This window comes from Sorex araneus, chromosome X (assembly GCF_027595985.1).
Source record: "Sorex araneus isolate mSorAra2 chromosome X, mSorAra2.pri, whole genome shotgun sequence".
In the NCBI taxonomy this organism is placed as follows: Eukaryota; Metazoa; Chordata; class Mammalia; order Eulipotyphla; family Soricidae; genus Sorex; species Sorex araneus.
In genome coordinates this window covers 81,105,828-81,250,006 of record NC_073313.1, presented here as the reverse complement: position 1 = coordinate 81,250,006, position 144,179 = coordinate 81,105,828, and the positions used below count along the sequence as shown (strand labels likewise).

Genomic DNA, 144,179 nt, shown 5'->3' with positions numbered 1-144,179 from the left:
TCAGGACACCATATGGAATGCTAGAGACCAAACCCAGGTAAGACTTGTGCAAGGCAAGTGTTCTGCCCCGTCCTCTGTCTGGCCCTGGGATATTTTTTTCTCTTTCTTTTTGGCATTTTTGGCCACACCCGACGATGCACAGGGGTTACTCCTGGCTCTACACTCAGGAATTAATCCTGGTGGTGCTCGGGGAACCATATGGGATGCTAGGAACCGAATCCAGGTCGGCCGCATGCAAGGCCAATGCCCTATAGCTGTTCTATAGCTCTAGCCCTGAATATAGTTATTTTAAGAAGATTCAAAGACCCATGTCCCACAACCAGCGCCAAGTATGGTCATCTGCCAGCCTTGTTTCAGAAAGTCATAAATAAATCTCAAATGAGATCAACTACCTTCAAAAAGTAAAGTTTTTTCCCATACCCTGTCCTGGCTGAGACCTCAAGGGACATCTTGGGAGGGATGTGAGCCAAGTTAGCTGCCCGACAAAAGCCCTAGCAGTCGCAGTCACACCTCAACAGTTGTCGCCATGCCCTGGCGAGACTGTCCAGTTAAACATTCTGTATTATCTGGAGCAACATATCCAAATTCTAAAGCACTGACATCCCAATCGAAGCACACCAGATTGGATGGGAATGTAACGTAGAATCCAACTAATTTTGACTAACAAATACATTAACAGTTTGAAGGTGGGGAAAGTGATGCCTCCGATCATCCCCACCCCCCAGGATTGCTTCAGATATTCGTGGGGGTTTATTGTTCCATATGAATTTTAGGAGTGTTTTGTCTATTTCTTTGAAAAATGTCATGGGTATCCTTATAAGGAGCACACTGAATCTATATTATGCTTTGGGTGAGTATTGCCATTTTGAAAATTTTAATCCTCCTGATCTTTGAGCAGGGATGTGTCTTCATTTCCTCATGTCCTTTTTTTTTGCTTTTTGGGTCACACCCGGTGATGCACAGGGGTTACTCCTGGCTCATGCACTCAGGAATTACTCCTGGTGGTGCTCGGGGGACCATATGGGATGCTGGGAATCAAACCTGGGTTGGCCGCGTGCGAGGCAAATGCCCTACCCGCTGTGCTATCACTCCAGCCCCCTCTTTTATTTCTTTAAGTAGTGTTTTGTAGCTTTTTTTGCATAGGTCCTTCACCTCTTTAATTAATCTGATTTCATGGCACTTGATTTTATGAGGCATAGGACATAGAGAGTATCGTGCTGAGTGAAATGAGTCCAAAGGAGAGAGACAGACATAGAATGATTGTAACTCATTTGTGGGATATAAAAAAATAGTATGAGACTAATACCCAAGGACAGTAGAAATAAGGGCCATAAGTATTGGTCCACAGTTAAAAGTTTGCCTCAAGGACTGGGGAAAGGGCAGTTGGGGTAGAGAAGGGACCATTATGACAATGATGGTTGGCAGGGATTGCTCTGGATGGAAGATGCATGATGAAAGTGGGTAAAGAACCAAATTCGATGGCCTCTCAGTATCTTTTTTTCAAGCCATAATATCCAAAAGTGAGAGGGAAAGAGAAAGGAAAAATATTCCTGCCATAGAGGCAGGCTGGGGACAGGGTGTGTGGGTAGTGGGAGGGATACTGGGGACATTGGTGGTGGGAAATGTACACTGGTGTTGGAACATTATATGACTGAAACCCAATCATGAACAGCTTTGTAACTATGTATCTCATAGTGATTCAATTTTAAAAAATTAGCTTAATGGGCTGGAGTGATAGCACAGCGGGTAGGGCATTTGCCTTGCACGCGGCCGACTCAGGTTCGATTCCCAGCATCCCATATGGTCCCCTGAGCACAGCCAGGGGTAATTCCTGAGTGAGAACCAGGAGTGACCCATGAGCATTGCTGGGTGTTACCCAAAAAGAAAAAAAATTAGCTTAAAAATTTAGCTTAACACAGAGCATTTAACTTGCAATAACAGCATAGTAAACACTCAGACAAGGACATAATGTCCCCATGTTGAGATTCAACCATTTTCACAGCTTTTCTTTCACTGAAGATTTTTTGATCATTGCACTAGCCATTTATTTATTTTATTTATTTATTTGTGTGTGTGTTTTATTTGATTGAATCACCATGTGAAAAGTTACAAAGTTCTCAGGCTTATGTCTCAGTTATACAATACTCAAACACCCATCCCTTCACCAGTGCCCATATTCCACCACCAAAACCCCCAGTATACCTCCCAGCCCCCGCTCCCCCACCCCCACCTGCGTAACTGATGAATTTCACTTCATTTTCTCTTTACCTTGATTACATTCCATATTTCAACACAAAACTCACTATTGTTGTTGGAGTTTCCCCCCAACAAAGACAGCCCTACTACCAAGGAAGAATTTGATAATTAGTTTTCCATTGCTGAGAATGAATAGATATGAAGTCCCACTGCTCCAAGTATATAACTCTTTTTTTTCTCCTTTTTTTTCTCTTCCCCCTTCCCGTGACGCCCAGTTCGTACCTGCTTAATAGACCTCATAATATGGTGGACACCACGCCGCGTTTCTCCCCAAAGATGGGAAGCAACCAGGAAAGATGAATATTTTCTCTCTTCGGCCGGCATGGAGCTATGGCTTAGTTCACAGTCTAGAGAAATGGCTGCTACTTTGATAACCTTCAATATTTCAACAAAAACCTCACTGTTATTGTTTGGAGTTCCCCACCCCCCCCAAGTCAGACCTGTTAAAAAGGAACCATTTCACATTGCTGACAATTAAGAGATGTTAAGTTGCGCGGCCTCAGCAGTGGCCGAGCAGTTTTGGATTTCTGTATAAAGTCCAGGGAAAATTCTGCCAGAAATTGCATCGCTGCAAACTTTTCCTTCCCTTTTGTGGTGCTCATAAGATGGAAAACCTGAGAGAGAGAAACCCTTCCCCATTGGTGCCGCATGGGGCAGCGGCTCAGTTCACAGTCCAGAGGCCTCTCTGCAAGCTGCTAGTATCCAAAGTAGTTCAATTGGCCTCCGGGATCATGCTCTTGCAGCAGCAGAAAGGCCAGACAGTGTGGCCGGTGCACTTAAATATCGGCGGAGGGCGGGCCGGTACTCACAGCCCCCCCACCCCGGAACTCCCTCCCGTCCCACAGCAGCCGGGCTGGTACCTCCATTTTGTGCTCAAAAAGCGGAAGGGTTGAGAGAGAGAAACCCTACTCCCTGGCACCGCATGGGGCAGTGGCTCAGTTCACAGTCCAGAAGCCTCTCTGCGAGTTGCTTCCACTAGCCATTTAGTGGTAACAAGCACTGTAGGAGAAATTATTGTGGGCCTGCTAATGGGGGCAGGCTTGAGGGGTGGTTGGGAAAATGGAGACAATGGTGGAGGGAAGGTGAAACCGGTGATGGGATTGGTGTTGGAATATTGAATGCCTATAATAAATCATCATGAACAACTTTGTAAACCACAGTGTTGAAACAAAGTGGGGCGGGGGGGTGGGGAAGAAGCTTGAGGTTTTGTTGAACAAAGGAACAAAGAGCGATCATTACTCTTTGTTGCTCCTTGTGGATGAACAAGGTAATGCAGCAGGAATCACCTCCTGAGTCTTCATAACACCAACAAAGGGAGGGGGAAGCGGGTGGGAATTTAAAAATCAGCCTTATCAGGTAGGTAGAAAGTCTTAGATAATTGCACCAGTTAATAGTTAAGGCAGGGGGCTGAGCGATAGCACAGTGGGTAGGGTGTTTGCCTTGCACGCGGCTGACCCGGGTTCAATTCCCAGCAACTCTTATGGTCCCCTGAGCACCACCAGGAGTAATTCCTGAGCGCTTCAGCCAGGAATTAACCCCTGTGCATCGCCTGGTGTGACCCAAAAAATAAAAAATAAATAATTAAGGACAGACTCTGTATTAAGCTTAGTAGTTTGTTCATGACTGGGTTTCAGTCATACAATGTTCCATGACCGGCCCCCTTAAGCAGTGGACATTTCCCCAGTTTACCTCCCCCACCTCCAGCCTGCTTCTATGGCAAGCACGTTTCTTGTCCCCCACCCATCTCTCTTTCCTTTGGGGCATTACAGTTTGCAATACAAGTACTGAAAGGTTATTATATTTGACCCTTTACCTCCTTTCAGCACTCAGTTGTGTTTTTTTTTGCTTTTTGGGTCACACCTGGCAATGCACAGGGGTCACTCCTGGCTCTGCACTCAGGAATTACTCCTGGCGGTGCTCGGGGGACCATATGCGAAGCTGGGAGTTGAACTCGGATCGGCCCTGTGCAAGGCAAATGCCCTACCTGCTGTGTTATTGCTCCAGCACCCCCCCCAAAATTCTCTCTTGAATATGTGTCTCTGCTATGCTTTTTGCCCTATAGAGAATTCCATGTTCTTTCTGTAACACATCTCTCTCTTTTTCTCCTTTCCTCCTCTCATACTACCTTCCTTCACATCTCTCTAAATTCATTTCAATAAAAAAAACTTTTGCTTCACTAAAAAAACTAAACAGGGGCTGGAGTGATAGCATAGTGGGTAGGGCGTTTGCCTTGCACGCGGCCGACCTGGGTTCAAATCCCAGCATCCCATATGGTCCCCTGAGCACCGCCAGGAGTAATTCCTGAGTGCAGAGCCAGGAGTAACCCCTGTGCATCGCCAGGTGTGACCCAAAAACAAAAAAAAAAACTAAACAATTGGTGTTCTTTTAGTTTCTGGGTCACACCTGGTGGTGCTCAAGGCTTACTGTGAACTCAGGGATCACTCGTGGCAGGTTTGGGGGACCGTATGGGATACTGGGAATAAAACGTGGATCAGTTATATACAAAGCAAATGTCTAACTCACTGTACTATGGCTCCAGCCCCTAACACCATTGGAGTACTTACCCTGACTATTTTGTTTTGTTCCAGTCCCTAGAACATTTGTCAGTCCTGTTTTCTTCCTTTCTTTGGCAGTATATTGAAAGGTTTGTAAATTCCAGCCTGAACACCACCCACCCTTGGACCATGGTGCCTGTTCCTGGCAATTTTTTCATTGATTTTCTCTATATAGCAAGTGCAAGTTCCTTTCACCTATAGAATATGCCTACTGTTTCAATTTCCCACCTGAATCTGAAAGTTAGCCTGGATTTTTATCACTGTATCACTGTCACCATGTGGTTCATCAATTTGCTCAAGCAGGCACGAGTAATGTCTCCATTCATCCCTGTTGTGAGCTAGTGTAGCCCAATGGTGTACTGGGGGCTCTTTCAGGGTCAGGGGAATGAGGACCGTCGTTGTTACTGTTTTTGGAATATCTGCCACGGGTAGCTTGCCAGGCTCTGCCATGCGGTTGGGATACTCTCGGTAACTTGCCAGGCTCTCCAAAAGGGATGGAAACTTTTGGGGTGGCCTCTAGTTGCCTATGGATTTTTATCAACTACTCCATAATTTAACCTAGTCACGGACCCTTTACTACTTCCCCAGCTCAAGTGTAACTAACCCTTTGATTCCAGGTATAATCTACTTCTAGGCAAGTTTTCCAGCAAGTCCTTTTGTGAAATCCTGTGCCAACAGCAGGTTCTAAACATTGAGGTCATAGTATCACCAGGCTGGCTGATGTACAACTCTCAACAACAATTCTCAACATTATTGTACAAAGGAATTGGGGAATGGTAGACAGGCTCATATCATTTTCCTTCCTCCTGTCTCTGCAGGTCAGCTATTCCTACATTTTTTGAACCACACCCAGCAGTGCTCAGGAGTTACTCCTGGCTCTGCTCTCAGGAATTACTCCTGGTGGTGCTCAAGAACAATAGGGGTGGGGCTGGAGTGATAGCACAGTGGGTAGGGCTTTGCCTTGCATGTGGCCGACCCGGGTTCAAATCCCAGCATCCCATATAGTCCCCTGAGCACCACCAGGGGTGATTCCTGAGTGCATGAGCCAGGAGTAACCCCTGTGCATTGCTGGGTGTGACCCAAAAAGCAAAAAAAAAAGAACAATAGGGGTGCAGGGGATCAAACCTAGGTCAACCATGTGCAAGGCAAAGACCTTACCCACTGTACTATCTCTCCAGTTTCTACCCCTTACACTTTTAACTACAAAACTATACCTAACAATAGTAATAAAACAATAATGTCTACCAATTTTTTAGTAAGCACTAGCAGCCTGGCACTTGACACAACCCAATGAAGGAGGTATTCTTAGTCTGATTTTATTTATTTGGGGGTTTGGACCACATCTAGTGGTACTCATTTCTACCCCCTGGCTCTGTGCTCAGCGATCATTCCTAATAGTGCTTGGGGACCATATGTGGTGCCAAGGATTGACATTAATAAGGCAAGCATTTTAACTATTATTATTATTATTATTATTATTATTATTATTTTATTTGTTGAGTTTTTTGTTTAGAGGCCACATGTGGCAGTGCTAAGGGATGACTCCTACCTCTGTGCTCTGGGATCACTCCTGGTGGGGCTCGGGGGACCATATAGGGTACTGTGGATCAAACTGGGGTAGGCTGTGTGCAAGGCAAGTGCCCTACCTGCTGTATAACCTTTCTGGTTCTTAGTCTGATTGTAATGTTGAAGGAAATGAAGCTCAAAGAAAATATGATACTTGTCAAACAGTCCATAGCCAGTTTGAGACAGGAAGGGACCCCCTAAACTAAGTCTGTCCATCTCCAGAACTCTTATTTCTTCAACTATATGTACCATGTAATCTCTTTTAGAACACCATGAGGGTTTTGTACAATAGTCAGAAGGAAGTGATTACACTTGGGGTGCAAACTGCTTAGGGAGAAAGGGATATAATTTGACCCTCAGAATATTTTTATATATAATACTTTTATCATCTTTTCCGTGACTATGATAAACTCTCAAGTTGAATCATAAATATAAGAAACATGTCCCACTTAAAACTATCTGTCAGGCTAGAGAGATAGTATAGCAAGGGGTAAGGTGCTTGCCATGCACTATTCTGACCCAGGTTCAATCCCTTAGCACCTCATATGGCCCCCTGAGTCTGCTGTGAGTGATCCCTGAGTGTAGAACCAGCCATAAGCTCTGAGCACTGTCCTAAAAACAAACAAATAAACAAAAACCCCAAGAAACAAACAAAAACCCCAAATCCCCCCAATTCCAACAGAATAAGAACTGAAGGGATTTTCCCAATCATGAAAAGGAGTGATTCTAAAAACTCCACAGGTGGGGCTAGAGCAATAGTACAGCGGGTAGGGCATTTGCCTTGCACGCGGCCGACCCGGGTTCGATTCCCAGCATCTCATATGGTCCTCTGAGCACCGCCAGGGGTGATTTCTGAGTGCAGAGCCAGGAGTAACCCCTGTGCATTGCCAGGTGTGATCCAAAAAAGCAAAAAAAAAAAAAAAAAAACAAAAAAACCTCCCCAGGTAACATTTCACTCAATAGTCTAAGATTGAAATAGTTTCCCGTAAAGATTAGGAACAAAACAAGAATACCCATTTTTATCACTTCTTGGAAACATTGTACTGGATGTTCTAGCAAAAACAATTATGCATGAAAAACTGGTAAGAGGCATCAAAATTTGGTGGGAGGAAATCAAAAGTAACTGTCTTATCATCATATCATTATTGTATTCGCCTCCCAAGTGGTGCACAGGAAGCCAGGGCCCCTTTGAGTGATTCTCAGCTAACCTGGCCTTTGGTTCTATACCAGGGCATAAGGATAAGATGCCTCTTGAGTTCTATGTTGCCAGATACCGCCAGGTCACCCCGGCGGTGCTCAGGGGATCGCCGGGTCTGTATCTGGTGATACTTGGAGGACACTGAACCAGATTTGGTCTGTGCTATTGCTCCAGCTCCCAAAGTAACTCTTTGCAACTCTATAACAAAAATGACAACCGACCCAATTTAAATCTCGGGAAAGCATCTGAACAGACATTGCTCCCAAGATATGAAAAATGGCTATGAAGCATAAGAGAATGTGCTCAATAAAACTAGTCACCAGAGCAATGTAACTGAAAACCATAACGGAATATATTCCTACCCGCTTCACCCGCAAAGATCGCTACAATAAAAAGAGAGTTAATAACAAGTGTCAGTGAGGATGTGCAGAAACCGGAGCCCTTATACGCTGTAGGTAGATATAGAAATAGAGCAACCACATTGAAACAATCTGTATGTCTCATTGCATTTAGTTTGTTTTTTTTTTAATTGCATATGATTCGGAGCTGGAGCGATAGCATAGCGGGTAGGGCATTTGCCTTGCATGCGGCCGACCCGGGCTCGATTCCCAGCATCCCATATGGTCCCCTGAACACCAGCAGGAGTAATTCCTGAGTGCAAAGCCAGGAGTTATCCCTGAGCATTGCCAGTTGTGACCCAAAAATAAAAAAATATTTGTATATGATTCAACAATTCCATTATTAGGGAGCTACCCAAAAGAATTGAAGACTGGGGCTGGAGAGATCGTACAGCGGTTAAGGTGTTTGCCTTGAACAAGACCCCCGTTTGATCCCTGGCACTGCATGTGGTTCCCTGAGCAACTCCAGTAGAAAGCCCTAAGCACTGCTAAATGAAACTCAAACTTGTTCCCTAATAAATTCAATTTAAAATAGAAAGGATCCAAACACTTAATGGGGTACCACCATTTTATTGTATACTTCAGGAAGTAAGTGGGGTCCTTCTGCAGAACTGCAAAGTGGGATGAAAGGGAGAACAAGAGGAAACAAACAGAAAGTAGCTGAGTAGCCAGGGCCACAGTATTGACCATTCTTGTCTTCACGACAAGGGCTAGGGGTGACTTTGTGTTTGTGGACTGGCACACTATATCCATTGTGTTTCTAGACATTAAAACCTTTTTTAGGGACAGGGAAAACTCAACTAAATCAGTAGTTTATATGGCACTCCAACATGAGTGGCTCCATCTTGGGCCTAGAAATTATTTCATCATTTTGGGGACGGGTTAGGCCACACCCATCAGTGCTGAGGGACGACTCCAAACTCTGTGCTCAGAAGTCAGTCATGTGGTGCTGGAGAGGTGAGGGTGAGGGCAAAGCAGGGACGTGAATAAAACTGGCCGAAGTCTGTCGAAGTGGCCGAAGTCGGCCACATGTAAGGCAAGTGTCTGCATTATATTTCCAGTCCTAGTAATTTATATCAACAACAGACAAATCACTGTCACTGTATCAGTCATCCCATTGCTCATCGATTTGCTAGAGTGGGCACCAGTAACGTCTCCATTGTAAGACTTGTTCCTATTTTTGGCATATTGAATACACCACGGGTAGCTTGCCAGACTCTGCCGTGAGAGCGAGATACTCTCAGTAGCTTGCTAGGCTCTCTGAGAGGGTCAGAGGAATCAAACCTGGGTCAGCCTCCTGCAAGGCAAACACCCTACCTGCTGTGCTATTGTTCCCATCCTTTAACATTTTAATAAAATTTAATTTCCTATAAAATATTTTTAATAAAAATAGTCACTTTCTAAAACAAAATAATTTAGTTAGCTGTGCTGGCACTGTGTTCTTTTTTTTATATAACAGAGGACACACCCAGTGGTATTCAGGTACCATGAAGCTACATATAGGTGGTACTGGGGATGCACCTTAGAGCCTCACACATGCTACGCATGAGCTATACCACTTGAATCAGACTCCCAGCCACAGTGCTGCTTTAATTTTGGCAAGTCTCCTCAATGTCCATCCAGTTTAACAGCAATGGTCATGAAGAACTGACTGTCACAGACTCATACAAAAAGGGGAAAAATGCAGAATCATATCAACTCACTCAGAATAAGCTGTCACTGTCACTGTCATCCCGTTGCTCATTGATTTGTTCGATCGGGCACCAGTAACGTCTCTCATTGAGAGACTCGGCGGTTGGGCTTTCGCCTTTCATGCAGCCGACCAGTGTTCGATTCCTCCAACGCCCCTCTCGGAGAGCCCGGCAAGTTACTGAGAGTATGGAGCCTGCACAGCAGAGCCTGGCAAGCTACCCATGCGTATTGGATATATAAAAAACAATAACAATAAGTCTCTCAATGAGAGACGTTACTGGTGCCCACTCGAACAAATTGATGAGCAATGGGATGACAGTGACAGTGATCTTAATAATGATTGTTGTCATCCTTCTGGGAAACCATACCCTTATCTTGATCAGCATCAGAATAAGCATTTGACAAAATTTCAAACTTATTGTTTTAGTGTACACTGCTGTAGCAAAATACCGTTTATAAGGCAACTAAAATAAGGGAACAAAACAATTACTGTTCTGGAGACTGGAAAGTCCAGGATTAAGCTCTCAGCTGACGGGGTTTCTGGTGAGGAACTTCCTCTTAACGTTTTGCTGTATCCAAATATGATGGGGGGAGAGATTTCATTCATACTCCTTTTGTAGGTTTTTTAATTTGGGACAGGACAAACAGCAGCACTCAAGGATCACTCCTGGCAGTGCTCAGGAAACCACATGAGGTGGTAGGGCTCGAACTCAGGTCAGCTGCGTGCAAGGTACTACCCGCTGTACTATCTCTCTGGCCTCCTGTTCGTGCTCTTTTTATAAAAATCATTCATGCCAGTCTCATCACTTAAACCCATAAACCCTCACAACATTACAAAGAATTCACTTCCAAATGCCATCGCATTGGGGATTAGGCCCTCAGCAAATCTGGGGAGTACATAAACATTCATTCTATTGCTAGCAGAAGAGAGAGTCCCCTGGAAATGAGTTTTTCAACAAATAATAAAACCAAGATGTGGCCGAGTCACAGGCCCTGAAAGTGCGCAAAGGCATGAAGACACATCCCTCTCAGATCAAATCTTCGGAGGTGGAGAAAATGAGCCAGCACCCAGATGCAGAAATGGAGGTACCACCCTAAGAAGCCTGGACCCCCACCTGAAAAGAAGCTTCAAGAAGAGTCTAAAGGTCCAGATAAGAATATCAACGAATCCAAGGCTCATTTCCTTGACAATGGCCTACTGTACATAGAGAGCCCAGCCTGGGGACGGAGTGCAGAGGGTTGATTTTAAGAGAAACCGATATTCTAAAGGCATGCAATGTTCATTCTCCACATTGAAGATTCGCCCACGTCTCAGCCTAAGATGTGTACTCTCAACTTTTTGTCCTCTGGATACATCTTCTCTCTCTCTCTCTGTCTCTCTCATACATCTCTGCCCTCATTTTTAAGTCAATTTCTCTACATAAAACTATTGTACTGCACTATTTGCCTCCTCCTGGGATTCTTTTCTGCAAGGGGAGGCAATGATCCTGGAAAACCTGGGCAGAATTTAGAACTTACTTTCCTTTCCCTGCAAAGAGCAATTCCTGGCTCCAGCCTGAATGCATAGCTCCCCAAGAACATGAGTGGCAGGGATGAGTTCTCGTGCTGTGCAGACCAAGCGGATGTCAGGTACAACTTGACAGCTGCTCCATGGGGCTGGTGGGATGCAAGGTGCTCATAAAAGACTTTAATAGGGGCTGGAGTGATAGCACAGTGGGTAGGGTGTTTGCCTTACACATGGCCGACCTGCGTTCGATTCCCTGCATCCCATATGGTCCCCTGAGCACCGCCAGGAGTAATTCATGAGTACAGATCCAGGAGTAACCCCGGTGCATCACCGGGTGTGACCCAAAAAATAAAAAAAAAGACTTTAACAGTCCCAGATCATGCCAGGTATTTTCCCAGGTGGGTCAAGTAGAGAGGAGAAAGTACTCTATTCTCGAGGCTACCTCCCTTGCTCTCCAATTTCCCCAAGTCACCTGCAATACTGGTGACATAGTTAGGGCTCAGGGGGCCTGCAACAGAATTGACAAGTCACCCAGAGAACCCACTTGTTGGTAGGAGCTGCCTCTTTCAACTGCAACAATTCTTTAACATTCATGATGAAGAAAGGTCTCATCTAACTTAGAAGGGAACTTGCTCAATTCAATGAAGATCCTCTACCAAAACCAAAACCAAAACCAAAACAAACAAAACCGAAAAAACTGTAGCCAGGCTACTTCCCTCTACTCTTACTCACCGCAGAACTGGAAATCCTACACAGTACAAAAAGGCAAGAAAAAATATGAGACATAGCTTAGAAAGAAGGAAATAAAACTGCCCCTCTTTATAATGCCCCATTGTCCAAGTATAAAAGCCCAAGGAATCTAGCAGAAGCTGAAAGTTATGAATAAATTCAGTAACATCAAAGGTCGCTGAGCACAAGATAAACACACAAATGGGAATTCCATTTGATTTACTATTAAAGGCCTAGAGAGCAGTGAGCAAGTGGAAGCCAGAACTGAAAGCAGAAATAAAAATGCAATACCTGGGTAGGTGAGAAAGTTCAGTGGGTAAGGCACTTGCCTTGCATACTGCCAACTGTCATTTGATTCTTTGCACTTCATATTGGTCACCTGAGCATCTCCACGAGTGCTCCCTGATCACAGAGACAGGAATAAGTGATGACTGCTGCCAGATGTGGCCCAAACACCCTCTCCCAAATTTTTATTTTGCATTTTTGGGTTACACCTGACAATTCTTAGGGGTTAATTCTGGCTCTGCACTCAGGAATAACTCCTTGGATGCCGGCGATCGAACCCTGGTCAGCCACATACAAGGCAAAAGCCTGACACGTGATACTGTCACTCCAGCCCCCTCCCCCCAATTTTTTAAAATCATGAACAATTGCTCATGTGTGAGAGGAAAGATGAGATTATGAAAAATTTCACCCATCTTTAGGTACACAATGAAGAATCATGGGAATATGTCCCCAAGATGGTGGATCCAGTAGGAAACCCCAGGATCAGTCCTGCAAAGATACAAAATTAACACAGCTATTCACAAGCAAGAACAGCCATGTGAGAATGCAGAAGTCTTCTTTAGACATCTCAGCAGTACACGAAGGGAAGGAAGAACAGCTTGACTCAGTTGATGTCCTTCAGTTCCCAGTCTAGCACGGCTTTGTGTCTAGAGGAAACCGACCAACGACAAAGAGAAAAGGGAGAGCAGGGTGAATGGGTAACTTCTGACTTTCTGGGCACTCTTGGAAAGAATCATTTAGGTTCACTCCAAGGAGATACTGACAAAGCTGAGATGTACAGCACAAGGAAGAATAAGAAGCAAAGTTAGAAGTTACCAGGATTTCCAGCAAGGTTGTTATCCCTGTCATCCCATAGGGTCCCCAGAGCACTGCTAGAAATAATTCCTGAGTGCAGAGTAAGGACTAAGCCCTGAGCACAACTGGGTGTGGACTCAACCCCCCCAAAAAATATCTACAGTGATGACGTGATGAATCCACGGTAATTTTTTTAAAATAGCAAAAAGAAAGGGCTAGTGTGACAGTACAAAGAATCAGACCCTTGCCTTGTATGCAGCTAAGCCAAGTTCCATCCATCGCCAGCACCACATAAGAGCCCTGAGCCCCACTTGGAATAAATCTTCCAGCACACAGCCAAGAGTAATCCCTGAGCACTGCCGGGTGTAGCCCCAAAACAAAACTGTAAAATCATCGATATGTACAGTTCTAAAGAGCCAGAGATATCATACAGCAGATAAAGCGTTTGTCTTGCATGCAGTCAAGTTTGATCTTGCATGCAGACCTGAGTTTGATCCCTGGCACCACATCTGGTTCTGAGAGCTGCAGCAGAAGTGGTTCCTGAGTACAGGTGCAAGAGAAAGCCCTGAGCACTGCGAGATATGGTCCAAAATAGATCACATTTAGCAAGAGACATGGATTTAGTCTCATGTAGAAACCAAATACTATAGTAAAAATATAAATAAAGGCAAAATAGGGTTTTATTCTTGGAAAATTCCAGTTTAAGTCACTGTCATCCCGTTGCTCATCGATTTGTTAGAGCGGGCACCAGTAACGTCTCTCATTGAGAAACTTATTGTTACTGTTTTTTGGCATATCCAATACACACAGGTAGCTTGCCAGGCTCTGCCGCGTGGGCTCAGTACTCTCGGTAGCTTGCGGGGCTCTCCGAGAGGGGCAGAGGAATTGAACTCGGGTTGGCTGCGTGAAAGGCGAACGCTCAACCGCTGTGCTATTGCTCCAGCCCCCAGTTTAAGTGGATTATAAAAAATGCATAGATCTGGGTTTAAAGTGATGGTACATTGGGCAGGGCATTTGCTTTGCTCATGAACAACTGGGTTCAATCCTCGGCACCCCATATGATCCCCCAAGCTCTGATAGGAGTAATCTCTGAGCATCAAACCAGGAGTAATCCCTTAGCACAGCTGGTTTGGACCAAAACCAAAATAATAATAATAATAATAATGTGTAGAAATTTATTAAAAAGAATTGGTGGTACAAGAATATTCCCCTTTCTCGGTATTTCATACTGTCACTGTTGTAGCACTGTCACCCTGTTGCTCATTGATTTGCTCGAGCAGGCACCAGTAATGTTTCTACTGTGAGACTTGTTGTTACTGTTTTTGGCATATCGAATACGCCATGGGTAGCTTGCCAGGCTCTGCCATGTGGGCTAGATACTCTCGGTAGCTTGCCGGGATCTCTGAGGGGCAGAGGAATCTAATCCAGGTTGGCTGTGTGCAAGGCAACCGCCCTACCCACTATGCTATTGCTCTCCAGCCATATATGCAAGTTATTGACTATGCTGTAGGATTTAGCCATTTCTTTTTCACAGCAGGGGGATATCCTTTGGTAATGAGGGTCTACTCTTGGATCCCTGGTCGGGAGTGACCACTGGTGGTGCCTAGGGGATCATACACAGTGCTGGAGATTGAACCAGTATCTAAGGGTTGCAAGATAAGCTCCTTAACCCCTGCATTATATCTCTCAAGATCTGTAGGAATTAACTATTATAGAACTAAAAGGCAGCTCTTTAGGAAAGAGGCAAAATAAGGAAAAAGCTATGTATATAAGACAACATTTCTTTTTTTTAATGTTTTATTAGTGAATCACCGTGAGGTAGTTACAGACTTACAAACTTTTGTGCTTGTGTTTCAGTCATACAATGGTTGAGTACCCATCCCTCCACCAGTGCCCATTTTCCACCACCAATGGTCCCAGCATCCCTCCCACCACCCACACCCCATCCTCCCCACCCCACCTCTGTGGCAGGGCATTCCCTTTTGCTCTCTCTCCTTTTGGGTGTTGTGGTTTACAGTAGAGGTATTAAGTGACCATCATGTTCGGTCTATAGTCTACTTTCAGCCTGCATTTTCCATCCTGAACGGGCCCTCCTAGCACCCTTTACTTGGTGGTCCCTTCTCTATCTGAGCTAAGACAACATTTCTTTTAGGGACAATAAGCAAAAGAGTGTTTTAGGAAGACAAGATAAAAATTACTCAAGGCTAGGTTGGTACTTGCTGAATAAAACAATGGGCTAACTATTCCTCTATTTGACTCTGAAAACCAACTTCTTAGTCACCATATGGTTAAGCTCTGACGTATACATCTTGGTCCTTGCCATGATATTGATCTAGGTATTTTGCAGGGTTTACCAAATGTTTAGCAGCCACAGAAGCAAATACACTCATCAAATGATAAATAGGATGATGATAATGAAGACAATGACTACCATTGACTGAAATACACGTAGATTGACCATTTGCCATTATTTACCCCCCACTAGCAACCCTGTAAAACCAGTATTGTTGCAGGTCCATTTTATGGTTGGATAAACTGAAATTGAAGGTGATTGAGCAATGGGCTTAAGGTGGAAATGACAGTACTCAGATTTGGACCAATATGTCCTCAACTTCAAGTCTGTGCTTGGGATATTAAATGACTCACCACTCATCTATGTGAGGTGAGCCAAGCTCTTGGCAAGCCTACGCACAGGATTTATTCGATGGTCTCTGTTGAATACATACAGAGCTATTGCATCTGGCTCTCTTTCAGCCCATTTCAGCTTTCTCCATATTTTCTTCATGTTTCTGATGCTGGGAATAAAACCCAGGGCCTCAAACATATGAGAGGTGCTCTTGTACTGAATCATATCCCTGAACTCACTTTTAGTTCGTCATATTTGCAGTTCTCCATATTTGAAAAAATGACATGGTCTCATTAGTGTGTTCTTTTAATGTGTTCACTATCCTACTGTGTTAAATGTCCCTTTCCTACTTTGTCACTTTTCTCAGTGACATCTCTGTCTAACCTTACCTTTTCGGTCCCTGTCCATGAATAACTTGTGTTTTAGTAATGAATGAGTCAGTTGTGCTGATTTATTTTTTTGTGATGGAGTGTGTTAGCACACACCCAGAAGTGCTCAGGGCCTATTTCTGGCTCTGTGCTCAGCAGTGATCCTAGTGGGGCTCAGGGGACCACAGGTGGTGCTCAAGATTCAAACCAGAGTTCTAGCCTACACAGATGATTTCAAAGCCAATGCTTTACTTCCTATACAATCTCTCCAGTCCCATGAGTCATGCTGATTTCTAAGCTTCAGCCTTTTATTTCATTCTGAATCCTCTTCTCTTGGGGCAGAAAGGTTTCCAACTTGGATCTAGAGAAGAACAGATGGAATGCTTTACTCTGGCTCTCTCTTTCCTACAGGATAGGAAGGACAGAGAGGACCACAGTTTGTGGTGGTGTTCCTCTACCTTTTTTCCGGTTTTTGGCCACACTCAAGGATGCTCAGGGGTTACTCCCAGATCTGCATTCAGGAATTATTCCTGACTGTGCTTGAGGAACTATATGGGATGCCAGGATCAAACCCAGATTGGCCACATGCAAGGCAAGTGTCCTACCCTATGTACTATCACACCCACCCAGTTCCTGCCCCCTTTCTTTTTTTTTTTTTTTAAATAATTTATTTATTTTTAATTAGAGAATCACTGTGAGGGTACAGTTACAGATTTATACACTTTTGTGCTTATACTTCCCTCATACAAAGTTCGGAAACCCATTCCTTCACCAGTGCCCATTCTCCACCACCCGTAAACCCAGTGTCCCTCCCACCCTCCCCAATCCCATCTCCCCCCCAACCCACCCTGCCACTGTGGCAGGGCATTCCCTTCTGTTCTCTCTCTCTAATTAGCTGTTGTGGTTTGCAATAAAGGTGTTGAGTGGCCACTGTGCTCAGTCTCTAGCCCTCATTCAGCCCGCAACTCCCTTCCCCCACATGGCCTTCGACTACAATGTAGTTGGTGATCGCTTCTCTGAGTTGCCCTTTCCCCGGAACGTGAGGCCAGCCTCGAAGCCATGGGGTCAACCTCCTGGTACTTATTTCTACAGTTCTTGGGTATTAGTCTCCCACTCTGATATTCTATATACCATAGATGAGTGCAGTCTTTCTATGTCTGTCTCTCTCTTTCTGACTCATTTCACTCAGCATGAAACTTTTCATGCCCATCCACTTAACTACAAAATTCTTGACTTCCTTTTTTCTAACAGCTGCATAGTATTCCATTGTATAGATGTACCAAAGTTTCCTCAACCAGTCATCCGTTTTGGGGCATTCGGGTTTTTTCCAGATTCTGGCTATTGTAAACAGTGCTGCAATGAAAATACATGTGCAGATGTTGTTTCGATTGTACTTTTTTGCCTCTCTGGGATATATTCCCAGCAGTGGTATTGCTGGGTCAAATGGGAATTCAATATCTAATTTTTTGAGAATCGTCCAAATTGTTTTCCAGAAGGGCTGAACCAGTCGGCATTCCCACCAGCAGTGAAGAAGGGTCCCTTTCTCCCCACATCCTCTCCAACAGCGGTTGCTTTTGTTCGTTTGGATGTGTGCTAATCTCTGTGGTGTGAGGTGGTATCTCATGGTTGTTTTGATCTGCATCTCTCTGATGATTAGTGATGCAGAGCACTTTTTCATGTGCCTTTTGGCCATTCGTATTTCTTCCTTGGTAAAGTTTCTGTTCATTTCTTCGCCCCATTTTTTGATGGGGTTGGATGTTTTCTTCTTGTAGAGTTCAACCAGTGCTTTATATACCATTGATATCAACCCCTTATCTGATGGGTATTGTGTAAATATCCTTTCCCATTCTGTGGATAGTCTTTGGATTCTGGTCACTGTATCTCTTGCGGTGCAGAAGCTTTTTAGTTTAATGTAGTCCCATTTGTTGATCTCTGTTTTTACTAGATTGCTTAGTTCCGTGTCACCTTTGAAGATACCTTTATCTTCAATATCGTGGAGGGTTTCGCCGACCTTGTCTTCAATGTACCTTATGGTTTGTGGTCTAATGTTGAGGTCTTTAATCCATTTTGATCTGACTTTTGTGCATGGTGTCAGGTCAAGGTCTAAACCCATTTTTTTGCATGTGGTTGTCCAGTTTTGCCAGCACCATTTGTTAAAGAGGCTTTCTTTGCTCCACTTCACATCTCTTGCTCCCTTATCAAAGATTAGATGATCATACATTTGGGGTTGTGTGTAGGGATATTCCACCCTGTTCCATTGGTCTACGGCTCTGCCTTTGTTCCAGTACCATGCTGTTTTAATTGTTACTGCTTTGTAGTAAAGATTGAGGTTGGGGAGGGTGATGCCTCCCATCATCTTTTTCCCAAGAATTGTTTTAGCTATCCTTGGACGTTTGTTATTCCATATGAAATTTAGGATTGCTTGATCCATTTCTTTGAAGAATGTCATGGGTATACTTATAGGGATCGCATTGAATCTGTATAATGCTTTAGGGAGTATTGCCATTTTGACAACATTGATTCTCCCTATCCACGAGCAGGGTATATGTTTCCATTTCCTCATGTCCTCTTTGATTTCATGGAGTAGCGTTTTGTAGTTTTCTTTGTAAAGGTCTTTTACTTCCTTGGTTAAGCTGATTCCGAGGTACTTGATTTTCTGGCCTGCCCCCTTTCTTTAGTCATCTTTACAGCACAGTGGACCGTCATGAGCCCCATAATTTAGTGTATGGGCCCAGGAGGGGTGGGTGAAACACTCCAAGAGGTTACATGGGAAAATATTGCAATTTCTATCTAAATATTTGGGGGAGAAATATTATCCCAAGAGGTATTCAGGAGGCCTAGGGGTCCCCATCAGCAATTTTCAGCCACTGGACAAATGGTTCAATATGAAGGTACAAGGATGCAATGCTTTTCTGGGCCTGCTGTGCCAGGGGTACCAGGCCACACCTGATGGTACTCAGAGGCTTCCAGCACTGCACCTGGCAATTCACAAGGGACCATGTGTTTCTGCAAATCAAGTTTGGGTTGGATTAATGCTAGGCAGGCTCCCTAATCTCTGCACTATCTTCTAGCCCCTATCTATGGATTTCAATCTAGAAACATTTTCATTTGGATTTTGGGCCACAGATAGCAGTTCTCAGGATTTACTCCTGAGTCTGTGCTCAGGGATCATTCCTGGTGGAACACAACAAACTATCTGGGGTGTGTGGGATCGTACCTGGGTTGGTTGCATGCAAGGTAACCATCCTATGTGCTGTGCTATCACTCTGACCCCTAGAAATATTTTCTAGAAGTCAGTTTCAGTAATGTGTGTGTTAGAGAGAGAGAGAAGAAAAGCACCTGCCATAGAGGCAGCCAAGGGGTGGAGGGTAGGGGGTGATGGGAGGGAACCTGGGGATACGGGTACTGGGAAATGTACACTGGTGGAAGGATGGGTGTTGGAATACTGTATGCCTGAAATCATGAACATCTTTGTAAGGGTCTATCTCAGTGATTCAATAAAAATGTTTTTAAAAAGAATAAAATTGACATCATCTTCCCTGGATTTGTATGTCAAATGGTTACCTCAAGGCCTAGAGGAATCTTGCATAAGAGAAGAAGTTCCCCAAAGCAAACAGCTTGTTAGTTGGTAGTCTTCTTGGCTTTTTAATTTTGTGATTGGCCTGTGAGGGGTCCAATGTACTTATGTATCATGTTATCCTATTTTAGCTCAACCAACACAAATATAATGGACAAACGTTTTTAGAAGATTTTTTCAAAGAAGCTATGGGTGGAGTTGAATGCTAATAATGTGACTCAATGACAGAAAATGGCAGAGCAGATGTTTTCTGCTCTCCCCGTAGGAGCTCTTCTTCATCTCTATTTCCATGAACAGACTGAGCCCCTCTAATCATACATGACACAAGAACTGGTCAACATTTTTCATGATTAATAAAACTACTAGGAGCATGAGTTTAGGGGATGTGGAGGGAACTCAAGTAACACAGCTGGACATGCAGGAGGCCCTGGGTTCAATGACCAGGATCCCATGGCCTACCAGCACCACCAGTAAACTATGGTGGCCCCCAAGCATCAATGAGTACCATCTCTGTTGAAGCAGTTGAAACAAAAATATCTCTCCTGAGGCCCAAAATGTGGGTCACTTGCCTTGCACTTTGTGGCCACACCAGGTTGACCCCCAGCAGTCCTAAGCACAAACAGTGGCAAACTCTGAGTGCAAATCCAGGAATCAGCTCTGAGAATGATATGACATGGCCTCTCCCAAAACCAAAACAAACAAAAATATGTCTCCTTATTTACTTCTATTATCGTCTTGCTTCATTGTTTAATAGAATCTCAATAGGTTCTATTGAGAAAGGGCAAGATTTCAAAGTTTCCATCCTGATTAACTGTATACATTATGGTAAGGAAATTTGGAAAGAAAAAAGTGGAATACTTAGCTTTTGGATGACTAACGTCACAGAAAGATATGTAAAGAAAATATTTAATAATACAAACACACTCACCAAAAGCACATATGGACATATATACTTAAAATATTTCTTTGGGGTGGGATAGTACAGGAGGTAAGACACTTTGCTTGCACATGGCCAAACCAGCTTTGAATCCCGCATATGATCCCGAGAGCGCTGCCAGGGATTTCTTCTGAGAATAGAGCCAGGAATAGCCCCTAAGTGAGGTGTGTCCCCAAATTACTACCACTATCACTATCATCCCTTTGATCGCCGATTTGCTCGAGTGGGTCCAGTAACGTCTCCATTCATCCTAGCCCTGAGATTTTTGCTAAAACTTCTCTTTACTCATCCTTCCCAATGATGCCGCATTAGAGGCTCTTTCAGGGTCAAATTATAGTCCCCAAATTATAGTCCTTGAAAATTACAACTTGAAAACATTGATTTTTTTGTTGGACTATAGCTCTAAACATTTTAGGATAACATTGGTATGTCCTGTTTCCCTTGCCACAAGGAGATTAGGTTTATCACAGTGCTCCTGAGGCGCTTCCATTCCAAAGTGTTTATCTGTAAACTCTTCTCTGTGCTCTCTTCCCGAATCAGTCTATCACCTTTTCCCCTAATCAGACTCTGTTAACTTGTAAGGTCAGATTCCTCAGAAATCTACGATTTTATATTTGTGAATGAAGTATTGCTTTTCTCCTTCTGTTATGTCCTTTTGCATAGTTTACTTTAAAGCAATGTCCTTTTTGTATAGACACAGGAAGAGTTAATATTATGCTTTTGCAACTTGGGGGTTAATTGACTCTGAATAATTTTCACTCCCAGGCATCTGCTTTCTCGATTTAACCCTCAGTCGCCCTTAGTTCCTAGCACCCCAAAAGCAGGGTCCTGATGAGGGACTGAATGGACCCAGGGAAAGCTGTAAGCTACCCTAGCATTGAAATGGGTCAGGCTAAAGTTCCACCATACTTAACTATAAGTTAAGAGAATGGTCATGGACAAATGCTGTCATGATCCAAAAAGTAATGATGAGATTTGGAACCTTCTAGGGTAAGAAAAACTAATCTAGCCTTTCCGCTGCTGCACGAGCATGATCCCAGAGGCCAACTAAACTACTTTGGAGACCAGTAGCTCACAGAAACACCTCTAGACTATGAACTGAGCCACTGCCCCATGTGGCACCAGGGGGGAGGGTTTCTCTCTCTCGACCCTTCTTTTCCGGGCACAGCATGGTGATCACCACTTTTTGAGCACAAAATGGAGGTCCTGGCTGGCAACCACGGGACGTGTGGGAGATCCCGGGGGTCGGGTGGTACCGGCCCTGCCCTCTGCCGAGATTTAAGCACAGCGGCCACACGTGTGTGGCTTCTCCGCTGCTGCACGAGCATGATCTCAGAGGCCAACTAAACTACTTTGGACACCAGCAGCTCGCAGAAATGCCTCTAGACTGTGAACTGAGCCACTGACCCATGCGGCACCAGGGGCAGAGCGTTTCTCTCTCTCGGGTATTCCATCTTATGAGCTCCACAAAAGGGAAGTAAAAGCTTGCAGTGATGCAATTTCAGGCATAATTTTCCATAGACTTTATACAGAAATCCCAAACCGTGCGGCCGCAACAGCTCATATCCCTTAATTGTCAGCAATGTGAAACAGTTCATTTTTAGCAGGTCTGACTTTGGGGGGAAACTCCAAACAATAATAGTGAGTTTTTTGTTGAAATGTTGAAGGTAATCAAGGTAAAGTGAAAACTATCAGCTACACAGGCGGGGGATGAGGGGGAGGGTGGGGGGAGGGGGGAGGTATACAGGGGCTCCTGGTGGTGGAAAATGTGCACTGGCAATGGGATGGGTGTTGAGCATTGTATAATGGAGACTTAGATGAAAACTCTGTAACTTTCCACATGGTGATTCAATAAAAAAAAAAGAAAGACTAATCTGGCCTGAGCACTGTAGTCTGAGATCTATAGCAAGATGGCCACAGGAAAGCAAACCTATAAGCTAAATGTATCTCTTACTGTGTCATATTACATATTATGAATGTTGGGGCTGGAGCGATAGCACAGCGGGTAGGGCTTTTGCCTTGCACGCGGCCAACCCGGGTTCTAATCCCAGCATCCCATATGGTCCCCTGAGCACCACAAGGGGTAATTTCTGAGTGAAGAGCCAGGAGTAACCCCTGTGCATCGCCAGGTGTGACCCCCCCAAAAAAAACATTATGAATGTTTACATGTTTGTTGGACAAGGAGAGGAAAAACATACCTATGTGATTCCACTCTTAGGTGGGTCGTCAGGCTGAATGAGAATTTGTCCTAGAAAAAGCTTCCCCTGAGGGAAGGACTTTACCTGTTGATTGTATGACCGCACCTATGTGTAAGCCCCAACCCCTCATGCTTTGGGATTTAACTAAAGCTGTAAGAGTGGGCTGGGGAATCCAGAAGGAGAATGAAGTAGAATGGGGAGGCAGAAGCAGGAAGAAGAAGTATGAAGGAACAGGATCCAAGAGGAAGATGAGAGGGGTGGGGGGAATCCAGAGAAAGAGAAGCAGAAGGAGAATCAGAGGAGAATGGAGAGGATATTGAAATAAATTGCAATTGATACCGACCAGCCTGGCCCTCGTTCCTTCCTTCACTTGCCCATCGCCATCGGCCTCCTTGGGGTGTGAGAGAGAGAGCTGCGAGGTCTTTTCATACTTTATTTTTTGAATATACACAATTTTTAAATCCAAATTTCTGTAAATGGGAGCATATTGCCACAAAATGCCAAAAAAGTATATTATATTAATTTATGTATATACAATGTGCAGACTGGAGCGATAACACAGCAGGTAGGGCATTTGCCTTGCACACAGCCGACCCAGGTTCAATTCCTCCATCCCTCTTGGAGAGCCTAGCATGCTACCGATAGTATCCCACCCGCACAGCAGAGCCTGGCAAGCTATCTGTGGCATATTTGATATGACAAAAATAGTAACAAGTCTCACATTGGAGACATTACTGGTGCCCACTTGAGCAAATCAATGAACAACGGGATGACAGTGCTACATATACAATGTGTAGTACAATATGGTACTGGAGTACCATAATTATTTTGGTTGGGAGACCCATGCCTTCTGTGCTTAGGAATTTCTCCTGGCTCTGTGCTCAAGGATCCATCCTGGCAGTCCTTGGAAAAACATATATGGTAGCTGGGATCAAACCCAGGTTGGCTGTGTGCAAAGAAAATGCCTTACCCACTGCAATACTTCTGCAGCTCTATAGTACCATATTTTAAAAATACACACATTAGGGGCTGGAGCAATAGCACAGTGGGTAGGGCGTTTGCCTTGCACACGGCCGACCCGGGTTCTAATCCCAGCATCCCATATGGTCCCCTGAGCACCGCCAGGGGTAATTCCTGAGTGAAGAGCCAGGAGTAACCCCTGTGCATCACAGGGTGTGACCCAAAAACCAAAAAAAAAAAACCACACATTAAATGTTATTACACTTTAAAAAGGGAATTGCCTGTCACAGAGGCAGGGGGGATGGGGAGGGGGTGGTTGGAGAGATACTGGGAACATTGGTGGTGGAGAATGGGCACTGGTGGAGGGGTGGGTACTCCATCATTGTATGACTGAAACGTATGCACAAAAGTTTATAAGTCTGTAACTACCTCACAGTGATTTAGTTTAAAAAATTCAAAAAGAAAAAGAAAGAGAGAAATGTTATTACCCTTTAAAATAATCACATATTTCTGAAATACAACTTTCTATTTAAAGTAGTGCTCATGAAAAAGTGTAAACACCATACTGTTTGTTTACATTTTTTTCTCAGTGCAGAGGATCAAACCCAAGGACTCATGTATGAGAAGTATTTACTCTCTTACTGAGCCATTATTCCCAGCCCAACTTTATATTTTTAGTTATTCATTTTGCAAATGAAACTTTGCATTCAAGGCTCCAACTTCACAGAAACAATAGAAGCCAGAATGCAACAGAATGATACTATTACATTGTGAAAGAAAATGACTAAAAATGTAGTAATCCAGAACAAGTGAAAATGTCTTTGTAAATTAAGGTGCTGGTGCTTGAGAGATAGGACAGTGGGTAGGGCAGTTGTCTTGCATGCAGCTGACCTGGGCTTGGTCCCCAGCAGCTAATACGGTTCCTTATGTATTACCAGGAGTAATACCTGTGTGCAGGCCCAGAAGTAAACCCTGAACACCACCGGGTGTAGCCCACAAACCAGAAAAAAAAAAGTCAAGGTACCATAGATATGTCAAAGTTTGAGTGAACTAATAGTCATCAAGCCTACACCAAAAAAAGGACTTCTGCAGGCTCAAGACAGAAGGAAAATAATCTCAGAGACTACAAATTCAAGAAGAAATGAAGACAATTGATAACTGAATAGGTGAGTGAAAATAAGTTGATTGTTCCAAACAACAATGGTAATGCTTATTAGCATTGAAACATATATGTCAAATGCATAGCACAGTGAAATTTAGATGGGTTTGATATCATTCTTAGCTTTAGGGTTCGACGTGTGTCATAGACCTGGCCAATAAAATAATTGGTTAATCGAGAGATATGTACTGAGGATGAACCTATTATGATCATCAACAAGCAGCAGACCAGAAACTTTAGCAGGAAGTGCTGGAGAGCGGCCCTTCTTTTTCTACTGGCATCAGGAAGAAGCAGACTGGAAGAATTTAGAACATAAGAAAGCAGAGATGATAGTTGGCATGAGGCTTATTTTGGATTTAAGTACCTGGATCCAACCATGATCTGAAGCCAATCCTATCTCTGGAATGTTTTCAATTATGGGTATTAATTAACTTCCCTTTTGGCTATTAAACTAACAAATACAATAGTGCAAAATGGGAATATCAATACGTAAATGAAGGATCATAACAATAAAGGGCAAGTGAAAAAAAATAAAGCACTATAGTATGTGGCAATAATAAGTCAAGGATGCATTGGTCAACTTTAAGATAATCACTTAAAGAATAACCAAAGAACATACAGTCAACTGAACTGGTAGAAGAACATTTTTGAATAACAACAGCATAAAAGATTAACCTATAAGAAAACAAAAAAATTTTTAAAAAAGGGAACATATGGGGCCAGAGCAATAGCACAGGGCTAAGGCGTTTGCCTTGCACACAGTCAACTTGGGTGCGATCCCTGGTATCCCATATGGTCAAAAGTAATTCCTGAGTACAGAGCAAGGAGTAACCCCTGAGCAACTCTGCGTGTGGCTCCCAAACAAACAAAGAACACATACACACACAGAGAAGAAAACATTAAACATTTGACTCAAATAGAAAAAAACTTGAGCCTGGCAAGCTCCCCGTGGCATATTCAATATGCCAAAAACAGTAATAATGATAGATCTTATTCCCCTGACCCTGAAAGAGCCTCCAATGCGGCATCTTTGGGAAGGACAAGTAAGGAGAGGCTGCTAAAATCTCAGGGCTAGGATGAATGGAGACGTCACTGGCACCTGCTCGAGCAAATCGATGAACAACGGGATGACAGTGATGCAGTGATACAGATAAAAACAGTTGCAGGTTCATTGGTGGAACACCTGCTTCTATACAGGAGGCCATGGGTTTGAACCCTGACAACACCCCCACATTGTCAAGTGTAATTACTGGCACCGCTATTTAGATTCCTTCGAATCAGGAGTGCAACCCCCAGAATCTCAAAACAAAGTGTGTGCAAGCACTAAAACCAAGTACACAACTCTGGAAGATTACAGCAGAAGTGAAGGGAAGAAGGAAAAGAGAAAAATGTTGCAGTTAAAAATTCAAATATGGAGATCTGATTGATAGTATAGCATGTAAGGCATGTGCCTTACATATGGCTAACGTGGGTTCTATCCCGGGCATCTCATATGATCCCCCAAGCACCGCCAGGGGTAATTCCTGAGAGCAGAGCCAGGGGAAATTCCTGAGTACAGCGGGGTGTGGCCCCCAAACTAAAAAATAGATCGGGGTTAGAGTGATAGCACAGTGAGTAAGGGGTTTGCCTTGCATGCAGCTGACCCGGGTTCAAGCATCCCATATAGTCCCCTGAGCATGGCTAGGAGTAATTCCTGAGTGCATGAGCCAGGAATAAGGCCTGTGCATCACCAGGTGTGAACCAGGAACCAAAAAAAAAAGAAAAAAAGAAAGAAAGAAAGAAAGAAAGAAAGAAAGAAAGAAAGAAAGAAAGAAAGAAAGAAAGAAAGAAAGAAAGAAAGAAAGAAAGAAAGAAAGAAAGAAAGAAAGAAAGAAAGAAAGAAAGAAAGAAAGAAAGAAACAGACCACTCAAAAATATAGAGGCCGATGGTGGGAAATTCCAGGCCTTGTACATGGCCAACTACAGTTCGATCCCCAACACTACACTGGGTCTTTTGAACCTGGTCCTGAACACAGAATCAGGAGCAAATACTAATCACTTCCGGCTGTGGCCACAAAAGCAAAAAAAACAAGTAAAAACAAACCTAAATATAAGGTCAGAGAGATAGTCCATGAGGTATAGCTCTTGCCTTACATGCAGCTGACTGTGGTTCAATACTGAACACAGAGCCAGGAATAGCCCCTGAGCACCACTGGGAGTAACTTCCAAATCCCCCTAAGCAGAAAACCTCAATATATTTCCAATTTCATTTGGAGTAAGTTGACTGGTCTTTTCTTTTTAAAGTTCTAAAATTTTGTTACTATTCTAAAAGCCATTGAATTATATACTTCAAAAGGTTATAGAGATAGTACAGCAAGTAGAGTACGTGCCTTGCACATGACTGACCCAGGTTGAGACTCCAGCACTGCATATGGTCCCCAGAGCATCACCAGGAGTGATCCCTGAACACAGAGTCAGGAGTAAGCCTGAAGCACCGATAGGTGTGATCCTGTACCAAAAAATATGAAAGAAAAAAGAAAAGTAAATGAAGACTTGTGGAGTCAGAGAGAGTACAAAGGTTCAGGGGCTTGACTTGATTACAGCCAGTGGTGAGACATGAGCACAGATACCAGAAGCAGTCCCTGAGCACCCCAAACAAACAAATACCCCAAACAATCAAAAGAGGAGAATTATGTCCTATGAGAATTATATCTTAACAAAGTAGTTTTGAATGGATCATTGTTAAGTAATTTGATAGGGAGAATGTGGTATACATAAACAATGAAATACTATACAGTCACAAAAAAGAAGAAAATCCTGACATTTGCAGAACATGAATGGACCTCAAGGACGTTATACTAAGTGAAATGAATCAGAGAAAAATATACTATATGATTTCAATTATATGTCAAATCTAAAACACATAAAGGAGCTGAACTAACAGTACAGTAGGTAGAAAATTTGTGTGGCACAGAGTCAGTCCAGATTTGATTCCTGGCACCCGATATATCCCCCCAAGCACTACCAGAAATGATTACTTAGTGCAGAGACAGGAATAACCCAGGTCCCACCAGATATGGCCCCAAAACCAAATAAACAAAATACAAAATAATTAAACTCAACTCATACATAAAAGAATAAAGTGGATGTTGAATTGGAGGTGGTTCAGTAGAAGAAGGAGAGCAAGAGGAAGAAATTTCCCATTTTAAAATAAAGTCAGAGAGATCGCATGTAAAGCAGGTAGGGTGCTTGTCTTGTACTCAGTGGACCCAGGTTTGATCCCCAGCACTTCATATGGTCCCCTGATCACTGCCAGGTGTGATCCCTGAGCACAATTGTGTGTGGCTCAAATTCCAATAAAATAAGTCATGGGGGGTATAGAGCACAACATTAGGTCCACAAGTGATGGTATGCTATTTAAAAATTGAAATTTTGCTAAGATTAGATGGGAAACATATTTGTTGTGGTGAATATTTGATATTACATATAAATGTCATCTAATTACCCTGCATATCTGAAACTAATGGAATATTTTATGCCACTTATATTTCAAGTTTTTTTAAATGGCGAATTAACAAACTGTACCAATCAAAAGGGCATAATTTCAGACAGGCTGAAAATAAAACCCGACTATGTACAACTTACAAAGAATTTAACTAGAGGTTGAATGTAAAAGAATTGGTAAATAGTATATTCTACAAGCACTAACCATAAGAAAACTTATATGCAATACAGCTGGCCCACCTCCATATCTCCTGATCTTAAAAACTCAATAAAACATCTCAGCATCATAATAACAGCAACTGAGGAAAAGATCAAGATCTCATCTCCAAGATGAGATACAGGAAACCTCTAGAAAACAAGAGATGATGTAAAAAGTTTGGAAGGAAATAAACAGAACATCAGAGAACTATGGAATGAGGTCAGAAAGAACAATGTAAGAATCATCATGGGCTGAAGTGACAGTACAGTGGGTAGGATGTTTGCCCTGCACGCGACCAAACTAGGTTCGATTCTCAGCATCCCATATGGTCTCCTGAGCACGGCCAGGAGTAATTCCTGAGTGCAGAGCCAGGAGTAACCCCTGAGCATTGCCAGGTGTCACCCAAAAAGCAATAAATAAATAAATAAAAGAAACATCAGAGTCCCTGAAGAACAGGAAGGTGAATTTGATGAAGAACCACTAAAGAAATCATAGATAAGAATTTCCCAGAGTTGGGCTGGAGCAATAGTATAGCGGGTAGGGTGTTTGCCTTGCACGCGGCCGACCCGAGTTCGATTCCCAGCATCCCATATGGTCCCCTGAGCACCGCCAGGGGTAATTCCTGAGTGCAGAGCCAGGAGCAACCCCTGTGCATCGCCGGGTGTGACCCAAAAAGAAAAAAAAAAGAATTTCCCAGAGTTGAGGAGTATAGGCACCCAGGTCCAAGAGATCCAAATAATCTCAGGAAAAATGGACCAAAATAGAAAAACTCCAAGACTCGTTATAATCATAATGATAAAATCCAAAGACAGAATGTTGAAAGCAGCAAGATAAAATAAAAAACTTACATACAAAGTAAAGCCCTTAAGAGTCACAGTCGATCTATCAAATGAAACTCTGTGAGACAGAAGAGAATGTTGGGATATAATCCAAAAACTCAATGCAATGAACACATCACCAAGAATACTCTATCCAGCTAGATTATCATTCAGATTTAAGGGGATGATTACAGAGTTCCATAGAAAGGCAACAATTAGAGAATTTATACCCTTGAAACCAGCTTTGCTAGAAGGATCTTCTTTAAAAGACAGGAAAAACTTCTCAGCATATTAACACTGATTACGGTATTCTCTCATGCTGCTTATGGTTGCCCTCTACAAGATTAATAAAGATATTTTTAAGATTGATCCCTGAACACAGAGCCAGGAGTAAGCATCACCAAGTATGGCCCAACCCTCAATTATTTATTTGTATGATTTTATTTTTAATTAATGCACCATGATTTACAAAGTTATTTACAGGTGAGTTTCAGGCATAAATTATTCCAATAGCGATCCTACCATCAATGTCAACTTCCCTCCACCAATGTCCCCAGATTCCCTCCCAATCCCTGAGCCTGCCTCCTTGACAAACACATTTTTTTTTGCTTTTTGGGTCACACCAGGCGATGCACAGGAGTTACTCCTGACTCTGCACTCAGGAATTACCCCTGGCGGTGCTCAGGGGACTATATGGGATGCTGGGAATCGAACCCGGGTCGGCTGCATGCAAGGCAAATGCCCTACCCGCTGTGCTATCGGTCCAGCCCCAGGATTGGCAGCTTTGACCTCTATCCAGCTGGCATTGGTTGCAGAGAATGAGTTAGACACACAAGAACTGTGCAAGCTTTGGGGTTGCCTGGGCAGCCCCCCAGGAGTTCACAGGCTGGCCATTTAACCAGTGCAATATCACTCCTTGTTGCCAACATGTGGACCATTGTTTTAGCTGACAGAGACATTAAGGATAGTAAGCACATCAAAACTTAATGGATCATTAGGAAGATGCAAATCAAAACAACAATGAGATATCACTTTATATCACAGAGACTGGCACACATCAAAAAGAATAAGAATAACCAGTGCTGGGGCTGGAGCGATAGCACAGTGGGTAGGGCATTTGCCTTGCACGTGGCCGACCCAGGATCGATTTCCAGCATCCCATATGGCCCCCTGAGCACTGCCAGGGGTGGTTCCTGAGTGCAGAGCCAGGAATGACTCCTGTACATCACCGGGTGTGACCCAGAAAGCCAAAAAAAAAAAACAAGAAAAAGAAAGAATAGCCAGTTCTGGCCTGGATGGGGGGAGAAAGGGACTCTCATTCATTGTTGGTAGAAATACCGACTGAGCCAGTCTTTTTGAATACAATATGGACATTCCTCAAAAAACTAGAAACTGAGATTCCATATGACCCACTTCTGGGAATATAGCCCCAGGTTGCAAAAACACAACAGCAGAAATGACATCTGCACTTGTATGTTCCTTGAAGCATAATAGCCAGAATCTGGAAACAACCTGAGCACCCGAGAACAGGTGACTTGTTGGTACAGCTACACAATGGAATACTATACAGCTGTTAGACAAAAATGAAGTCATGAAATTCTCTTATAAATGGATGGACATGAGAATATCATGCCCAGTGAAATAAGTAAGAAGGAGAGGGATAGACATAGGCATTGGACTCATCTGTGGGATTTAAATAATGTCATAGTCTGAGGCTAACACCCAAGGACAGTAGAAACAAGGGCCAGAAGGATTGGCCCACGGTTGGAAGTCTGCCTCAAGGGTTGTGGGAGAGGGCAGTTGGGCTAGAGAAGGGACCATTATGACAATGACAGTTGGCAGGGATGGCTCTGAATGAGATTTGTGCGGAAAGTGAATAAAGGACCAAATATGATGGCCTCTCAGCATCTGTATTGCAAACCATAATGCCGCCAAATAGAAAGAGAAGAATAAAAGTGCCTCCCATTGGGGCAGGGTGGGGGTGGGGTGGGGATATTGGTGGTGGGAAGTGCACATTGGTGAAGGAATAGGTGTTGAAACATTGACTCAAACCCGATCAGGAAAGCTTTGTAACTATCACCGTGATTCAACAACAACAAAAATGATCAATGTAAAAAAAAAAAAACAACTCAGTAGAGGGGAACTCTTGCCAAGTCTGGTCACCCCGGCTACGGCTCTCGGGAGGGGCGGGGCGGGGTGCGGGGTGCATTGGGGGCGGGTGAAGCATGAGCCTCCTCGGCCGAGCCGCCTCGGGCGCTGGCGCGGGCTGCAGACAGGGTGCAGCCGGGGTTCCCAGCGCACAGCCGGAGCATCCCCCACCCTGAAGACCCGCGGCCGGAGGAGCTCGGGTCCGGGCTGCTGCCAGACAAACTGTGGGTGAGCGCGTCTTCGTAGGGACTCTACGGTGGACCCTTGGGGAGCCGGGGAGGGGGAAGCAGCTGCGCCCCCGCAGTCTTCTCCCGCTCCCGCACCGTCCGGGGACCCCGCTAGGGCTTCCCGCTTCCTGGCCGGGCAGGACGCGCGCCCCCCTCCGCCTCCCGCGCCGACGGCCACCTGTCTTTGACCCGGGGAAGCTTCTCCCATGTCCCTGCCGAGCCGCGAGCCCTCCGGGGAGGGGGCGGCCGGGACCCGGAGCAGCGCGGGCGCGGCCGAGGAGCCGCCCCTCGAACAGGCGCGCCTGGCCCAGGCCCTGCGGGAACTCCGGCAAACTGGTTGGTACTGGGGACGTCTGACTGTTCTCGAAGCCAATGAGAAATTAAAAGAGGCCCGCGAAGGAACTTTCTTGATCCGAGACAGTTCTCATTCAGGCTACCTCCTAACCATATCTGTCAAGACATCCGCGGGCCCGACTAATCTGCGCATCGAGTACCACAATGGGACGTTCCGATTGGACTCTTTCGTCTGTATCCAGTCCCGGCTGAAGCAGTTTGATGGTGTGGTTCATCTGGTTGACTACTACGTGCAGATGAGCAAGGAGAAGCGGACGGGCCCCGAAGCGTTGGGGACCGGCAGCGTCCACCTTTACCTGACCCAACCGCTCTACGCGTCTACGGTACCGCTGCAGCATCTCTGTAGACTGGCCATTAACAAATGTACCAGCAACATCCGGGAACTGCCTTTACCGACAAGACTCAAAAATTACTTGGAAGAGTATCAATTCCAGGTATAAGCACTTCTCTTTTTCTAAACCGTGCCTCATGCAGGGCTCTCGCTTGGAATGCAGCTATGTACAAGAGAGCCAAAACTCAAGTGCCTGCTCCGGATAATGAGGAATTCTAAGGACAGCTGAAGTCAATCTAATCTTAGCGTGTCATGAGAGAGTTTGGTAGTTAAAGCCCCCTTCTCTTCTGCCCCCCCACCCTTATCCCAATATTTTTCACCTCAGTGATGCTTCCTTTTCCCCAGCCTGACCAAGAGCAGTTGATCCTTTTAAATTAAAAAGAAAATACCCCCAAGGCCAGGCTGAAGAAGCACGTGATCAGAATGCCTTTCCCCTCTGAGGTCCCTTTCCGTAAGCGTTAGTCGTAGAGAAGGAACCAAGCTGACACTGACCACTGATTTCACTTCAGCCTTTTGGGCCTGGTGTTCCGAGTATATTAGGTCAGTTTATATTTTTCAATCTGACGTGTTAGATAACATTGGTTTATTCTTATTCCTCCCACAGGGAGCTTAGGTTTATTGAGTTACTCTCACCACGGTGCTCCTGAGGCACTCCCAATTTCATCAGACACTAATAATCCTATATTGCTTTTCTCTTTCCTTTATGTCCTTTGCATAGTTTAGCAATGTTCTGTTTATATCGACACGGGAAGACAGTTGATGCTATGCTTTTGTAACATGGGAGTTAATTGACTTCGAATAATATTTAATCGGGGCCGGAGTGATAGCACAGCGGGTAGGGCGTTTGCCTTGCACGCGCCCGACCCGGGTTCGGTCCCCGGCATCCCATATGGTCCCCCGAGTACCGCCAGGAGTAATTCCTGAGTGCAGAGCCAGGAGTAACCCCTGAGCATCGCTGGGTGTGACCCAAAAAGCAAAAAAAAAAAAAACGAATAATATTTAATCCTGGGCATCCATCATAGTTACTTAAGCCTCAATTGCCCTTACTTCCTAACACCCCAGAAGGAGGGTCCTGGCGAGCGACTTGGATGGACCCGGGGCAAGCCATAAGCTACCCCGGCATCAGAAAAGCTAAGTGCCATAAGAGGCGCACTTATGATTTGGGAGCACAGTCATGGAACAGGCTGTATCATGACCCAAGGGGTGGTGAGTAAATGAGGACACTGCTGGGGTTAGGAAAGACTGGCCTGGCCTGAGGACTGCAATCTGGGGTATATAGTGAGATGTTCCCAGGAAGAGCCACCCTTTAAGCTTTATATATCTCTTACTGTGTTCATACATAAGTTAGAAATAAATGGATTACTAGCTAAGGGAAGGAGAAAGCAATATGTTCTTAGATGGAATCCCACCCTTGAGCAGATCTCCTAGTAATCTAGAGTGCTGAACCCCCAGATGAGATTTTGTCCTTGAGTTTATCTCCTAGGAAAACTACCCCGGACAGAAGTTTACTGTTTATTGTCATGATAATGCTCAACCACACCTATGTGTATACCCCACTGTTGGATATCATTGGTTTGTCCTGCTCCCCTTGCCACAAGGAGCTTAGGTTTATCAGTCACACCCATCAAAGTGCTCCAGAGTCACTCCCATTCCTTTGTTTATCTGTAACCAATTCTACCAGTTTATCTGCTCTTCCTCTAATCAAACTCTGTTAATTGGTAAGGTCAGAACTTCCTAGGACACTGAATATTATAACATTGCCTTTCTCTCCTCTTTATGCCTTTTGAATAATTTACTTTAAAGCTATGTCTTTTTTGTATAGACACAAGAAGACAATATTATGTTTTTGTAACTTGGGACTTAATTGGCCTCGAATATTATTCCCTCCCGGGCATCTGCTTTCTCCACTTAAGCCTCAGTTGCCCTAAGTTCCTAGCACCCCAAAGTAGGGTCCCCGACGTGGGACGGGAAGGATCCAGGGCAAGCGGTGAGTTATGTGCTACCCTGGCATCGAGATGGGCCTGGCCAAAGTGCCTAGTTCTTAACTATAAGTTAAGAGCTTGGTCATAGACAAATGCTGTCATGATCCAATAGTAATTATGAGACTGGGACCCTGCTAGGGATAGGAAAGACTGTTCTGGCCTGAGCACTGTAGTCTGAGATTGAGATGGCCCCAGGAGAGCAATTCTATAAGCTTTAATGCATCTCTTATTGTGTCCATACAAAATGATTAATATTATGAATTCTTATATGTTTGCTGGCTGAGGAGAAGAGAAACACATTCATGGGACTCTGCCCTTGGGTGGATCCTCCTACTGAAAGAGAATTAAGTCCTAGGAGAAGCATCCCCTGAGGGAAAAGAACCTTACCCTATTGCTGACCACACCTATGTGTATGCCCCAACTCCCTCATGCTGTGGAGATTTAACGAGGCTGTAAGAGTGGGTTGGGAGCCAGATCCACGGGGGCCAGATCCATGGGGGCCAGATCCACAGATCGAGAGAGAGAGAGAGAATGAAGTAGGATGGGGGAGAAAGAAGCGGGAGGAGAATCAGAGGAGATTGGAGAAAGAAGATCGGAATAAACTGCGGTGAGACCAACCATCTTGGCTCCGTTCCTTCCTTCGCCTGCCTCACCGCCCGCGCACCTTTCTTTTTATTTTTGTGTTTTACACACCCCACTTTTACGATTCCCATATAACTAACACTCTGAGACTCCAATAAAGGGTCATCAATTACCAACCAGCCTATAGGTTCTGTTGTTTGTCTGTCGCTGTTGGCTGCTTGGAGAGGCAGTTCTCGGCCACCAAACACACCCACTGTTTAAACTCACGCTCATGTTCATAAGAGTCTTGTTAAACAGTTATGTTTGTATTTCTCCTTCATTTTATGCTATTAACCAAATCAACAACAACAAAAAAGTGAGCCAGTGAAAGCCTGTGTTTGTCTATCTTACTACATGTATGAACTCTCATGTATATGATGAGTACTGTAATCCATTTTCAGGGAGCCTTATTTCAGAACTATTTCGAATGGGTACGAATGGGAAAGTCTGTGTCTCTTCCTCTTAAGGCGGAAGACTGGACTGTTGTGCTCCCCAAGTGCAACTGGATCCTTGTTAATGACACAATAGAGACATTTATCCTTGAAGTCTCTGTGTCCCGACTTGTTGTCATTTATCTGGAAATGGCTTTAGAAATATCCAGGTTGTCCTTGAATTGTCTAGCCATGGACATCAGCTGCTGTCTCCCTTCTACCAAATAGAAAAATACTTCAATTTAATTTTCTTCCAGAAATAGGGGGATATCTGCCTCTTTTTTTAATTGAGTTACTGTGAAGTAGACCCTTACAAAGCTGTTCATGATTGGATTTCAGTCATACAGTTTACCAACACACATCCCTCCACTAGCGTACATTTCCCAAAACCAGTGTCCTCAGGCTCCTTCCCATCAACCCCCACCCCCACCCTGCCTCTATGGTAGGTGCTTTTCTTCTCTCTCTCTCTCCTTTTGGGCATTTTGGCTTGCAATATTAATACTGAAAGGTTATCAAGAATATCCCTTTACCTACCTACTTTTAACCCTCAGATCTTGTCCAGCGTAAACCTTCCCAGCTATTATTGTCATACTGGTCTCTTCTCTATCTTACTTATTCTCAGCCTCCCACACACTTGTGGTTAGTTCCAATCACTGACCAGTCCTTCTAACCCCTATTTTCCCTGGCCATGGATATTAGCTTTCTACTATATATTTTTATATACTACAAATGAATAGCATTTTTTTTTGCTTTTTGGGTCACACCCAGCAGGGGTTACTCCTGGCTCTTAACTCAGGAATTACTCCTGAGTAATTGGGGGACCATATGGGATGCTGGGAATTGAACCCGGGTCAGCCGCGTGCAAGGCAAAGGCCCTACCCAGTGTGCTATCACTCTATCCCCGAATGCAGTCATTTTATATCTGTACCTCTCCTGATTCATTTCACTCATGTCCATCCATTTATAGGCAAATTTCATGACTTCATTTTTCCTAAAAGCTGCATAGTATTTTACCAATCAGTGGGCACCTTGAAGTACAGTATAAAGTCATGATAATTTCCTATCCAACTTTGCCAATATTGCCCCTATGTCTGAAAGACCCTAAACTGTTTTATTCTATCCTTTCCTGGGCATGTTTGCTGCCCCGCAAGCTATTCTTTGCTGGGCCCACATTTGCTGCCCCATCTTATTCTAAAAGACCTGAAATGTTTTACCCAGGGGAAAATCAGCCATGTACCTGGCAAGTGCCTTAAGCCCTCAATCCTACCTCTCATCCATGTCACAGATTCATGATCCTGTACCCTATCTCTCATCCAGATCACAGATTTGTTATCCACCATCTGTCATTATGAGCATAGGTTTAGAAGTACCTTTTTAATTTGTGTTTTTGTGTTCTTGGGATAGAGCCCAGGAGAATTACTGGATCGTGTGGCACTTTTGTTTTCATTTCTTGAGAAGTCTCCATACTGTTCTCCATAAACTGAACAAGTTTACAATTCTACCAACATTAAATGAAGGTAATTTGTGTGTGTGTGTCTGTGTGTGTTCACCTGGCCATGTCTCCCACCCTTTTTTAATCAAATCATTGTGAATTACGAAGTTACAAAGATATTTGTGATTGAGTTTCAAGCGTATATTGTTGTAACACCAATCCCTTCACCAGTGCCGACTACCCTCCACCAACGTGCCCCGTTTCCTTCCCAATTCCCAGCCTGCCTCTGTGTTAGGCATGTTTCCCCTCCCCTAAACTATCTGCCACCACTCCAGTCCCAATGACGAGCTTCCGACTGAAGACCAGTTCTCCTGCTCGTGGTTTCTTGTTTGGGGGCCACGCCCAGCGACACTTAGAGGTACTCCTGGCCCTGCACTCAGGAATCACTCTTTGTAATGCTAGGGGGGAACAACCCTACGGGGTGCTGGGGATCGAACCTGGGTCCGTCTCATGCAGGGCAAGCACTTTCTCCACTGTATTATCTCTCTGGCCCTCAGGTTATTTAGTTGTTGTTAAATTGCAACTCAGCCATTACTGGTCGTTTCCTTCCGTTCTGATATAGGTCACTCTCACTGGTATAAGGTGATGTCTCACTGTTGGTTTTTGTTTGTTTGTTTAGTTTTTTGCTTTTTGGGTCACACGCGGTGATGCTCAGGGGTTTCTCCTGGGTCTGCACTCAGAAATTACTCCTGGCGGTGCTCAGGGGACCATATGGGATGCTGGGAATCAAACCTGGGTTGACCACATGCAAGGCAAATGCCTTACCCGTTGTGCTATTACTCCAGCCCCTCACAGTTGGTTTTGATTTGTAGTTCTGTTAATCGGCAAGGAGAATATTTTTTCATAGGCCTGTTGGCCACTTGTATGTCTTCTTTGGAGAAGTGTCTGTTCAGCTTCTCACTCCATTATTTGAGCAGGTGGATGGGCAACATTTTCCTGTGCTCAGGGCATACTCCTGACTTGGAGTTCAGGAACCACTCCTAACAGTGCTTAAGGGACTGGATATGGTGCTGGGGGATGGAACCAATGTCAGCCACATGCAAGGCAAGCTCCTTAACCCCTGTGCTAGCTCTTCTGCTCTTGCCCCATGTTTTTGATAGAGTTGCTGGAACAAAATTTTAGATCAATAAATTTGACAACTTGTATGGAATGATAAGTTGTTCAAGGTACACAAACAGCAAAAGTGACACAAGGCTATAGAAAAATGTCTAAATGGTCTATTATCTAGAATAGAAATTGAAGCACTTTATCAAGCACCTTACTCACAAAGAAAGTCCCAGGCCCCAAAAGGCTTTAAACAGTGATTGCTTCTAGGTATTCACAGAAGTGTAGTGGGAGAAGGGATATAATCTTCACAAACACATCCAGTGAATAGAAAAAGAGTGAAAATATTAGGAGGCTGGAGCAATAGTACAGCAGGTACCTTAGTAAGGCAAGCACCTTACATGCAGCCAACTGATCCCTAGTATCCCAAATGGTCCCCCAAACACTGCCAGGAGTAACCCCTGAAAACATTCTTGTTACCAACCTTTGGCTATGACTATAAAAAAGAGAGAAATTACAAATATTTTTTGTGAGCATGGACACAAACTTTCTAACTACAGTACTAGCCAGTTGTCAAGTATTATATAAAAAGTAAAATAAATCACAAACAAGTGGAATTTGAGGAATTTAAAGGTTAATAGTCTATAATCAGTTAAGTATATGCACCATATAAATAGAAAAGAAGGGAAAGAAATAGAAATATCTTGATAAATGACCAAAAAATGTTTCTAAATATGACATTTATTTGTGATTAGGGAAAAGAAATTGTTGCAAAAGTCATTGTAAAGGCTCTTTTAGTACTATAATGTGTATCCATAAAAAACTAGAAGTTACATCAAACATGAGGCTTAATGATAAATGACTGAAGTATTTCCCCTTGAGATCACAAATGATTTATAGAAATCTATTCTTTTAATCAACATGAAACTTGTAATAATACAGGAAAAAATAATAAACTGGGCTGGAAAACTAGTACAGTGGGTAGGGTGCTTGCCTTGCATGTGGCAAACCTGTTTTTGATCCTCAGCATCCCATATGTTCTCCCACCATTTGAGCACCGCCGGGAGTAATTTCTGAACACAGAATCAAGAGTAACTCCTGAGCATCACTGGGTGTTGCCTAAAAATACCCCTAAAAACCAAAAACAATAGAGCATTTGGTAAGGAAAAATTAATTTATTGATGTTTATGATTGTGCACAAATATATAAAAATTTACAGAAGAATCTATTAGAACATACAAATTGGGCAAGGCTTTAATTAGAAGATTTACTGTATTTCATCTCATAATCATTGAACCCTGTTTTTTAATTTGTTGGTGAGGAGGGCACACCTAGTATTGCAGTGGGATTAATCCTGGCTCAGTGCTCATGGTTCTCTCTTGATGGAGCTCTGGGGAGCTTACATGGTGTCAGGGAGCAAACCAGGGTTGGCTGCAAACAAGGCAAGTACCTATCCCCCACAGTATCTCTCTAATCCCTGCCTCTTGTTTTAAAGTACAATGTTTTATCAAAGTTGCATTATTTTGCCATTGTCATAAAACTTAGCACTGTGTGTAGCACTGTCCTCCCATTGTTCATTGATTTGCTCGAGCGGGTACCAGTAACATCTCCATTGTGAGACTTGTTATGGTTTTTGGCATGTCAAATACGCCATGGGGAACTTGCCAGACTCTGCCATGCAGGCGGGATACTCTCAGTAGCTTGCCAGGCTCTTCAAGAGGGATGGAGGAATCGAACCCTGGTCGGTCGTGTGCAAGGCAAATGCCCTGCCCACTGTGCTATCGCTCCAGCCCTATTAGTAAGGCTCATGATACTTAGAAATAACTGCTTTGTGACAAAAAGCATGCTTAAAGACTAAGCTCTCTCACATTCAATAACCAATATTACTTTTTCCCCAATGCATTATCTAAAGCAAGTTCTGTCTCAAAATGCTTCTGAGGAAGCAGTTTACATCTGTCTCTCTCATCCTTAGCTTTTATTCTCACGTTAAAACAGTTGCCGTACACATTCCAAAAAGTGGCTAGACAGTTGAGAGAATGGTGCTCTTAACATGTTCAAATTTAACCTGCTTGCTTTTATGTCAATTCACTAATCTTATGATACTGGCCCCTTGATGTTGATTCACTGACCATATACACTATGTTTAATTTGCAAACACTGTGCACACAGCATTTTACTTGAATCCTTCAACTGTATAACACAAGTAAACTGCTTAACCTTCAATCTATTTCTTATCCTTTCTGTATTCAAATAGGGCAGCAAGGTACAGAGCTGTGGCCTTGCAAGCACAGGGCCCTGGGTTCAAACCCTTATGTCCCTGTGCTGAATGATATTCTGGCAGCTTTGAAGTCTGAGCTCTCTGACTCCATAAGCAGCCTGAGCTGCTCCACAACTACAAGGACACTGAGTGTCCCAGTTGGGAAGTGTGACCTTCATCAGGAACAGACATAATTACAAGTGTGTGCACTTGAAAGGGAGTATAAACCTCAGTGTGTACATTGAACCCAATGTGCAATGTGACCCTTGGTCACCAGGTTCATATAAGTTGCTGTCATAGCAACAATATCAACAACAACAAAGGAAATTTTTTAAAAATCTCCACATTCTTCTCACTTGTAGACTTTTGCATCTTCTGAAATGTGTCATAAAGTAATCCAGTTGTTCATTCACTTATCTAATATAGTTGGGATTTTTTTTTTTTTGCTTTTTGGGTCACACCTGGCAATGCACAGGGGTCATTCCTGGCTCTGCACTCAGGAATTACCCTGGCGGTGCTCAGGGGACCATATGGGATGTTGGGAATCGAACCCGGGTTGGCTGCATGCAAGGCAGACGCCCTACCCGCTGTGCTATTGCTCCAGCCCCCAAATATAGTTTAGAAAGATGGGTTTCCCCCACCCACCAGGTTGTCTTTTTAAGTAGATGCCAAAAACAGTAACAACAAGTCTCACAATGGGGACGTTACTGGTGCCCACGCCAGCAAATCGAGGAACAACAGGATGACAGTGCTACAGTGCTACTTCGAATTGTAGTTGGGGGAAAGGTGGGCGTTGGGTTTGGGCAGTGCCGAGGTGGGGTGGGGGAGAGTACAGGGTGCCAGGATTGAATACAGATCAGCCATGTACAAGGCAAGGGCCCTACTCACTGTATTATTGCCCCAGCCCCTGGAATGTATTATGTAAGAAAATACATCTGACTCTGTACTTAGGGAAAACTGCTTTTTTGGGGCTCTTGGGGGGGTGCTACCATATGGTTTGCCAGGGATCGAACCCAAGTTCTCTTAACAGGGGTTCAGAAATTGTCTTTAGCTTATTTCATGTTTCATCTTTAAAAAGCAAGTCTGGGTCTGGAGCAATAGCACAGTGAGTAGGGCGGTTGCCTTGCACGCGGCCGACCCAGGTTCGATTCCCAGCATCCCATATGGTCCCCTGAGCACCGCCAGGAGTAATTCCTGGGTGCAGAGCCAGGAGTAACCCTGTGCATCGCCGGCTGTGACCTAAAAAAAAAAAGCAAGTCTGGAACCAAGAGTACAAAGATCAACCAACCCTGATTCAATCCCGGATGCCGCATATGGTTCATTTCCACCACAGCCCCACCCCCCAAAATAGTTTGATTCTTAGTATACCTAACGTACTTATATTTCATTGGGAAGCAATAGAATGTAAATTTTATGCCTGTGGTTAGTCAAAGCAGTATTTACAAAGATGATTGAAAGCTTTCTGTGTATTGGGTCACACCTGGCAGTGCTCTGGCTGTGCACTCAGGAATCACTGCTGGTGGGCTCAGGGGACCATTTGGGATGGCAGGGATCAACCTGGGTCAGCCACACACAAGATGAGAGCCTTAGGGGCTGGAGCGATAGTACAGCGGGTAGGGTGTTTGCCTTGCACGTGGCCGACCCCGGTTCGATTCCCAGCATCCCATAGGGTTTCCCAAGCACCAACAGGAGTGATTTCTGAGTTCAGAGCCAGGGGTCAGCCCTGAGTATTGCCGGGTGTGACCCAAAAAGCACCCCCCCAAAAAAAAGACAAGCACTCTACCCACTGTACTATGGCTCCAGCCCTGAGATGGCTAAAAACCTTTTTGTTTGGGGCACACTTGACTGTGTTCTGGGCTTACCTGGCTCTGTACTTAGGGATACTCCTTATGGGCTTGTGTGGGACCACCATGTGGGATTCCAGAGAACCCAAGTCAGGTGCATGCATGGCAAATGCCTGACCTGCTATACTATCACTCTGGCCTTAGTTAGTTGAAAATTTTGAACACTTTACAAGAACTTTAGGCTTTGAATTCATAACCTTGAGGAAAACATGATTTTGATTACTCTGGAATTAGTAGTGAAGATCAGGCAGAGTTTTCTAAATGTGACAGTGCATCTCTCAACCCCCGTTAAGGGAAACAGTTAAAAGAAAGGAACCTAGGAGTCAGGGAGGATAACAAACCTGGCAGTGCCTTACAGACAGCCCATTTGGTTTCCATTCCAGTACCGCATCAGGTTCCTTGTGCCCTACCAATAGTGATTTCTGAGCACAGAGCCAGGATGGAGTAAACCCACCATTGGGTGTCACCCCTACACACACACACACACACACACACACACACACACACACACAAGCAACAAAACAGCCTAAAGGTACAAGTGAGAAGAATGTGGAGATTTTTTTTAATTGTCATAAAACTTGCAACAATTATAAACTAAAATGTGATACATCCCCCCTCTTTTTCCCTTTTTGGTTACAATGATTAAAAATCACACATACACATGACTGTGACTTTTACCCATTTTACAGTGGTTTTTGTCAGGGATCATACATCATATTTTGGTGTTCACACATTCAGCTTTGGTATTCCCAGATGGTTTCAGCTCTTCTATTTTGATGAATGCACACATGCTTACTGCAGGTCATACCCTTCAGTGCTGCGGCTAAGACACATTGTTATAGTAGCCAGCAAGGGTCACTGTGGAGCTCACATAGGCGCTCACCAGGGGTTCCACACCACATAATGGCCCTTTTCCAGAGCACTGCTAGGGAGGCCATTCTCAAAGTGTGTGTGTGTGTGTGTGTGTCTTTTTGAGTCACATCCAGCAATGCTCAGGGGTTACTCCTGGCTCTGCACTCAGGACTTACTCCTGGCGGTGCTTGGGGGACCATATGAGATGCCAGCAATCAAACCTGGGTCGGCCGCGTGCAAGGCAAATGCCCTACCCACTTTACCATTGCTCTGGCTCCTGTTTTGGATTTTTTTTGCAGGTTTTTTTTTAAAATCACACCCAGCGACACTCAGGAGTTACTCCTGGCTCTGCACTCAGGAATTACTCCAGCAGGCTCAGGGGACCATAACAAGCAAATAAAGTAGTAAAAAAATAACATCAAATAATTAGAAATAAATGTTAAAAATGCCTAAGAAATTTGTACTAAAAACTACAAAATAGTAAGAACACTTTGAAAAGACATTATATGTAGAGATACATGCACATGTATATAGGCTCAATATAGCAAACTGTCAATTCTCTCCAAATTTACAGATAATAACATAATATTTTGGTTTGGGGGCTACACCCAGCAGGGCTCAGAGCTTATTCCTGGCTCTGTGCTTAGGGATCACTCCTAGTGTGCTAATGCAGTTCCAGGGGTCAAATTGTGGCCAGCCACATGCAAGACAAGTGCTTTAATCCCTATACCATCTCTCTCCACTCCCACACTATAATTTTTAAAATCAACTGTTTCCATTATTATGGACGTACACCTGGTGTTAACCAGTGGTGACCAGGGCCATATGGGGTAGTGCTCAGAGAGGCCACTGAGGCCACACCCTTCTGTGCTGGAGGTCATGTGGTCAGATTAGTAATTGAACTCAGGTCCTCACACATGTAAAGTATGTGTTTTTTTTTTTTTTGGTTTTTTGCTTTTTTTGGGTCACACCCAGTGATGCACAGGGATTACTCCTGACTCATGCACTCAGGAATTACCCATGGTGGTGCTCAGGGGACCATATGGGATGCTGGGAATTGAACCTGGGTTGGCCGAGTGCAAGGCAAATGCCCTACCCATTGTGCTATCACCCCAGCCCCCAAGTATGTGGTCTTGGACCATAAAGATAGTCCAGCAGTTAAGATGCTTACCTTGCTCGAAGGCAACATGGTTTACATAACTGGCATCCCATGTGGTTTACAGGGCACCACTAAGAGTGAACCCTGAATGTAGAGCCAGGAACAAGCCCTGAGCACAACTAGATATGGCCTTAAAACGAAATCAAGAAAGGTATGTGCTCTTACACTGGAGCTATATCCCTAGGTCCTCAAAATCTATATGGAATTGCAAGGGGTCAAGTATAGCCCAAAGGGGGACTGGAGCCATAGCACAGCAGGTAAGGCATTTGCCTTGCACGCGGCCGACCCAGGTTCGATTCCCAACATCCCATATGGTCCTCTGAGCACCACCAGGGGTAGTTCCTGAGTGCAGAGTCAGGAGTAACCCCTGTGCATTGCCTGGTGTGACCCAAAAAGCGAAAAAGAAAGAATAGCCTGAAGGTCGATGTTTTAGGTAATGTCTATATGTGAAGCCCTGAGTTTGATCCCATGCATCTCTGCTACCCTTAGTACCAATGGGGGTAGACCTAGTGGCCATCAGCATTTCTGGGTGGTCCAGCATTGCAGGGCCCAAACTGCACTGCATTGCTGAGCCCAAAACCGTAAGCACTACAAGCCACATCAAGGATCGCTTGGGAGTGACCCCTGGGCATTCAGAACACTACTTGGGAGATCACAACTCTCAAAATCCACGATGTATTGGGGATCTAAATGAGGATGGTAAATCACCAAAACTTGTGTTTATTTTTTAATTTAAATTTATTTATTTTTTAATTAGTGAGTCACAGTGAGGGTACAGTTACAGATTCACACATTTTCGTGCTTGTTTTTCCCTCATGCAATGTTTGAGATCCCATCCCTCCACCAGTGTCCATTCTTCACCACCAATGAACCCAGTATCCCTCCCACCCCCCAATCCCATCCTCCCCACCCCACCCCGCCTCTGTGGCGGGGCATTCCAATTTGATATCTCTCTCTCCTTTTGGGTTTTGTGGTTTGCAATAGGGGTATTGAGTGGTCATCCTGTTCAGTCTCTAGTCTACTTTCAGCATGCATCTCCTTTCCCGCGCAGGATCTCCAATCACATATTACTTGATCACCAAAACTTTTAGAAGAAAGCAAAGAAAGCATTTATGATCTTGTCTAATGACATTTAATTTAAAAAACTTATTGAATCACTGTGAGATACAGAGTTACAAAACTTTCATGTTTAGTTTTCAGTCATACAATGCTCCAACACCCATCCCTCCACCAGTGTACATTTTCCACCACTAATGTCCCCAGTATTCCTCCCACCATACCCAGTGACATTTTTCAAAGAGACCAAAAGGAGCTAATCATAAAAGAAAAGGTCCATTAACTGAATAACTCTTTTTGGTTGGGCGGGAGGTTGGGTCACACCCAGCGATGCTCAGGGGTTACTCCTGGCTCTGCACTCAGAAATGACTCCTGGCAGTGCTTGGGGAACCATATGGGATGCTGGGGATTGAATCCAGGTCAGCTGTGTGCAAGGCAAAAGCCCAACCCGCTGCACAATTGCTCTAGCCTCCTGAATAACTTAAATCAAAGAAATTCTGATTTTTGATACACACTATTAGGAGACTTACAAAGCAAAGCACTGGGTCGGAGCGATAATACAGTGGATAGGGGGTTTGCCTTGCATGGGACTGACACAAGTTCAATCTCCGGCATCCTATATGGTCCCCTAAGCACCTCCAGGAGTAATTCCTGAGTGCAGAGCCAGGAGTAACCCCTGAACATCACTGGGTGTGACCCAAAAAGAAAAAAAAAAAGCAAAGCTAGCACCAAGGTACTGGAGAGATAGTGCCTGGCCAACCCAGGTTTGATTCCTGGCATCCCATATGATCCCTCAAGTACCTCTAGGGCTAATTCCTGAATACATAGCCAGGAGTAACCCCTGCACATTGCTGGGTGCGGCCCATTTTTTTTTAAAAAGCACAGAATGAAAATGATGTTTGTGGTTTTTAATTTTTTTTCTGACCATGCCTGGCTCTACCCAGGGAGTCTTCCTGATTTGTTGCTTGTGGGTCACTCCCAGCAATTCTCAGGGGACCATATGTAGGCCAGAATCGATTGAACTCAGGCCGCCTGCGTGCAAGACATGTGCTCTAGCCTGTTGAACTCTCTCCTGAACAATATTCACATTTTATACAACTGAAAAGGTACAGTTCTCTTAAAATAATATAAAGGAGGCTAACGCAATTGTACAGCAGGTAGGATCCTTGCTTTGTGTGTGGCTGATCTGGGATCAGTCCCTGGCATCCCAGACGGTCCACCGAGTGCACCAGAACTGATCCCTGCGTGCAGAGTCAGGAGTAAGCCCTGAGCACTGCTGGGTTTGGCCCCCAAACCAAAATAATCATGATTAATAATAATATAAAATATTCCAGGTTTATTAAAGAGGGTGGGGCTGAGATGATCAAAAAGGCAGAGGTCTGTGAGCACATCTGTGACATCAACATGAAGAATACATACAAAACAGAAATGAGGGGTTAGAGTGATAGTATTGTGGGTAGGTCATTTGCTTGCAAGCAGCTGACCTGGGTTCAACCCCCGGCATCCCGTACGGTCGCAAACACTGCCAGGAGTAATTCCTGAGGGGCAAAGAGCGATAGTGCAGAAGGGGAGGGTGCTTGCCTTGGATGCAACTGAATCAACTTCAATCTCTGGCATCCCATTCAGTCACCCAAGAACCACCAAGAGTGATTCCTGAGCACAGAACCAGGAGGAATCCCTGAGCATCGCTGTGTGTAACCCAACAGCCCCGAAAGAAAAAGGAGTAATTTCTGAGTGCAGAGCCAGGAGTAACCCCTGAGCGTTTCCAGGTGTGACCCAAAAAGCAAAAAAGCAAAAGAAAAAAATCACAAAAAACTGAACACAGCATGCCTCAAGGGATCTCACTGAGAAATTCACTACAGAACATGTACATCACTCCCGGTATTTTCTTTTTTTTGGGGGGGAGGGTCACACCGGCCATGCTAAGGGGTTACTCCTGGCTCTGCACTCAGGAATCACTCCTGCTGGTGCTCAGGGGCCTCTATGGGGTGCTGGGGATCGAACCCGGGTTGACTGCATACAAGGCAAGCGCTCTCCCCGCTGTCTTATTGCTCCCACCCCACTCTAGGGATTTTTAACACTGCAATGCACGGAACTGTGGACGAGTCCAGAGCTAAATATTGCTTCCCCTGAGGGGGAGGGGCAGAAGCAGATGATTGAAAGAGAAACTAGTCAGGGGAGCCAGTCCTATATATAAAACACCAACAGAAGGCACAAGGAGGGTATATAGAACTGCAGCATTACACCTGAACTTGCTGAGTCCAACCCAGACTCAGGTTCAATGAGTCAAACAGTGTTGCTGCTCCCGGCAGAAGCCAGGAGAGATTATCAGATGATTCTAAATCAGTAAGTTGCCGTCTTGGCTCTGCCCCAACAGGACCACTGTCTGAATAGCCAGATCCACACCCCAAATGGCAGGCTCATGTCAGGGTCCTGAGCACTTTCGTGGAGAAAACAGAATAGAGTCTTATCTGCAAACACACTGTGCCAGCAAGTCTCAGGACTTATTAAATCCCACAAAGGGGGCAGCCAACTGGGAGCAGCCACTCCTATCCAACAGGGTCTCAACCTTGGCCCAGACCTGAGAGGTGAGAGGGTTGCAGGTCCCTTACACTCTGATAGGTTTGCAGCCATAGCCAGCTCAGGACAAAATGATGCTTTCTACATTGAGTGCACCAGACTTAATCTTCAGCCCAACATGGAGGGCAGCAGGAATCCGGGAGATAGAACAGAGGGCAGGGGGTTTGCCTTGCCTGTGGCCTAGCTAGGTTTGATTCCACAACACCCCATGTGGTCCCCTGAACCTAGGAGTGATCCCTGAGAACTGCTGGGTGTGGCCCCCAAACCAAAAGTAAGTATAAATGGATGGACACAGAGAGTATCATGTTGAGTGGAGTCAGAAGGAGAGGGACAGACACAGAATGATTACATTCATTTATGGGATATAAAAAACACTGTATAAAACCATTACTGAAGAACAATAGAAATGAGGGCAAGGAGGATTGGCCCATGGTTTGAAACTTATCAAGAGTGGGGGGAGGAGGGGCTGGAACAATAGCACAGCGGGTAGGGCATTTGCCTGGCACGCAGCCGACCCGGGTTGGATCCCCGACATCCCATATGGTCCCCCAAGCACTGCCAAGAGTAATTCCTGAGTGCAAAGCCAGGAGTAACCCCTGAGCATCGCTGGGTGTGACCCAAAAAGCAAAAAAAAAAAATGAGTGGGGGGAAGGGAGAAAGGGCAATTAGCATAGAGAAGGGAACTCTATGACAGTGACTGTTGGAAGTGATCACTCTGGACAAGAATTGAGTGCTGAAAGTAGATAAAGGGATATACATGATAGCCTTATAGTACCTATAGCACAAACCGTAATGCCCAAAAGAATGCGAGAGAGCTAGAGAGCAAGACAGTGGGAGAGAAGGAAAGTGCCTACCGTTAGAGGCAGACTGGGGTTGGCGGATGGCAGGAGGGAAACTGGGGACTTTTTTTTTTTGCTTTTCAGGTCACACCTGGCAATGCTCAGGGGTTATGCCTGGTTCTGCACTCAGGAATCACTCCTGGCGGTGCTCAGGGGAACCTATGGGATGCTGGGAATCGAACCCAGGTTGGCCACGTGCAAGGCAAATGCCCTACCACTGTGCTGTTGCTTCAGCCCCAAACTGGGGACTTCATTGGCGAAAAATGTACACTGGTGAAGGGCTGAGTGTAGGAACATTGTATAACTGAACCCAAATCATGGACAGATTTGCAACAGTTGTTCTCACTGTGATTTAATTAAAAATCTTTTAATTAATTAATGAATGGAGGGTACCAAGCACAAAGGCTTAATATACCTACTTGCACTGTGGCAGAAAGAGACTAGGAGCTGGCAAAGCCAGCAGAGACAGGCTATAGTTGTCCCCAAGGCCACAGTTGAGAGCAGCTGTTTCCAAGAAAGGAAAATAAAGCTGCCTGCTGTTTCAGAGACCACTGAAGATCGCTGACAACCCAGAGTTGAGCCTCACCCTTCAAGCCATGATTTGAAGCAATCATCTCCAAACTGATACTGGCAAATGAAACCCCACCCCCATGGCTACAAAGATCAATTTGTCTTACAGCTGTGATTGGATCCATGTGACAATACACTTCCGTCACTGGCCAATACCAATCAGATTGTGATGTCACCTTAGCTTTTCCAGATCCCAGCAACAGTAAACCCGGGGCCAGAGCCCATACCAGCTAGATCTTGGTGCTATAATAGCAGCTAAAGGGTATACATGCCATAAAGCCCTTGAGGCCATCCAGATGCAAACAACTCAGAGTTACAGGCATCAATTGAAACTGCCATGCATTGAAACCCAACAAGGTACTTACGGTGGCCAGAAATTGATAGAGTCACAGACAGTAGCCTGATATTGCAGATAGGGTCCACAGATCATGAAACTCAAAATGAGCTCCATAAAGCACGAGGAATAATAAAAAATAAAAAGAAATTCTGGTGCATCAATAGATGGGGACAGAAGCCAAAGGGATTCGTCAACTACATCAAAATACTCTACATTGCTCTAGGATGACTTCAGAGTAACTGTTTCGTGATGTTCACTGAACTGAGGAAATCATTGGAAGACAGGCTTAAAAAACTCTAGATTGACAGAAAAAAAGTCTGGAGCAATAGCACAGCAGGTAGGGCATTTGCCTGGCACGCGGCTGACCCAGGTTCGATTCCTCTGCCCCTCTCTGAGAGCCCGGCAAGCTATCGAGAGTATCTTGCCCACATGGCAGAGCCTGGCAAGCTACCTGTGGCATATTCGATATGCCAAAAAACAGTAACAATAAGTCTCACAATGGAGATGTTACTGGTGCTCGCTTGAGCAAATCGATGAGCAACGGGGTGACTGTGACAGAAAAAAATGAAAGAATTAAAATATAAATGAAAAAGCTAAAGCATACAGTAACAAAACTTAGCAACAGACAAAAAAATAACTCAGTGACCTCAAAAACAAAGCACATGAACCGGAGAAGTAGTGCAGGGATTTAAGTGCTTGTCCTGTCTGCATCCAACTCTGGTGTCATCCTCAGAACTATATGTGGTCCCCTGAACACCACCAGCAGTGATTCCTGAAACCAACCAGGTGTGTCCAAAACAAACAAACAAGGCACATGACATCTTCAATAGAGAAGAAGGTATAGAAAGAAAATTCAGAGGGGGTGGCAGGGATTGGGGCCACACTGGGTGATACTCAAGTTACTCCTGGCTCTGCACTGAGGTGGTGCTATAGGACCCATATGGGATATCAGGAATTGAACCAAGGTTGGCCGCATGCAAGGCAAGTGCCCTGCCTGCTGAACTATCACTTCGGCTCTGAAAAGAGAATTTGTTAATAAAGATAATTTAAGATATTTATCTAGAAACATCAAGAGGAACAAACTTCTCAGCTTAGAATTCCCAAAGAAGAGGGAAAAGGGGAAGGACAGGGGCTGGAGAAATAGCACAGCGGGTAGGGCATTTGTTTGCCTTGCATGCAGCTGACCTGGGTTTGATTCCCAGCATCCCATATGGTCTCCTGAGCAGGTAGAGTCAGAATAATTCCTGACTCGGCACTCAGGAATTACCCCTGTGTGTTGCCGGGTGTGACCCAAAAAGCAATAAATAAATAAATAAATAAATAAAAAGGGTAAGGACAGCTGCAGGAAGAAAAAATAACTGAGAAATTCCCCCATCTGAGGAGGGAATTTTGTGCAGATTTGATCCAGGAGGCCCAACGAGTTTCAAAGAAGATAAATTTAAAGAGTGGTCTAGAGGGATACTACTGGGGTTTAGAACTTGCCTTGCATGTGGCCACTTCAACTGCAATCCTGGTTTGATCCTCGGCCCCACACCACCAAGGATCAGTCGAGAACAGAGCCAGGAATCACCCCTGATCACTTCCAGGTGTGTCCCAAGTCCCCCTTCAATTTAGAAATAAACCCAACCAGAAGAGCATCGAAACACACTGTAATCAAAATGGCAAGGACCAAAGAGGTGTACACCCCTTAAGGCGACAAGGGAGAAGCAAAACCTCACATACATGGGAAAGAGCATAAAATTCTTTTTCTTTTTTTTTTTGCTTTTTGGTTCACACCCAGCAGTGCACAGGGGTCACTCCTGGCTCATGCACTCAGGAATCACCCCTGGCGGTGCTCAGGGGACCATATGGGATGCTGGGATTCGAACCCGGGTCGGCCGCGTGCAAGGCAAACGCCCTACCCGCTGTGCTATCGCTCCAGCCCCAAGAGCATAAAATTCTTATCTTATTTGTCAAATAAACTTAACAACCAAGAAGGGAATAAAATAAAATAGTAATAGTATTCAATGAAGAGAACCTGAAACCAGGAATGCTCTGCCTTTCAATGTTTTCACTGATTTAAGCAAGTGATGAAAAGAGTCAGCAGCAAACAACAGCTGGAGGTATTTTTGCCTTTAAACCAGTCCTAGAAAAAGTGCTGAATGGTCTACTATTAAAAATGGCAATTGGGATGGAGCTGGAGTGATAGCATAGCGGGTAGGGCATTTGCCTTGCAGGCGGCCGACCCGAGTTTGAATCCCAGCATCCCATATGGTCCCCTGAGCACCGCCAGGGGTGGTTCCTGAGTGCACAGCCAGGAGTAATCCCTGCGCATCACCAGTTGTGACCCAAGAAGCAAAAAAAAAATGGCAATTGGGAAAACAACCAAAATCTTCAGAGAAAAGTGACAACAGGGCTGGAGAGATAATGCAGTGGGTAGGGCACTTGCTTTGCATGCAGCTGACCTGAGTTCAATCCCTGGCATCCCAAGAATCAACCCTGAGCATCACCGGGTGTAGCCCAAAAACAAGACAAGAACAAAAGACAACAATACAGCAGGTAGGGTGTTTGCATTACCTGCATCCAACCTGGGATCCAGCTCTAGCACCCCTTATGGTCCTCCGAGCCCTCCATGAATGATCGCTGAGCAATAGAGCCAGGAGTAAGCTCAGGATGCTGCTAGGTGTGGTTCCTAAACAAAACAAAAGTGACAATATATTCCTTACAATCAATAATTTCTCAAAACATCAATAGACTCAACTCTCCTATCAAAAGTAGCTATATGAGGGGCTGGAGCCATAGCACAGCAGGTAGAGCGTTTGCCTTGCACGAGGCCAACCCAGGTTCGATTCCCAGCATCACATATGGTCCCCTGAGTACCTCTAGGAGTAATTGCTGAGTGCAGAATTAGGAGTAACCCCTGTGCATGGCCAGGTGTGATCGCCACCCCCCAAAAAAGAGTAGTTATATGAATCACAGATCAAGAAACAAAACAAAACTTTTTTCTTTTCTTTCTTTTTTTTTTCTTTTTGGGTCACACCCAGCGATGCACAGGGGTTATTTCTGGCTCTGCACTCAGGAATTACTCCTGGCGGTCTCAGGGGAGCATATGGAATGCTGAGAATCAAACCTGGCTCGGCTGTCTGCAAGGTGAACTCCCTAACCACTGTGCGATTGCTCCAGCCCCACAAACCTTTTTTTAATAGTATATGCTATCAACTCAGGATTTTAATGATGCAAACAGAGAAAAGACCATCAGTAATAAGCACAATCACAAAACATAATTGCCAAGGACTAGGAAATATTAGACATTAACAAATAAAACAAATTAAACAGAAAATGCATGTGCAAAATAATTATGGTTAAAACATTTAAATAATTAAGACAGAATCAAGCTCATTTATAAAAGTATAATTCTTTCAAAAATGACAAGGCACAATTAGGAAAAATACAAATTGAAAGTAACACACATAAATCAAGGAGAAATGAAAATTGTATATTAGTTGAGATAAAAATCTTTAAAAACTGCTTAGGAGTCATATTTGAACTCTCACAATAAACACAGTGAAAGACTGAAAAATCATAAAAAGATCAGGATTCTATACTTGTATTATAAATAGGGTTTAAGTTAAAGAAAATAATGAGAAGGGGAGAAATAGCACAGCAGGTAGGGCATTTGTCTTGCATATTGCTGACCCAGGTTTGATCCTCAGCATCCCATATGGTCTCCCTAGCATCACAGGGAGTGACTCTTGAGAGAAAAGCCAGGAGTAAGCCCTGAACATCGCCAGTGGTGTCCCCAAAACAAATAAAACATAAATGATAACCCTATTATAGCATGTTCGTTAAGCTATAATTTTAAAAGTTCCTAACAATAATAAAGCAGGCAACCTTATAGAAAAATGGGCAAGACAGGGGGCCGGAGCGATAGCACAGCGGGTAGGGCGTTTGCCTTGCACGCGGCCGACCCGGGTTCGATCCCCGGCATCCCATATGGTCCCCCAAGCACCGCCAGGAGTAGTTCCTGAGTGCAAAGCCAGGAGTAACCCCTGAGCATCGCTGGGTGTGACCCAAAAAGCAAAAAAAAAAAAAAAAAAAAAATGGGCAAGACACTTAAACAGGAACTTCCCTTTTGGCCTCACAGACTAAATACATTTTTATATATTACATTTATGTTTTAATTAACAAAATATTTTCTAATTTACCTTCAGTTTTCTAGTTTAACTATGTATTATGTAGAAATTTAATACTAAAATCTTAGATGATTTTTTGTTATGTTTCTGGAATTTATTTCTATTGTAATTTCATTTTATCTGTCACTGTCACTGTCATCCCGTTGCTGATCAATTTGCTCGAGCGAGCACCAGTAACATCTGCATTGTGAGAATTGTTGTTACTGCTTTTGGCATATCGAATATGCCACGAGTAGCTTGCCAGGCTCTGCCGTGTGGGCGAGATACTCTCGGTAGCTTGCTGGGCTCTCCGAGAGGGGCCAAGAAATTGAACCTGGGTCGGGTCGGCTGCATGCAAGGCAAATGCCCTACCACTGTGCTATAGCTCCAGCCCATAATTTCATTAATGGTAAAAGAAAATTTCAATTTGATCAAAATTATTCAGACAAGTGGTCTCAGATATTAATTCCAATGTATGTGAAGAACGAAGAGCATCGGTTATTACATAACTATTAAAGACAATAAAAACCACTTTTGTCTTGTTTATTCTCCTATTTTGCAAATTGAAATGGCCATAGTTCATTGGTAGACTATATGCATCTTATATAAGAAACCCTGAGTTTGATCCCAACTATATTAAACAATTTATATAATTGAATTGTTGTGTCAATGTGATCTATTTGATAGTAAGACCACAAAGGAGGTTGATAGAAATAAGTTTTATTGAAGTTAGAAAATGATATCAAATAGCAACAAACCCACCCACAGAAATAGACGAAGAGAACTGAAAATGGTAAATAAGTAAACATACCAAACTTTATAAATATAGTCTTTTTTCTCAGCTTCTTCACTGGACACAAATTTTATGTTTGGATTTGGAACATGTTTATATTATTATGGACTGGAACGTTAGCACAGTGGGTAGGGCGTTTGCCTTGCACACAGCCGACTCTGGTTCGATTCCTCTGGCCCTCTCAGAGAGCGCAGCAGGCTACCAAGAGTATCTCGCCTGCACCGCAAAGACCCGCAAGCTCCTAGTAGCATATTCGATATGCCAAAAACAGTAACAACAAGTCTTACAATGGAGACGTTACTACTGCCCGCTCAAGCAAATCGATGAACAACAGGATGACAGTGATACAGTGATATATTGTTGCATGCATAAGAATAGTAGCATGAAAGGAAGAAAGTAATTAGAAATATGTCAAATTTGGTATTTGAGGATTACTAGGAATGTTAGGGTGTGGCTGTCCTTGGGGGGGAGGAAGGGAGTTGAATACACTGGTGATGGGCATGGGATTGGTATTACGTGTATGGGAAACCTTCATGAACAGCATTGTAAGTCACAGAATCTCATATTTCTAGTTAACATATCACCCAACCCTGTCACGCGTGGTAAGGCCACGTTACTAGCCATATATTGCAGGAAGATCAGTGGCTCCCTTCCAGGACTGCTACAGAAGACCCCTCCCCCAAACAGCAAAAATATGCACAAAGAAAGCTTAGGGTTTCATTTTCACCAAATATTTAAAGAAGAGTTCATAGCAATCTTTGTCAGCCACTTTCCGAAAGTAGAAGAGGGAACACTTGCTAATTTTACGAAGCTAGTAATCCTCTGATACCAAGATCAGACACAAACTGGTCTTTAGCAAGTGATGAAAAGTAAACACCAATTTCTCTTCTAAATATAGAAATTGAATTTCTCAACAAAATACTGGCAAACCCAATCCAGAAATACAGAGAAAGGATTACACAGAACGACCAAGTGGGATTCATCCTGGATTACACTGTTGCTTTAAGATCCAAAATTAGCTCACAGAATAGACTGTATCAGAAATACAGTGGCTTTAGAGAGACAGTACAAGGGTTAAGGTGTTTGCCTTGCATGTGGCCAATTCTGATTCAAATTCCTGCCACAGCATAGGATCCGTGCTGAGTACTGCCAAGAGAGACCCTTGAGCAGAAAGCTATGTATAGCACCTAAATAACACCACTGCTGAATGTCGCCTAATCTTCCACCCCCAAGTACATATAGGATAAAATTCATATTATCATCTCCATTAACTTCAAACTCAGAGATTGTAAATTAAAACATTTTTTCCCTAATACCAGAAACAAAACCTGAATGTCTGCTATGTCGGCTCTCACAGCTTCTATATAACATTTAACACCATCGAAACAGGTCCCTGAGTGATAGTACAGCGGGTAGGGCGCTTGCCTTGCACATGGACAACCCAGGTTTGATCCCTGGCATCCCATATGGCCCACTGAGCCTGCCAGGGATGATCCCTGAGTGCAGAGCCAAGAGTAAGCCCTGAGCACAGCCAGGTGTGACCCAAAAATCAAACAAAAAATCAAAGCAGGGGCGCTGGAGCGATAGTACAGCAAGTAGGGCATTTGCTTTGTACGCTGCCGACCCAGGTTCGATTTTCAGCATCCCACATGATTCCCTAAGCACCGCCAGGAGTAATTCCTGAGTGCAAAGCCAGGAGTAACCCCTGTGCATTGCCGGGTGTGACCCAAAAAAGGGAAAAAAATCAAAACAGGGAGCAGGGTATTGCCTCAAAAACTGGAGCATATGTACTGCCAGGAGTGACTCCTGAGCACGGAATTGGGAGTAGTTACTGAGCACTGCTGGGTGTGGCCCAAAAACAAAACAAATGAAATATAGTTGATACATATGTTTATTAAATATTTCACTGTATCACTGTCATCCATTGCTCATAGATTTGCTCTAGCGGGCACCAGTAACGTCTCCATTGTGAGAATTGTTGTAACTGTTTTTGGCATATTGAATACGCCACGGGTAGCTTGCCAGGCTCTGCCGTGCAGGCAAGATGCTCCCGGTAACTTGCCGGGCTCTCCGAGAGGGACGGAGGAATCAAACTTGGGTCGGCCGACCGCAAGGCAAACACCCTACCCACTGTGCTATCGCTCCAGCCCCTTAAATATTTAAAGATATAAAAACGTGCCTTGCAATATTAAGATGCTCTACAGGTTTATTTGATACATTTTTCTACTTGTTGAGGAGGGGGATGGGCTACACCCAGTGCTGAGGAGCTGTTCCCAGCTCTGTGCTCAGGAGTGACCCCTAGTGGTACTCAAGGAACCATATGTGATTCCAGGGATCAAATTGGAGTTACTGCATGCAATGCAAATGCCTTCCAGCCCTTATTTCATACATATATGGGAGAGTGGAGTTGGGTTATAAGCCTCAACTGAGCAACCCAGTCCTATCTCTCTGGCCCCAGTATTTGATACATTTAAAGTTTTTGTTTCTGTCCAGCATCTATTTGATACATTGTCACTGTAGCAATGGTGCCTCTATTATGTTACATTGATACCGTTACATTTTTGTTACTGAAACAACTGAGATCCGCTTTGAGGAAGTCTGAAGATTATTAAACAATGTTACCGTCTACATTTAACATAGTAAGTATTCCATGGCCAGCATTCATTCCTCTATGCTTTGCATGTGTCGGGCTGTAAATTGTATCTCAGGCACCACCCCACATCACCACCAAGTGCAATCCTTGGCTCTGCTCGTGTGATCATCAGGCCTTTTGGTGCTCTTTGACCAAGTGTGCAAGCACCAAAACCAAATGCATGCCCTGCCCCTCTCACTCCCTATCACTGAGATAACAATGACAAAGAGAAGGAAGAGATAAACAAATACCAAAAGAGACGGTACAGGGCTGTAACAATAAGATGTACTTGATCAGTGGAAGAACGTTGAGAGTCCAGAAATATAAACTCTTTTTGTTGTTGCTTGGGGGCCACATTCAGCTGTTCTCAGTCCTTAATTCTGACTCTATGCTCAGGGATCACTCCTGGTGGGACTCTGAGGACCATATGTGGTGCTAAGGATTGAATCCAGGTGGGTTGCATACAAGACAAGTGCCCTAATTTCTGTACTATCACTCCAGCCCCTAAACTCTTATATAAACAATTAACTGAGGAGTGGCGATATCACTCAAATGGCTACTATTCATGCTTTGCATACTGGTGGCCTGGTTTGATCCTGAGCTCCACTGAGAGAAACCCACAACACTGAGTCAGAGGTAGCCTCTGAGCTCCACGAGTGTGGCTCCAAAACAAAAACAAGCAAAAATAAAGTCAATTCATTCTTTACAAGAAAGCTCAGGCAATTCAATGGAGGAATATAGTGCTTTCAACAAATGGTGCTAGAACAATTTGGTATCCACGTACAAAAGGACAAAGTTGGCCCACTATCTCACTCCAATGATAAGAATTAACTGCAACTTGATCAAAGACTTAAACTAGAACTAAAGTATCCTCTGAACAAAAGTATTGAGCAAGGAACACTTAGATTTTACTAAACAAAAAAAGGTTTCTTTCCCACCACCAATGGGAAATGCACACTGGTGAAGGAATGGGCGTTGGAACATTATATGACTGAAACCCAATCATGAATAACTTTGTAACTGTGTATTTCACCATGATTCGATAAAAAAAATTAATTTACTTTTTTTTTGCTTTTTGAGTCACACCTGGTGATGCACAGGGGTTACCTCTGTTGTTGTTTTTTTGCTTTTTTGCTTTTTTTGGTCACACCTGGCGATGCACAGGGTTTACTTCTGTTGGTTTTTTTTTTTTTTGCTTTTTGGGCCACACCTGGTGATGCACAGGGGTTAGTCCTGTCTTTGCACTCAGGAATTACTCCTGGCAGTGCTTAGAGAACCATATGGGATGCTGGAAATCGAACCCAGGTTTACCGCGTGCAAGGCAAACGGCCCTACCCGCTATGCTATCGATCCAGCCCCACAGGGTTTATTTCTGGCTCATGCACTCAGGAATTACTCCTGGTGGTGCTCAGGGGACCATATGGGATGCTGGGAATCGAGCCCAGGTCAGCCGCGTGCAAGGCAGATGCCCTGACCACTGTCCTATTGCTCCAGCCCTTAATTTACATTTTAACTCAAAAAAATCAAAGGGAAAATCAAGATCAGGGAATTTGAGAGGGGGGCCTAGACTCTACCCACAGTAACCCCTTTCCTCGGCTGCCGAGGAGGAAAGCACCCAGGTAGGTCTGTCTGTGGGCCCTGTCTGTGGATTAATCCAGGGTCAGAGAGAGAGCACCAGGGATAGGGTGCTTACCCTGCATGCAGCTTATACCATTAGATCCCTGGCACCACATATTGTCCCTCTGGTCACCCCCAGGACTGATCCCTGGAGCACAGAGCCAGGAGTAAGCCCTGAGCCCTGCTGACTGTGGCCTAAAACCAAACCAGAAAGGAAGAATCTAGAATCACTGTTGGGGGGATTTGGTGTAGTGCTTGGCAACTATAAAACCACAACTTTTCATTACTGTAAACTATGATAGATTAATAAAAATACATTTAGAAAATATTGAGAATATTTTCCCCCTGAATTAAAAATATGGTGTCTGGAGTTCAGTCATTGAGTCTGGGAAAGAAAAGCTTAAAGGAAAGGAAAAGAACAGAAACAAAAGATTCAATTAGGGAATTTTGGCTATTCCTAGCTTTTTAGCACTTGTTAACCAATCTTACTAACCAATCTCAGGTCAATAAAAGTAGAGGTTTTATTTTTTTTTAGAATTACAAGAATGCAGTTCTCCCTCTCCAAAAATGTACATTCTCATTGTATCTTCAAGATAGTTTGGATGCAGTACCTGTTTGCCAGTCAGGCTTATGTCTAAAATGTCCACAAATTGGGGGCGGGGGGTGGTGAGTTGGACCACACCTGACTGGCTCCATTCAGGACTCTTGTCTCTGTGCTCAGGGATCATTCCTGGCTGTACTCAGGGGACCATATGTGGTGTCAGGGATCGAACCAGGGTGAGATACATGTAAGGCAAGTACCGTGAGCCATGTTCTTTCTCTCTGGCCTGTGAAATGTCCATAAATTTTAAACACCAGAAGCATATTGGACATTTTCATACTCAATATTTTTCTCAAGAAAAATAGTTCTAAATATCAAAAGTAACGGGTTTGGAGCAATAGCACAGCGGATAGGACGTTTGCCTTGCTCGTGACCAACCCAGGTTTGATTCCCAGCATCCTATATGGTCCCCCAGCACTGCCAGGAGTAATTCCTGAGTGCAGAGCCAGGAGTAACCCCTGTGCATCACTGGGTGTGACATAAAAAGAAAAAAAAATCTCAAAGGTAACTTGAAATCAAAGTTGAAGGCCCGGAGAGATAATCCAGAATGTAAAGCAGTTGCCCTTCATGTAGTCACTGAAGCTAAGATCCTGGTTTGATTCCCGGCACTACATATGGTCCCTCTGTGCACCTCCAGGAGTCACCACTGAGCACAGAGCCAGGAGTAATTCCTGAGCATCATGTGGTAAGCCCCAAACACCTCGCCAAAACTGGATGTGAAATAAATTACAATAAATTGAGAAATCCCTGTGTAATTGGGAGACATTTTTCCTTTGAATTCTAAAGTCTGATTTCCAAAATTTCCATTACTGTACTGAATATACAGAAAGAAAAGTAAAGTTAGACTAGAGAGCCAAAAAAATGGTTGTTTTGTGTTTGCAGTTTGATTATGATCTTCATAAAAATTCAAAAAGATGATTTAGATTTGTTTTTTTCCAAATCAAAGCATGTACAAGCTGGGCGCGGGGAACATTTTTCAGTTGCCAGGATTTCTTGTGACTCCGTATATTGTAGAAAACATGAACCCCAGTAAGGTCTGGCAGAATCCACTCCACGGTGTAAGGATGCAGCACATTCAGTACCAAAGTTTCCTCTTTTATTCACATGGGGAACATTTTCATGGCTGTGTTTGAATGAGAACATTTAACTTTTCTCATAGAGGATCATGAGGATCAAGCATATTTATTGAATGAAGTAAGCCAAAGGAAAGACAAATACAAGATGTTCTCACTTATCTACAGTATATCAAATACTGTCCGAGGAAATGTACTGTAGTAAAGGCAAGATACCGAAATCACCCTTAGCCCCAGTAATTATAGAGGAGAAGGACAGAGAAGGAAAAAAATAAATGGGGGAAGAAAGGGGAAAAAACATAATGGGTGAACAGGCAACAGGGCTTCAATTATACTGGTTATATGGGAGAGTGGTAGAGTCCTATATCCAAAACACAGACTCAACTACACTGAAAACATGAGATCTAAGCCGCAACCACCAAAAGTTTGTTATGTGCCTGTCAAGTTGACAGGTGGGAATGGGGTGGAGATTGAGGTGGGGAGGGAATAATGGAACACTGGTGGAGGGAAGTTGACACTGGTGGTGGGATTGGTATTGAAATATTATATGCCTAAAGTGGATCAGCATGGAAAGTATCATGCTAAGTGAAATGAGTCAGAAAGAAAGAGAGAGACATAGAAAGATTGCACTCATCTGTGGAATATAGAATAATAGACTATAAGACGAACACCCAAGAATAGTATAAATAAGTACCAGGAGGTTGTCTCCATGGCTTGGAGGCTGGTCTCTCATTCTGGGCAACTCAGAGAAGGGAACACCAAGTAAAATGTGGTTGGAGGTCATGTGGGGGAAAGATGATGCGGGCCGAATATAGACTAGAGACTGAACACAATGGCCACTCAACACCTTTATTGCAAACCACAACACCTAATCAGAGAGAGAGAACAAAAGGGAATACCCTGCCATAGTGGCAGTGTGGGGTGGGGGGAGACGAGACTGGGGAGGGTGGGAGGGATGTTGGGTTTACTGGTGGTGGAGAATAGGCACTGGTGAAGGGATCGGTTATCGAACTTTGTATGGGAGAAACATGAGCACAAAAATGTATAAATCTGTAACTGTACCCTCACATTGACTCACTAATTAAAAATAAACTATTAATTAAAAAAAGAAAAAAAAAGAAATATTATATGCCTAGGGGCTGGAGTGATAGCACAGCAGATAGGGCATTTGCCTTGCACGCGGCCGATTCGGGTTCAAATCCCAGCATCCCATATGGTCCCCTGAGCCCCGCCAGGAGTAACTCCTGATTGCAGAGCCAGGAGTAACCCCTGTGCATCGCTTGGTGTGACCCAAAAAGAAAATATATATATTATATGCCTAAAACTCAACTATCGGGGGCTGGAGTGATAGCTCAGCGGATAGGGCATTTGCCTTGCAAGCTGACCCGGGTTCGATTCCCAGCATCCCATATGGTCCCCTAAGCATCGCCAGGAGTAATTCCTGAATGCAGAGCCAGGAGTGACCCCTGTGCATCGCTGGGTGTGACCCCCCAAAAAATACAAAAAAAACTCAACTATCAATAACTTTGCAAATCACAGTTCTTTAATAAATAAGTAATTAAAAAGTAAAAGGTAAATGTATATAAGAAATAAACATTATTTAAAAAGTATGTTTATTCATGTAGTGGACCTAGGCTACATCAGTGACCACGAAATTTTACTACTAAACTTTAGGGTCTTTTTTGGAAACCAAAGCTTTTTTGGTTTGGTTTTGTTGCGTTCATGCGGGCTTAGGAACTAGACCCAGCAGTACTATATTCCTGCTCTGCGCTCAGGAGTGACCCCTGGCGGTTCTCTGGGGACTGTACGGTGGTCCTGCAGATTGAACAGGAATCAAGCGCACATTAGGACCATGGCTCCGGTCGCAAAGCTTTTGGATGATGTACAAGTACTATCTGTCATACCTTTGGCTTCTGAGATCCAGTATCCTTATGTGCTTTCATGTTTCCATCTCTGCTATGCTCAGTTCCATACTGCTAAATGTACAGTAGATCTCCTTTTCCTTATCTAAACATTAAGAGCACATGGTCACAATATTCATTGTGTTAAGATTTAAAGCACTTGGGGCTGGAGTGATAGCACAGCGGGCAGGGTGTTTGCCTTGCACGTGGCCGACCCAGGTTTGATTCCCAGCATCCCATATGGTCCCCTGAGCACCGTCAGGGGTGATGCCCGAGTGCAGAGCCAGGAGTAACCCCTGTGCATCACCAGGTGTGACCCAAAAAGCAAAAAAAGAAAAAGAAAAAAAGATTTAAAGTACTTGGGCTGAAGATATGACACAGTGATAAAAGGTGCTTGCCTAGGCAGGCTGAGTGATAGCTACTTGCCTTGCACAGGGCCGGCCTGAGTTTGATCATTGACACCATGTAGGGTTCCCCAGCACTGCCAGGAGTGGTCCCTGGGTGTGGAGGCAGGAGTAAGTCCTGAGCACCACAAGGTGTGGCCCAAAACTGAAAAATAAAATAAAATATGGCACTTTCTTTGCATGCAGTTCACCACAGGTCAATTCCTGGCACCACATATGGTCCCTTCAAAACTATTGGACCGTCACTCCTGCACAAAGAGCCAGGAACAGCCTCTAAACACTGGTGGGGTGGAATGTGGCCCAAATAACAAAACAGCCAAAACATATTTAAAATATCTTTATCTCCATAAAAGTGACAACAGATAATTCATAGGCCAAGTCCAAATATAATAACTCATGATGGAATGCACTAAAGTTGCAAACTTAGGGGCTGGAGCGATAGCACAGTGGGTAGGGCGTTTGCTTGCACGCGGCTGACCCGGGTTCAATCCCCAGCATCCCATATGGCCTCCTGAGCACCGCCAGGAGTAATTCCTGAGTGCAAAGCCAGGAGTAACCCCTGTGCATTGCCAGGCGTGACCCAAAAAGAAAAAAAAAGTTGCAAACTTAAATTGTATCCCTCTGAATGATGCAATGGTGGTAAATTCATTCTTGAGAACTGCACATTTTCTTTCCAAGATCAGAAATCAAGATTAATAACGGTAACCATGGGGGCCAAGGAGACAACAATGGAGCTAGGGGCACAGCTCTCTTCATTCCCCGGCAGCTGGTGATCCCCATATCCCCAGCATCATTAAGTATAGCCCTGAGACCTTCAACATGTCTAGGATCACCCTGGTGGTTCCCAGCACCACAAGGCCAGAGCATTACCGCATGCTCTGGTTGAACATTGAGCCATTGGGACAACTGGCTAAATATCATCAGGAGTGACTTCACGTCCCTTGAGCACTATTTGGGAAGCCTGCCCTGCCCCCCTCCAAAAAAAATAACCCCAGCGGAATAATCTATTATTGATCCATTGAATACTAGAAACAGCATTATGATCACACCCTGTTTGGGATCATGGTATGAATTTGGTACCTTTATCCCCAATTTCTGAACACTGATGTTTTTTATACCCCAGGAAGTATTTTCTTAAATACAGGACTTGCACTGCTGAAACTGGGACAGTACCTAAGGAATCGGGATAATTGGTCACCCCATTATGCCTTTGGTAGCTTCCCAGAGCACTTGAAAGTGTTGCTTTTGACAGTTTTGTTCGGCTTTATAGTTCCTTTGGGTAAGGTTTATTAACCTCCTTCATCCATCAGACTAGAAGTAAATCTTCCATACCAGTATTTAACATATTACTTTTAGTGTTCTTCTCTTACTAAGATGTAAACTCTAGGACAATGGGGATTTGGGTTTGTTTAATTTAGTAGCATATTCCCTGGGCTTGGCCATTATAGGCACACAATGAATAATTTTTTGATGAATAAATGAATCACTGAGACTTATAGGAGTGTGGAGAGAAGCTTGGAGGAGAGAATAATTGAATGGGATAAGCAAGCTAGTTAGTGGAGTGCTCCAGATAAGAAACAAGATACAGTGGAGATTGTGAAAAGTGCACTGAATTTGGAGAGCTTTTTGGAGACAAGATTACCACAGTTGAAGATAGAGTATAGATGAATTGAAGGCCTGTGTGAGATAAAGGGTGGTGTGAAGAATCACTCCTTAAAGAGCTAGGGATGTAGTGCAGAGGTAGAACACCTGCCTCACATACATGAGACCTGAGTTTGATCCCTGGAATCACAGGGAATAAAGAAACTCATTGAACCGAAGACATAGTACAGGAATTAAGGCACTTACCTTGCACGTGTCCAAATATGGTTCAATCCCTAGCACTGCAAATGTTCTCCTAAGCACCTCCAGAAGTGATCCCTGAGCACAGAGCCTAGAGAACTGTCAGGTGTGGCCCCAAAACCACACACACACAGAGATGATTTGTCATTGGTTGACAATACTATAAAATTTCAGGGGTAGGAGGCTGGAGCGATAGCACAGCAGGTAGGGCATTTGCCTTGCATGCGGCCAACCCAGGTTGGATTCCCAGCATCCCATATGGTTCCCCGAGCACAGCCAGGAATAATTCCTGAGTGCATGAGCCAGGAGTAACTCCTATGCATCGCTGTGTGTGACCCAAAAAGCAAAAAAAATTTTTTTTCAAGGGTATCGTTCTACACCTCTCTATATAATACTCACCACACCCATCACCAAAGTTCTAATGGCATTCTACCACCAAAAGATCCTCTCCCTATTCCTCCCACACCTTTCTCTCTCTGAAAACCACCATGATTTTCACCAAGTCTATTTTTGTTTTTTGCCAGTTAATTTGCTTCATTTATTTATATGAGGGGGGGGGCATAGCTGGTGGTGCTCAGGACTTACTCTTTGTTCTTTGTTTAAGGATCACTCCTGACAGAGCTTGGGGGATCATATCTGGTACTGGGGATCAAACCAGGGTCAGTTGTGTTCAAGGCAAGAGCTTTAACCCCTAACAAGTGCCTGATACTATCTCTCTAGCCCCTATTTATGTTGCTTTTAAATTGCTCAGGCTTAGGGCCAGAGCGATAGTACAGCTGGTTGAGCATTTTCCTTGCATACAGCCAATGAGGGTTCGATCCCCAGCATCCCATATGGTTCCTGAGTACCATCAGGAGTAATTCCTGAGTGTAGAGCCAGTAGTAACCCCTGAGCACTGTAGGGTATGAGCCTTCTCCCAAAATACAAAATAAATTACAGTGATAATACAGTGGGGTAGGGTATTTGCCTTGTATATGGCTGACCCGGGTTCAATCCCTGACAACACATATGGTTCCCCAAGCTGAGGAGCTATTCCTGAATGCAGAGCCAGGAGAAGCCCTGAGGACTGCTGGGTGTGGCCCCAAACCAAAATTAAATAAATAAATTTCTGTTTGCTTCAGGGTAATGTGAAGAATGATGTTCTGATTTTTTTTAGTTATTTATCAAGAAAGGACCCTAGTGTGCTCAGTTCTGTGCTACATGAGGAAAAAAAGACAAGACTAAACATATTCTCAAGGAATTATCAAGCAATTGGGAGAGAAAATTGCCTGTTACAATTAGTAGCACTGCTGTCCTGTCCCATTGTTCATCAGTTTGCTCGAGAGGGCACCAGTAACGTCTCCATTGTGAGACTTGTTGTTACTATTTTGAGCATACTGAATACACCACAGGTAGCTTGCCAGGCTCTGCCATGAGGGTGGGACACTCTCAGTAGCTTGCCGGGCTCAGAGACCTTAAAGATTATGGAGTCTAACTCTGTCATGTTTTTCTTTTGTCTTTCTGTCATGTTTTTCAGAACAGCCAAGTATTCCAAAATCGAGGTCTGATTAGAAGACCGAGTTCCAGATTTCTAGCTCAACCAAGTGCAGAACTCATTCATTCATTCATTTATTCATTCATTCAACAAATATTAATAGAATGCCTATTATGTTTCTTTTTTTTTTCTTTTTGGGTCACACCCAGCAGTGCACAGGGGTTACTCCTGGCTCTGCACTCAAGAATTACCCCTGGTGGTGCTCAGGGGACCATATGGGATGCTGGGAATCAAACCTGGGTTGGCCGCGTGCAAGGCAAATGCCCTACCCGCTGTGCTATCGCTCCAGCCCCTATTATGTTTTTTTTTTAACGTCACTAACCCAGTGACCAACTATGCCATGAGGGCCACAGCCAGTATATAAGATCAGCAGTTAATCTTCGAGGACTCTAGCACACCAATAGAACGTCTATTATGTGAAGATGCTATTTTACCCCTGGCTGTTTAATCATACTAGCTTTTTCATTTCTTCCTTTTTCTCTGGTAAAAATGTAGTATTCACAGGGCTGGAGCAAGAGCTCAGTGGGTAGGGCGTTTGCCTTGCACACGGCCGACCCGGGTTCAATTCCCAGTATCCCATATGGTCCTCGGAGCACCTCCAGGAAAATTCCTGAGTGCAGAGCCAGGAGTAACCCCTGAGCATCACCGGTGTGCACCCAAAAAGAAAAACAAATAGTAGCATTCAAAATGCACTAGCAGGGACCAGGGAGATAGGATAGGAGTTTATGGGACTCGCCTTGTATGCAACTGACTGCAGTTCAGTCCTTGCCACCACATAGGGTCCTCCAGCATCGCCCAAAGTGAACTCGGAGTACAGAGCCAGGAGTAAGCCCAGAACACAGCAAGGTGTGGCCACAAATTCACTGGGAATTACAGGGCTAGTGCTAGAATACTTGCTTTGTATGCGTGAGGCCCTGGATTTCACAGGCTGCACTGGGGAAAAAAAGCACAGAGCAACTGAACATTCAATAGACAGAAAAGACTTACAATTGTGGAAAAGTCTCCTAAATGTAGCCCCAAGATCCGAATAGTTCCTAGGGCAAAAACAATTTAGGTCTTAGAATATAAAAGGGTAGCTTAAGTGCACCCAGGAAAGAAAAGAATAGAACAACTTAGTGTTTTCTAGATACAAAGAGTAACAGGGGCAAAATAGAATCAGAAATAATCCGGACCTTACTCTAAATTTGAAGGTTGCATGCTGATTGGCTATGCAAAATAGTCCGGTCTCTGCTCTTAATGTTGCCATTGAAGTTTGATTGTTCTTACTAATTGTTCTTAATGTCTCTGGCAACTTAAACAAGAACTGTTGCAAACGGAGTTGGGAACCGGTAGCCCTAGGGCGTTCGCCTTTCACACAGCAGATCCGTGTTCAATTCCTCCGCCCCTCTCGGAGAGCCCGGCAAGCTACTGAGAGTATCGCGCCCGCACGGAAGAGCCTGGCAAGCTACCCGTGGCGTATGGGATATGCCAAAAACAGTAACAATAAGTCTCTCAATGAGACACGTTACTGGTGCCCGCTCGAAATTGTATAGAATAAGATGGCCAGCCACTGCTCACTCTTGGCTGCCCAGGAAACCCTGAAGCTAGACCATTGCGGGTGTTTGTTTGTGCAAGAAGTCTGATATGTAGGTTACAGCTGCATCCACTTTTCAGTTTAAAATCATTTCTTCTCTTACTGCCTGAGAGAAAAGGAAGTGGCAGATTAACATGTGAGGCAATCTGAAAATAACCAAAGGTTGTGAGGTAAAGAATAAAATGCTAAATTGCCTTGCTCACTCGAAGTGCAAGGGACAATAACACAGCACTGTAGTTTGAGACAGGAACATGTCTTCAAGGAGTAGTGATCCTCTCAAAGTTTCCGTGGAGAAAGTTTTGCAGGGTCAGAGATAGAGTACAGCAGGCAGTGCGCTTGCCTTGCACGCCTCCACCCTGGTTCGTTCTGGGCACTGCATATGGTTCTGAGTCCTGCCGGGAGTGATCCCTGAGCACAGAGCTAGCAGTAAGCCCTGAGCACTGCTGGTGTTGTTGCCTCCAAACCAAAAAAGAAGAGAGAAATTTAAACAAACACTTATCAGGCAGGCACTATGGTGTCTTTTGCCCAATGAGCTTACTATCAGTGAGAGAGACAGAAATGCATGTAATTTCAATACCACGTAATTTCAATATCCTGTGGTAAATGGTAAGTTAGACATTTCACTTAGTTGGGCGCTAAAAAAACAGAAGGAAGCTTTGCCCAATCAAAACAAATTAAAGTGGGCTGGAGCAGATAGGGTGTTTACCTTGCATGCAACGGGCTCAATTTCCATCACCGACACCCTGTATGGTCCTCTGAGCTTGCTAGAAGCTAGGAGTGATCCCTGAGCACACAGCCAGGAGTAAGCCCTAAGCCTGAAACTCTGCTGGATGTGTTTCACAAACGTGATAGAGACCAGTGGAGTTGGATAATGCTTAAACACTTCTAAATTTAATGAATAACAATGTACACAATCAGTCTCATCACTAAAATCATATATAGAAGCAAATCCAACTAAGAAGATTCATAGAACTAGTACAATATTCCTAATTATATGCTCACCTGTAGCTGGCTGAAGCCTCAACCCAGTGCTCTTTTTTCTTTTTTTTTTTTGCTTTTTGGGTCACACCCAGCGATGCTCAGGGGTTACTCCTGGCTTTGCACTCAGGAACTACTCCTGGCAGTGCTTGGGGGACCATATGGGATGCCGGGGATCGAACCCGGGTCGGCCGCGTGCAAGGCAAACGCCCTACCCGCTGTGCTATCGCTCCGGCCCCCCAGTGCTCTTTTTTTTAATTTTTTCAATTTTATTGAATCACCGTGAGATAGTTACAAGCTTTCATGTTTGGGTTACAATCTCACAATGATCAAACACCCATCCCTCCACCAGTGCACATTCCCCACCACCAATGTCCCGGGTAGACCCCCCCTTTCCCACCATCCCCCTGCCTCTAAGGCAGACAATATTCCCCATACTCTCTCTACTTGGGGGCATTATGGCTTGCAACACAGACACTGAGTGGTCATCATGTTTGGTCCATTATCTATTTTTGGCATGCCTCTCCCATCCCAACTGGTTCCTCCAGCCATCATTTTCTTAGTAATCCCTTCTCTATTCCATCTGCCTTCTCCTCTCCACTCATGATGCAGTCTTCCAGCTATGAGGCAATCCCCCTGGCCCTTGTATCTACCATCCTTGGGTGTCAGCCTAATGTGATGCTAGCCTACACTCCACAAATGAGTGCAGTCCCTCTATGTCTGTCCCTCTCTTTCTGACTCATTTCACTTAGCATGATACTCTCCATATTTATCCATTTATAAGCAAATTTCATGACTTCATCTCTCCTAACAGCTGCATAGTATTCCATTGTGTATACCAAAGTTTCTTTAACCAGTCATCTGTTTTAGGGCACTCGTCAACCCAGTGATATTAATGTGACTCGTCGTAGGCATCCCGTGAGCTCCGTAGTATTAGCTCAGGGCCGTCCGGGGTTGGCAGAAGGACTGGGGTGGTCAGCCAGGTTGAAGACAGGTCGGACAGGGTCCTTCCGCGTCTCAGGCATGTTGGGGACAAGGCAGAGATCCAGAGGGTCATGCCATGTGACAAGTACATTGGAAACAGGGAGGAGATCCAGGGAGTCTGTCGGAGTCTGACTGGGGCTGTCAGATGCCTGTGATTTAAGAGTTCGTTGTCCAATCATTTTGGATTATCATCAATCAAATTGACTTGTTAGTAACTTACTAGCTAACAATATCACGCACAAAATGAAGTTTCAGGGGCTGGAGAGATAGCACAGCGGGTAGGGCGTTTGCCTTGCACGCGGCCGACCCGGGTTCAAATCCCAGCATCCCATATGGTCCCCTGAGCACGGCCAGGGGTAATTCCTGAGTGCAAAGCCAGGAGTAACCCCTGTGCATCGCCAGGTGTGACCCAAAAAGCAAAAAAAAAAAAAAATGAAGTTTCACAAAATGGTGTAACTTTTGTTCATGAAGAATGGAGTGCCTTCTGTACACAACAATGTTCCCCACCACCACCAGAAAAATAAATAAGGCAAAGCTTTTAAGATGTTAAAGACTAAATAATAGGATTTTTTGGTTTTGTTTTGTTTTGATGTCACCTCTGATAATGCTCAGGACTTAGTCCTGGCTCTGTGCTCAGGGAATATTCCATGCCAGGGATCAAATCAGGGTTTTTCACAAGCAAGGCAAGGACACCCTGTACTATCTTTAGTAACTGATCTGAAACTTGAAAGTCACTAGATCCTAGCCAATGCAAGAAAGCTGTAAAAAAGAACTTTTGGAAGCAAATAGCATGGAAAAAGAAACAAACTACAGCAAGAAAGCAAGCAAGGAAGGAAGGAAGGAAGGAAGGAAGGAAGGAAGGAAGGAAGGAAGGAAGGAAGGAAGGAAGGGAGGAAGGAAGGAAGGAAGGAAGGAAGGAAGGAAGGAAGGAAGGAAGGAAGGAAGGAAGGAAGGGAGAAAGGAAGGAAGGAAGGAAGGAAGAAAGAATGGAAGGAAGGAAGAAAGAATGGAAGGAAGAAAGGAAGGAAGAAAGAATGGAAGGAAGAAAGAATGGAAGGAAAGAAGAAGCAAAGAAAGAAAGAAGGAAGAAAAGAAAGAAGGAAAGAGAGAGAAAGAGAAGAGAGAAAGAGAAAAAAGAAACTAGGTACTTTTTAATATCAGTTCCACTTCTCAGAAAAGCTGGGATCAATTAACAGTTACTCTTAAGTGGAATAAAATTAAAATGACTCCATCTTACTGACAATAAACTTATCTCTTGGATGCTGGGGAGACGAGTCAACGGGCTGGAGCACAGGCTTTGCAATCCATGGTGCTGTGTGGTCTCTGAGCATCACTCATATGCCACCCTCCCCTAATTAAAGTTAACTCTATTTTGCTTTTTACCTGGTGGTGCTTGGCGGGGAGGAAGGTCATGTGATGCTGGGGATCAAAGCGCATGCAAAGAATGAGTTCAGCCACATTGAGCTATCTCTCCAGTCCCTAAAGTGAACTCTTTGTTTTCTTTTTCCTTTTCTTTTCTTTTTTTTTTTTGACTTTTGAGGTTACACCCAGGATGCTCTTGGTTTACTCCTGACTCTGAGCTAGAAGATCAAGCCTGGCGGGACTTGGGGGACCTTATGGTGTTCCAGGAATTGAACTTGTGTCAGCTGAATGCAAGTGCCCTACCCACTGACCACCTTTCCAGCCCCATAACCTTAACTCTTGTAATCAATTTATTGAACTCTATGGGCCAGGAACTGTGCTAATTTCTATATGTGAACTGCTATGCAGTCCTGAAAAAAATTTCTCCTGAAAAGTTTTTCCATGATCATCAGTTTATAGGTGAGGTTATTAAGGCAGACAGAAATTAACCTGAGACGAGGCTTTGTAGCCTATGCCATTGGGTTCTTTCCTCCCAACATAGACGATTATTTATAGTAAACAATACCACTCTCGTCCCGTTGTTCATCGATTTGCTCAAGCGGGCACCAGTAACATCTCCATTGTGAGACTTGTTGTTACTGTTTTTGGCATATCGAATACACCACGGGTATCTTGTCAGGCTCTGCCGTGCGGGCAGGATACTCTTGGTAGCTTGCTGGGCTCTCCGAGAGGGATGGAGGAATCGAACCCGGGTCAGCTGCATGCAAGGCAAATGCCCTACCTGCTGTGCTATCACTCCAGTCCATAGTAAATAATAACTCCCCACAAATCTTATCCATAGGCAATTCCTCTGGTTGTTTAGACTTACTATTCTTACACTTGAGATTAGGGTAGCTTTGTATGATCACATCATTTAGGTGTTTTTTTTTTTTTTTGCTTTTTGGGTCACACCTGGCAATGAACAGGGCTTACTCCTGGCTCTGCACTCAGGAATCACCCCTGGCAGTGCTCAGAGGACCATATGGGATGCTGGGAATCGAACCCGGGTCGGCCACATGCAAGGCAAACGCCCTACCCGCTGTACTATTGCTCCAGCCCCTTGTGTTTTGTTTCTGGGCCACATCTGGCAGTGCTCGGGGGGGTGGCTCCTGTTGGTGCATGGGGGAACTACTCAGTGTTGAATATGAAATCTCCCACATAAAAAGCATGTATTCCACCCCTTTGAGCTACCTCCCCATGTTATTGAACCAACAGCCAAAATTGGACCCAAAGGAATAAAGAAAAGAAGCTCAAGATTACTTGGATGTAAAGGGCAAAAGAATTATAATCAAATATCCTCACTAAAAGGCTGAAGAATATCATTGATCAGCCAAAGAGATCATATGGGGGGTAAGGCACTTGCTTTGCACACATCCAATTGGGTTTTGACCCTGGGCACCACGTCTGGTTCCCTGAGCACTGTCAGAAGTGACCTCTGAGCTCAGAGCCAGGAGTAGCCCCTCACACTGCAGGGCATGGTCTCTCAAAATGCTATTGATCAGAATGCAGTTTTTCAAAAAACCAGATATTAATTCATAAATGCCCATGATAAGGTTTGTTTTGTTTTCATCATGATGATTGCAAGTCAGTGGTTCTCAAACTTCTGCATTTACTGCAGATATATTTTGATCAAAATATGTTTGAACCAAAATATAATTGCTGAGGGCCAGAGAAGCAACTGCTAACTCCACCAGGGGTTGAAGCCCCAGCACCATGCATGGGTCCCCGCACCACCACCAGGGGTCACTGGAGCACCAAACCAGGATTAACCCCTGCGCACCTCTAGGTGTGCCCACTCCGCCCGCACCCCGTATACATAGGGGTAGAGATCAACTCAACAGGGATTTTTTCATATTTTGTGGTAATTTTCACAGTTTCAGAGCATTCCAATCTGGAATTGCCCACATCCCAACTGGGAGTGTTAATTTCCTTTCTTTCACTTCATGAGGTGCTTTCCTTCCAGAGAATCTTGCTTTCTCTCTTTAGCATGTTTTATTTTCTTTTCACTGTCACTGTCACTGTCATCCCGTTGCTCATTGATTGGTTTGAGCGGGCACCAATAACGTCTCTCATTGTGAGACTTATTGTTACTGTTTTTGGCATATCGAATACGCCATGGGTAGCTTGCCAGGCTCTGCCATGTGGGCTTTACTGAAGAAAAATTTTTAAAGACTTTGCTATTTCTGGAGGGTATGGAGAGAAGTTGGTTTTTTGAGGGGGGGGGGCAGATGGAAACCGGAGTTGCTGATGATGGGAAATGTACACAGGTGAAGAGATGGATATTGGGACATTGTACACTGAAACTTAGTCATGAACAACCTTATAACTGTTTCTCATGACCATTCAAAAGAATAATTGAAAAATGGATACTAGCCCAGGATGTTCAACCAAATGTTGACACTTGACCCGGGTTCGATCCCCAGCATCCCATATGGTCCCCTGAGCACCGCTAGGAGTCATTCCTGAGTGCAGAGCCAGGAGTAACCCCTGTGCATCGCCAGGTGTGACCCAAAAAGCAAAAAAAAAAAAAAAGAAAGAAAGCCTTGCACGCAGCCGACCCAAATGTTGACACTTGAAAAAATTGAATCAGACGAATTAAAAAGTTGCAAAGCTATTCCTGATTTAGTTTCAGGTATACATTGTTCTAACAGTAGTCATTTCACCAGTATCTACTTCCATCCACCAATGTTCTGAGTTTCCCTCCCCACATAGTCTCCCATACACCATCCTGCCTTTTTTTCTTTTTCTTCTCCCTGCTAGGCACAGTGGTTTACAATACTGCTACGGATAGACTTTTTATACATATCATTTTACCACCATTCAGCATCCAGTCCTCCTCCAAAGTGACCACATTATTCTCATTGTCATAGAGGTCCCTTCCATGACCTATGTCATCTATCTCCTCCTTCCCCCATCCACTTTTTTAAAAACGAGATAGTTTTATGGATCATTTGTCATCAAGCTTTTCCTCATTATAATAAATAGGAACCAATGTATCAAAGCATTGTCTTGTTGTCTGAAGACAGCCCAATGGCTAAAGTATCAGTTTTGTAGGCGGGAGGCTGTGAGTTTGATCCCTGGTGATGCCTTCTGTGCTAAGTGTGATGCTGCACGCGTAGCTGTTGTGTCTGGCAACTCTCTGTTCCTGGCACCACAAGTCGTTTCCAGCCACATCACAGCCAGGTATATTCGAGCAGTGCAACTAAAAGGGAGTGACACTGACAAGTACCACAACTAAGAAGATGCTACAGTACTGCGGTCAGGAGTCCAAAAATGTGCAAGCATCATAATCGGTTGCTGCAACATCAATAGCGGGAAGGTGGGAAATTTTGATTGCCTTCAGTTTTAAATTTGCATTGCAGAAGATATTGATATTTAAGTTATATGTAAGATTGTTAATAGCGGGGCCAGAGTGATAGTACAGTGGGTAGGGTGTTTGCCTTGCACATAGCCGACCTGAGTTCGATCCCCGGCATCCCATATGGTCCCCCAAGCACTACCAGGAGTAATTCCTGATCCAGGAGTAACCCCTGAGCATTTCTGGGTGTGACCCAAAAAAGCAAAAAAAAAGAAGATTATTAATAGAAATGATCTTAAGTAATTGCTAATTAGTGAAATCTTGAGGTTAAATTATATGAAAGAAGGTTGTTTAATAAAAAAAGGTTTTTAATATTTATTTATTGAATCAGCATTAATTAACAAAGTTACAAAGTTATTCATGGTTCAATTTTAGGTTTACAATGTTCCAACATCAGTCTCTTCACTAGTGTTTGCTTCCCTCCATCAATGTCCCCTGTTATTTCTGCCCCAACAGCTTTCCTCTGTGACAGGCATTTTTTTCCTTTTTTCTACTAGGCAGGGGGTTTACAGTACTGATAGAGTATCATGCATATCACTGTGCTACTAAAAAGTGTTTTTTTTTATGAACATTTGCACTATGAAACCAATTAATGTTTTTCAGAAGGGAAGGGTAAATGTAGGGTGACAAATCAATCTGCATTTTAAGTTATGAACTTATTATATATCCCATGTTGAATTTTCAGTAATTTGCTGAAATGATATGTCATAATGTATTGTTACTTAAAAGGAAAAGAAAGGGGGCTTAAAGTTTTCTTTTTAAATTAAAAATTGCTTTCTTAATTTTATTTTTGATCGGGTTTGATTTTTCCATCCCTCTTGAAGAGCCCGGCAAGTTACTGAGAGTATCCCGCCCGCACGGCAGAGCCTGGCAAGCTCCCCGGGGCATATTCGATATGCCAAAAACAGTAACTACAAGTCTCACAATGGAGATGTTACTGGTGCCCGCTCGAGCAAATTGATGAGCAATGGGATGACAGTGATACAATGATATATATATATACATATATATAAAACTTTGTATATATATTTACTTACTATCTGGGATGTGGCGTGCATGCTACCTTTCAGCTTGTGTTTTGCGTGGTGAGTGTGGGTGTATGATCTGCCAGAGGTGGAAACCCCGTCTCTCCTGGAATTTAGAAACTGCTAGAATCTAGTCTGAATTTTAACTGGTGGAATGACTGGTGGCATAGGCACTGGAAGACTGGGAGCTGGAACCAGAATGTGAGGGGAGGCTCAGAACTGACGTTTCAGGGCCCAGTAAGGTAGAGCACCCAGACGTCCCACTGCTTAGCAACCCTTCAGAGCAGAGCCTCTTCCCTGATTCGGGGAACATGCCAAGCTCTGTATGCTCATCCCTTGAGACTCCAGACAGCCCTCCATCTCCAGGGGACAGGCAGAAAAAGGGGAGCTAGGGAGCAATTGTAAATGGGTAGTGATTTTTGATCCCTGCTATCCCATATAGTCCCCTGAGTCTGGTCAGGAGTGATTCCTGAGTGCAGAGCATCAGAGTCATCCCTGAGCATCACTGGGTGTGGCCCAATCGCCAAAAGGAGAATGGGACTAAGGACTGGGTTAAGGGAGCTGGACAGTTTGTGGGTGCATCTCAAGCACCAAGCGACAGAATCTCATGGGAGTGTGTAGGGCCAGACCTTATCTCCTACAACTGGGCTCTAGTCTCTGACCTCACAGTGTCACCCCCACTGTTTTCATTTGTTTGTGTGTGGGGGGAGTACTTGGAGTCACGGGTTGACTGGGCACAGCTGGATGTGGCCCAAAAACCCTCTACCCAAATTATATTTTTTATCACACCCAGAGATGTTCCTTCCTTACTCCTGGGTCTGCACTCAGGAATCACTCCTGGCAGCCTCAGCAGACCTTATGGGATGCTGAAGAACAAACCTGGATCAGCCACGGGCAAGGCAAATGCCTACCCGAGATACTATTTCTCTGTTCCCACCCAAATTATTTTAAAGAGATGATGTGTATAAGGCAGGCCTCTAGCTCGGTTGATAAAACATACACTTTTTTTGCTTTTTTGGTCACACCCGGCGTTGCTCAGGGGTTACTCCTGGCTCTGCACTCAGGAATTACTCCTGGTGGTGTTCGGAGGACCATATGGGATGCTGGAAATCGAGCTCGGGTCGGTTGCATGCAAGGCAAATGCCCTACCGGCTGTGCTATCGCTCCAGCCCCTAACTGGGGGCATACACTTTTGCAAGTGTAAAGCCCTAGGCTCAATCCCTGCCAGTACCACTTTAAAATTAAAAAAAAAAAAGAAACAGTAAAGAAGAAGTTACAAAAAAGTTACAATGTAGTTCAGCGGTGCCCCACATTACTTAAAGTCAGTTACTTTATTTTTGCAGATAGCAGCTTCATCCAGTGTAACAGTTTTCCCCACATTGTCTTGGATATCTAACTCATATGAAGATTAGCTTCTGTGATCATTTCTCCTTCCACATTTTAGCAAAGTGCACTGAGCCCCTAAGTTTTCCCCTTGCCAGAGTGGCCAGTTTCCTGGGAACTTTTCTGTACTAGAGACAGCTTCAAATTGCTAAACAGCTAACAAGACAGTTTATCAAGACTCTCCACTTTTTAGTGAAGTACTGAGTAGTTTGGACTGAGTCAATATGTTATAAGATCTTGGGGCCAGAGAGATAGTAAGCAGGTAAGGTGCTTGCCTAGCACGCAGCTGACCCCGGTTGGATTCCCAGAATCCTATATGGTCCCCCGAGCACTACCAGGAGTCATTCTTTTTTTTTCCTTTTTGTGTCACACCCAGGAATGCTCAGGGGTCACTCCTGGCTCTGCACTCAGGAATTAGCCCTGGCCGTGCTCAAGGGACCATATGGGATGCTGGGAATCGAACCCAGGTCGGCCCGCATGCTGACCCTGGCCATGCTCGGGGCACCAGAGGTAGGGCCGGGGTGGGCTGCATGCAAGGCCGGTGCCCCAGGCCTACCTGCTGTGCTATCACTCCAGCCCCAAGGAGTCATTCTTGAGTGCAGAGTCAGGTGCTATCCCTGAACACCACTTGGTGTGTCCCAAAACAAAAGGATGTTACAAATATAAAATCTCAGTGATGTACTAAACGGAAGTTAATAAGACGTATTTATCCAACACAGGTGTTGGATAAACATCACGCCAGGCTTGGAATCTGTCTGTGGGTGAGCTTTTGTGCCCACCGCTCAGTTTTCAGACCCCACGTGTTGCAGTTCCACCAGGGAATGGCTCATAATAATGGAAGTGAATTTTGCCTTTGGCTTAGGTAGGAGCAGAAATCCTAATGCTATTTCACTTGAAGCTACTTGACATGGGAAAAATAATTGCTTTTTAGCAACTGCAGAGGATGAGATTGCTTCTACTGGACTTAAGTGATTTGCGCTCCAGGGGCTGGTCTTAGCAGAGCAGATGCTGTGCAGTTGTTTACAGATGAGTGCAAATCCAGACAGTGGATTACTCTCCGGAAAAAATGTACACCAGGAACCCAAGAGATAGAGCGATAGGTAGGCTCTATCTATCTAGGTAGAGCTCACACAACTGAGCTCGGTTCGATCCCTGCCACCTCATATGGTCTGCTGAGCACCTCCAGGAATAAATCCTGAACATATAACCAAGAATAAGCCCTGATTACAGTCAGGTATGGCCCAAACCCCTCACTCCCCAATATAGGACCTCCCAAAAGCAACTAAATCAAAATTATCTATGGCAATTTCTTAACGTGCTCCTGAACATTTTGTATCAGACTTTCTAAGAAATTTTTTCTTTTTGGGGTCACACCTGGTGATGCTCAGGGGTTACTCCTGGCCCTACACTCAAGAATTAACTCCTTGGTGGTGCTCAGAGGACCATTATGAGATGCTGCGGATTGAACCTGGGTCAGCCACCAGCCATGTGCAAGGCAAATTTCTTACCTGCTATACTATAGCTCTGGCCCCAATATAGGATATTTAAGAAAGCATATCTCTGGGGGCCAGGACTATAGTACAGCAGGTAGGGTATTTGCCTTTCACATGGCTGACTTGGGTTTGATCCTCGACATCCCATATGGTTCCGAGTGCAGCACCAGGAGTAGTTTCCGAGTGCAGAATAACCCTTGATTATTGCTGAGTTGCCCCAAGAAATCAGAAAAGAAAGATTTCTGAAACCAGATAGAATCCTTGGGTGTAATAAACTAAGGCTCGCCGAGGGGCGCGTGCACTTGCGGGCTCTCCGGGCGGCTCTGTCTCACCGCCCACGTTCGGTGCTCTGGAACCGCTATGTATGGGCTGGATCGGGACGGCCGTTGGCCAAGGACCGGCGAGGGAAGAACGAGGACCAAGCTGGTTGCTGATTAGTTACCGTTTATTCAATCTTCCATCTTTCTCATCTCCCGCACTCCCAGCTCCATCCTCGCTCCTCCCTTTTTCCTCTCTCGCCCTTGCCCTAGGTTACACACAGCCAGGTAGCAAAATCAACATAATAAAGCCCTTCCTGAGGGCTGTCAGGTTTAAAGGAAACACAACCTAGGGGCCCTAGGAGCTTCCAAAGCCCTTCCTGACTGCCAGTGGGCAAAATACCTCTTAAGGGTTTTTTCTCCTCTCCCCATTCCAAACACTCATTAACAACTTAATGCTAGTTATTTTTGCATGGACATAGAGATACATTGAGGTTTGCAAGGCAGCTCTCCTAACAACATCTTGCCACAGACTCAGACCACAGCACTCAGGCCAGATTAATCACTCCTAACCCTAGTAGGGTCCAAATCTAGTTATCACTGTTTGGATCATGACAACATCTGTCCATGATCAAGCTCTTAACTTATAGTTAAGCATTAGGCACTTTGGCCAGGCCCATCTCGATGCCAGGGTAGCACACAACTCACCGCTTGCCCTGGGTCTGTCTCATCCCTCTTTGGGACCCTGCTTTTGGGGGTGCTAGGAAGTAAGGGCAGCTGAGGCTTAGGTCAAGAGAACAGATGCCCAGGAGGAAAATATCATGTAGAGTCAAATGACTCCCAGGTTACAAAAGCATAACATTTGCTAAGTCTTCCTGTGTCCATACAAAAAGGACATTGCTCTGAATAAACTATGCAAAGGACTCAAGGAGAAGAGAAAAACATTATTTACAAGTCAACAGAACACTAAGAAAGAAGCTACAAATAAACAAAGAGGAATATGGAGCACTGTGATGGGAGTAACCCAATAAACCTAAACTACCTGAGGCTATGCTATACTACACTTGGGGAGTCGCACAAAGGAATCTGCATTTGGAAAGGGGCTGAAGCTCAGCCTGAAGTGCTCAGGGTATACTGCAGGCTCTCCTCTCAGGAATCTTTTAAGAGACTCTATGTGGTGCCAGGAATTGAACTGAGACCAGCTGCATGCAAGGCAAGCCCCTTAACTCCCATACTACTTCAGTGGCCCTAAGAATCTGCATTTGTTTTGTTTTGTGCTTTTGGCCACGCCAGAGGTGGATACTCAGGAATTACACCTGGTTCTGAACTCAGGGATCACTCTTTTTTTAATTTTAATTCAATTTTTTTTATTAGTGAATCACTGTGGGGTACAATTACAGACTTACAAACTTTCGTGTTTGCATTTCAGTCATACAATAATCGAGTACCCATCCCTCCACCAGTCCCATTCTCCACCAACAATGGTCCCAGTATCCCTCCCACCACCCCCACCGCATCCCCCTCACCCACCCCGCCTCTGTGGCAGGGCATTAACTCAGGGATCATTCTTGACAGGCTTAGGGACCATATGGGTTCTGGGGATCAAACCTAGATCAGCCACATGCAAGGCAAGCACCTTTCTGCCTGTACTATCACTACAGCGTCAGAATCTACACTTTTAATAAGTTCCCCAGCTAATTCTTACTTTTGAAGTTTAAGAACTGCTGGGGGTTAAGCAAAATAATTCAAAGATCTGGAGTGCATGCTTTGCATATGAGAAGCCAGGGTCTGATTCCTGGCACGACATAGTCTTCTGAGCATCACTGAGTGTGTCTGCCCTATCCCTGTGAATAAAAGAGTAGCAAATAGACAGTAGAAAGACTAAGCCTATGTCTAAGAAAAGCCTGCATTACAAATTGAGAAGGAAAACCTACAAAAGAGACAGAAAGAGCAGCCAGAGAGGCAGAATTAGAGTCCTTACTTTCAAAATTCCTTTTATCAGTCTGGAAAGGTGAAAGCTGAAAAACAAAGAGAGGGCCCAAAAAAGTGTCCCGTATAACAACACATCACTAATGCAAATGGACATAAATTAATTGAGAAGACAGAATTCGGATTTTTTTCTGGGCCACAAACTGTCCCTTGGACATGCAGTTTGCTAGACTCAGATGCAACAGGTGGGCATCATGCTAGGTAAAGTTGGACAGAGGATGAAGCACTGGAACTCATCTGTGGTATACAGAAAAACAAAAGGGAAATAGTTTCAACTAAAAACAAACTCAGGGGCTGGAGCGATAGCACAGAGAGTAGGGTGTTTGCTTTGCACGCGGCCGGCCCGGGTTTGATTCCCAGCATCCCATATGGTCACCGAAGCAGAGCCAGCAGTGATTCCTGAGTGCATGAGCCAGGAGTAACCTCTGTGCATCACTGGGTGTGATCCCAAAAGAAAAAAAGGAAAAAACAAACACACAAACTCAGGGTACTGGAGACTGAGAATGATGCGGGTGAGGTGGAAGCAGTGGTGGCGGGTCTCAGGACTCTGTGATTCCCAGGTTCTTCAATATTTTCAAGAATGAAACTATTGAATAATACAGATGCTCAGACTCAGAGTTGGAAAGTAGAAAAGTTTTTTTTTTCCTTTTGGGTTATACCCGGCGATGCTCAGGGGTTACTCCTGGCCCTGCATACAGAAATTATTCCTGGCGGTGCTTCGGGGACTATATGGGATGCTGGGAATCGAACCCAGGTCGGCCGCGTGCAGGCAAATGCCCTACCTGCTGTGCTATCACTCCAGCCCTGAAAAGGTTTTTTTATTTGGAAAGTAGAAGAGAAAAGAAAAGGAGTTCCCCAAGTGGGGAGCAACTTACAATAGATAGGACTAAGTTAACATAAGAAGTTTTGTGAAGGCCGTTTTAAGGGCTCCTGATATCCCTTATTGGCTGGCAAGTGTTTACAAAAGGTGCCAGAAAATTACAATGATGTCTAGCTGGTCTAAATCTTTCTGGGCATTTTTGCTCCTTATCTTAGTCTTCCTGTCGGCCTAGGCTCCAGGACAGAGTTTTATGGTCCTGAACATCCTTATGATCACGGGGGCAGGACTTCAGGAACGAAACGTGTCAGGTCAATGGGGGGAAAGGTGGCAAGGAGGAACTGCCTTGAAGAAGGTGGCTTCCTTCTTCACTGGCAGAGGGAAACAAATCTTCCAGGCCTAATTGCCAATTATCTCAGTTTTCCCGTCAGCCTAGACTCCAGGATTGCCCATTATCTTAGTTTCTCTGTCAGCCTAGAGTCCAGGGCAGAGTTTTATGTTCCTGGGAAGCCCCAGGAATGCTGAGACAGAGCCTTGGGGGTGGAACGTGTGTCAGGTTGATGGGGGAGAGATGGAACATCTGGAGAGAAGAAACTGTGGCTTTCTTTCTCACTGGCAAGGGGGGAAACTAAGGCTTCCTCTTTCAAGAACATCAGAAGGGCATGGAAGTGGGGGTGTGGGTGGTGGTGGGGCAGGGGGGTGGACAAGAGGTGACACAAGTGCGTGAGTGGGGGGTCCTAGGTATTAAAATTTCATTAAAACACAGTAACTATGATGATGATGATGATGATGATGATGATGATGATGATGATGATGATGCAGAAAAAAATCTAACAACAAGGACTAGTTAATGTGGTTTAAGTGGTTAAGTGGTTGAACACAGGCCTTATAGGCCCAGGTTTGATCCCTGGTGCTCCTTGAGTACCATTGGTTGGTGACATCCCTATAGTAATAGCAAGGAGGGGAAAACCAAACGGACTCCAAACTTGGCCTCCCAAAGACGTATTTCTTTTATGACTCCACTAGAAAGAGTTCGCCAAACTTGGTAGTGTGTGATTCTATGAATGCATTTCACCTCTTGGATAGAAATAATTTTTGCCCTCCTTAGAATAATCTGTTTTTCTTCTTCAGTAGGCTGAGAGTTCCACAAAGGCAGGTGTTAGGTCTTCTTTCTTCTCCAATGTCCAGGGATGTTGCTCAGTGGTAGTGCCCACCTTATAGGCATGAGGACCTGTTTTCATTTGTCACTGTCTCACATCTGAGTGTGATCATCTATGATCCTGCCATTGGGTGCCCTGGTGCCATGATAAGCATGTACATGGCAACCAAGTGAGCAACCTCTGATGTGGAAGAATCACAATGACAAGAATAGTTGGGGCAGGAGCAATAGTACAGTGGATAAGGTGGTTTCTTGGTCTGTAGTTGACCTGGGTTTGATCCCTGGCACGCTTTATTCTCCCCTGAGCACTGCCAGGAGCAATTCCTGAACATAGAACCAATAGTTATCCCTGACCATTGCCAGATGTGGCCCCCAAAACCAAAAAAATTAAAATGCTTTAAAATAAAAAATAAAAAAGAACAATACTTAGGACTGGAGTGTAGTACAGTGAGTAATGCATTTGCTTTGCCCATATCCAACCCAGGTTCGATCTCCGACATCCCATATAGTCCTCTGAGCCCCGCCAGGAGTCGTCCCTGAGTTCAAAACCAGGAGTGAGCTCTGAGCACTGCAGGGTGTGGCCCACAAACTAACAAACAAACAAACAGAAAAGAACTACAATAGCAAATGAGAAGAGAGCGGCGGGGCAAATATCCAAGGTTGGGGGTGGGGATGGCTCAAAGTACATGCCCAGCACCCTAGGTATTACTAGTGCTTAAGTAATATTTAAGCACTCCCCCCAAGAAACTCCAAACCCAACAAATCTGCAACTACCTGCCCAATGAATGAGTTGGGAGAGTAAACGGACTTAAGGCAAAGAGCAACACCTAGTCAAATCCCATGTATTTGAAGGCAAATGAGAGGAAGCCAATTGGTACTGTGTGAGCTGGGACTAAGTGGAAAATCAGTTCCTCCAGAGTGTGAGAGATGTGATTAAAACCACAGCTCTAGCTGTTAAAAAAGCAGGAAGGACAATTCTTTCCTCTCTCTTGAAGGAAGTAAGAGAGTGTGGGTGTACCGGATAAAAGAGTTTAAAGCAGATGACCCTCCTCCAAATAAGGCAAAAAGTTAAGGCTTTTTTGCACAGAAGAAGTTACAAAAAGCAGGGACCTGGACTGAGGTAAAAGAGAAGAAGACTGGTGGGAGTGTATTGGTGAATCAATAAGAGATTAAGAGATCCTATGCGATATCCTCGGGCATTGTTCAGTGTGCTATCACAATCTGACTCCTTTCTGCAGGTCTTGAAATAATTTTAAGTCATACTCATTGGTTCTGGAGAGCAGGACTGGAGTCTGAAACTAACTAGAGTCACCGATTTCTTCTTAATGCCCCCTTTTCCACTTCTTAAGGAACTTCCTGAAGTTCATCTCCTAGCTATTTGTCTTTTCCTTGTTAGGCTGTAAATAATTGAGGGCAAAGGCTGTGTCTGTTTTGCTGTTGGGTGGTTAGATAACACTGTCTTGTTTCTAATAGAGAGATAGGATATGTGTAGCAGGCAATGCACCTGTAATAGCATTTATTCACATCCTATGTGTTTGCTTGTCTCTTCCATTAGACCAGTAATTCAAGGTTGGGGATGGAGCTGATCTATGTCGCTCCTTTTTGAAGTTCATAGTTTTGACGATGCTTAGGAAATTAAAGTTTGATGACATGAAACAGATGAAAAGAATAAGCAGAGAGGAACAAAATGTGGGAACTGGGGGAAGAGGTTAAAAAGATGAGCACTGCAGAGACACTACTGCTTGGATATTTATATAATCATCGCTCTCATCCTGAAACCAGAAGGTGTGTAAAGCTGAGAGGAAATGATGCTGAAAGTCGCGTTTTCCAACCCCCTGTAAATGTTTAGAATAAACCTGGAGCTTGTGTAACTCTCCAGCCACTCCCATTCACCTAGCATAACCCCCATGAAAGGGTTAAGAATCCTGAAAAGCTCACTGTCTGGATTTGCTCTCCCTTACTTGGTACCATGTTATATCAACATGGTTACTGCCTTCTTGAGGACTGTAATTTAAGGTTGACATTGAAGAGAAAATGAAATATGATAAAGCAGCATCAAAACAGCATTGGATGAAAGCAATGGAAATTCACACACAATACCCTCATCGGGAGAGTAGCTATTTGAAGGTCATCTTCAAATTGTCCTGGGTTATGCTAGGGCTTTTAAAAATAAAACAGTGGCTAACAGAACCCAGTATAAAATAACAGAAGGTGACCTTTACATAGGGCATGCTTTGTGCTCAAGCATTCTTCTATATGTTACAACAGTCGAGCTCATTTTCCTTAAACCTACCAGAAGTATACCACTGTGTTCTGCGTTTTGGGCAGACTGGAATTGAGAGAGTAGGTAAGGCAACGTGCTCAAGGTCAGAAAGCTGGAATTGGGGATCGGGGATTCAAACCCCGAGAGTCCAATTCCGTGTATCAAAGAAGAACTCTCCTTTACGTCTTAGGTTTACCTGCGTGAGTTATAAAAGAAAATCACTTCTCAGTTCCGGTGATGACAATCGCCTTATTTACACACGGGGGCGGCTATTACATGCCAGGGACGCTTTATTCCCATTTTCTCATTTCTTTCCCACAATAAAACCCTTGAGATACAATGTTTAATTCCCATGCTCAGGACCAAAAAATGAATCAGGGAGAAGACGAAAAGGATCTGCCCAAGGGTGGAAATCCAGGCAGACGAGCTCCCGTGCGAGCCTCTCAGTCTTTTCTGGCAAAGAAACGAGGGAACGGAGGACCTCCAAGGACCTCCAAGGGATGCCAGGGGAGTACAATGAAATAATGGATGTGAAAAGGCCTCGGTGAACAAGTGCAAGGGTTAAGGCCTACCCCGTTGAATTACTGTTGAAAACTGATTTGCCAGGACCCCCGTGCAACGGCTCCCAGTGCCGACCCCGGCCATTCTCCGCCCAATCTCCAGCGATCTCTTTGAATCTCTTTCTCTAGCTCCTCCGATCCTGCCCCCCGAACACTTGGCTGAGCAGCGGAGCGGAGAATAGAAGGTACGCGCGCAAGCGGGAGGCGGGGCCTCGCTCCCGGATCTCTCCCGGGGGGGCGGGGGGGGCGGCTTCTGCGCAGGCGCCGTGGCGGCCCGGCTTCGCCTGCCCCGTCTCCGCGGCCAATGAGAGCGCGCGGCGCGCTCGGGACGTCTTAACGCTCCCTGAGTCGTTGCGTGCGAGGGGGGCGACGTAAGGGCGCTCGGCGAGTCCGTCTCTCCTCGAATGAAAGGAAACAACCTCCGGCGACAGAAGCCCGCTCCCAGGCGCTGCCGGAGACCCGAGCGGCCACTTTCTCTCGCTCTCGTCCCTCGCGGCCGCTCGTCGGCCCGCCGCTCGGCCCGGCGCCCCCGCGGTGAGTGCGCCCCCGCCGGTCCCCCCGCGGCCCCCCATTCTCTGCCCGGCGGGAGAAGACAAGGAGGATGGCGGTGGCCAGGCCGCCGCCCCTGCCCGTGGTGAAAGGGGGACTCTCGGGGGTCTCGCTTTATTGTCAGGGCCCCCGGGAGCGCCGCTCGCGGCGGGCGCGCGGTGGAGGGCGCCGCGGCGAAAAAGTGCGGTGGAGGCGCCGGGCGAGAGGCGGGGCGGGAGCGCGGAGTTCGGGGGAGGGGGCCGCCAACATTTGGGGGGCAGCCTGGCCGAAGGTGCTCGGGGCGTCGGGAAGTCTTGGCCGCTCCGGGACATATTAGGGAAGGAGGGAGACTCCCGGGTGTGTGTGTGGGGGGGGGAGTGAGAGGATGGTGAGGGCAAACGGGGAGGGGGGGTGGTGTCGAGCCTTTGGGGAGCGAGGGGGGGGGGAAAAAACTCCGGGGTGGGGGGTGTTTCGGGGTGAGAGGGAAGAGGGGACGAGGAGAGGGGCCAACTCCGGAGGGCAGGAGGGTGAAAGAAAAAGTGGGAGCCGGCTTAGTTCCCGGCATTCGGGGGAGGGCGGGCGGGGGGGGGCGGCGTTCGGAGAAAGGACGATTGGGGGACCCCGACTCCGCGGCCGAGAGGAACCTGCCGGAGTCTCTGTGGAGACGGAGAGTTTTGGCGAGTTGATCGGGGCGCCTGACTCCCGAGTTGTGCGTTGGAGAAGAAATAACGGGGAGGTTCAGGACGCTCCGTGGACCATCCTTTATTCTGCGCCCCAGCGAGCGCGGCGTTCTTGGGGAATTGGTTCTTTTTCGATCTTCAGCGTGAAAGTTCGGGGGAGGGCGTGGGGCGCGGGGAGGAACCCCAAACCTTTCTTTTGGAAAAAAACCCTTTCTTTTTTTTTATTATTTTCCCGGGCTTTGTCCTACGGTGGTAGTTCGTTGGGATCGGGTCTTGATCCGTACTGTTCCAATTCTTTCTCCCACCCTGAGGTTTGAAACAACTGGAAAATTCCTTCAGTTTCCTTTTGAATAAGTGCAAAAAAAAAAAAAAAGCAGCAGTGCGAAGCTCGTATTAATATCGTGCAACCAAAATCAGGTGCCCTTCCGGTTCCTCTCGTACTCGTTTATTTCTCACCACCGCCGTAACTTTCCCGGCCGAAATGCTGCATCTTTGGGGAGCAGCTTATGCGTTTTTGATCTGTGTGTTTGTTTCCACTTGGCTGGCGTGTGGAAATTGTTTGATCTTCCGGAACTGCCTTTTTTGTTTTGTTTTGTTTTGTTTTTCGGTCAGAACGGTCTTTTCGGGATACCAGGCATGTGAATGAGCCTTCGAGTTGGTTCTTGAACGCGCTCCTTAGGATTTCAGGTTGTTTCTTCCTTGGCGTGCTTCACAGCCGTCTTCAGAAAGCAGAAATGCATTGATTGCTTTTAGCCTAACTCGCCCGGGTGTGCTGTTGGGTTTCCCTCACCAAAAAGTCATGTTTCCCACGCTGTTCTCTTTGCTTCTTTCTTTATATCAGTTTCATAACATTATGCTGTTTTTTTTAAAGGGCACGGTTTCATTGTTGGACGAAAGCATCAAACTTTGATGATCTCTGGACGCCTTGAAAAACCTTTAGGATAAAATTTAAATGCCGTAAAGCTGTGTGTTTCATTCTGAACCCCTTTATAATGTTCCGTGGGATGCCCTTATTCTTTTTAGCTGGAGTCCCCAAATGTGAAAACACCAGATAAAAATCTGTGTTTTTCTCATAGACATTTTTTGCCAGGAGTCATTGTTTCCTTCATCGTCTCCACTTAGAGTTTCACAAGAAGGCTATAAAAAAGAAAATCAAGCAAGATATGCACAGATGCACTATTTGAATTTTAGTGGAAAAATCCATTTAGTCATTGCACGTTGGGGAAAGTTTTTCATTGGTTTGGTGCACTTTGTGTGTGTGTTCCTGTGCATTTGGCAAATTTTATGTAAACGGATTATAGGGGAAAATGCACTAGAATATTTTTAAAGCAAAATAAAGCCTACCTTTCCCCTCCCTGTATATTTTAGTGTCTTTCCTATCTAGAAGAGCATGTTCTCCAAATTAGAATGGGAAAAAATTCCTTTTTATAAATGAACTAAGACAAAATGCAATAGGGATAGAATTTGGGGGTGGGGCGGCGTGGAATTAGCACCTTCAGGACGGATTCTAAGAATAAAAAGTGATTTATTGGGTACTCCAGGAATTTTCTTTATCTTCAACTGGTTTGTAGCCTGTGCTAAGATTACGTGGAATTACACATTAAAGATGTCTGTGCAGATTAGATTCATAATATGCCATCCTTTTCAGCTGGCTAAGGATGACCGGGAGAAATGCTGAATGCATCAGAGCGGCTTGAGAGTGCCTGCTGTTCATTGCATTTGTTGTAATGAAAGCTAATTTAGAACCCAAAGAGCAAATTTTGCTACCATTTTTGAATTTTGATGTTTTGCATAGTTAATTCGAAAGATTTTGGCAGCCATATAAAGCAACTGAATACATATTTGTCTGAGCAAATGCAAACACTTCCCCTTTTGTTTCTTTTGTTTCTCTTCTGTCCTTTCCTTGCCTTTTAATCCTAAAAGTATATGCTGCCTGTTTTCCATCAGATTCATGCTTCTGGCTAGTGCTCTGAATGCAGAGCTATTGTGAAGTGTCTGTTGCCATTAGAAAGACAGAGGTATTTAATATTGCAGATCTCTCTTACAGTGGGCTAGACCCATCAAGGTCAACACTGTAAGGGCCTTTGAAGTTTCTTTCAAAAGAATAACCTAGATAAAAATTGATGCGAAGACCTGTTTTCTTTGTGTCTCTCTGGTCAATTTCGATTTGCATTTTTACATTGAAAAGCTCCGCAGGGTTTGTGAAAATACCACCTTGTTGCCTCAGAGCAGCTGCTGTGTGTGATGATGAACAAGGGCTGCTCGGGAACACCAGTGTAGTTTATACTTTAGTCCATTGCTTAACAGCGATTTTGAAAATCTAGACATCACTGGAAAATGGAAAAGAGTGATGCAGAGACAACGGTGTCAGACTGCTGATTGTGATATGTATTGTGGCAACCTGAATCCTGAGCTTCTTGGTTCAGGTTTGGGAAAACTATACAAATCACAAGACAGGCACCAATTTTTACATTTGCGTAGTCTTCTCGAGAAACCTGTGGAGATTGATGAGCTCAGTCTGAAACCTTCCATGTTAAAGGTTTTCTTTCCCCTTTTATGATGACATACCTCTAATTATAATTGAACTAAATAGAAGACTTAGAGAAACATTTCGTTATGCCACATTACTAATTTCAGCACGAAAGTTACTGTGTTGGAAAAGACTAGCTTGCTCTCTCAAGAGTTTGGAGTACTTTTCAGAGTTCTGTATGTTTTTATAAATGATAGATCTCCAAATTCTGAATTTCAGAGTTTTCATTAAATTAGTTGTTAGCTTAATATTTCTTGAAAAAAGAATGGAATGGCAATAATTGCAAAATTGTGTTTCTTATTAAAACTTTTAGAAGCCATGCTTAAGTAAATTAATTTGTCTCAGCTTTTGAATATGTGAACTTTTGGGAATTTTTCTATTCATTTCAGATACTGTGGTAAGATACCTAGTAGTTTTGCCCTCCTCTTAGACGTAATTCTTTGTGTCCTTGAGGGGGCATATAACAGTATGTGAAAGATATTTTGCATTAATGTCAGGATATGATTATTTTAATACCATACATTGTACTTTTCCTTCTTACCCACTCAGGGTTCTAAATTTTTTCAGATTCTCCTTAATCTGGGAATCATTTGATTTTTATCAGTTGTTTCATTGGCTTATATTTACACGTATACACATTTGTATTTTTTTCTACAGGGCATCTGTGGTTTGCAAATTAATTTGTCTATACTCACGAGCCCTCTTTAAGCACAGATCCTAGTGCACTGGCTGAATATTAAACAATTGACATGACTGCCAACAGGATTTTACAATGAAATTAACCCCTTTGTTACCCTTCTTATTTCCTGTAGTATTTCTTGAGAGTTAAAGTGGCATTCTAAAGGCAATTTAAAAATCATGTCCAGCTCAGCTGAACAGAAAAAAGGGCCTACAAGACAGCGCAAATGTGGCTTTTGTAAGTCAAACAGAGACAAGGAATGTGGACAGCTGCTAATATCGGAAAACCAGAAGGTGGCAGCACATCATAAGTGCATGGTAAGTGTATGAGGAGCAACCCAGGGACCTGAAACCACAAAAACCTTAACAATAACTATTCTTGAATACTGGAGGTGGGGGGTGGGGGGTGGAAACCACTGTTGCATTTTTAAGAAGTGATTTCTCATTAGCGCTATGCTATTTTTACCGGAAAATGTCCTTTTAAATTTAACATTTTTATGCACTGTTTTGCTATAATTTCTTTATATGAAGTATAATTTTTTTAATGTGCTTTATATAGCTCTTTTCATCTGCTTTGGTATCTTCACACTCTGATAACGAAAGTCTTGGTGGATTTTCTATTGAAGATGTCCAAAAGGAAATTAAAAGAGGCACAAAGCTGGTAAGTTGCTATTTCTGCCTCTTGAGAATGAAACTTATTTTAAACTCATTAAGGAGGAAATTGCTTATTTTTAGAGTGTATTGCATTATTAACCGTATAATTTTAAATTTAAGTCTTTTTTTCCTTTCCAAACCAACAAATTCCAAGCCTGAATTTAACTAACTTACCACTCACCAAAAAAAAGGGAATGAATCACTATTTCTGTTATTTTTTTTCCTTTTTGAAAAAAATGAAAATTGTCTTGAAGGCTGTATTGACTTAGAAAAGAAGCAGCTTGCTTAATCTAATGTATTGTGTGTTAAAATCTTCATTCAAGTATATTTTCATAATTAAAATCTGGTGTTTTCCATTATTGAGTAATTGTGGTCACTACAAATGAAGATGGCATTATCCTTTCAACAAGAAAATGTTTAGTACTTGTTGAGCAAAATATGTTTATGCTGTTCAGCTATATAACAGTATTTTCAATAACTGTTGATGAGTTTTGTAATTTTTCTGAAGCTGTGATCAAGTATTATGTCCTAGTTGTCTTTATTACCAGTGTCCAGATTGGCAAGATACTGTGTTGTTTATTGGAACAGAAGTTATCATCTCAGTGGGTATATATGACATATTACGATTTATATTGAGACTGTTAATTCCAGTATTTCATATTGTTATTTTTCTCCTTTGATCTCCATAGTGAAAGTAAAGACTATCTTTGCTATCCGGTATTTATCTTAAAGATGACTTTGGCAGAACATATTATGTCTTATGTTCATGGGTACTGATTACTCCCATACTTCACAAAAAAATCTGTTTTTCTTTGGGGGGGCTGCACCTGGCAATGCTCAGGGGTTGTTCCTGGTTCTGTACTCAGGATTACCCCTGGTGGTGGGAGCTCAGGGACCATAAGGGATGCTGTGGATCAAACCCAGCTCAGTTGCAAGCAAGCACCCTACCCTCTGTACTCTTGTACACTTATACTCTTGGTCCCCATTTCACCAAAAATCTGATGGGGTGAAAAGGACTGATTCTGATGATTGGGAATAATCTAGTTGGAAAAGTAGCCAATCTTCCAGGATTAGACAAAAAAAGTAATACAAAGAAGTTCCAAAATAACCTTTGCGATTTGCTAAATCATCTCAAGGCGTAGAATCAGTATTGGCACAAATGGGAATTCAGATCAGAACCCAATACAGTTTTTATTGTAACGAGACCCTAACTGAAAATGTTTGTCTCTCACCCTCCAGACTATTGATAGCAATAGAATGCTCCATTTTTGGAAATGCAGTTTTTATGTGGTGGCTTTAGAGTTCTTACTGTATGGCTTGCTGATTTTTGAGAACTGGAGCAGTATGTTTGTATTTCCCACTACTTAATCACAAGTGCAGGTACAAAGAATGGCGATTATTTACTTGAAGTTGGTTGTGCTGTAAACCATAGGCCCTGCTGTTTATTTGTTGGTATTATGACTGTTCCAGAAACAAAAAGCACTTCTCCACTTATTTGCGTTTTGGTCACTCATATGACTGGTCTGGTCAGAACAAGTTGCAGTTTGGGTCCCACATGTTACTAGTCTTAGTGCCATGCCTAGTTTTCCACAAAGCAGTGTCGTATGCCATTCTAGCAGTATCATTAAATTCATTTTGGCAGTTTAATTTATTTGGTAGAGTTGGAAAGAAAGCAGCAGAACTTTGTACACTGTTCACAATTACAAATTGTCTTGATTCATTTTTAATGCTGTGATATAGAGAGTTAATTTTTATTCCCAAGTGGACTGCATTATAAATAGCTACCCTGATCTAGGGAGTGAAACTCTTTTGGGAGTAAGGGTATAAACTCTAGTACCAGACTTGGATTTGAATCCCAGTGCTGTCACATAACTGGCCCGGTGACCATGGGCAAGTGATGTTCTCTATGCTGTTTTTGTCACCTGCCAATAGGAGATAACGGCAGTCTGTCCAACTTAGAGGTATAGTGAGAAGGAAAGAGAGGCTGTATAGGACTTAAACCAGGGTACCTGGCACATGGTCAGCCTTGTAAGTGGTAGCTGCCATTGTGATTATTATTTGTGATATCCATATAGCCCTGCTAATGTCATTATAGGCAAATGGGAAGCTTTTGTGGTGTAGGAGGCTCTGAGCTGGTTTTTGTGTTAAACTCTGCCCCTGACACTCTAACTTGAAACAGGTCATTAAATCTTTCTTTTTTACAGCAGCGAAGAGATAATGCTGTATCACTGCATAATAAACAGTGACGGCATAAGCCTGAAAAGTGTTATGAGAGGGATATTAGCGAGGACTGAGGAGAGGCGTTTTGAAGCCATTTTCAAGCTTGGGTATCTGCACTCAAGACCAGCAGCAGAACAGGAGTGCTTTGAGCCTGGATATAGAAATTGTGTTTCCTTTTCGTCCTCCCAAAATGTCAGAATTTAAATAACTTACATAAGGGATATGAGTGTAATATTTATGTGTTTAACTTGGAAGTGCATTGTAAGTTTCCTTTTTCACCTTTCATTTTGCTCCTTCATTATTTTTACTCGAAGTGCTATCAAGTAACCCAGATTTCATGTTTTCTTCTTTAATTTTTCCCTCTGTAGATTTGTTTAAGCAATCAAAGGGACATGCATCAAATAGGAAGGGAGGATAAAAATGGTGAAGAGATTTATGAAGGTAGATAACATAAACGAGATAACTGGTTATCCTCATGGATTTTTAAAAAACCTTTCTGGTTTTGGGGATGCTAGCAATGCTCAGTCAGGAGATACTCCTGGCTCTGCACTCAGGAATTACTCCTGGCAGTGCTCCGGAGACCATATGGGATGTGAGGGATTCAACCCCGGTTGACCACATGCAAGGCAAACACCCTGCCCTCTGTGGCCTCTCCTCGGGGACCCTTTTTTTCATTTCTTATTTTTTAAATTTTATTTTTCATAAAGTTGTACGCAGTAATTGATTACATTCAATATTTCAACACCAATCCCACCACCATTACACCTTCCCACAACCATTATTTTGGATTTTGCAACCACCACTCAAGCCTGCCCCAAGGGTAGATGCTAGATAATTTATTTTGTATTGCTTGTTATGAATAGCTTGAAATGTTGTGTGGCCATGAAAGCGGCCGCATGTACTCCTGGAATTTTAAAATTTTAAATAATTGGGGTCTGGAGACATCTCTGCAGCGAGCTGCTCAGTTCTGAAATTCATTTATGAGTCTCTGGATCATGGCTGTTCATGCGCTTAAATGGCACCTGGAGGCAGTTCGTGGGTGGATGTGACAGCCAGGACCCCTGAAGGGGCGGGGAGGTGGGAAGGAGTGACTTGTCCCTAGTCCCTGGAGGCCTGGAGTTTGCAGTCACTGGTCCCACATACCTGGGTTTTTCATTGGGTCCTGGAGGTTTGTGGCTGCCGGGATTCATACAGGGTAGGTGGAGGGACGATGCCTGCTCCTGTCTGAGGTACCTGGTGAAATTAGCGCAGTGTCCAGAACATTTCTGGGTGAGCTGCTCAGTTCAGAGATTCATTCCTCATGGACTTTTAAAAAGGAACTTTACCCTGAAAGTCTGTTTGCCCTGGCTCTGGTTCCTCTAGATTAAGTACGTCATGAATACCTGTTGAAAGTGACTGGGAGCAACCGGAGCAATAATAGAGCAGGTAGAGCCTTTGCTTTGCACACGGCTGAACCGGGCCGACATGGGTTCGATTTCTGGCATCTCATATGGTCTGCATCCCGTATGGTCTCCAGAGCAGAGCCAGAAGTAACCCCTGGGCATTGCCGGGTATGGTCCAAAAAGCAAAGAAAGGAAGGAGGGAAGGAGGGAAGGAGGGAAGGAGGGAAGGAAGGAAGGAAGGAAGGAAGGAAGGAAGGAAGGAGAGAAAGAAAGAAGGAAAGAAAGAAAGAAAGAAAGAAATGACTGGGGGCAAAACAGGTTTGTGATGGGCCGGAGAGATAGGACAGGGGTTAGTGGTTAGTTGCTTGCCTTATACACAGCCAACTCTAATTTGATCCCTGGCACCACATAAAGTCCTATGAGCTTCAAGCCAGGAGTAAGCCCTTAGCACAGGTGTGGCTCAAACCACCCCTCCAAAAAAAATCAAGTCCACCCCTGACCAGTTCTGCTCAGTACTTAGTGTGGTTGCAGAGGTGCCCACTTGCCCCAGAGGAAATAGAAGTGGCTGGGACTTGAGGTGTCAGTGGCTAGGCTGCCAGGCAGGCACTAGAGTCGTAGGAGAGTGGGAGGTCTCCGTGGAGTGCGGTGTATAGGGGTGTGACCACTGCTCTGCTGTTTCCCCGAGTACTTTGCAAGATTTCCTTCAGGGCCACAAGGGATCAGGAGGAGAGTTCTGCTGCCCAAACCTTGGCATGTCTTTTATCGTATCCTTGAAGTACATGGGTGCCGAGATGAACCAGGAAAACTTGGCCAGTGTGTGAGATTTTTCCCATTTGTGACTCTGGTTTTAATATCTATATCTATCTATCTATCTATCTATATATATGCATATATCTCCCACCCTTAAGTGATTTATGCTTCCTGTTGCAGCCATATGGAGGCAGCATGACTACCATCTACTCTGTGTAGTCTTAATTCTCCAGCCTAGTAGTTGAGAAAGAAGATTTCTAAGTAAAGTGATAGATTATCAGGGCAGTTTGCATTTTGTTTCAAGCGACATTTGAGTCCATTTGAGGAACAGGTTCTTTCTGAAAGGAGCTAGGTGGGGAGATCATTAAGCATGTAGATGCACATTGGCTAGTTATTGTTCTAATGGGTACCTGTGTCAGATGGATCTGAGACTCGAGCAGGAGTTTGCCTTTCTTTTATTTTTTTTTGCTTTTTTGGGTCACACCCGGCAATGCATAGGGGTTACTCCTGGCTCTGCACTCAGAAATTCCTCCTGGCAGTGCTCAGGGGACCATATGGGATGCTGGGAATCAAACCTGGGTTGGCTGCGTGCAAGGCAAACACCCTACCCGCTGTGCTATCGCTCCAGCCCCGAGTTTGCCTTTCTTATCTCCGGGCAAGATTTGCTATAAGCCATCCAGTGGAAGGTCTTAGCTGGCCTCTTTTTGTTCTGTGCACCCACCATAGAGGGTTAATTTCATGCTCTGAGTACATAATAAGTGACACCCATTTTTTTATTCACAGGAATGGTTCAGTCACCCAGTGTATTCATTGGTTATTACATAAAAGCCTAATTTAGGAACTTCTGACTTCTTTTTCTTTTTAAAAATGTTTAGGAGTTGGAGATTATGGCAGGGAAGATGGATGCTTGCCATGTATGTGGCTGACTCAGGTTCGATTCCCCAGCACCCTATATGGTCCTCTGAGCAGTGGCCCCCAAACGTAAAATACAAAAATGTTTATTTTAGGGGTTTTGTTTTGGGGGGAAGCCACACCCAGCAGTGTTCGGAGTTACTTCCAGTGTTGCGCAAGGGCTTTGAGATGCCAGGGATTGAACCCAGACCCTCCAGACCTGTGAAATATACGCTCAACCCATTCAGCCAATACTCTGCCTCCTAAAATGCTCACTTAAAAGGATAAAACATTTAAAGATGAAATTTGCCAATGTAAGAGACACCTATAGGCTTACAACCTCAATTAAATTGGTATTCATATTTTTCTATAACTGCTACAGATTTCATCTATCATTATTATTATTTTTGGGAGGTTGAACCACACCTGGCAATGCTCAGGTATTACTCCTGGTTCTACACTTAGAAATAACTCCTGGAGATACTTGGGGGGACCATATGGGATGCTGGAGATCGAACCCAGGTTGGTCACGCTCAAGACAAGTGTTCTACCTGCTGTACTATCATTCTGGCCCCACATTTTTATTTTTATTTATTTTTATTTTTTGCTTTTTGGGTCACACCTGGTGATGCACAAGGGTTACTCCTGGCTCTGCACTCAGGAATCACTTCTGGTGGTGCTCAGGGGACCATATGGGATGCTGGGAATCGAACCCAGGTCGGCCGCATGCAAGGCAAACGCCCTACCCGCTGTGCTATTGCTCCAGCCCCATACATTTTTATTTATTTTTTAATCTTCATATTTATTTTTTTAAAAATTGACTTATTGGTGGGCCAGAATGATACTAGAGTCTCTTTCCATTAAAGGAGACTTCTTTTTCTTTCTAAAGAGGAAAAATCACAGAGGTGGAGCAGATAGGGCTATGCCTTGCACATAGCTGGTCCAGGTCCAATCCCCGGGACCACGTAGGGTCCCCCCAACCCCAATATGAACAGTCCCTGAGTGTATAGCCAGAAGTTAGCCATGAGCACCGCCAGGTGCAGCCCCAAAACAACAAAAAAAACTCCACGAAACTATACAGACGTTATTAATAGCAATCTGATTTTGTTCTAAATTCAGTGTTGTTTCCTTGTTTATTAGAAAACTAAGCTCAAATCAGTTCATTTTCTTATGGGTGTTTCTTTTTTTTGGGGGGTGCACACAGGTGATGCTTAGGGATGACTTCTAACTCTGCTCTTAGGAATTACTACTGGCATACTCAGTGGACCATATGGGATGCTGGGACAGGCACCCTACCCGAAGTACTATCTCCAGCACCAAAGCAGTTCATTTTTTACACTGATTTTTTTTGGGGTGGCTGGCTTAAAAGGCAGTCTAGCAGGGTGAGAGAGATTGCACAGCAGGTTGAGCACATGCTCTTTACACAGGAGGCCTGGTTTTATTGCCACCACTGCATGCCTGAGCCCCAAGACTGAGATCTAAGCACTGAGCCAGGAACAGCCCCTGAGCACCTCCAGGTGTGCCACCTAAAACACACCAAACCCGAAAGGGCAGTTGAGTGTACAGATCCAGTGACTCTGCCAAGGCAGTTACTATGACTTCAAATCCCAGCAGTGCCCACGGGCTACTTCCAGCTTGGCTTCTGGTTCACTTAAGCCTTGACCGTAGGCCTCCCATATGCAAAACATCTGTTCCACCCACTGCACCCCTTATTTTGACAAAACTGTAGACACAGTATTAAATACACAAACCGAAGATTCTCTATTAGCCTTGAAATCGTTTTGTAGGTTCCCACAATAAAAAAGACCAATTCTGGGCCTGAATATAGCATGGAGGGTGTTTACCTTGGCACACAGCCAAACTGAGTTTAATCCCCAGCATCCAATATGGTCCCTTGAGCACCACCAGAGGTAATTCCTGAGCACAGCTGGGTGTGACCCAGAAAGCCCACCCACCAAAATAAAAGACCAGTTTCAACATAGTCTTCATTTTGTTGTTTACTCAGTGGAGCACTTGTCACTCCAGAGAAACAGGATGTGGGGTTTTGAGAGGTTTTTTTTTTGGAGGGGGGTGGTCATACCCAGCGATGCTCAGGGATTACTCCTGGCTCATGAACTCAGGAATTACTCCTGGCAGTGCTTAGGGGGGGACCATGTGGGATGCTGGGAATTGAACCCAGGTTGGCCGAGTGCAAGGCAAACACCCTACCCATTGTGCTATCACTCCAGCCCCGGTCTAGATATTGGGCCAACCATGAAGTTACACAGATCCAATTTGTAGATACACTTTTCCATTTGTGTAGGTGGAAGGACAGATGGGTCCTTCATCTTCAGATGGGTAAGGTTGCTGCTACCCATCATCTTCAGATGGGTAAGGTTGCTGCTTAGAAATGGTAAGCTTTAGGAAAAAAAAGAAATGGTAAGCTTTAGGGAAAACAGTGGGAGGATTTAGTCCAGGAGACAGGCTGGCGATTCTACAGTGCATCACTAAATCTGACAGTAATGGATTGGATTGGATTTGAGTAAGCAGGGATGATTGCAGAGCCTTGAAACATTTAACCAGAACTTCCATTGAGGTAGAAGAGGCCAGGGAAGGACAGAGCAGGGGGTGGCAAGAGTAAGTGCCATACAGTGAGACACTGGCAAATGAAATCCAGTAAGTGCCACATGATTGCTGTCCATATACATAGCCATCCGTCAGCATGTCAAACTCAACCTCTCTAAGCTAGTGTTTGTCCTCATCCTGCCTTGCAATTTTTTTGTCTAATTCTATAATTTATATACTGTAATGCAGAACTTATGGTTTACTTTTTAAAAAAATGTTTTATTGATTCACTGTGAGATAGAGGATTACAAAATTATTCATGATTGCTTTTCAGTCATAGAATGTTCCAACACCCATCCCTCCACCAGTGTAATTTCCCAGCACCAGTGTCCTCAGTTTCCCTCCCTCCCCTCCAAGCCACCTCTCACTCCTGCCTGCTTCTATGTCAGGCACCTCTCTTTTCTCTCTCTCTCTCTCTCTCTCTCTCTCTCTCTCTCTCTCTCTTTTTCTCTCTCATTTCAGGCGTTATGGTTTGCAATACAGATGCTGAAAGTTACCTGTATCACTTTACCTGTTTTCAACGCTCAGTTCTTGTCCAGAGTGATCATTTCCAACTAGTATTATCGTAATGGACCCTCCTGTATCTTAACTACCCTTCATCTCGCACACCACTGACCAACCTTTGACTAGTTCTCCTGGCCCATTTTCCCTGGCCTTGGATATTAGTGTCATGCTTTTTTTATATCCCACAAATGAATGCAGTCCTTCTATGTCTGTCCCTTTCCTTCTGACTCATTTCACTCAGCATGATGCTCTCCATGCCCATCCATTTATAGGCAAATTTTATGACCTCATTTTTCCTAACAGATTTCATGACCTCATTTTTCCTAACAGCTATGTAGTATTCCATTGTGTAGATGTACCACAGTTTCTTTTTCCATATGTCTATTCTTTGGCACTCAGGTTGTTTCCAGATTCTGGCTATTGTGAATAGTGCTGCAATGAACATAGGATTGCAGATGGTGTTTTTGCTGTGTGTTTTTGTGCCCCAGGGTATATTCCGGGACGTGGTATTGCTGGTAGAATGGGAGCTGAATTTTCAGTTTTTTGAGGAATGTCCATATTGTTTTCCAGAAAGGCCGGACCAGTTGGCATTCCCGCCAGCAATGAATGAGGGCCCCTTTCTCCCTACATCCGCGCCAGAACTGGTTGTTCTTATTTATTTGTATGTGTGCCAGTCTCAGTGGCATGACATATCTCATTGTTGTTTTGATTTGCATCTCCCTCATGATTAGTGATCAAGATACAAAGACAGCCCATGGAACTGGAAAAAGTATTCACCCAATACCCATCTGATAAGGGGTTAATATCAAAGATATACAAGGCACTGATAAAACTTTATAAGAAAAAAACACCCAAGCCCATCAAAAAATGGGGGAAAAATGAACAGAAAATTCCTCAAAGAAAAAATTTGAATGCCCAAAAGGCACATGAAAAAATGCCCTGCAATTTGGTTCTCATCTTGAATCTTCCCTTGCCCTGAACTCTTCCTCCTCTTAGATATATCGCATCGACTCCATTTCTGGGGATGTTTTTGCCTCTTTTCTTCCCGAGCTCTCCCCTGTATTTAGCTCTTCCATCTTTTCAACATGCTACTGCTGCTGCTGAGTTAAGTTCATTTTTTATTCTTTTTTGCAGGGTGTGGGGGGTTGTTATTGGGCCACAGCCTGCAGCACTCAGGGCTTATTCCTAACTCTGTGCTCAGTGGTCACTCCTGGAAGATTTGGAGGACCATATGGGCTGCCAGGGATTGAACTCCTGTTGGCTGCATGCAAGCCCTATCTCCTTGTGTACTATTGCTCTGGCCCCTAAGTGCACCTTTTAAAACCCAGTGCCACTGCTTGACTCCATACTTTGACTGGTTCATTACTGCATAACAAAAAAAGTATGCAGAGGTCTCAGCCTCCTCTTCAGAACTTACCTCTTGGGGTTGGAGTGATAGTACAGTGGGTAAGGCATTTGCTTTGCACGCGGCTAACCCAGATTCAATCCATGGCACCCCATATGGTCCCCTGAGCACTGCCAGGAGTAATTCCTGAGTGCAGGGCCAGGAGTAACCCTTGAGCATTTCTGAGTGTGCTCCAAAAGCCAAAAACAATACAGAACAAAAAAATACCCAGAAGTCATCTCTTGTATTTGAAGGATCTGGCTTTGCTCAAGGCTTACCCCTGGCGTGATGCTCAGGGGACCATAAGTGCTGCTCAGGATTGAATTTGGGTCAGGGATGGATGAGGTGAGCACCTTATGCACTGTATCATCTCTCCAGCTCCCAGAGGTCATCCTCTTAACCCGCCCCCCATTCGTCTCTCATCTCCTCTCATCTCAGTTCCCCAGACACTTTGGCTTGTTCCCAGCACTCTGCGTGTGCTGACGTTACTCATCTCTAGCTTATGCTCTGGATTCTGTTCTTATGTCCAACTCTCAGTTGAGAGCTGAACACCGGTGTGCATTGTATTTTTTTTGGCGGGGGGGGTGGCAACCACACCTGGCAATGCTCAGAATTTACTCCTGGTGGTGCTTGGGGGACCCTATGGAATGCTGGGGATTGAACCTGGGTCGGCTGTGTTGAAAGCAAGTGCACTATCCAAGGTACCGTCACTCTGGACCTGGATTTGTTACGTAGGTGCACTACACCTTCTCACTGTATCAAGAACTCTCAGGGAGGAGGGCCAGTTTTCTTTTCCTCGAGTAAGTGGAGGTAGTGCATGCACAGCACTTAGCATGGTGCTCTGCGTTTCATTGCTGCTGCGTGGTGTTCTGATGAGTGTGTGGGCGTGCAGTAATTGCTGGTTGCATTCGGAGGCGAGTGGCTGGCGCTTTAGTTGAAGAGTGTGAAACCTTAACTGGAAGCTGGGCATACATCGACCGTGGAAGTAAAGGTTTAGCAGCAAATTCCAGTGTCACTTTATCAGTGCTGTAGTGTTTGCAGTGTTTGCCCCATGGGAAGAAGGAAGATCTCGAGGGAGTATGAGTTTAGTGGAACAGCAGAAGGCAATGCTGTCGGTCACCTTTCTGCTATCAGAAGGCTTTTCATGTTTCTCCAACCTTCACTCGCCCAAGATGGAGTTACTCTTGTCTCTCTCAGCAGCGTGCCAAGGCCTCTCTGTGTGGAGTCTGGAGTGCATCTGTATATCAGATATTTGGCAGAGGGCCTCCTACCCGGCACTATGCTAGACTTGGCGGGTCCTCATGACTAGAGGCAGGATGCCTCCAGAGTGCCACAGGAGGGGCTGGAGCGATAGCACAGCGGGTAGGGCACTTGCCTTGCATGCGGCCAACCCGGGTTCGATTCCTAGCATCCCATACAGTCCCCTGAGCATTGCCAGAAGTAATTCCTGAGTGCAGAGCCAGGAGTAACCCCTGTGCATCGCCAGGTGTGACCCCCCCAAAAAAAGGGAAAAGAAAGAATGCCACAGGAGAGGGGCCAGAGAGAGAACATGGCAGGAAGGATGCTTGTCTTGCACGTGGCCAACCTGGGTTCTATCTCCAGCACCATATAAAATTCCCTCTGGCTCCACCTGGAGTGATTCCCTGAGGACCTCCGGGTGTGACTCCCGCTTAAACAGGAATCAGGAATGCCACAGGAGAGCTGGGAAAGATTCCCTTTAGTACCCCTCCACCCCGAAGTCAGAAGGCTTCTCAGAAAGGGCCTTCTGAAATGTGATGCCATAGAAGGCAAAGGGAAAGCGATTTGAGAAGGAGGAATTGGTCAGAAGTGATTTTTTTTTTGCTTTTTGGGTCACACCCGGCAATGCACAGGGGTTACTCCTGGTGGTGCTCAGGGGACCATATGGGATGCTGGGAATCAAACCCAGGTCGGCCGCATGCAAGGCAAACGCCCTACCCGCTGTGCTATTGCTCCAGCCCCTGTCATCGTTTTGTTCTTTCCGGGGGCACACCTGGCACCTTGCTTGGGGCAACGCCTGGTAGTGCTTAGGAGGGAGGCCATATGAGGTGCCCAGATTTGTCTCAGGCTCACAGCTGCATGCTAGGCAAGAGCCTTAAGCTTTGTGCTGTCTCTTGGGGCTTCAGATCACAAATCCTTCAGGCTTTGAGCCTTGTCATCTCAATGGCAGTCATGGACAATACGTACAGAAATGGCCATAAATGCAGTCCAGTAAAACTCTGTGTATGCCCCAGCAGGTAGGGTGTTTACCTTGCATGCAGCCTGCCTGGGTTCAATCCTCAGAACCCCATATGGTCTCCCATGCACCACTCAGAGTGCTTCCTGAGCACAGAGCCCAGGAGTAACTCCTGAGCATCACCAGGTGTGACCCCCCCCAAACAAAAGAAACTTCCTTTATTCCCCCAAGCACACCTGACCCAAATCTTGCACCACCATACCTAGCCCAGAACCTTCGCAGACACACTGCAGGGGCAACTTTGTGGGTGTGGCCCTGGGACTCCCCTACAGCACCACTGGGTGTGACCCTTATATAAAAAATAGTTACTTAGGAGAAGCAGCTGGTAGGCTGGGTTGGCCTGTCAGGGCACTCGTTTTAGGGTATTTTGCAGGGGTCAAAAAAGGGTATGTTTTCTCTTCAAAGATGTATTCACTTGTCCTCACCTCATCAGCTGTGTCCATGTACTACAGATGTATTTATGTACAAGTGAAGTTTTTTTTTAAAATCACAGTATTGCATGCAGATTAATTCTAATGTGTGCAAATATTTTACTTGTCACTTATGTTAAAAATGAACTTTGCTTTACTTTGGAGGTGTGAAGGAGAATGATTGTAAGCCAGAGAGAAAACTTCGAGTCTAATGATGCAGAAAATCAGGTCTTTGACTATTACTGAAGGCATTTATTTTTTAAAAGCTCTGACTATTTTTTTCTCCTTGCTTTTTCTTAATACATTTTTTGTAATTGGGCAGGCTATAAATCTGTGTCATAATATAATTATCTCATTTATTTTTTTCCAGTGGAGAACCCAAACCAAAATATAATTTGTCCTGTTTCAGGCTACTTCCTTGAATGTTAGGCCCTCTTGGCAGACTAAGGCTAGCAGGTTAGCACAGTGTGTCTCAACCCTTTTCCCACTGAGGCCTTTTTCCCACCTTTGTTTCATTTTTGTGCCCCTCACCACCGTCCTATTGGCCCTCCCTTGACATGATTTTCACCTGTGGCCTCCATTGAACTGTCCTGTTTTGGAGTAATCTCTATCAGAAAGACTCACACCTGAGAAGAGCCTGCACAAAACACTTGCATTTAGAGAAAGGCCTTCTGACTCAGAAGAAATAAAAATGCTTCACCGCATCCCAGAAGAGAATTTACATTCTCATCAGTGATGAATCACGAAGTTGGATGGAGTTGGGTATATGTGCTAGTCATCACCAAGGTCAGGAGACTCAGCTGAGTAATAATTTGCTGCTCTTAGTTCGTGGCTCCAATTTCCAAGGCCTCTGAAATGGTCTGTTCAGAAACTGATTAGGTTACGTCTATGACTCAGGTGAAAATAAGTACTCTTCAGTGGCCGTGGGTTCTTAAAAGTATTGCCATCTTAAGTTCTCAGTCGCTCAGGTTTCTCCCTTTCCATTGATTCTGGGCAGCTTTTGGATTTTTTTGGTTTTGCTTTTAGGCCACACCCAACGCTGCTCCGGGGCTACTCCTAGCTCTACACTCAGAAATTACTCCTGGCAGTGCTTGGGGGAACTCCACAGGATGTTAGGTATCCAGCCCGGGTCTCCGTGTGTAATGCAAGCACCTACCAGCTGTACTGTATAGCTCCTGCCCTGTGCTTTTGGATTTTTTTCATCTAGGGGCCACACCCAGTGGTACTGGTTGAGGCAGTGGGGACAGGACAGATGGTGGAGTCAAGACCTGCTGTCTTAGAGCTTGAGTGTGGCAGTGCGAGTGTGCGGTCTCCTTAAGGCTCGGAGGTCCATAAAGTGCTGAGAATCAGACTCAGAATCTCACACACGCCGGGCAGTTACTTGGATGCTTGAACTAAGTCCCCAATGGCAGATTTCCTTTTTGCTTTCAAGATTTTCCATTTCACATTATATAGATCTTTTATTTTTAATAGCCGTGTTGTCAAATTTCGGTAAAACTTCTTAAAATCATGCTGTTTTTTAAATTGTGTCTCTCTGATCAGAAACAGTTAAGGAGTGAGTAGTGTTCTACCCTTAGGAGTGTATTTGTTTGTTTGTTTAGGGCCCACCCCTGGTGGTGCTCAGGGCTGCTCCTTGACTCTGCTGGGGGACCCATTGTGGTGCCAGGGATCGGACTAGGAATGGCTGCTTGCAAGGCCGGCACCTTCCCCACTGCACTTAACTGTCTCTCTGGCCCATCTCCCTTCAGGAATGTTTTAGCCGAAAAACTTGGCCATCTGTCCATTCACCAGATAATGCAGAGGCTACTTGGTTTGTAATGTCGTTGGATCAATGAAGTATTCTTCTTTTTTTCATATTCTTTTATTTTATCGAGTCCCCATGAGATGGAGCATTACAGAGCTGTTGATGATTGGGTTTCAGTCATACACAGGAAAGGCGACCTAGAGTTGGGAGCAGGTTTCAGATAGCCCTGCGAGACAGCTCTGACCGACACTGTCCTGCTGTCTTGCTTTTATAGAAAATAACACGCAGAAGAAACAAAGCACCAGTGCTAGGGGAACTGCTCTTGCCTTAATTTTGTCTCATCTCATGTGAAAATGGCTGAAGTACCCGATTTCCCATTCCAAGGGCTGGAGACATTTTTTGTTCGCCAGGGTGGCTGCTTTTTCCCTATGTACCTTTGCAATTTTGGACATTGAAAAATCATTTTCTTGCAGTGGGTGTCTTGAGAGTCCTGGCTGTGAGGAATTGTGCTTGTGTGCTGGTGGTCAGTTCCTGCCCCGTGCAGTCGATTCTGTATGGGGCACCAGGGAACCTTCAATCACCCTTCTTCCCTGGTTCCAAAGACTTTTTCTTTGCTTCCTCCCTATCCTGGAAGTTGGTGATCTCATTTGAGTTTCTCAGCATCTCTGTAGTCTGGATTGGGTTTTCCCAATGAGCTTCCCCCAGGGCCAAGGCAAAACCCAGCTATTTTCTTTTCTTTTTTTTTTTTAATTGCTGTTGGGTCACACCCAGCAATGCTCAGGGATTGCTCCTGGATCTGCACTCAGGAATTACTCCTGGCAGTGCTTGGAAGACCATACGGGATGCTGGGGATCGAACCTGGGTTGGCCACGTGCAAGGCAAGTGCCCTACCCACTGTACTATTGCGCCAGCCCTTATTTCCTTTTCGTTACAGCTGCCCTTTGCAGACTGCCTTGCAGTCCTGACCCAGTTCCATTGGTGGAGGGAGCAGGTATGCCCCAGCCTCTGACCCCTGCTTGACATTACCTAGGCGCCTGTCTTCACTTCACTTCCTTGGTTCGTCTTTCCTCTACAGGTTAGCTTTCTGAGACGCTGCAGACAAGCAACCTCCTACAGAGGTGCTTTGGGGAGTGGTAGATACAGGGGCAAGGGGTGGTATTGGCCAGGAGGCCCACAGCTGTAGTTCTGTAGGATGCATACATCATACTTTTTATTTTTTTGGATTTGGGGCCACACCCGACAATTCTCAGAGGTTACTTCTGGCTCTACACTGAGGAATTACTCCTGGCAGTGCTCAGGGGACCTTATGGTATGCCAGGAACCAAACCCACATTGGCCACATGCAAGGAAGACACCCTACCCGCTGTACTATCACTCCGACCGTAAATATTTTTAGATATTCCCAAAGACAAGATATTAAATCTGTAGGCATAGGAAATATGAATGCAGGGGGCTGGTACATTACTACAGTGGGTAGGGTGTTTGCCTTGGATGTGGCCAATTCGGGTTTGATCTCCAGCATCCCATATGGTCCCCTGAGCACTGCCAGGAGTGATTCCTGAATGTAGAGCCAGGAATAACTGCTGAGCATCGCTGGGTGTGACCCAGAAAGCCAAAAAAAATATGAATGCAAAAAAGTCATTAAAATGCCATCTTTAACCACAGAGCACACTTTCAAATTAACAAATGTATTGAGCACTTCCTTGTAAGACACGATGTTAGTCTTCCCCCAATTCTCTCCAGCTGCAATGTTTAGATAGAAGGTTTTTATTTATAAAGATAACTTGCCATGTAAACAGTGAAATGGCAAGGGCCAAAATGGAACCCACATTGTTTTCAGATGGGGGGTTTGTCAGTACTAAGGAGTAAACCCAGGGCCTCACACGTGTAAAGTTATGTCCTTGCCACTCAGCCCCAGCCCTGCACACTTCATCTTTCTGTCTTGTTTGATATTTTGGACCATCCCCAGTGGTGCTCAGGGCGTACTCTCCTGTTTCTGTGGTCCGGGATCATTCCTGGCAGGGCTACACGGGACCATATAGGATTCCAGGGATCAACAGTGGGTCAGCCATGTGCAAGGCAAATGCCCTTCCTGCTGTATTATCACTCTGACTACTCTATTTCGTGTTCCAGAGGAGAGCATTGAACAATGCTCATTTCAAGGGGTGAAATATAGTGTGTTGGAGGCAGAGATGAAAGTGATATTTTCATTTGACTGTCATAGATAACACAAGCCAAGGTGAATTTTATTTTTTAATTTTCATATGGGCACCTTTTTTGTCCATTTTATTAGTTCTTTGCCATTATTTCCTATCCAAGCAGAAATACCTGCTAAGGCCTGGAGACAATGCAGTGCCTAGGGCATGCACCTTGCACAGGACTAACCCAGGTCTGATCCCGGGCCTCCTGTATAGTCCACTGAGCATTGCCAGGACTGATCTCTGAGCACTGCCAAGTGTGGCCCAAAATCCAAAAAAAAAATTCGTCTCCCTTAAGTTGTTCTAATTAACCAAAGTAATTAGAAAATGGATTTATTTCAGTACAACGGCTTAACTCAATTACTTGGGGATATATTTGTGATTAAAACCAGGCAGAAAACCATTTTGATACATTTTGGATGTTTGATTTTTCTTTTCATTCTTTCTAAACTGAAATATGAGTATTAAAAGCGTTTGCTCAAAATATTCCCAATATGTTTTTATATCAAAGTTATTTGGGGGCTGGAGAGATTGTACAGCGGGTAGGGTGCTTGTTTTGACATGTCCAACTAGAGTTGGATCTGTGGCGCATCATATGGTCCCTTGAGCATTGCCAGGAATGATCACTGAGCTCAGGCAAGTATGGCCCAAAGAACAAAACAGCAACAGAAAAAAAAACCCTGTATTTTTGCCCATTGCAAAAAAAAAAAAAACCCAGAAAATCTGGAAAAATCATGACCAAAACTAACCGTCCCAGATAGCTACCCAGCATTTTTCTCTATTCGTTTCCATCCATTATATACATAATTGGATGGAATTTACAGGTTTGTATCTATTTTTCCACTTAGCATTATACATAAACCTATTCCCGTCCCATTAAATTTTATTTTAAAAGAGCAGCTTCATGGGCTGGAGGCACAGTACAGGGTGTGAGGTGCAGAGCCAGGAATAGTCCCTGAGCACTGCCAGTTTGTGACCCCACACCCCTTTCTTGACCCCTCCACCCCCAAAGAGTGACTTTATATATATAGTTTATTTAAACATGTTCAGTTGTTTTCCATAACTATTTTTACATTTTGGAGTGTGAGTCTGCCTTTGGTGGGGGCGGGGTTGGTGTTTGTACAATACCCAAAGGTGGTCAAGGATCACTCCTGGCTCAGTGCTCAGAGGACCATATTTAGTGCCAGGGATCAGACTGAGGTCAGCTGTATACAGGGCAAGTGCCTTGTACTGCCTTTCTAATCCATGCCTGCCTTATTTTGCTAAGTTTTTGGTGGTGTTGCTCAGGGCTTATTCCTGGCCCTTTGCTCTGGCGTCACTCCTGGTAATGCTCAGGAGACTATATGCAGTGCCAGAGATCAAACCCAAGTCGGCCTCATGCAAGTCATGTAATTGCCTAACCTCCTGCATTGTCTCTTTGGCCCCCGAACCACCTGCTTTTTTATCTTTAATATATTTTTGGCTTGGCGACTACACCTTGCTGTGTTCAGGGTTCCTCCTAGCTCTGCACTCAGGAATTACTTCTGGCAGTACACAGAGGACTATATGGGCTGCTGGGAATCGAACCCAGGGTAGTCATGTGCAAGGCTAGAGTCCTAACCACTGTACTATTTCTTCAACCCTTTTTTCTTTGGAAACTGCTTTTCTAAAAATGAGATTTACAGAAGCTAAATGACCAACAAAGACTATAAAATTTGTTGAAGGTTTTTGTTGTTGTTTGTTGTTGTTTTGGAGCCACACCTGGCTGTGCTCATGGCTTACTTTTTTTTTAAATTTTATTGAATCACTGTGAGATAGTTACAAGATTTCATGTTTGGGTTACAATCACACAATGATCAAACACCCATCCCTCCACCAGTGCACATTTCCCGCCACCAATATCCCAGGTATACTCCCCCTTTCCCACCCTCCCCCTGCCTCTAAGGCAGACAATATTCCCCATACTCTCTCTCTACTTTTGGGCATTATAGCTTGCATGCAACACAGACACTGAGAGGTCATTATGTTTGGTCTATTATCTACTTTCGGCATGCATCTCCCATCCCAACTGGTTCCTCCAGCCATCATTTTCTTAGTGATCCCTTCTCTATTCCATCTGCCTTCTCCCCTCCGCTCATGAAGCAGGCTTCCAGCTATAGGGCAATCCCCCTGCCCTTTTATCTATTGAGGGCTTGCTTCTTGCTCAGGAGGTACTCTTGGTGGTGCTCTGGGGACCATACCAGGCTGTCGGAGATCGAACCCAGGTTGTTCGTGTGTAAGGCAAGTGCCTTCCCTGGTGCACTATCTCTAGCCCCAGAAGCTGTTCAGTGAGGCACATTGCTGTCCAGAATGGGGATTCTTTTTCAGCAGGATCTGACCTCACTGCATTTTTGCCAGTGTTTGAACCCAGTTTGGTGTTTTGTTCTTTTTTTGCGGGGAGGTGTTCTGGGCGAGTGGGGCTGGGGGCGGGCAGGGGCTACTCCCTGCTTTGTCCTGGGAGCTACTCTCAGCAGTGTTCAGAGAACTAGACGGTTATGGGGATGGGTTTGCCCACCACCGCAGTATTTTTAGAAGAATCTGTTCTTAACCGTTTTGGTAGGATTCCCAGTGCAGTAGGTTAAACAGTACCTTCCCTTACCCTTTCCCGCTAATTGACTTCAATGATGCTTTTTTCCCCAAATGCATCTAAGCAAATCCATTTTAGATGTACTTTTGAGATAAAAAAATTGTAGTAGAGTTCTGAATTAAGTGGAGTAATGTTCACTTTATTAAGTGATAAAAAGCCAGGTTGAAAATGTCATGCACAAGAATAGCACAGGAAAATTATTTCACGAAAGCATGGGGATGGTGCAAGGACATCTTTGCTTGGTGAGTACGAGTGGCTTTTACATTCTCTTTGTGCTCTGTTTTGCTTTTTCTAGAATTTCTGTAATTAGTATTTTTAGTAGAAATGTAATTTGCTAAATGGAACTTCATAATTCCACTGCACCAATGCCCCTCCTCCTCAAGAATTTATAAAGGTTCAACTTAACAGCTTTCCTGTTTGATAATTTGTCACCATATTTGTTTTTGCAGTGATATTTTGAAGTTTCAGTTTTTATTTAAGGACATGGTGTATTTCTTGAGCATTAATAATGAGCAGTGGTTCCTCGTGTTGTTCTCAGAAGTCACATATACAGAGAATGTTTCTTTCTTATAGCTGAATATTTTTCCAGCGGTAGCTAGAATGAGATTGAGTGTTTGACCTGCTTAGAGAAATGTGAGAAATGTTCCTGGAATTTATATTGACCTCTTGGTATATCAGAATTGCTTAGGGGCCACATAATCCCAGTGTTACTATGGTAACTATTCTTTATGTTCATATTAATAAAGAGGAATGAGAGCTGTTCAGAATGAAATGTCTGGCAACCAGGCAACAAATTAACAGGTTTTTAAGATTTACCATATTGTGAATTAATTTTCATATGGCATTTATAAATAACTTAGGTAATAACCTCATTAAAAGTTCATTCAGACAGGATAAAAAGTATAACCTCTCAGTATCTGTATTGAAAGCCATAATGCCCCAAAGGGCGGGGAGGTGGAAGAGAGAAAGAGAAGAAAAGTGTCTGTCATAGAGGCAGGCTGTGCATGGGGGGGGAAGGAGGTGGGAGGGAAACTGGGGATATTGGTGGTGGAAAACATACACTTGTGGCGGGGTGGGGGTGGGGGGAGAGAGAGAGAGCGCTTGCGCAGATTTTCATAGTCAAATTGGTGTCACAAAATATTTTTTAATGCCTGAGGTATGGAGCTGGAGCAGAAGTACAGTGGGTAGGACACTTGCTTGAATACAGCTGACCCAGTTCAATCCCTGGTACACCATATGATCTCCCAACCCTGCCAGGAGTGATCTCTAAGTTCAGATTCAGGAGTAAGCCCTGAGCACTGTTGGGTGTGGTCCAGAAAGTAAAAACAAATTAAAAGAGCCCGAGGTTGTAAACATCTAACTGATTCTTTTTACTAGCTCTCATCCCTTCATGTGTCAGGTTCTGAAATAGTGAGGTTTTTCCTCCTAGAGATTATAATTTATTAAGTGAAAATGTGAAAAATAAAATTCTGTTATGAGATTATTTTCCCTGGCTACTAATTTCCAAGAATATCTGTATTCTGACAAAGGCCTAAACTGTGTACAGCTTACATTACTAACACCACTTTAAATTTCCTCTTGACCACACTGAAACAATAGACATTAGTGTTTTGTTCATTTTATCAGGGTTTAACATGGTAAAACCAATAGCCCGAGTGGAATTACATTCAAGTCATTTCTAGGCAAAGGAACAAGAAAAAATAGCATTATCTGTTGTTAAATTTTAAAATTTAAAAAAACATTAATTTTTTATAAAGTTGTTTACACTAATTGTTTGCATTCAATATTTTAACACCAATCCCACCACCGTTACTTTTAATCTTCCCACCACCACCCCACCCTGCCCGTTAGGCAGATGCGAAATAATTTATTTTGTATTGTTTGCCATGAGGTGTCATGAGGCTACGAAGTGAAATTCTAAAATTTTTAAATATTTGGGGTCTGGAGGCATCTCTGGCATGCTGCTTTCTTCTAGGATTCATTTGTGAGTCTCAGAATCATGGCCATTAATTCCCCTAAATGGCGCTCAGAAGCAGTTCTTGGGCGTGACTGCCAGGAAGCTGGAACGGCTGGGAGATGGTGTGGAGAGCTTGTCGGTCCCCAACTCCAGGAAGGCTGAAGTTTTCAGTCACTGGTCCTGCATATCTGGGTTTTTCAGTGGGTTCATTCTCATGTGTGGGGGTCTTGGGATGAGCCTGTGAAGGTCGGCCATGAGCCTGGCAGCGATTGGGTTCTGGAGGTTTGCGGCTGCCGGGCTTCATTTGGGACAGGTGGAAGGACACACCTAAGGTGCCCTGGTGAAATCATCCTGGCGCAGGGTGGAGAGACATCTCTGCTGCTTGCTGCTCTCCTCTGAGTTTCATTTGTGAGTCTCTGAATCATGGCTATTAATGCACTTAAAAGGCCTGCTTCTGATATCTTTCAAAATTTATTCATGGGTCTCTGAAGTAAGGCCAATAAATGAGCTTGTATAGCTGATCTGGAGGTGGTTTGTGGGCATGGCTCCCCCTACCTAACTTTTGGCCATTTAATTTCTCGGGAAACATGGTCTCAAGTTGTTGGGGTCCAGCCACGGGCATAATGGCAATTTTGGGGTATTAGGAAACCTGAAGGCACCATCAGGCTGCTGATGGACTCGCCCCTCGGGTACAGGGTGACCTGCTAGACGGCGCCGGACCCCCAGTAACTTTTTCAGTAACAAATTTGACCCCCTTGACAGAACTTAAACTGAAATGCCTGTAATCTGATAGTGCGGCCTCAGCACAGTCACACACTAATCATATTATTTTCTTGCTTTGCTGTAGATGTGTTCTTTGTGCCATTGTCCTGGAGCAACAATTGGTTGTGATGTGAAAACCTGTCACAGGACATACCACTACCACTGTGCATTGCATGATAAAGCTCAGATTCGAGAGAAACCTTCCCAAGGAATTTACATGTAATTATTGAACTTCTCAAGTCTTTTTGTAACAGTCATGCTTTCTTTAGGATTGAAAAATGTAAACGTTCAGTCTCAAAGCACTCGATCATCAGTGCTTTGAAAAAACATGAAGGTGTTTTTGGTAAGGAATTTAATGCTTAGGGAAATGGCATAGGATGTTTATCCAATTTCTGGAATCAGGCTTGAGAGTGGGGTAGAGTGAACTGTGCGTGGTCTTCATTTGAAAGACACTTAAGCCATTTACTTGGTAAGTTTCCATTTTCTCTTTTCCAGGGTTTATTGCCGAAAACACAAGAAAACTGCACATAATTCTGAAGGTAGGTTCTCCAGCCACTTTTCATTATCAAAAAGAAATTGAGCAAAATATCAGCATGCTGTTTCCATTTTTTTATCAGAGGATGTTTCTTAGTCCTGAATGCATTTCATCAAATTGTCAAAGCAGTAGAACAGAGTAATGTGCCAAATGAAAAATGATCTGATGTGGGGGTATTGTCACCTAGAGTACTGTTAGTGGTAGGGTTTCATGCATACAGCATTCATCCCAACCCTTCCACAGAATGTCTGCCTCCCTCCACCACTGTCTTGGTGTTCATCACCCCCCCATACACACATACCCACCCCCTCATGGTACGCACAGTACTGTAGACCATTTCTAGTATCACCTTTGACCATATGTTATTCCCTCACTGTGTTTCTTTATATCTCACATATAGAAGAGATTATTCTGTTTTTGACCCTCTCCTTCTACTGACTAATCTGAAGTGTTTTTTTTTCTTTTTGGGTCACACCTGGCGATGCACAGGGATTATTCCTGGCTCATACACTCAGGAATTACTCCTGGCGGTGCTCAGGGGACCATATGGGGTGCTGGGAATCGAACCCGGGTCGGCCGTGTGCAAGGCAAACGCCTTACTCACTGTGCTATCGCTCCAGCCCCACTAATCTGAAGTTTTAAGGAGACCTTTGCCTCCAATTTTTTTATAAAATGTTAAGAAAGGGGCTGGAGTGATAGTCCAGTGGGGAGGGCATTTACCTTGCATGCGGCTGACCCAAGTTCAATCCCCAGATTCAATCCCCCCAAGTACCATCAGGAGTAATTCCTGAGTGCAGAGCCAGGAGTAACCCCTGAGCATTGCTGGATATGACCCAAAAAGTAAAAAATAAAATAAAATAAAACGTTGAGAAACATGCATACTTAGGAAGAAACGATGCTGGTTATTGCATCTTTCTGTATACATGTAAATGTGTTAGTAGATCGTAAAGGGAACAATTGGGATCTTTGCTTTATCATATACAGAAAACCTAAGTCTGAGAATACTGGTACATCTTGTAATCACCAGTCTTTTTGTTTAGTTTTTATTTGCATTATCCTACTTTTTCTCTTTTAAAATGGGTGTGTTTATAGGAAAGTGTTAGTTCTAAAATATAAATTTTAAAAATTATTTTGTGATTTGTTTTCTATTAAATTTGTATTAAACCTGGTTAGTCGTGTGTGTATATATAGTTAGCCAAGTTCCTGGCTTTTTTCAAAGTATGGGAAAATTCTGAAATTGAATTTTGACTTATCTCAATTCTCTTCAAATAGATGGTTTTGATACTTTTACTAGAAATATAAAATGACAAAAGACTATGGTTTAGCCTAGTTTTTCCTATCTTTCCATATAGATTGGGTATCTTGAAAGATTTTTTAGCAGAATTAGAATGATTTGACCCAGTTGTTGTAAGGCAACTCTTTATATAAAGATTTACCTAATCATCAGGGTTCATTGCCCTTTTTGATCTTTTAGATTTTGACTTTTTCTTTTGATTTGGGGGCCAGATACATTGATGTTCAGGGGCTCCTCCAAGTCAGTGCTCCCTGTGGTGCTCTGGGGACATGCTGTTTGGAGAACCATGGGGTTCTGGGAATTAAAATTTGGTTCCTGCCTGAAAAGCATGCACATTAGCCCTTTGAACTCTCTCTCCAGTATGTAGATCTTGATTTTTATTTTGTAGTTTTTGGTTTGGGAGCTATATCTGGCTACGTTCGGAGTTGCCCCTGGCTCTGCATTCAGGAATCACTCCTGGCGGTGCTCAGGGGACCACATGGGATGATGCCAGGGATTGAACCAAGCTTGGCTTCATGCAAGGCCCTTACCCACCGTACTGTCTCTAGCCCCAGATCGTGATTTTTGTTTTGTTTTCTTTTTAGTTTTGGGGCCACACTTGGTAGTGCTCAGTGGTAACTCCTGGCTCTGCACTCAGGACTATTCCTGGCGGGCTTGAGGGACAATATGGGGTGCCCGGGATCGAACCTGGGTAAGCTATGTGCAAGGCAAGAGCCTTATCCTCTACTATCTTATCTGGCCCCAGATTTTGATTTTTTTATAAGGAAAAAAATTAGCACTGTTTTCCCTCTGGACTCTGGTATAGTCTAAATTGATTTTTAAAAACTTTATATTTGGGCCACACCCAGCAATACTCATGGTTGCTCTGTACTGAGGAATTATTCCTGGCAGCTCTCTGGAACATTTGGGCTTCTGGGGATTCAAACCTGTATCAGTCACAGGTAAGGCAAGTGCTTTACCTGCTGTACTCTCTCTCCATCCCCTCTAAAAATACATTGAAAATTTAGCACAGTAGCACTGTCTTCCTGTTGTTCATCGATTCACTATCTCTCCATCCCCTCTAAATACATTGAAAAGTTAAGGTTAAAAAAATCTTTGGGGGGCGGAGCAATAGCACAGAGGGTAGGGCATTTGCATTGCACGACACAGGTTCAATCCCCAGAATCTCATATGGTCCTCCAAGCACTGCCAGGGTTCTGAGTACAAAGCCAGGAGTAATCCCTGTGCATTTTTGGGTGTGACCCCCCAAAAAAAAAACCAAAAAAATCTTTAGGGGCTGGAGAGAGAGTACAGTGGGTAAGGCACCTTGCACATGACCAGTCCCGGTTTGATCCCCAGCACCACAGATGGTCCTCTGAGGCCTGCCAGGAGTGATCGCTAGCCCGGGGTCAGGAATAAGCCCTGAGCATAGCAACTGTTTACCAAAAACTTGTTTTAATAAGGAGTGCAAACTTGAGTACAGCATAAAAATAGAATTTTTTGAGGTGATAAAGTGAAGCTAATAAATCTTTAAGGTATTTTTATTTAAGTGTTTTTTTTTTAATCCCGAAGTTGAAAAACCTTTGTGAATGACGAAAACCAAGCTTTTCCTACTTTCATTATTCAGATATTAACTGTTCATATTCAGTTCTTTTTAAGACTCGAAGTGACCAAATGTGTTAAGCCAAAGTTCGAAAACTTACCTGACCAAGAACAAGTGTATGAGCATACTGGGGCAGGATATTTGAGAACTATAACAATGGTTGATGTAGACCTTTTCCTTTTATTCCTTAGATTTCAGAAGCTGATAGCACCATCTAGTGGTAGGGAAAAGTCACTGCAGATTACTGAAAAGTAGAATGCTTTTTTTGGGTTTTTTTTTTTTTTTTTTTTTTGGTTTTTGGGTCACACCCGGCGATGCACAGGGGTTACTCCTGGCCTCTTCACTCAGGAATTACCCCTGGCGGTGCTCAGGGGACCATATGGGATGCTGGGATTAGAACCCGGGTCGGCTGCGTGCAAGGCAAACGCCCTACCCGCTGTGCTATTGCTCCAGCCCCAGTAGAATGCTTTTTTTAACTTGCTCTTTTAAAAAATTTTATTAAAGCACCATGATTTACAAAGTTATTCGTAGTTGAGTTTTATACATACAATGTTCCAGCACTGATATCACCACCAGTGTCCCCAGGTTCCTTGACATTTCCCATCTTCCCCCTCGGCAGGCACTTTTTTAAGTTTGGTTGTTGTAGTTTGGATCTTACACATTCAGTGCTGTTAGTTTTGTGATCTATAGAATAACCAGATTGAGGGAATGCAGTAGAATACTTTTGAGCTCTTTTTTGCTTTGAGAAACTTACTAATGAGAAAGATCTACATTCAGACTTTTCTTTTTAAAAAATATTTTTACTGGGGTTGGAGCAATAGCACAGCGGGTAGGGCATTTGCCTTGCACGCGGCCGAACCAGGTTTGATTCTCAGTATCCCATATGGTCCCCTGAGCACTGCCAGGAGTAATTCCTGAGTGAAGAGCCAGGAGTAACACCTGTGCATCACCAGGTGTGACCCAAAAAGAAAAAAAAAATTTTACTGAGGTTCTGTGCTTTTTCAGTCCTATTTATAATGGTTATTCATGCATGTAAATCTAAACACCACCCATATCACCCACCTTCCTCTCCCAAGGACCCCAACGCCCTTCCTTGTCAAACCCTCTCCCAGCTGAGTTGTGTGGATTAGTTCTCACATTATATAAATTCATACTTTATAAGGCAACGTTTCTTTTAATGTAACAAGTAGGATTAATATAATTCATTTTTGAGATACTGTTGATTTGAGTTTTACCTTGCGTATACACTTCGTGGCATGTGGAGGTCCCCCATATAATTGAAATAAATATATGTGTCTGTGTGTATATAGTTAATGTGTTTATACTTGTTATAATACCTGCATAATTTTGCAATTTTAAAGTATTGTTGTTTGTTTTAATTTTGGCTTTCATCACATTCATCTAACTTGAATTTGTTTGACATTAGGACCTTTGTCAGAAACTTACTCTTTGGTTGTACTAATGGCAAGCGTATGTTCTGCTTTATGATTATAGTTAATGATGGGAGTGTGTGGGATTGTATTCAGGCTCTGTCCTTGTACGAGACCCGGACCACATTGGTTTCTGTTGCAGAGAAATTCATGTCTGGGGCAGTTTCTTGATCGCTTGCTATCTGTGACTTGGTACCTGCTTGGCTAATACTTCAAATGCTAAATAGAGGCTGGGGAAATAGTGCAGCAGGCAAGGAGCCTCTTTGCCTGTGGCCAACCCAGGGTCCTTCCCCTGCATTGGCATTGGTAACCTGAGCCCCACCAAGACCGTTCCTTGAGTGCTACTGGGTATGGCCACCAAGCCAAACACAAACCAACAAACTCATGTTCAATTAGTTTGAAATAAATTTACCCATTGAGGCTAATGAAATACTAACATTGGAGGTAGTAGCAATTGTCGTAGCACTGTCATCCTGTTGTTCATCGATTTGCTCGAGCGGGCACCAATAATGTCTCCATGGTGAGACTTCTTGTTACTGTTTTTGGCATATTGAATACACCACGGGTAGCTTGCCAGGCCCTACCATGCAGGTGGGATACTCTCGGTAGCTTGCCAGGCTATCCAAGAGGGACAGAGGAATCGAACCCGTGTCGGCTGCGTACAAGGCAAACGCCCTACCCACTGTGCTATCTCTCCAGTCTGAGCATTGGAGGATGGATGCATAATAGAGAGATAGAACTTTTCTATCTTAAGGACAAATGTTACTGATTATTAAATACCTAAAGTCCAGTCCATTGAATTTGCTTTAGAAAAAAAGAAGGGACTATGAGTTTGGAAAAGCAATTTTTACCTTTAACCTGTAGGTCAAGATATTTGACCATTTGCAAACACAGCTCTCGTTATGCCACTAGAATATTAGAATGCCAATTGTTAACACTTGTTAAATATATAATTTACCTGTTGGGTAAATATCATTATGTAAGGTAACCTTATGTAAGTTGTCCTTGCAATGATTTAAAACATATAAAAAAACATTTTTGGTGTGTGTATCTTACTATGTATATATGTACACACACATTACATAAGGTAACCTTATGTACGTTTCCCATGAAATGATTTAAAACATGTAAGAAAGCATTTTTGGTACACGTATCTTGCTATGTGGATATGTACACACACACACACTCACACATACACACACCCTGCTGGTGGCTATAGCTGAATACATTATCCCTCTAGGGTTAGACATAGATTGGTAAATTAATTTCAGTGACCATGTGGCCAGGCCTGTTGAGGTAACCTTAAGTAAATAATTACAGTTTGTTTTAGTTGCCGTAAACTGAATCAATGAGAAATACAGGTTCCCATAACAGCATGTTATGTTGTTATGGACCTATGAAGAAGTTTTGCTTCATTTGCAGCTGAAGGGACCAGAGGGACAGTACAGTAGGTCAAGCACTTGCTTGCATGTGGCCAACCCTGGTTTAGGCCCTGGCACTGCATATGGTCATCTGAAAACCTCCAGAAGTGGCCCCACTGGGTGTGGCCCCACATTCCTCCCCACCCAGGTTACAGTTCCTTATATCTTAAGAAGCTGTAAAGAAGTTTGGGAGCGCAGTCAGTGCAGAAGGAACTAAATCCTTTTGAAGATGGTGAGACAGGAAGGGACTGGAAGTTTTCAAGGAATTGGCCGAAAGCTTGCAAATTAAAGGATGATCGTGTGGCACATGGGAGGGGGGCAGAAGCACCTGGGCCAGAATGGTGGGAATGACGGGTTTTGTCCGAAGAGCCTCAGGGGAGGGTGAAGGGTGTCCTGCCAGGGAGAAAGTCCTGTGGCAGGAGTTCTGCTGAGTCAGAGCAGCTGGCTTTGGCCAGAGTGTGATTGTAGAGATGACAGACACAAATAGATGAATTTGAGGGAGTTTGGGGAGAGAGAATTGAGAGGATTTAGGAGTGAAGAAGACACTGGAGATGGCTCTGGGGTTTCTGGCCTCAGTAAACAGATGACTGGGCATGACGCTTCTTCAGAAAACTGTAGAATTGGAGTATGCTTTTGTGGCAAGGGACAATTTTCTTTTTTGTTGTTGTTTTCTTTGGGTGGGGTGGGTTTGGGGGCCACACCTGGTGGTAAGTGGGGGACCTTATGGGATGCTGGGAATGGAACTCAGGTCAGCCTCATGTGAGGCAAACACTCTACCTGCTTTATTATCACTTTGTCCCTGAGTTAATTTTTTTTTTTGTGGGGGTAGGATTTGGGCCACACCTGGTGGTACTCAGGGGTTACTCCTGGCCCTGCAATCAGAAATCACATGGTACTCAGGGGGCCAAATGGGATGCTGGAGATCAAACCTGGGTCAACCATGTGTAAGGCAAGCACCATCCACCCTGGCTCCGGCCCCTCGAGACGGTTAAATTTTGTAAGGCAGATTGTGAGAGGCCTGTGAGCTCTCCCAAGTTGGGATATCAGATAACCAGATGGATTAGGAATGGTTCCTGTTACAGAATAAAGCCTTTGGCTAGAGATTGAAATGTGCCAAATGTGCATATAAATCAGGGTGTCTCTGTTAGTGGGGGGAAATCCCCTCCCCCGCCAAACAATTCCATTCAGAAGGGAGAGTTCAGAAGAGCAGATCTTGGGACAGAGCCTAGAGGAACTTGAGCAATTTCTGATGCCTGTGGAAGGCTGGGGCTTGGAGCCAAGGGAGAGGGAACGGTTAGTTAAGTGCAGGTTCGGTCCCAGAAGACCAGGAAACGAAGAGAGCAGTTTGAGAAGGAAGCAAAGTGGTCAGCCTAAGTGCACTAGTGGACATGATGACCTTGGGGACAGTAAGTTTCAGTGGGTGGTGGAATGGGTCTGAGCAGTAGGGCTGAAGAAGTGGAAATATGGGGCATAGAGGTTTGCCTGGGAGTGGGGGATGTAGTGAGTGTTTATGAGCAAAGAGGTGTAGATGGGGAGCCCTTGCATAAGCAGAGTTATTGCCCTGTTACAGGATAATTCTGTTTAAAGGAGACCGGGCCTGAGAGATAATACAGTGAGTAAGGTGCTTACCTTGCATGCGTGACTGACCCAGGTTTGATCCCCAGCATCCCAAATGGTCCTCTGGGCACTGCCAGGAGTGATCCCTGTGCACCAGCAGGTGTGCCTCCCCCCAAAAAAGAGGGAAGAATGGAGAGAGGCGGTTTGGGTATGTGTGTGATCTGTTTTTCACTATGAGGAAGAATTTAGGGCCCGACATGAAGGAGAAGGTTTTTAAGAATAGTTGTGCAGGGGCTGGAGCAATAGCACAGCGGGTAGGGCATTTGCCTTGCATGCAGCCGACCGGGGTTCAATCCCAGCATCCCATATGGTCCCCTGAGCACCGCCAGGAGTAATCCTGAGTGCAAAGCCAGGAGTAACCCCTGTGCATCGCCGGGTGTGACCCAAAAAGAAAAAAAAAAGAATAGTTGTGCAGGCTGGGAGAAGTTTGCCCCAGCAAATAAAAAGTTTCCAGATTCAGTTGAGGGCCTAGTTAGTGTGCGTCACCATGGATTCATTTATTTAGTTCTAAACTTTTGTGGTTGAATTTCTTAAATGAACGAAACAATTAATGGGCCAGAGAGATTGTGTAGTGGGTTGGGCCTTTGCCTTGGGTTCTATCCCCACCAACACCGTGTGGATAGTCCCTTGAGCACCAGCAGGTGTGATCCCCGAGCACAGAGCCAGGAGTAAGTCTTGAGCACGGTTGGGAGTGACCGCAGCGCCACCCCTCCCAAGTCAGTTACACTTATGGTTTTTTTCCATGAATATAAAGAAAACTGTGTTGCTCTTCCTTGTACATAATGTGTGTGTGTGTGTGTGTGTGTGTGTGTAATACGAGTGATTCTGTGAGAGAAAGTTCTGGAAATGGGCTGGCCAGGTTAAAGGATCTGTGCATTTAACATTGGGAGTATGGGATGAGAGAGATAGGTCAAAGTGCTGATTGCCTGCAGGGGGCCCAGTTTCCATCCCTGGCACTGCTTGCTGCCCCCAAACCACCAAAAGTAGCCCCCAGCCAGCATTGCAGGCATGGCCCAACACCAGTGAACGAGAGAAATAACAGTGGGAATTAGTTCTGGCACTTGAACCTTATACTTCCATCATCAGTGTACACAAGTATTCTGCTCTGCATGGGTATTTTCAAGTCTTTAATTTTTGCCATCCCTTTTTCTCATTTAAGTCCCATTTATCTTATCGCTAGTAAGTTTGGCCTTCTGGTCATGTTTTTACAGCCATTTCTATTTCTTTAGCAAATTGCCATTTTTTTCTCTCTTGAGGCTTGTCTTTTAAAAATTGATTTGAGGGGCCGGAGAGAGTGTTTTGCATGTGCCAGGCTCAGTTTGATTCCTAGCACTGCATGGCCGCCTTGGTACTACCAAAATAATGCCCAAGCATAGAGCTGGGAATAGCCCCCAAGGACTACCAGCTGTGACCCACCCCCTCCCCATCCTGCCCCCCCAAAAGACCCTTTCAGATGTATAATGCTTTTGGTATTGTAAATATTGTCACTGAACACAATGAGTTTCCAGTTCATCCTTTGTCTCTTAATTTATGGTGTCTTTGCCATATGAAAGTTTGTAGTTTGGGGGCTGGAGAGATAGCTCAGTGAGTTGGGGCACATGCTTTGCACGTTGGACCCCTAGATTCAGTCTCCAGCACTGCATGGCCTCCTGAGCAGTGAGCCCTGGAGTAGCCCCTGAATACTGCCAGATGGGACAAACCCCCCTATTGTAATTTTTAGTTCAATCTCTCAGTCTTTTTCACTTAGAGTTTCTGTAGTATAAAACCTCAAGATTATTAAAAACGTCTGGGGACGGAGCAGTAATACAGTGGGTAGGGCACTTTCCTTGCACGCCACCGACCTGGGTTTGATCCCTGGCTTCCTGATGGCCCCCTGAGTGGGAGCCAGGAGTAAGTCCCGAGCACCACCAGGTATTGGCACAAAAAACAAACATTAAAAGCATCTGTTTTTTTTAAAAAAATTGTTATTTGCTTGGGGGCCTGAGCACCCCAGTGGTGCTCAAGAGTTACTCCTGTCTCTGCACTTAGGAATCTCTTCTGATGGGTTCAGGGAGACCATATGGGATGCTGAGGATTGAACACAGGTTGGCTGTATGCAAGGCAAGCGCCTTCCTGCTGCACCCTCTCCAGCCCTTCTGTTTTCTCCTAATACCATTTGTAGCTCGTTATTTTTTATTTTGATTTTGCACCAATTTCATATCTTAATACAAAATAAGAAAAGGAGTCATTTTTAAAAAATGACAGCCTATTGTGACAACATGTCTTACCTCCTGCCTTTGAAGCATTGCTGTTACTCTAAATTCCCAGATGTGTGTGATCTGTTTTCAACCTTGCATTTCTCTTCTGTTGATAATGTCTATTGCCAGATAATGTGTCTTAACCACTATTTAACAGCTGTTGATTTATAGTGACAATCTTTAGGTTTTAAAGGTACTTACTGGGGATGTGGCTCAGTGGCGGAGCACCCGCCTTTCATGTGTGGTCCCTTGTATTCTATCCCCTGGCTCCACAGAACAAAAATCAAATAGATAACTCTTCCAGAAAGCCATGGGATCAGTTCTCAGTTCCATTTTATTGCAGTATCATTAACTTAGGGGACTGAAAACTGATATTTTCTCTTTTATTTTTGGCTTTTTTGGGTCACACCTGGCAATGCACAGGGGCCACTCCTGGCTCTGCACTCAGGAATTACCCCTGGCGGTGCTCAGGGGACCATATGGGATGCTGGGAATCGAACCCGGGTCGGCCGCGTGCAAGGCAAACGCCCTACCCGCTGTGCTATCGCTCCAGCCCCTGAAAACTGATATTTTCATATGGATCCTGTTTATTTAAAAGCATGGTCTGTCTCAGCATTTTCTCTTTTTTAGTTGCAGCTTGCTCTGTTTTTGTTATGGGGGACACACCCGGTAGTGCTCAGAGGACCATATGGGGTGCCCGGGATCAAACTTGGGTTAGTCACATGCAAGGCAAGTGCCCTTCCCGCTGTACTGTCGCTCCAGCCCCCACGTTTTCCTTTTTGGATGGGTGGTCTGTCACAGTGCTCAGGGAGGCTGTTCCTGGCACAGTGCTCAGGGAACCATATGCCCTGTTGATTGGCTGCATGCAAGGCATTGCCTTCTGTCCTGTCTCTCTGGCAACATTTCTATGGAGTTTCTTTTATATACATTTTTTATTTTGTTATGTTTCGGTTGGGGAGTGGTGGGGCCACGCCTGGCAGTGCTTCAGGGCTTACTTTTGTCTCTGTGTTCAGGAATCACTCCCTGCAGTGCTTGGGGGGACCATATGTGTTTCTGGGCATCTGTACCCAGGTCAGCCACATATAAGGCAAGTACCTTACGTGGGCTTCTCCCAACACCACCCGAACGCTGGTATTCTCTCTCTCTCTGGCCCTCCATCCTCTTATATTGTCTTGTTTTTTTTTGGTTCTTGGACCATACCCAGTGGTCCTCAGGGTGCTGCTCAGGGCTTACTCCTGGCTTTGCACCACTCAAGGATCACTCCTGGAGGGGCTCTGGGAACCATATGGGCTGCTGGTGATTCAACTCATGTTAGTCACATGCAAGGGACGTGCCCTGCTCACTGTAATATCGCTCCAGCCCCTACTTTTCATTTATAACACATTTGGGTTGGGTTTATTGGAACATTTTATAACTATTGAAAGCCTGCTGTTTTAGTGGATGAAGCGAATAAATCACGGACTTCATAGCTTCATAATCCTTAAACAGCCAGATTTTTCTAAATGTATGTTTATTAACAACTTGCGTTTTGGGCATTACTTGCTTTATTTTGATGTTGGGCTCTTACTATTTTATGTGCTCTCACATGTAGCTACAAGGCTACTTTCAAAAATACAGTAGCTTTTTCCCCCTGTATATTGTTTGTCTTTTCATAGTCTCTTTTCCTTTTCCTTTTGGAAGTTTAAAGTGCTAATGTAGTAAGGCCTATCCTTTGCAAATTTTACTATCTCTTTTGAAGTTCCCTCATTTTGTACTGAATGATTCCATACATAGGATACATATGCTATGTGAAAAACTAGTCATGGTGCCCTGATAATGGAATCAACTGAGTAATTTCTTAATAGCTGTTTAGTAATGTAGTGATATTGCAGTGTTAGTTGTGTGTTTCATTGTAAATAACAGTATTATGTAGCACTGTTGTCCCATTGTTAATCGGTTTGCTTGAGCGGGCACCAGTAACATCTCCATTGTGAGATTTGTTATTACTGTTTTTGGCATACCGAATATGCCATGGGTAGCTTGCCAGGCTGCGGGTGGGATACTCTTGGTAGCTTGCCGGGCTCTCTGAAAGAGACGGAGGAATCAAACCCAGGTCAGCTGCTTGCAAGGCAAACATCCTACCTGCTGTGCTATCGCTCTAGTTCACAATATTATGTAGATAACAATATTGTGTATGGCATACATAGTATACTAGAATGATTCTTTGATGCAGTCAATAGCTTAGTGGTAAAAGAAAAAAAAACTGAAGGCATTAGATCTGATCCTAACACTTTCCTATAGTTTGACCCAAATGGATGTGAAGAATTTATACCTATTTGAACTACTGTGTTCTATATAGTAGGCCTCCATAAATTACATTTGTGGTGAATAACTGAAACACCTCCCATTAATGGTAGAAATTCTTTACAACTTCCCAGGGTATGTATCTGTAAAGTTTCCACACACTGTTTAGTTCATTCAAGTGTACACAACTTGGGGGCTGGGGTGACAGTATAGAGGGTAATGCACTTGCTTTGCATGTGGCCAGGTAAGGCACTTACCTTGCATGTGGTTGACCTAGGTTCAATTCCCGGCATCCCATAAGGTTCCCTGAGCACTGCAGAAGTGATTTTTCAGTAATCATGTGCAGTTTTATTGCAGGTGATTCATTTTTTTTTTATTGTGGAAAGTTACAAAGTTACAAAGTTTTCAGGTTTAAATCTCAGTTATACAATGCTCGAATACCCATCCCTTCACCAGTGCTCATATTCCACCACCAAGAATCCCAGTGCAGGTGATTCATTTTTAAAAATGTTTGTTTCAAGGAAAGCTAATTATTTTAAAACGTTGTTAATCATTACTACTACATGCATACTTTCTGAAACATAATGGCAAGAATCGAACATGTGTTAAAAATTTTATTCCAATAAGATTGTTATGTCACCGTGAAAGCAATAGTAAAACATTATAAAATGATTTTGAATGCAGAACCATAAATAACCACCCCTGAGCACCACCAGGTGTGGCATCAATTTAAAAAAATTAAGTGTAGGCAACTTGCAACCAGCTTTTCTACTGCTTATATTAGAAATTCCTCTTTGACTCTGGTAGTATGTCCAGTTGCACCACTCCTTGGTTCATTTGTAGTTGACTTCTTGAGTTTGATCATTTGATTTTTCCTTTCATTTGAAGAGCGTTCTAGAGATGCATTCTTCAATATTTTGACCCTGACCTTCTACCACATCCTGTGTATCAGTGGTTTTTAGCCTTTTACACCTCCCCTGCACTAGTGCACTGCTGTCCAATAGAACTTTTCTAGGGGCTGGAGCAATAGCACAGCCTGTAGAGCATTTGCCTTGCACGTGGCTGACCCAAGTTCGATTCCCAGCATCCCATATGGTCCCCTGAGCATCGCCAGGAGTAATTCCTGAGTGCAAAGCCAGGAGGTAACCCCTGTGCATTGCCGGATGTGACCCAAAAAGAAAAGAAAAACTTTTCTAGAAGATACACACATTTGATGTTTGTGCCGGCACAGTTGAAACTTGTCTGGTGTGACTTGGAATGTGTTCAGTGTGATGTCAAAACAGAAGATTTCGCTTCAACTTCTTTCAAAGTGACTTTGATATTAAAGCCTGATGGTGTCAGTGCCAGCAATACTGGACTGTACAGGTGCTTTATTCTCAGTTTATTTTCAACATTCAGGTGTCACTAATAGTCAGAGATAAAACTCTTGGACACCTAGGGTACAAATAATAATGAACAGTAATCCAAAGTGAGCTCATTCTAAAAGTGGGCTTGTAAGACTTTGGAAATGTGTACAGGATTCTGTGTACACTGAAGGATCACCACACTGTAGAATTCTAAATGTGAAGGAAAAGATAGCTACAATGGTTAGAAGTCTAATTTTTGCAGTTTGGGTGGCAGTTACACGAACCGCCAGATTGAACATAAACCAAACCATTTCTTTTCATTTCTGGAGGTGCCTTCATTCCCAGGAGCTCCTAGAACCCCAGAGTTACTGTGCATGTTAAGATTGAGCCATGTACTACCTCCCCCACCTCCCTGTACTTCCAGAAACCATGGCAGTCATATCGACATGGGGTGTCGATATCAAAGCGGCCACCCAATTGAAAAGCTACTCAAGCCTTACCGTCCCAATAAAAATATCACATGTCCTGAACAAAAAACATGACCTTTTAGCACCTGTACTGCCAGCCATAATGCACAAAAGGAAGAGGAAAGAGAGAGCAAGAAGGAAAGTGCCTCCCATAGAGGGAGGCTGGGGTGGGGGTGGGGGGTTGGGGGGGACGGTGGTGGGGAAATGGGGGGCATTGGTGCGAAATGTACACTGGTGGAGGGATGGGTGCTGGATCATTGTATAACTAAAACCCAGCTATGAACAGCTTTGTAATGGTCTGTCTCATGGATATCCAATTTAAAAAAATTTTTTTAAAAAGTAATGTGGAATTCATGCCCAATTCAATCAGCTTAATAAATGGTTGAATAAATAGCAGTACTCCTACATTTAAACAAAAAAGGTTGAGCCATGTAAAGCTTCTGTTCCTTTTCATGCAGCTGATTTGGAAGAAAGCTTCAATGAACACGAACTGGAGCCCTCATCACCTAAGACTAAAAAGAAAAGTCGCAAAGGAAGGCCCCGAAAAACCAATTTCAAAGGGCAAGTGGAAGACAGCCGCTCTACGTCTTCCCACGGAACAGATGAAATGGAAAGTAGTTCTTACGTACGTTGAGTGGGTCACGTGCTGTCCAAGGCACCAGGAATGGGTGGCGGAGATGGGGCTTGCGTGTGGATCGCATCCTCTGAAGCAGTAGCCGAGTTGGAGGCCAGCGATGGCTTGTTTGCCTGGAGTTTGAAAGATGCTCTTGTTTCCCCTGTGTTTGCAGAGAGATCGGTCTCCGCACAGAAGCAGCCCGAATGACACCAGACCAAAATGTGGATTTTGTCATGTAGGGGAGGAAGAAAACGAAGCAAGAGGAAAACTGCATATATTTAATGCCAAGAAGGCAGCTGCACATTATAAGTGCATGGTAAGTGCGGATCTCCTGAATGGTGCTCAGAAAGCCCAGGGCCCCCTCCCAGCTGTGGCATGACAGGTCCTGGGGATTACCCAGGCCAGCCTAGTGGCACTCAAGGGCAATGCCCTTTAGTGCTGGAGAGGGAGGGGGACATGCGGTGCCCAAGGTTCAAACCAGGTTGGCCACATGCACGGCATGACCCTTTACCCTGTGCTATCTCATGCACCGCCCCCCTCCACTCTTTATTTGCTTATAAACCCCAAGGTTTGGGGCCAGAGCAATAGTACAGTGGGTTGGACGCTTGCCTTGCAGGCAGCCGAGCTGGGTTCAATCCCTGATACTCCATAGGGTCCCCCGAGCCCTCTAGGGGCAATCCCTGAGCACAGAGCCAGAAGGAAGCCCTGAGTAGTGCCAGGTATGGCCACAAACCAAACCGAAAAAAAACAACCCAAGGCTTTTTGTTTCTGTTTTAACACAATACCGCAGTGCACACCATGGGTGGCTCATGTTTGAAAGTGGCTTTGTTAACAAAAATTGCAGCAATGGCATTAACGTGTCAACCATTTTGTCCATAAACAAATGTAGCACCGTCACCCTGTCATCCCATTGTTCATCGATTTGCTCAAGCAGGCACCAGTAATGTCTCCACTGTGAGACCTGTTGATACTGTTTTTGGCATTTCGAATATGCCACGGGTAGCTTGCTGTGCAGGCGGGATACTCTTGGTAGCTTGCTGGGCTCTCCGAGAGTGATGGATGAATCAAACCCGGGTCGGCCACATGCAGGGCAAATGTCCTACCTGTTGTGCTATTGCTTCAGCTCCCATAAACAAATCTGACACATTTTTACTTTTTTACAACTACAAATGATATATTTTCTGACCCCAAATCTAGTCCCCAATCTAGGTAAATGTTAAGGTTTCAGCAATAGTATGAAGTGAAAAACCTCTTTCACACCTATGGCATAAACTGGAGGTTTAAAAATATCGGCTTGGGTCTAAGAGATAGTGTAGGGTACCCCTCTTACAATAGTACACTTGCTTTGCATGCCGCCGACCCAGGTTCAATCCCCAGCATCCACATATGATCCTCCAAGCCCTGTCTGGAGTAACTCCTGAGTGCAGAGCCAGGAGTAATTCCTGAACACCACTGGGTGTGACCCCAAACCAGAAAAGGGCCTGGGGATATAGTTCAGGGTTTCAGTTGCTGGCCTTCCACACAGCCAGCTCTGGTTTGATCCCCGGCATCATATATGGTCTCCTGAGTGACCTGTGTGACCCAAAAAGCCACAGCCCCTTAAAATATTTCAGTCAGTACTTGATTATTAAGAAAGTCAATTTTTCGGGATATTCGAGTAATACAGAACATTTGTTATTAAGTCATTTAATCTTTTTATGACAAGGATTCTGACTATTTAATGTACCTGCATTTTTCTTCTCTAGTTATTTTCTTCTGGAACGGTCCAGCTCACAACAACATCAAGAGCAGAATTCGGAGATTTTGATATTAAAACTGTGCTTCAGGAGATTAAGCGGGGAAAAAGAATGGTCTGTGGTTTTATATTTATGTTATTCGACATTAATCTTCTGACTTTTCTGCTTTAATCTTTGAACATCTCTCAGTTTATCCAGTCATCACAAAGTCTCTACGGTAGTTCATGTGTTACAGTGTATGTGTAGTTGACTCAGTTGTGAGAAAAGATGCCGATGTTGGGCCAAACTGATCTTCCAGCAGGTAGGGCTCTTGCCTTGCTTGCAGCTGACCTGGGTTCTCCCCATCACCACCAGGACTGATTCCTGAGTGGACCAGGAGTAAGCCCTGAACATAGCCATGTGTGGCCCCAAAGCAAAACAAAATGAGGTTGATGTTGCTGAAGATTAACCTGTCTTTCTCTGTCACTTTATTATTTGAGAGAATCATACTGTTTTACACTTCAGCGCCATTGAGGCTTTTTAAAAAATCAATGCGAATGCTATACACATTAAGTTTAAATTTTCATATTGTTTAAGCTTGCTTAAAAGAAAAATTCCATACCCTGATTAGAGCATTGAGAACCCTCCCATATTGTTGCTCCGTTTTTTATAAAAGGAACATATTTTTCTCAAACCTGTGCAGTTAACACACAAATTGACAATTCTGCTTCTGAAAATGTCTATCATAGTGTTAAGGTTTCCCTTATAAAGATGTGCCTAAGTGGCCTGTTTTTAAACACACTGCATCGCTGATACATAGGTTTAATAAATAATGGCATCGCTTTGGATCACTGATTCTTTTCCAGTTTGTCAGTATTAGAAAATGTCAATGGAATGCAAATATTTTTTTCAAGACAGCAGTTGTCTCTAGAAATGATTTGATTTTTTTTAAATGTTGTGAAATTTGCAAGCATACCAAAATTAGAAAAGCTAGTAATACTTAATCTGTCCATCATCTTGGCTCATCGGTTATTGAGAATTTGCAGCCCTTGTCCCACCTGTGCCCCTTATTCTTGCTGCTTGAAGTATATTCAAGCAGTGCTGAGACTTCATCACATTTCATCTCCATGTATTTCAGTGTGTATCTCTTCAGAATTGGCCATTTTGTTTCCAATCACATATGATTTCGCCTTAATAATGAAGCCAGTCTGCAGTGTCCTTTACCACCCACTTTGTATTTGTATTTGTAGTTTCCCAACTGTCTCAACAAGCTTTTTCAGTGCTGTGACTCAGAATCTGGGGGAGGATAACACATTGCAGTTGGCGGGGGTATGTACCCCTTAGAGTCACGGAGGGCACTCTCTTCTTCCTGTCTTTGTTATTTCTGTTTTTTGTTCTGTTGTGTGCCATGGGTTTACTGAAGAGAAATGAGTGGCTTGCCCTATAGAATGTTTACTTTTGGCTTTTTTTTCACAATGGCATTTAACTATTCCCCTAGTCTGCTAGATTTTTTCTTTAAGGCACAAGTTAGCGGTTAAGATGATTAGGTTCAGGGCTGGAGTGGGCAGGGCATTTTCCTTGCACACAGCCGACCTGGGTTCGATTCCCAGCATCCCATATTGTCCCCCAAGCACCACCAGGAGTAATTCCTGACTGCAGAGCCAGGAGTAACCCCTGTGCATTGCCGGGTGTGACTCAAAAAGAAAAGAAAAAAAAAGACCTGATTAAGTTCAGCTTCACCATTTGGCTGGGATAGGGGAAGGAGTGCTAAGAATATTTCACAGGTGGTTCCATAGTGTAAGACACAAAACAGGGTGTAATGGCTGATCCTTGGATTCAGGTGCTGAGTCTGATGTTAACTCGGTTCCCTGTTAGTCTTTCATCTAGCACAATTTGCCAGACTGAGTGGGCCTCCCACCCCCTTTTCAGACAAATACTCGGTGACCTCCCTGGAAGTCTCACCCCTTCAGGTGAACAAATGGGAATCACTCCCAAGGGTGTGCCCACTTGGGAACCCTGATCTAGTGCTTTCATACACTGATGCTGTTTGTCTGGGGCCACGAACAGTGGCTCTGTGGAATGGCAGTTTTTTTAAGAGACAAAGATCTTTGTTATCTCTCCCATATGAATCCGTTCAGGTCATTGAGACTTTGATTGCTCTCTGGAAAGGGACTCTTCCTTTTAAGACGAAGCACAGTACTCAAAAGCAGGAGAGTATCACTCCCCCATAGTATCGCAGGACTGACATCCTAGTGGGTGACTTAAGATGACAATTTAAAATTCTGTGGATAGGGGCCGGAGTGATAGTACAGTATGCAGGGCATTTGCATTGAATGTGGTCATCCCAGGTTAGATCCCCGGTCCAGTAGGAATTCCTGGGAATCACCAGGTATAGACCCAAAAACCACCCCCCACCCCAAATCTCTGGATCCAGTTGCCCAGGTAGGTTCTCTTGATGCATTCATTTGTTTTCGCACTGTTCAATGCTAGGGTCAGCACTAACCTAGCACTTGCTCCCAGGGTGCCTCAAAGAAGTGTAGTGCTTCAAGATGCCACCTCATCCCTCCAAAAATCAGAGGGCATCTGGATTTCAGTACAGTTGCGAGCTGTTTACGATTTCCTCCTCCCTGGAGCAAAGGCTGAGAAGCTCTGTCTGTTTAAATAAGCATTGCTCAGACTTCGACTTGACTATGAAACCCTGCCGGTCAGCAATCACTTTTCAATCTCAAACCATTTTTGTTGTCAGGCGAAGTGAATCTGGAGCAAATTGGAAAGTCTTGAAAAGGTTTCTGCCTCTGTATTCTGCCTCTCTTTGCCCTTTCACCTGCTCAGTTGCAATCTCTTTTTGGGAGAGAATTGCTTTCCTGTCTTTTCATTCTTTCCCCAGTCACAATAGAAAAGGAGCTAGACGCAGAACAGTAGTCAACCAGTAAAAGATGGAATATTCTTTTGTGTGTGTTCGGCACTATTGCAGTGTTCAGGAATGTTTATATGTCAGGTACCCGATTGTTATTACAGTTGAGTAATGAAAGCAGTGGGGAAGGGCGATTTTTGAAAGTTTATCCAAATACGTTTTGAATTGCAATATAGTAGTTATGTTATCCAGCACTCTTTTTCAATGGAAAACCGGCAGTTTTCTTTGTCAACTGTAAATGTTTGGCTGAAATACAGCTAAAAGTAGTATCAGTCAGCTGACATTGACTTGAAATACTGCTTAAGATGATTCTCTCTTCCCTTAAACAGAAATGTACACTTTGCAGTCAGCCCGGTGCTACTATTGGATGTGAAATAAAAGCCTGTGTCAAGACTTACCATTACCACTGTGGCGTTCAAGACAAAGCTAAGTACATTGAAAACATGTCACGAGGGATTTACAAGTAAGACAATAACTATTTTCCATCTTCCTAAGCTTGTCAGTATGAAGCAACCTTAAATAGATATTAGTGTATCTGATATCTGATCATTGTTAGGTGGCATTTGGTCAAGTGCAGACTCCAGAGGACTGTCAGGAAATGACCATGGCCATTGAGATGTTCCTCTGATCGTTCCTCCCTGCATCAGCATTCTTTCTGTGGGGGTTGGGGGTGGCTGGTTTGGGCCACACCCGGCATGCTAAGGGGCTACTCCTGACTGCTTAGGGATCATTCCTGGTGATGCTTAAGGGAACATACACAGTGCTGGGGGTCGAGCGAGGCTTGGCCAAGTGTGAGGCACTGTACTGTCTCTCCAGCTCTGGGTGTACACTTGGACCGTTTCGTTCCTAACTTTGTGCCAGGCATTGTGCTAGGAACTGGGCAAGAAGCAGAGAACAGGGCAGACATTGTCACCTCATGAATCTTAGTAGTCTAATGGGAAAGACATTTACCAGATGACTGTGCAGATACACGGTTATAAACTATGTTACATGGTAAGCAAGTTACCTAACTGTGCAGTAGGATCCATTGCAAAGTGCTGTGAGGGTGTGTAACAAGGAACACCTAACCCAGGCAGCTGTTCAGGTATCTCCCTAAGGAAATGATGCTTGAGCAGGGAACTGTTGGGGACCGTGGCGGGGGGCTGGGGGTGGGGCACATCTGGCAGTGCTCAGGGCCTACTCCTGGCTCTCCTCTGGAGCGACCCCTGGCAGTTTGCAGGGGAGGGGTGTGGGCAGCTATATGTAGTGCCGGGGATTGAACCGTGACTGGCCATGTACAAAGCAAGTGCCTTCCCTCCTGTATTATCTCTGTGGCCTTAAGCAGGAGTATGAAGGGTAACCATGACCCAATAAATAATAAGAACCATCTTGGGGGGAAAAATGCCAGCTTTGTGTCATCATCATAAAGGCACAGGTGTTTTATGACTGAGCCCTGTCAAGCTTCTGAGGACCAACTAATTTGAGCTCGTTAAAGAGGTTCAATCCCTCGGGGGCTAGAGTGATAAGTATAGCAGGTAAAGTTCAAACCTGTTAGCACCTTAAAGATGCTAGTAGTGGCTTTTTATTGTAGATGTATTCTTAAGAATTGGGGTAGCAGTTAAAAAGATACCAGTTAAAATTCTTGAAGGCTTATTTGAATTAATACTAAGATACAGCAGAGGTAGGAATTATCTCAAATATCAGAATTTCCAGTCAGCAGACAAATTTGTAAGGGCTTACACACATCCTACCTGGTTTTGATCCCCAGCACCACATATGGCCCCCAAAAAACACGAGGAGTGATCCCTGAGCACAGCCAAGTGTGGCCTTCAAGCTCTCCCCATATATAAGAGGTTCAACAAATAGAAATGAAAAACTTCTTGATTCAGTCTACAAAACTTGCATGACTGATAGCAAAGTTAACAGTGATCACATTCAGAACAAATAAAAGCAGATTTTTCAAACTCCAGGCCAAATATTTTGTAAATATAGAGACTAGGATCCAAAGTCAGGTAGGAAGATCAAATGCCCTGCTTCTATCCCCGGCATCCCATATGGTCCCCCACGCCCTGCCAGGACTGATGGCTGAGTACAGAGTCAGGAGCAGGTCCTGAGCATCACTGAGTGTGACCCAAAAACAAACAAAAACCCAAAAGCATGTACTTAGCCAGCTGAGCTCACTGGCTCTCTGGTACATCTTTGTTTTTTTGAAATATTACAAATCTCTGTCTGTGTAATTACTTACAATTATTGGTGCTTTTTTGGTGTCAGAGAACCTCCAAGGGGTGTCTGGGGCCCTTCCTGACAAATCGCAACTGGCCAACTGGGCTGGTGGTTCAATGCTAATACTTTGTGGTGTCTAGGATACCCTGGCCATGCTCAGGGGCCATACGCGGTGCCATATGGCCAGGGATCTAACTGGGGTCAGTCACACACAGGTAGACCATCCCCTGTAGTATTGCTCTGGCCCAAAAATAATTATTTTTTGGGGGGGAGAGGAAGTTTGGGCCACAGCTATGCTCAGGGCTTTCTACTAGCTGTGTGTTGTTCAGGGATGACTCCTTGTGAGCTTGGGGGACCAGTGGGGTGCCAGGAATCAAATCTGGGTCAGCTATGTGCAAGTCAAGTGCCCTCCCTACCGTACTACCACTCTGGCCCCTCAAAAATACTTTTTGGAGGTTGTGGGGCCACCCCCCTGCATTGCTTTGAGCTTTCTCCTGGATCTGCATTCAGGAATGCAGATGTTGGGGCTTGGATGACCATTGGGTGCCAGATCAAACCAGAGTAGGCTGCATGCAAGGCAAGTGCATTACCTGCTGTACTGTCTCTACAGCCCTCTAAAAATTCTTGTGTGTGTGTTTTGTTTTGGGGGAAGCCATGGCTCTGCACTTAGGGGTCACTCCTGGCATGCTCAGGAGACTATACGGAGTGACGGGGATTGAACCTGGGTTGGCTGCATGCAAGGCAAATGCCCTTCCTGCTGTACCATCTCTCTGGCCCCCTAAAAACAGTACCACTTTTTACTAAGGCATAACTGCCCAGCCATGGAGAAGTCAGCAGGCTGCAGTGCATACTCAGTGTGCAGGTACCCCAGTTCAATCCAGACACCTCATGGTCCTCTGAGCACCGCCAGGAGTGGCCTCTGCTCTAAACCCACCCCAATTCCCCCACAACAAAAGACCCCCAGAGTTCAGTACCTATAAGAAGCTTCACAGCATTATTAGTAATGATAGCTGCCCTGGGGCAGTGGTTCGCCTAGGGTTTTTTTTCGGGGGGGTCTCTTAGATTTTTACACAGGAGATCAGCCAGGATTGCAGGAGCCTGGGCCCCACCCTCCATTGCTTCTGTTGTCCTGCTAGCCCTGCTGGATGTCTTGCTGTAGCCAAGTGACCCAGCTTTATCAGAAAAGCAGTAGGACATCGATATTCTCTGGGTGATTCAAAATAGGAATATTTTTTGTTGTTGTTGTTTTGCATTTTGGGCCATACCTGGAAATTCTTAGAGGTTACTCTAGGCTCTGCACTCAGGAATTAACTCCTGACGGTGTTCAGAGACCATATTGGATGTCCGGATTTTAATCCGGATTGGCTCTGTGCAAGGTAAACACCCAACCTGCTGTTCTATTGCTCGGCCCCTCAAAGTAGGAATGTTTGAGAACTTTGCTAGTCTTATTGCCTCTGGACTGTGAGCCCCTTCCTGACCTTGTCACATACCCCCATTCTTGTGCTGTGCCCTGTGCCACCACCCCACCCTCAGTCCCCTGGTAGGAGATTGTCACCTGTGTCCTGTTTGGAATTGAGAAATGCTGCCCTGGAGTCTTCAAGCTCAATTCTGCCTCTCACTGTCAAGGTTCCAGAGATGGAAGGACAAACACTGGAAGAGGCAGGGAGAAGTTAGGAATAGCCAAAAAAGTTTGGGCCATGACCTTCTGGATGAGTGGGCTGTCACAGCCAAAGTCATAATCCTCTGAAGTAACCTGCCTCTCCGGCTTTTTACTTCCTGCAGGCCTTAATCGCATGTGTGCTTAAAAAGGGTGTCCAACTCACCTCACTGGTTAGAAAGGTTTAAGCTGGAGAGAAAGGGGCTGGAACAGTAGTACACTGGGGTGAGGCTTGCACGAGGCTGAGCCAGGTTTGATCCCCAGCATCCCATATGGTCCCCCGAGCATCTCCAGGAGTAATTCCTGAGTGCAGAGCCAGGAGTAACCCCTGAGCACAGCGAGGTATTGCCCCCCACAATAAAAAAAGAGCAGAGAACAAGGGGTTGAGCCATAGTACAGTGGGTAGGGCACTTGCTTTGCACAGGGCTGACCAGAATTAGATCCCCGGCACGAAATATTCCCGTGAGCCTATGGCAAGAGTGGTCCCTGAGCACAGAGCACTTCCGGGTGGGGGCCAAAACCAAATAAGAGCGAACAGCACATCTGGCAGTATAGGATACGGGCCCCAGGCAGGAAAGAGAGAAAGAAAGAGGAGAGAGTGGGAGAGCCCTCCCTTTGCGGTTTTCTGCTCGCACTGTGGGAGCTGCCTGGATGGCTGACTGTTTTTCTAGGAAAATCTGTTCTGGGTCCAACTCTTCAATCTGCCAGTGGCAGACAAGAGCCTGAGCCTGCTGGTAACAGAACTAGTTGGCTGGGGCGTCCCTGCAGCAGTCAGTGGAGTGTTACTCAAGTCGAGTGGGGCGTGGTGCGCTTGGGGCGGCAGTGAGCCTGGCCGGGCTCCTGAGCCTCCACACCCCATCGGAAGCTGCCCCACCGCAGCATTGGAGCGCAGTGCTCCCCACCCTGAAACGGGACCAAAGTCCGCTTCTGGCAGAATTACTTCTTTTCCTCCCGGTTCCAGTATTGTCTTCATCTTAGGGAACGGTACGGTCCCCTGAGCCACCAGGAGTGATTCCTGAGTGCAGAGCCGGGGTTAAGCCCTGAGCATCGCCGGATGTGTGCCCTCCTCAAAAAAACAAATTAGGAATAATGTGGTTTCATAAAAAGAGTCCACACACCAATTTTTATTAAGTTGTCAGGGAGTGAGAGCTAGCCAGTTAGCAGAGGTCAAATTATCTCAGAAAAACACAGAACCTTGGTTATCCCTTCACCAGAATGCCTACCTGGACACCTAAGTTTTGGTCTATGTTCAGTTTACTACTACACCTCATATAGCAATTAAAGAATAAACTAGATCCACAGTGTAGAGTTGCGGCAGGGTACTTCTTTGACAAAGAAGGGAACCAGCTCTATTAACTGTTGTTTCAAAGTCCTTCAACTGTTGGTTTGATCCAGGTTGTCATCTGACGGGATATACTTGGGACAGGCAAAACTTGCTGTTGAACTCAGGCTCCCACCCACCCACCCCGAACTGTTGTTGCATTGACAGGAATCATGTACTTTGTGTGGCACTCATATATTTTAGTTGTGTGCCTCACTGGGCGGGGTGGGGAGGGGTGTCTAAGGGTTTTGTTTATGTTTTCATTTCTGGGCTACACCTGGTCACTCTGCTCTGCAGCGCCCCCTGGTGGTGCTTGGAGGACCAGATGCAATACCAGGGACCTCACCAGGTATGCGAGGCCAGCACCTTACCTCCTGCTCTCTCTCTCTAGGCCCATGATGTTTTCCCCAAAATGATTAATAATGTGCTTTGTATATGGACACTAGTTCTCCATAGTGATTTGAACGTATGAAATTATTTAATAATTTTCTGTTGTGGCACTTGGGGTCCACACCCTGCAGTGCTCAGCACTTAGTCCTGGCTCTGCACTCTGAGGTTACTCCTGGTGAGGCTCAGGGGACCCCTTGGGGTGCCAGAGATTGAACTTGAGTTGATTGTGTCCAAGGCAAGTGCTCTCTACCTACAATACTATTGCTCCAGCCCTAATTTAATAAGTTTCTTGAACTGAGTCTGTTGTGACTGTTCTCTCAGCTGACAACAGCAAAACCCACTTGTGTCTTTCTGCACAAGTGTTTTGCCTTGAACCAAGTTTAGATAATAGACTGCCTGTATAAGCTGCTTTTATCCACTGCTGGCCACAAGGGGGCACTCTGAAACCAACATTTGAAACTTCGTTTCTTGGATCTTGTTTATAACTTGCCTAAAACAATTCGGCTCTGCCATCCCTTCTTCGTTTATGGCCGGGTAGTTAATTATTTGTTTTTTTAAAAAATGGCACCTGCAATATAGCTCAGCAGTAGAGCTCTTCCCTTGCATTTGAGGTCTTGGTTTAGATCTCCAGTGCTGCAGAAATTAAACTACATATATTGGATAGAAGACCATGAGCCCTTATCCCCAAATCGTCTGCATTGCTATTTGCCCTAACAACCAAGAAGATTGCAAGCAGGCAGTATATATAACCAAGAAAGAAGGTTAGCTAAGCATGAGGTCAAAGATTTGATTGTTTAACTAATTTGATTTTGTTTTCATTTGCAAATTTTAAAGGAGGTAGGGGAATCCTCCATCTATAATGGAGAGATCTTGCCTTCACCACTCTGTTTGCCAAATACCAAACAGTATCACCATGGGCCAGAGGAATAGCAAAAACTTAAAACAGAGCCTGGCACTCAGGCTTTGCATGTAGGAAGCCCTGATTTGACTCCCACCACTACATGGTCCGTGGAGCACTGCTGGGGAGTAGCCCGTGGTACCTCAGGGTTGTGTAACAAAGCAAAGAAACTACAACTCTCCCAAAACATGTGCCATCAATAATAGGGATTTCTGGGGTTACATCCACTTGAGATGTGCAGTGTCACATTTTCTAAGTATCCTAGAGTAACAGAAAAGCCAGTGTGGGAACTAAGGATGCTTCCTTGAAGACCTTATTTCCTGTTAGTAGCAATTTTGTGTAGGGAGAACCAACAAGAGTAGGCCCAGGTTAAGCCAGTTCTCCATATGGTAAACATCGGGGCTTCTTCAATTTTTTTTCCATTCATGACCCTCTTGAAACCACAGATTTTTAAAACGTGACTCAATGTGTATGAACTAGATACTCAAATGAAATACTGGTATTAAATGATAAGTTTATGGAGCCAGAGCGACAGTATAGTGGGTAGGGCGTTTGTCTTGCACATGGTTCGATCCCCGGTATCCAGACATTCTCTGGAGCACTGCCAGCAGTAATTCCTGAGAGCAGAGCCAGGAGTAACCCCTAAGCATCGCCAGGTATGACCCGAAAAGAAAAAAAAAGCAATAAATGGTAAGTTTATTTGAAGCAAAGTTGTTTTTTTTTTCCCCCCACCCTCACATTTTCCTCCTGGCTCGTGATTTGGTTTTGTGTTGTTTCGAGGTCACATTCAGTCGTGTTCAGGGATTCACTCCTGGCAGTGCTCAGGGGACCTTTGCCATGGCAGGTATTGGACCCGGGTCAGCAGAGAGCAAGGCAGAGACATTAAGAGTTGTACTGTCTCTCTGACCTATGGCCCTTGGTTTGAGATGCCAGGGTAGAGGCGAAGCCACTAAGTGGGCTGAGTGCATGTTTCGCATCTAAGAGCCCTCCTTGGCTATCCAGCATCTCAAGATTCCCCCAACCCCAAGCTGGGAGTAGTAGCTTATGCATACTGCTCCATGGAACCAAAACTCCACCCCCAACCCTCAAAAGCAGACACTGCCAGGTGCTAGAGATAAAACTCTGGGCTGAGCTCCAGCATAGCAATGCTAAGAAATATATGTGCAAAGTATAACATGTACAGACTGGCACCACAGGGTTCCCTAAACACGCCTCGGAACCCACTCCCCCAAGCACAGAGCTGGGTGTGGCCCAAAAACCAAATCACAAAGAGACAGCCAGAGGAAGTACCTGGAAGGCCCTCAGGTGGTGTAGCAACGAAGGTGGCACGCTACTGGTGAGGCCCGCTTGAACAGTGTGGAATGTGAGAAGAGCAGTGTACATAGGCGAGCATTTAAACTCTACATGAAGATAGAACCGAGAACTTTACTGTTTCCTCTATAAGCCTGAGAGTTGCTGTTTTTGAAGTTAACCACAAATTTGGATTTGCATTTCCTCGGGCAAAATGAGCAGTTGCCTTATTGTTGAACATTTGTGACTGCTGCCATCCGAAAGAAGAGGTCTTTTTGGCCTGATAGTGTTTTCCTGCCTTCTCAGCAGAAATAGACCTATCTGTCATGCAGAGATTGTTTTGAAATGGGAGTGAGTTAAGCCCACATTGGGGTTTGGGGTTTGAGTTTGGGGGCCACACCCAGTGAAGCTCTGCACTCAGGATTCACTCCTGGCAGTGCTTGAGAGACCACAGGGGATGCCAGAGATGGATCCTGGGTAGGTGGCATGCAAGGCAGACCCCCTTGCTCTATCTCTCCAGCCCTAAGCCCGTGCTGCTAACCTCCTCACTAATGACTGAAATACATTCTCTTCAACAACGCATCGTGAGATTTGCCTCTCTCATCATTGTAGGCTGTATTGTAAGAATCATAGTGGCAATGATGAGAGAGATGAAGAAGACGAGGAACGAGAGAGTAAAAGCCGGGGGAAAGCAGAAACCGATCAGCAGCAACTAACTCAGCAGCAACTTAATGGAAACTAGGTATGCAAGTTCATTCTCTCGGCTCTGTTGGCAGGATACAAGTGCACATTTAAGTAATGATGTGCAGTATGATTTTTTTTTAAAAAAGTTTTTTTTTAAAAAAAAGTTTGGTTAAGCATGTTACTGGAATGCGGAGTTATTGTGTAGCCTTACGTAGTAATTTTTAACTAGCTCATTTTGTAACAGTGAAAAACAAAGCTACCTACTTTATTGAGAAATTAGTTATAATATCAAGCCAGTAAGATCTCTTGCTCCTCGATAACATTATATTTATTGTGTTCCCATTAAGCATCATGTTTTACATTTTTTTATCATCTTTTAAACAGGTTCATGGGACAGAGTTAGAAAACTGGGAATGAATAAGACATCCATAACTACTATTCTTTTTTTTCCACTGTTTTCTAAAAATCAAAAAAGGGTTTGTAACTTTTTATGCCCAGCTCTTAGATCCTTCATTGAACTGCCTAAAACCGTCTCCTTTGTTTCATGAGCCTTTCACTAGGTGGCAGAGTGTGACATGTTGATATTACATAGCTGTAGTTTGCAGTTTCTGGGAAGCAATTGAAACACTATTAATCCTGTGTATAGTGTCAGCCATTCCAGCAGACATTGAAGTGGAGTAAGCACCATTTAGCGTGTCTAAGTGTGTCTAGCCGATTCGTACTCAAAGGAGCGCACAGGCAAATTTCACGTTGCCGTGCAAGCCAGCCTCGTGGCAACGCATGGGGAGAGATGATGTCCTTGTGTTGTTTTTCCTTCACACACTCAAGTCAAGGAGGCTAGAAATGAAGAGAGCCTTCTTTTTTTCCCTTCCTTGGTCTTGACAGCCTGGGCTTAAAAAAATAAATAAAAGCAAAAAAAAAACAACAACAAACAATTAAAAACCTCTTCCAAGAAGCTTGCTAAAGCTTTTCATTTGGTTCCTGTTAAAAGTTGTTCTCACTGAGCACCATGGGACTCCACAACTGGTGACTGATGAGAAGCTGAGAGCGCCAGTCCTCGCGCCATAACTCATAACGATATGACCTCTTTTCATGTCATACAAAGAGCTTCGTGCAAAAAAAGATCCAGTCCTTCCAAGCTAATCTCCCGCGCGGCCACCGCGGTGAAACCTTTCGAGGCTGGAAAGGGTTCCTACTCGCTAAGAACTTCAGCCGTCCACATCTGAAACCTGCTCCTCCCAGTGCCCACGGCACGGAACATTTCATCCATTGGCCAGAGTGCGCCAGGGGGGTCTCTTGTGATGTAGACGTTCAAACCAGTCTTTGCATAAAACAGTATTTCCTTTTGATTTTGTGACCACTATTTTAGAACCGTTCATACTTGTGATTTTTTTGTTCCTTCTTGGCTTGGCTTCTCTATTCGACAGGCTTTCACGCCTTCCTTCCCTCCCGTCAGTAGGGTGCGCTGCTGCACCACCGCTCCAACAGAATTGCGGCTCACCGCCTCAGAATTCAGCTTTTCAGAAAGGATCTCTGAACGCTGGCATCGCCTGCCAGTGGTCTTCCACTTAACCTGCTGAAGCACATTTTTATGTTTCTTTCATGGCAAAACCAAAAACAAAGCTTGAGTTGGTGGTCTGCCTAATATTACCATAGCACCTCAATATCAAGGATAGATAGGAGATTGCGGTTTCTGAGTTACTCATTAACCTATTGCATTGCAGCAAATTAGCAAACAAGGAAAAATATGGTAACTTGACTGTACATCCAGATAATTCTGTGGCTGATGGAAAAGCATTTTTTTAAAAAACGTAACAGGTGGAAAATTACACTGTGCTTAATGACTGATTTTTTTTTTAAACTGCTAGTCCCTTAAAGTCACATTTGTCCAGTGTGCATTCACACATTTACTTAAGGGATGTGATTATTGCTTTCTTTTAACCATCTTGGACTGTTTTTAGAAGGAAACTAGTGTTTGTAGTTGGTTGCCCTGTGTGTTTCTTCCTTTTGCTCTACGTCTGCCATTGGTGTGTGTATTTGTGTGTGTTTGTGTGTGTGATGGATTTTTTCAAAATTCACCATGACTTGAAGTGCATCGACAGATCTAGATGTTTGTTTACCAAGCTCTGTGACTTTTCCCAAAGGATCTGTATTTTACTTCCTTCCAACACCTTGAAACCAGTTATTTTAACTCTTTGAATCACTGTGTCTTCATCATTTTTATATTGTGTGCCATAAGACTTACCCACGGAACAAGAGAGCACCTTCCTTTTTTGACAACTACTGTAATGACATTTTCCGGGAAAATAGAAGGTGCAGGGGTAAATAATGGCCAGTCAGTAAGCATGTCGAGGAATTCAAGTACTCGCCGTTTCAGAACTTCACATGTAAACAATTGTATACTTTTTTCTTATATGGATTTCTGCAACCTTTTCTCTGCCACTAGCCACCAGAATAGCACTTTACCTTTTGGTTGGCTAGGGAAGTGGCTGGCTACCTATTTTTCTCACTGTGGTGTGATTGGCTGAACAGTCGTACATTTACAAAAGGATGTAGAAATCAAAATCCCATGCAAAAAATCACCTTTAGTTGGAACACTTACACGATTTTGATTGTCTTTCCATGTTTTCATCATAATGCTGAGTAAAAGTGCCTTACAATGTAAAAATTGTACAGTACTTCTGTTCCCAAGTAGCATTGTCATCTTCCAGGTAGTAATTACATTGTGGTATGAATATTTAGAAAAATGGACCTCAGCAGTGTATTTACTGTTCATCTCTTCAGTCCTTAACTGTAGTTGTAATAAGCATGACATTATTTGATAAGTATATAACATTTACATCATTTCAAAAAAATACTCCCATCACTGTCTTTTACACATATTTTAGCTTGAAATTTTGAAGTCTCTTTTCTTTCTTCCCTTCTTTTTCCTCCCCCCCTCTTTTTCCTCTCCATTTTTGTTTTGGTTTGTTTTGTTATTGATATTAAACAGTGTAATCTTTGCAAGCGTATATTGAAGATTATTCTGGAGCATTTATTGCCTTACCAGAAATGTTAGTAAGAAATGTTCTTTAGAGTAGAAAGATAGACTTGAGTTTCTATGCTTTAATAAGAGCTCTTTGTTCCTGGGGTTAGGGGTAGGGGGGTGGGAGGGACATTTTACTTTCATCTCAATCTATTCAAAACCCACAACTGAAATAATTTTGTTTCCAATATCAGCAATTTTAGAATTTCACTTAGTACTTGCTCAGGAGTACATGCTACTCAAGATATTAAAGAGAATAACAAGCTATGTAGATCTACTGTTGAATCAGAATCTATGTACTTGAACCAATGTGTGAATCTTAAGTATCTCAAAGCAAACGAAAAGTGTTTTAGAATGTTGTTGCTTTCTTACAAAGCACTAAAGTTAGACCAACTTATACCATTTTGTTCTAACAGACATTTAGGTTAATTGTAAAGCTAAGGAATGCATTATGGGTCAAAAAATTCAAACATTCCTCTCTTGTTATGTATATTTTGTTCCTGTTGGCTTTGTTTTCAAAATTGTAGTTTGTAGTATTAGTTTCTTCTTTTATTGGTATTCCTGCATATACTATTCATTCAATAAATGAGTCATGACTTTCATGCTTGTGTGTACATCTCTTTTATGACGTCTCAGAGGGCTTTGTTACAATGGTGGTAGAATAGTGTTTCTTTGCCTCTTGCTTTCTTTCAAGGTGAAATACCCAGTTAGTTGACGGCCTGGTTTTCTTTAGCCAATTAAAACTATTGTTGAAAAGTGTTTTAATTACAAAGGGGAGGCTGAGGGCCAGAGATAATAGTACAGGGATTCAGACATTTCCCTTGCACATACCGAACCTGGTTTGACCCACAACACTGTATGCCCCCCCAGCAGCACCGGGCGTGGCTAAAATACCACCCCTCACCAAAATGGGGTGCTGAAGAGAGAGCTCATTGGGCTGGAGCACATACTCGGGGTTCAATCCCCAGCGTCACATATAGACCCTGAGAACCCCTTGGAGTGATTCCCACCCCCACCCCCTAAGCACCAAGCCAGAAGTAGACCCTGGACACTTAAAGGTATGGTCCCTAGACAAAACAAATTGACAAGTGGTAACCGAAATAGCTCCAAAGCATAATAAACCAAACCAGTTCATCTTTCAAAACGCTCACCCCACAACCCTGTGTCAGGGTTCAAACCCAGGGCCTCTAAACATTCGAGGTGTGTATTACTATTGAGTCACATTACAATACCCAGGACTTTATTTTTTTTTGCTTTTTGGGTCACACCTAGCCATGCACAGGGGTTACTCCTGGCTCTGCA

The 144,179-nt window shown here is 44.3% G+C and overlaps 2 protein-coding genes across 3 annotated transcripts; both read left to right on the top strand.

Moving 5' to 3' along the window:
* The first annotated feature begins 31,887 nt into the window (after nucleotides 1-31,887).
* On the top strand, nucleotides 31,888-32,475 carry LOC101550910 (suppressor of cytokine signaling 2-like). The gene has a single exon (XM_055123119.1). It carries the CDS (start codon nucleotides 31,888-31,890, stop codon nucleotides 32,473-32,475), a length of 588 nt encoding a protein of 195 aa, XP_054979094.1.
* Nucleotides 32,476-85,589: 53,114 nt separating this feature from the next.
* PHF6 (PHD finger protein 6) lies at nucleotides 85,590-143,479 on the top strand. Of its 2 annotated transcripts, none has more exons than XM_055121868.1 (11): nucleotides 85,590-85,752; nucleotides 89,769-89,952; nucleotides 90,194-90,295; nucleotides 112,039-112,172; nucleotides 112,449-112,492; nucleotides 126,624-126,790; nucleotides 126,954-127,097; nucleotides 128,527-128,631; nucleotides 131,740-131,873; nucleotides 139,781-139,910; nucleotides 140,844-143,479. In XM_055121868.1, the coding sequence occupies exons 2-10, from the start codon at nucleotides 89,815-89,817 to the stop codon at nucleotides 139,908-139,910; spliced, it is 1,098 nt and encodes a 365-aa protein (XP_054977843.1). In that variant the 5' UTR covers nucleotides 85,590-85,752; nucleotides 89,769-89,814; the 3' UTR covers nucleotides 140,844-143,479. The 2 variants fall into 2 exon arrangements, with proteins under 2 accessions (XP_054977843.1, XP_004621308.1); XM_004621251.2 differs by having other exon boundaries at nucleotides 140,237-143,479.
* The last annotated feature ends 700 nt before the right edge of the window (nucleotides 143,480-144,179 follow it).

Excerpts from the sequence above, each read along its gene's own strand:
- LOC101550910 (XM_055123119.1), top strand. The coding sequence starts at position 31,888 with ATGTCCCTGCCGAGCCGCGAGCCCTCCGGGGAGGGGGCGGCCGGGACC.
- PHF6 (XM_055121868.1), top strand. The coding sequence starts at position 89,815 with ATGTCCAGCTCAGCTGAACAGAAAAAAGGGCCTACAAGACAGCGCAAA. Across the intron at positions 89,953-90,193 it reads CAGCACATCATAAGTGCATG|CTCTTTTCATCTGCTTTGGT; the intron begins GTAAGTGTATGA and ends TGCTTTATATAG. Across the intron at positions 112,173-112,448 it reads CCTTCCCAAGGAATTTACAT|GGTTTATTGCCGAAAACACA; the intron begins GTAATTATTGAA and ends TCTCTTTTCCAG.